We start from the raw sequence: 121896 nt of genomic DNA, 5'->3' as shown, positions 1-121896 counted from the left end.
ACTGAAGATCCGTGGGTCTCTGCTTTGGCAGCAGCTTTGGTGACTTGATTCAGGAGGGCAAAGAAATAAGGGCTTGTGAACAGAGTGGAAATGAAAAACGCTCGCTCAAGGGAATGCACGCGGCGGAAGGGAAGACTCAGCCTTTCCCCACCAGGGTCTTCCTCAGCCTCTCTGAGAGCCCAGGAGCCGCAAGGTGTACGTGACGCTGATCTCCGCTACCAAGGGAAAGCAACGCGAACTCAACCCGGCCCGAAAATCTCAGGGCGTGTTCCCTTTGTTTAACAGCTTTTAACGTACAGGATATTGTAAGAGAGTAGAGATTCTGACTTTCTCAGAAAAGAAGAAACCCCTTCCCACCAGGTCTCAGAAATAGTGATTCTCTCCGGCTCCACCACCCTCCTCCCGCTATCGTGAAGATTTTCGGGGGGAGGGGGGTCAGGAGATCATTGATTTGCGGCCCACTGACTCGAGGGGCCCAGCAGGCGATGCCTTCTTTCCGCCTTGAATTTGGAAAGCTCAGATTGCTTAGCTGGAAACTCTGTGCACGCCTCCCACGCACACATCGATTCAGGTCACGCGAAAGCAGCAAACCCTTCCACGCCTCCGCGGGCCAAGGTCGCTAAATGACCCGATCCCATGCCCCCTGAGCCGTCAATCCTGCCTGCTGATTCTAGTTGCTCTCCCTCGCCTCCCCGCCCCCCCAAGAAGTGTCCATTCGTTTTATTTTTTTTCCCCAGCCCGAGGTCCTCGGTGATAGGCTCCTTCATGGATTTTAATTGCCTCAATCAGCAGTCTTTCTCCCAGCCGTCAGTCAGATCCTGGACGGTGGATTCAGCGACCGCGCTCTCCGAAGCACAGTAATGACGCGCTCCCGAGCACCGCGCGGCTCAGTAGGAAGGCGTCAGGCTCTACTAAGGAGCTGAAACGAGCCCTTCAGCGCGTAGGCGCCCTGCCCCCACCGTCCCCTCCCCAAGCTCACGAACCGCTCGTGATTCCAGCCCAGCCGCCGGGGCTTTCGAGGTCACAGCGACCTCAGCACCGTCTTGGAGGAAGGCGGCGCGATTCCGCGCCGCCTTCCCAGCAGCAGGAGCCAGACCTCAAACAATACGCCAATCGATGCCTGTATGAGACCCGTTCCGGCCACCCGCTCCGCCTCGCCAAGGTCTCTCGGGTCTACCCCTCGGTGAAGCCGGCGCGCAGTCAGCAGCCGGCGCGCAGTTAGCACTCGAGGCAGCGCACCCGAGCCCGCGGGGGCTGTTTGCCGGCTACCGGCTAGCGCTCCCCGGGGGTCCCCTGCACGCCTCCCACCCACGCGCTCTGACTCCAGCTCCTGAGCGCTGTCCGCCTCGCATCCTCCCTCTCCCTTTTTTTCTCTCCGCCGCCCCCTCATCCATCCGGATTGGACTCCTTCTCCTTCAAAAGCAGTTCGGGTGCTCGGCGCTTTCCCATACCCCTGCTCCGCGGACCCTTCGGTCTCCTTCCCTATTTAACCTCAGCCTTCTGAGAGAGTTGCCACGTCTCTAAGCCCTAACCCCAACACACACAGGCATTCACACGCAGACACGCACGTTTCCTGTCGCTGTGTGACACCCACCCTCTGCCGCACGGCCGCGCGGTCCCCGCGCGGTGCCCTCCTCCTGCCACACTCACACACGCACGCAGGCGCGCGCAGAGCCGAGCGGAGGCAGCTTGCCGACAGTTCGCACTCGGAGGCGACCCGCTCCAGTCTCACAGCGCTGATGGCATCTCCAGGCTCCGGCTTTTGGTCCTTCGGGTCTGAAGATGGCTCCGGGGATCCCGAGAACCCCGGCACAGGTAGGGGAAGAGGGGCCTGCAGCAGGCGAGCTTTGCGGGTGGACTGGGGTTTGCAGTGCTAAGGAAGACGAAGGAGGTTTTTCCACCTGCAACAGGAAACTTCGGACACTTCGCCCTGCTCTCGCTGTAGGTTCCTGATGGCCCAAGAGACCAAAACCTCACAGGCCCTTATCCCTTGGAAAGACACCCAAAGAATCTCAGACCTTTTTCAGTGAAGTCTGGGAGAGCCCCCCAAACACAGAGGCGTTTCCTCGACACCGAATTCCGTGGGCCTGGGGCAATGCCACCATCTTGGTGTCTGGACCCTGTAGAGGGATAGAGTGGCTGTGGGGAAAGGGAAAAAAATGGAAGAGATAGAATTCTTGGTCTGGAAGGAGAGGCTGCGAGGAAAATGGACAGCTTCGGTATCTAGGAAAACTCGCCGGAGCAAGGCAGGAAGGGGAGTTTGCCTGAACCTACTGGCACCTGGAAGGCAAGTGCAAAGGGCTGGAGTCTGAGCTCTTGGAAAGAAATCAGAGAACGTAAGGTCGGGCTGGGCCGGGCCGCCGGGCTCCCGCGCCCCCCCTGCACCTGTCCTCCGTGCGGAGCCCAGGGCGGCCTCTTTCAGGACCCCGGGTTTACTGCGTTTGTTCCCGTAGAACGGAATTTCACACGTCGTCTGCTTTCTCTTTCTGCCTCGCTGTCCTCCTCCCTCTCTTTCCTTGCAGCGAGAGCCTGGTGTCAGGTGGCCCAGAAGTTCACGGGAGGCATCGGAAACAAGCTGTGCGGTGAGTGCCCAGCCCGTGCCGGGGGAGGGAGTCGAACACGGCCAGTCAGTCGCCTCTGTGTCCCGCGGGGGCAGTGTCACCTTCTCACCTCCGCATCCCCAACAGCGGAGTTGAGCTCAGTTGCTTGGCCGGGGATGGGCAGGCGCGAGGGAGCTGGGACCGGCGGGCGGCTGACCAGCGCTCTCGATGTGCTTGCCTAGCCCTGCTCTACGGAGACGCCGAGAAGCCGGCGGAGAGTGGCGGGAGCGAGCCCCCGCGGGCCACCTCCCGGAAGGCCGCCTGCGCTTGTAATCAGAAGCCTTGCAGCTGCCCCAAAGCGGATATCAACTATGCGTTTCTACATGCAACAGGTAAAGGCTCCCCGTGGGGTCCCCGGGAGCCACTGTCCCTCGCACTGTCCCACCCACCGCGACCAGAAGGGACTCGATGACAGGGGCCTGACCCGAGTCGTGAAGAAGCAGGGCGGAGGCGGACCTTACGTGAATCTTCAGCTGAAAGCGAGAAACACTGGGCCTGTCCCTTCCGTCTGAGCCCCAACCCCGGCCTCTGCGCAGCGCTGCGCGCGGGCATTCCAAGGGAACTCTAGGGCCGCGGCGCTCTTGCCCCAGTGCCGCCCCCAGGTCTGCGGTTGGCGGAGGTCCCCGCGCGCGCTGGACCTCGAGGACGGCTTCTTGATGGCCGCTGAAACGGGTGGGACTTGGTTGATGAGACTTTCTAGGTCTTTAGATCGCAAGAGTAATTCATAGGGGCAGTTTCACAGGGGAACTATTCTATTCACGTGAGACCTGCGGGCGGTTTTACTCCCTTGTGTTTACACACCCAATCACCTAAATGAGCGCGCGCGCGCGCTCGCGCACACACACACACACACACACACTGACCTAGGAAATAGCGAGCCATCTTAATGGGTCAGAGAGCCTAACATTGCACGCTCCACTTTGCCTGATTTGCCCAAAGGCATTCCTCAAACATTCCGATATGACGTATTTCCATAATCATTTAAGATGATTTACTGAGATACAACATTTAGGACGGACCCCGGTGAAACAGATGAATGGAGCACACTCCTTTTTAAAAAGAAAGCAAACAATACCTTATGGATTGAAATGCAAGAATTAACTTGGGGTGGGGGAGAAACCGCAATTTCTCTTTCTCCTTCTTCTTTAAAAAATACCTCCCATTTAAAGAAAATGCTCTGCGTTTCCAGATTTTTTTTTTTAGCACAAAATCTCTCAGTCCAAAGAGAAATTGCCACATCAAGATCTTGCCTGGATATTTCCACAGTAAAATTAAAATGTGGCATTTTGATTCCATTCTTTAGACCTGCTGCCAGCGTGTGATGGAGAAAGGCCCACTTTGGCGTTTCTGCAAGATGTTATGGACATTTTGCTTCAGTATGTGGTGAAAAGTTTCGATAGATCAACCAAAGTGATTGATTTCCATTACCCTAATGAGCTCCTTCAAGAGTATAACTGGGAATTGGCAGACCAACCACAAAATTTGGAGGAAATTTTGATGCATTGTCAAACGACTCTGAAGTATGCAATTAAAACAGGTATTGTCCAGTCAAAAATAATAAAGCTCTTTTTTCCTTTTACAATTTTTATTTTTTATATAAAAATGTTTTCTGTTTATGGAGTTACTGGTATTTTCAAATTTACAGTTATTTTCATCAATTTAAAAAAGTCATTATTAGAATCATGTGAAGCAAAGGCACCCTTTACTATTAATGCTCATGCTTCTGAAGTTGATATCAGAAACATTATAAACGCATTAAGTATAAATCATCAGATTTTACATTGCTCGTATTTGGCCACGGAGATTAACCACTGATGTAGAAGCAACCATTTGTCAGCAGAAGCCAGTAAAAGTGACCCAAAATGGAGAAAGGAAGAGAATATGGAAATGAAAGCTCAAAAGGCATGATCCAAACAAAAGCCCAAGACTAGTGTAGTGCTAGTCATTTCTTTGGCATAGGAATGGTCAGACATTGGATAAACCATCCTATGTAATCATCGCAACAGAGAGATAATATTTTGGCATTGTCTCAAATGGCCAGGACTTCAGATTCGAACCCCAGGTTTTCTCTTTTTTTAAAGAAATGTCCACAAAAGAAAACACAATACAAACTAGCTTAACAATTCAGCGGTGTTATATACAAGGATGTGTGTGCTTCATAGCCATTCTGAAAATAAAATAAAGAAAATGGGTGGGGGAGGGGAATCAAATATCCTTATTTTAAAGTGTATTTTGTATTTATTGCTTTTTTTCACAGTAGTCTTCATACGCTATCTGTTTTACAGTAACATTTATTTGGGCACATTCTAAGTTTTCATTTTATCTACACAAAATCAGCCATTTATCTCCCCAGGTCATGATTACCCCTTCTTTTCCTGCATTGTCTCTAATCATGCTGATGCATGATGCCACTACACTTCATTAAAGCAATAAAAATAAGTATGAATGAATTTCATGAGGGATAGAAGACCTTGTGGATCTACATTGATTTGTAGCCTTAAAAAAGATCTGCTAGCAAATAAAAATGTCACATGAATATTAATTACCATAGGAACTTGATTTTTTATGTTGCCATTTCTTTGGTTAATGAATTATCATATTGCTCTAATCAACAAAAAGCATTTTAAGAATGTTTGCTGTGTGACTTTTAGCTACTTTTTTTGGTTTTGTTTTTCCATTCGTTATACCAGCAGAGAGGAAAAGTGTGCAGAGAAGCCTAGGAAATGGATCTGCTGCATTATTAGTATCCACTTTTGTGAGACTATAGACTTAAAATTAGGTACATAGGGAAAGGAGTTTAACTTGGTGATTTCGACCACACTTGGCCTGTAGAATGTGAATTTTGAAGGCTTATTAGCTATCATTGTCAGTCATGTTCACAGAGAATCCACATGATGTATACATTAGGCATTAAAGATGTTCTTCCAGCTTTTGATGTATCTGTGGAGGCAAACCTGAACAGTGTTTTTAATTCATTTTTCTTTGATCCATTCCCCTAACCTAATATTTAAATATGATCATAGTAGGTTGCTACCCATTATTTTTACTGCTACCAAACTGAAAAGAACCTATAAAAATGTTTTACATCTTCATCCTTAAAAGCTGGTGATGTCTGACATGTAATTTAAAGAGTTAAGATAATGAGAATTGCAAGTCAATGAAAGTCATAGTTCTGTCTATCAATGCTTCCTTTAGTGTTTGGAGAAGATGGGGCAATTCAATTCTTAGATTTCGCCATAATGCTTGTGAGATTGTTGGTCAAATGTAGTTCTAATGCATTTTATTTGAAGTTCAGGGGAAAAGAAGATTATGTTGGATTTCTAAGCATCAATATCAATATTATTCATAACACATGTAGTCTTCTGGTCTTCCCCATTCCACCCCCAAATAGCAGTTCAAAGAAGTAACACCAAGTCACCTCTTTTTGACTAGCAAGTTTACAGGTTTTTATGCTGTAACTGGTATTTGACAACTCGTACTATTTAGGGTCTGTAAAGTAGTTACCATCTCTGTGACCATTAAGCATTTTAGTTCTCCTAGGGAGATGCTTTTATAAAATATATTAGCACCTGCTTTCTACTGAGAGTCCTTAATCTAATTTTCACTTGGGCTCCAAGCTTAGAGAGGAGTGAGGGGCAGTGGGTTAAATACTTGCAAGTGGGAGTCGTCCTGTATTGTTAAAATTACGTCTGTAAGAACTGTTGGAACGGAAAACTGAAAACTGCAGAGAATGATAGAATTTTAGAATAAATAACATTTTCGGGGATCATTGGACTTGGTGGTAGTGGTGGTGTTTGGGGAGTGCAGGGGTTAATGTTGTCTTGAGTCTTCTAACGGAGCCCTCAGACAAAGAAATGGAAGCATCGATAAATGAGACCGTCCTGGGGTGCGTGCTGCGGGGACACGGAGAGCAGTTTGGACCGACTTTGGGGCCCTCCCCAACTGATGGTGGACAAGGGGGTCAGGGCCGCCCGGGGCTGGTCGTTGGCCAAGCCTGCGCATCCTTCCTGGCTCATTTGCTAATCAGTGGGAAGCGTTCCAGAGGCGCGAGCGGCTCTAATCTCACGTTTCCTCCTCGCTGTCTGCCCGGCTGCGCGTGGCCGCTTATTCCCGAGCCCGGTGGGGGTGGCGGCGGCAGCTGGATGCCCAGGCCGGCTGGGACAGCTGGGAGCCTCCAACGCAGGTCTCTCCCACCCTTTCTCTCGAAGAGCCTTGCCTGGATTCGCCGGCAGCCTGAGGGGGGGGTCACGGGAAGGGAGCAAATAGAATATTTCTGCAGCGCACTTCTGCAAAAATTAAGAGGACATGTTGCTCTAACCTGTCAAACTACTTCCTTCCATTTTTATCACATCACCATCAGTGAATGAAAATTTTGAGGCACGAGAGATTCAGGTGCCATGGGCGAACAAGGTTAAAAAAAAAAAATAGAAAAGCGAGTCAAGCCATTGAAGCCTCAAATTTGCTTCCCAGTTTTCCAAAGGCAGTCGGCAGGGTGAATTGGCCTTTTGATATCCTGGGGCCGGACACAGGCCTTGGAATTTCTCTCAGTTTTTTTTTTGCAGAGGTTTTTCATGCCAAAGTTTCCAGAGAGTTAAATAGTGTGTGATAATAGACGCCAGATTCGTCCAGAAAATGCATATGAATTGGGAGAGTAGATTAATGGATTGATTTGCTAATCTTTATTAATTTCCTCCCTTTAAGGAAATGGCTTAGGGAAAGAGAAATGAAAGGGCATCAGGAGGGAGAGGCGGCTGTGATTTCAGCTGTGAGCTCTAATGAAATGGGGAGTCAATGAGGCAGAGACAGGGGAGGGCTGTTCCAGACCGTGGCCCAGGCGGCAGCAGCAAAGGGGCTTTCTCACTTTGCCTGGATGCATAAACTGACAGGGTCAGCATCAGGGGGCCTGGTAGAGAGCAAAAAGGTAGAAGGGCACTGTGCACAGCCACAGGGAAGCAAAACAGTGCCAGAGCATGAGCAAGAGCCGCACAAATCCCAGTCTCTTTGAAATGTGCCCTTTCCCAGCTCCTATCTTTTCTCGGCGTGTAAATGTCTAGCCACGTGCCCGAGGCTGATAAGAGAGCGCTCCAGTCCCAGAGGTAAGCTCTGTGTTGAGTTTTGTCCCTGTTTTCCCCATTGCCTTCCTTTATCTTGTTCGGCCTGTGCTGGCCTGAGAGACCGTCCCCCCGGGCTTCAGACAGGTGTCCAATAAGTGGGGGCCGCCTTTTTATCAGATGCTATTTCCATAATGGATAATGTTCCAAAATTTTTGCTGCCAAGCAAATCACAGATTTAGAGATTGGCTTTTATGGGGCAAGACAAGGAATGGAATTCTAATAAGATATTTACAACCACATTTTAAATAATAGCCTCAGGAGTATTGGATGTCAACTCCTTTAGAGAGTTTTAGAGAAATCTAGAAGTTAATTAGATAAGCCTTGCTAATGGACTCATCAGCCCACTGAATATATCTTCATGTATCTTATTGATGGGGCAGTGATGTTGACCGTATCCCTCTTTACTGTAAATCACAACTATGAGGAGTTCTGTTGTTTATAATCAAGTATTTGGACAGAAAAGAATCGACAAGAATTGAACTTGCCCATGCCCTCTTTAGACGATCACCTTTTGAATCCAGGGCAAATCACTCAAAGAAGTGTCCTATTTTCTCATTTTTGCGTTGTCTTTTGTAATCATCAGTCATTTGTCACTGATATCATTATGAATGTTGGCATGCCTGGTGGATGTCATGATATGACTGATTCCCAGAACAACTTCAACAAAAAAGGATTTTTAGCAGCATGAGTGTAAACAAGAATAGCTTTGGATTACATGAGCATTTTAGTTTGCAAATGTATTGAAGGGATGCTAGGAAATAAACTAGCATCCACATTGCAAACCACACGTGGTTTTTTTTTTTTGTTTTTTTTTTTTTATATCGGATAATGTTTAGAGGAAGCTTTTTTAGAGTGTGCTTTAAGAAATACCAAAACCCCAAATAGTCTCTCTTGTTAGATGAAATGCTCCTTTTGGGTGCGTCTGCATGCACACACGCACACATGCACACGTTGGGTTTCTGAATATGGATTTCCTACTACTCAAGGATCTTTCAAGGTTCTTTAGCTAGAGCAATCATGTGTTTGAGAGGCATTTATTTTCACTGGATATAGTCTTGATTCTGGTATTCCATTTTATTCAGGGCATCCCAGATATTTCAATCAACTTTCCACGGGACTGGATATGGTTGGATTAGCAGCAGACTGGCTGACATCAACAGCAAACACCAACATGTAAGTCGTTAAATGTGGTGGGTTTTTTTTTTTAAATCCAGGATAATTATTAGTGAGATTTCATAGTCTTTATTCTACCTCTCATGTGAAAATCTCTTTTTAAGTAGCCCCTAACATAGTGATACAAACTTCAGAAGTGTATGGGTGTTCACTCTAACTTAAAAGAAAAGAGTCCTGATCTATCTTTCATGCAATCAAAGTTATATAACATTTTTCAAACACAAAAGGCACTTTTTTGGCATTTTGGATTTATAATTATGTATAAAGTGAACGAGAAATGGGACCAGATGATATCTTTTAAATAGTAGTATTCTGCAGTGTTATTTATTCAATATGATAAATGACCCTTGGGCATTAAGCTCTTAACTTTAGGAATATAGAAAAATGGGCAACCTTTAAGAAGACCTAATTTTCTCTCTGCTCAATACTATAATCAAAATCTTTGTGAATGTAGGGCTTGAAGAGGGACATACAATAGTTCTATAGATGTTGTAATGATGAATTATTTCTTCGAGTTACATACATAAAATGTGGCCATTACTACATTTCAGGTTCACCTATGAAATTGCTCCAGTATTTGTGCTCTTGGAATATGTCACGCTAAAGAAAATGAGAGAAATCATTGGCTGGCCAGGGGGCTCTGGCGATGGGATATTTTCTCCTGGTATATGATATTTCAACCTTTCTTTGTGTTTTTTCTTCTGATACGCAGTGCCTCATTATGAACATAGGAGCGATTCAATATCTAGTCGGTATTTCTGCTTATGTTAAATAGGTTATGTTGATCAAATGAATGAGCATGATAATACATGACCATTGACCATGCTTCGAAGTCAACTCCCCATACTTGACCAAGAGTTATTGGTGTTCAGAAAGAGGGTAAACAGGGGTGGATATTTACCCAACCTTTCTACTGTGATCCTACACAGAAGATGTATGGATCACGTGGAACACAGGAATAAAGATTCCTCAGAAGGGAATTCACTCTCTGAAACTCTTCCCACAATTAGGGAAAGGGTAACCTCATTTAATAAAGCCTTCTCTGTTTGAGGAGGCATTATGAGGCAGATATACGTAATCGAGCCTACGTACTCTGTCCCTTTCCAATAACAACAGAGAAGCCGATGGACTTTAATTTCAAGGAGGGCAGAGAGTGACTTGGGAAACCATTTCTTAAAGCTGAAACAGAGGGTACTGATTCCTTCCAAAGGTTTCTTTTGCCTTCTCTTCTTTATCATGCCATTCAGTCTCTTCATCCTGCCTTTTATCACCAGCCATTGGATTCTAAGCTCCATTATTTACACCTCTTCCAGCCAAGAGAATCAACCTGACACAAAAAAAGCCTTGCCCTTGGTTCCCGATCTGTATGTGACCTTGGTTTTGACGCAGAGAAGAAATAGAAGTTAGAAAGGCAGTAGGGAGAGAGAGTCACTGACCCATGGAAAATAAACCTGGTGTGCAGACTGTCACCTAATCAGTGGCAGGAGAGGGTCATCAGAATGGGGTGGGTGCTCAGTACACTGAGACTGGCCCTGCTGGGGAGGCCACAGCCACACCTGCCATTATGTCAAGCCTAGGAAAGGCCACGTTGAGATGTCCCTTCAGCAAACCTACAGAGACAAGCAGATGATGAGGGAGAGGGAAAATAAAGAACAGGTTGAAAGAAGAAATTACAAGCAAACAACAGTGGCCTTAAGGGTAGGGCTTAATTAAGGAGCTTTACCTATAAGCTCAGATCTGCTATTATATTTTATGCTTTTAAAGATACAACACAATTTTTCAGGTGCTGAAGGAAAACATGTTAGTTAAATGGAAGGGAAAATTAGCTTTTTGTTTTTTTTTTGGTTAAACACCAGCTGTGATGAATTTAAAGCTAGCCTTTATTTTGTAGGGAATGTAGTTTTCCTTTGGAAAACCATTCCCCACTGAGGGAACTTTGTCATCATTGCCTGGAACTGATGCTCTTAAGGTATTTTTCATGAGGAATTAGGTAGTGTTCAAAGATCTGTGTTGTTTTTACCTCTATTCTTCTCCCTCTTACAAGGTTGGTTATGTGATTGAGCATCCTGAGCTCTCTTTTAATGGTCCCCAGGAGTGGGAAGAGAACAGTTGCTCCTGTTGACCCTGAAAACTTGGCTGAGAGGGCTTGGGCCAGGCCTAATTTAGTTGCTTTTGGAAACCACTTGCCCCAGAAAATATACACCCAGAGAAAGAACCTTCTTTGGCAGTTCTGCTAACCAAGTATGGGGACACCCCCAACAATGACAGAAAATGATCAGGTAGAAGGACTTAACCTTGATCATGGGGCTCCTTCCTTGGATCCTAAAGATCTGTATGCTCTCACACCAAGATGGAAGCCACTGATGTCATGCTAAGTATAATGTAGACATCGCAAAGTGGGGAGGGGACAGAAGAAAAGGCCATTGGCAACCTGTTTCTGCTCTGCTTTCTACAAGGCATTACAAAGGAGAGGTGGATTATAGCAACCTCACTTGCAAATGGATGCCTTTCCAGGTAGCATCTGTCCTTATTCCTGGGGTATAGGGTCTTACAATTTAAGGAGTGGGGATGGGGAAATCGTACATCGTATGTGCCTGAGATCTGAAAGTCCTATTGCCCAGGACTAAACATGGAGAGTTAGGTCTGTGACTTGAATATATAGCTCAGCTCAGTTTACCTTACCCCTCCATCTATAGCATCCAGAGGCTTCATGCTTCATGGGAACTTCTCTGGGACTTCTAGAAGAAATCTGTTCATGTGATGTCACCTGTGCCTGGGAGCCAAAGAGAACTGGATGGAGTATTCCTCACTGCTCAGCAAGTCATGAAGGACCAAAAGAGAAGAAAGGGAAATTTTGGCTTAGTCACAAACCTTTTCCTATCTAACAGGATTTTCCTGATGATTCAGAGCTCGTTTTTGCATCCTTCCTCTGGAAGATGCATCTGTCTTCCTGCCTGGGTTGCACAACAGTCTGCTCTGTCTAACGATCCAGAATCCTCTTCATCTCTCTCAGGGCTACTAGATCTTTAGACAGAGAATAACTGGAGTGGCAAAATGAGAAGTGGCAAGGTAGAGCTGGAAGCTTCTTGAATAACTGTGTTATGTGACATGATATCTTTGTGTTCATCTTCCCCTTTTTCTCCTGGCCTCCTTTCTCCCCAGCCTCTCTGACAAGAACACCTAGGGCAGTGCTTCTCCGCTGGGGGCTATTGTAACCCCCAGGGGACATTTGGCAATGAATGGAGAGGTTCTTGATTGTCACAACTTGGTGGCATTGGAGAGGGGGGCAGGTAGTACTAGTAGCTTCTGGTGGATAAGAGCCAGGGATGCTGCTAAACACCCTACAGTGCACAGGACAACCCCCACCACAAGGAGTTCTCCAGTCCCAAATGTTACTGAGTGCCAAGATTGAAAAACCATACATTGGAGTGGAAGTTCCTTTAAAAGCTGGTCCTTTGCCCAGCAGCATCCTACACCCTCAGCCCTTTTAGACAAGTTGTCTGCTCAGAGCAGGCCTGACCTGGATTCCTCTTGCCCCATGTCTCTGGGGGTCAGAAGAGGTAGCAATTGCCCTTATTCAGACTGATGACAGAACCAGGATCTGGATACTTACTGCTCTGGGCCAGGCTGCTTGCTTGCATCAGAGCCCAGGGAGCATGAGGCAAAAGTCATGGCCCTGTGGGGGCCATTCAGTTTGGTACAAAGAGCCCTCTGCTCCTCAGCCACCCAAAGGGAAGGGAACTCAAAGCATTCACATCATGGCAGAGCCCAGTGTGTCCCCTATGGAAAGGAGGAGATAGTGGCTTCACTCTGCCGCATGACGTCACAGCTTCCATGCCAACATCCCCATATGCATGCACAACAATCTGTCTTCTTCTCATATTGCAAAAATCCTGAGCTTTCCAACAATCTTGGGGGAAAGCTCACTTTTCTTTGCTTGTCAAATGAGACCTTACTTATAAGATACAAATATTATGGTATGAAATCCTTGACAATCAGAATGACACAGGAAAAACAAATCAACATAGACTTAAAATTCCCTTAGTTTTGTGTCTTCCTATCATTATGAAATAAGTTTTTTGTTCAGCTATTACAATTGTATTTCTATGAAGTCTTTGAGGGGGAAGAACTGTTCTGGGGAAATTCACAGATGAGTATGATGAAATGGGCTTGGATGTTTATCCTCATTCTATGAGAATTGTGGATTAACAGTCCACACCAATAGCTACAACGGATTTGTCTTAGTGTGAGTGCAAGGCATTGCCTGAGTTGAAATGAAAAGAAATGTGTTCTCCATCAGGAGATAAGTAGGATTTCCACAGGCCTAATGAAGAATGACCACGTTTGCATGGTGGGAAGGAAGGCAACAATTTCTCAGTTCTTAAGAACCTCTTCAAAGGACTCCCAGCAAGAGCAGAATCAATTGGCAGTTCTATTTAGTCGCAGATTTGGGATGTGAAGGGGTAGCATATGCCCTATGGTTGGACCCAGTGCTCCTTTTTGTAGACCCTCTTAGGCTGAGGATTCAGTCTGAGTTTGAGGATTCAAGTCAAAGGATAACCAATAAATATGCCCTTCTCCCATGTCTAAGGAGGATTCTAGGTCAATGGAAATAAGGAATGTTGCTTGCATGTGAAATGATGCTGATAATGACTAGAAAAGGTCACTGTGTGTTGCTGTTACTTTCTTTAGGTGGCGCTATATCTAACATGTATGCCATGCTGATTGCACGCTTTAAGATGTTCCCAGAAGTCAAGGAAAAAGGAATGGCTGCTGTTCCCAGGCTCATTGCCTTCACATCCGAGCATGTACGTGTTTCTGTTCTTTCCAAGTTTAAGGTTATAGTCTGTAAAGCCCAAGCTGAAGGAGTCATATTTGGAAATACTTTATCCCCAGAAGGCAGATACTTCTTGGGAGAGAATGAGGGGAGAGAACAACTGTGGGGTACAATGGGGTGAACCCCTTTCTCTTTGAAATGTAGGAAAAACCCCAAGGAGAAAGCAGAATGCTTCCAGAAACTTCTAGTTTCTATGCGTAATTTTTCTGTAATAATGTTGTGTGTTGGGGGAAGGAGGAGAGGAGAGGCCAGAGTGACTATGAACTCATTTGGACAATTCATGCTGTGCCTACATAACTCAAACCTCTGGAGTGTCCTACTGATACCATCTTTCTGTATGAAAATTCTGATCAGATATTCTATCCTAATGGTGCCTAGAACCATTTAATGCTTATCTTCGGCAGACTTAACCGGAGGTTTTATCACTGTAGAGAAATGGCCTAGTGGTCACATCTGTCATATCTGATCTTTGGGTCAGTTCTGTCTCAGCCAATCACAGCCTCCTGCGTCCTGCTAGGCTCTGTCCAGGCAGGACGCTGAGAGCTGGGTCTTCCTAGCTGAACACCACAGCATAGTACTTCATATTCTTTCCATGGCTTTCAAAGAGTTAATGCCATTCTCCCTTACCACCACAGACACATTGAAAAAAGTGGCCCACCCTGTTGACATAAATTAAGCTAAACAGCCTCGTTCTGCTAGGCCTTCAGCTTTCCTTCCTGTGCAGGGATAGAGCCACACACAAGCTCGAAGCCACTTTGCAGCTCTTTGAGCAACATCTTGGTTCCAAATTCTCCCACCACACAGACCCTGCAGTAAACCAGAGGCTGTTCTTGACAGGCGTCAGTAAGCATTACCTGCCATGGAATTCCTAAGGTTTTTCCTTCACAACCTCTGCTTCAGAATAGCCTAGCGTCTGGGAAACAGTTGCCTCAAAGAAGATCAAGAAGCCCTGTGATGGTGGGGGAAATAGGAGACGGGGAGAGTAGAGGGGTCTATAGGGAAATGAGGGACTCCTGTAAAGAGCCATCAGTGGGGAAAGGCAGGGAGTTATAGTGGGAGTCGAGGCACATCTCCTATGGAACTTTTCTTTTTCTGCTTTAAGTGATGTGTGTGCGTGTTCATAGCAAGGAAGCAAAGGGTAAGTACAAAGAAGCCAGTGACTACCATTCACAACCATAGCAGTAGCCATGGAATCAAAGAAACTAGTGATTTATATTACAAATGATCTTCAGTATCATTTTTAGACATGTTTTACCCTTTTCTTTTGTTTTGTTTCTTTGCCCTTCCTCAACTTACAGAGGTCAAATTTAGCAGAGAATTTCACAGGCTGAAATTACCTGCCTTTACTTTCCTATTTGCTACTTTCCTATTGAATTCCTATTCCTAAAAAAATTATAACAAAATGGATTAAACCAATATAAATTTATTACCTTACAGTTCTAGAGGTCAGAAATCTATAATGGGTCAGGCAATCCTGTGTTGCTTTGGAGATGGTAGAGGAGAATCCATTTCCTTGCCTTTTCTAGCTTCTAGAGGCCACCTGCCTTCCTTGATTCTTGGCCCCTTCTTCCAACTTAAAAACCAGTAGGAGAACATCTTCAAATCTCTCTCTCTCTCTCTCTGACTTCTGCTTCTATTGCCACATCTCCTTCCGTGGCTCTGACTCTCTTCCCTACCCCTTTTCCACAAAGACCTTTTGATGACATTGGGTCCACCCACATAACAGGACAATCTCCCATCTCAAGACCCTTAGCTTAATCACATCTGCAAAGTCCCTTTTGCCATGTAAGGTAACATATTCTTAGGTTTCAAGGATTAGGTTGTGAACATCTTTGCGGGAAGGGCATTATTCAACCTATTAAGCCTAGTACCCTAGCCCATGAGATAATTTTCATTTCTCAGCTTCCGCAAGGATAGAAAACCAAGATATAATTTTTTTCAATTACTATTTCCCTATACTACTGTACCCCTGAATAGTTAAACATTACTCTATTCTCAATCTCAAGAAGCTCAGATGATCTTATATTAGGCATTTTCTTTTGACTTCCAAGCTTTTTGCACAACCTGAAATGAGGTTGGTCGACCGGAAAGCTGCCCTGTGCTCTCTGGTTTCTGTGTGGATTTCTTGGCTCAAGCTTCATGGAAATTGACTTAACCTTGCCCACAAAGCCCAGGTCAGGTGGTCTGAGAGTAATTTTTCTATGCCTTCTTTTCTTGATATAGCAAACTTAGAGTCTAATTTTTGACTTCTAAGTGATAGAAAGGTGATTCAGCTATATAACAACCATTCAATTCTTCCTCCTCCTTCTTGTACCTCGATCCATGCACATAATTATGAAAGAACATTTGAATTATGAACCTTTCCTAAAATACCAATTGGTTCTAACGCTACACCTATTTTTTGACAGATGAACTCTTTTTCTAATGTATAATATCTTATATTTGATAACTATTTGACTCTTTCCAACACACTTCCAATATACAGTAGCTCATCTGATTCTCACTACATTCTTGTTAGGACAAGCAGAGCAGAGATTGTTATTAGCATTTCTTCAATGAAGAGGCTACAGGTAGAGCCAGGATTAAATGGGTTTCCTGACTCCCAAGACAATGAGGTCTCTGCCCCGACTACCAAAGTAGAAACCAGATCAAAAGATTCAGTGACATTTTATACACCAGAGTTCATCAATTAATTTAACATTTTATACCTTCCCAAGTAAAACTTCCACCAAGATCTTTTCTCTTAATGTGACTGTCATGTTAAATTATTACTCCCCTCACTAAAAAAAAAAAAAAAAAAAAGTCCTTATTATCTCATAGGGCTGGGCTGGAGGGGATTTTAGAGCTCTTTTAAAGCATTCCTATGTCTCACTGAACACTTGATCCAAACCATTCTGGACAGATGAACCCTTAAAGTAGCCCTGCCCGGGCGCCTGGGTGGCTCAGTCGGTTAAGCGACTGCCTTCGGCTCAGGTCATGATCCTGGAGTCCCGGGATCGAGTCCCGCATCGGGCTTCCTGCTCAGCAGGGAGTCTGCTTCTCCCTCTGACCCTCTTCCCTCTCGTGCTTTCTAGCTCTCATTCTCTCTCTCTCTCAAATAAATAAATAAAATCTTTAAAAAAAAAAAAAAGTAGCCCTGCCCATGAAGCTTTGGGTTAAGGGGTAACATGATCCCTGTATCTAGTTCCTTCTGGACCCTAGACCTCAGGGCCATTCCATTCCATTCATCACTTAGTGTAGTTCCTTCCAGCTTCAGGCCAGGCCATATATTCCCTTAGTCTTTTTAAGTTTTACAATCACCTTGTCTCCACCAGCCCCAGAAATAGATCTCCACCAGCTGAAAACAGAATATTACCAAGTCATGTCTCAAATGCCTTTTCTCCAGGCCAAACAATTTCCATCTTTGCATGGAGGTTCTTTCCTGAGTCCCTTGACCTGCAGGGAGAAACAGTAGTGGAAGAGCTGCTTTATGAATCTAATGGAGAGAGGGGAGGCCAAAGGCTATGGCAGAAGCTGCTTCAAGTATTGTCTCTCTCAATGCTCTTTGAGAGTTTCCAAGGCCCAAGACTTTTTTTTTTTTAAGATTTTATTTATTTATTTGAGAGAGAGAGAATGAGAGACAGAGAGCACGAGAGGGAAGAGGGTCAGAGGGGGAAGCAGACTCCCTGCCAAGTAGGGAGCCTGATGTGGGGCTCAATCCCGGGACTCCAGGATCATGACCTGAGCCAAAGGCAGTTGCTTAACCAACTGAGCCACCCAGGTGCCCAAGGCCCAAGACTTTTGAGAATCAAATGAGAGCCTTATAAAACACTCACCTCAGCTCCTGGGATATAGGAAACTCTACATAAATATTAGGTGACTTAAAAAAAAGCCCACAACCTTATTTATAGATGAGGAACCCAAGTCCCAGAGGTGAGAGATGTTTTGCCCAGGGTGTCTAGCCAGTCAGTGGCAGAGTCAGATCTAGAGCCTCGGTTTCCTGACAATACCAACACTGCTTTTTCAACTACTGGGTTGGATGACCTCTACACCACTCTAGCTGGCTGCTCTAAATTCACTTGTAGCATCCTTTCTCAAATCTTATTTTCACCATATTGTTATTCTAGTGCTAATTTAATTTCCTGATTTATTGAGCCAGGTCAAGTTACTATCCTTTCTTCTAGTCTGAGCACTGAGTTTAAAACCTGACATGTGCAGAGCCATAGGGATGGAAGTGACGTTGAGAAACTCTCTTCCAGCAGCCAGCCAGAAACATCACACATTGAGGAAGGGAAGGGTCCTCTTTTGTTTACTAAATGGCCCTCACTGTCTCTGTTGCACCCCGCAAAGCTACCCATCTCTTTTCTGGCCACCAACTCAGACAAGAAATTTCCCTTTCTTGATAAGGAGGGCAAGCTATTACATTTTTCTGTTGTTCAAAGCCAACTCTTTTCTTGAAATTTTGAATAGGACTAAATTAAACAAATAATATTGCTATGAAGAACATCAGAAGAAGTAAATATATCACTGAGTTGAAACAAGAGACAGCATTTAAGCTCTGAGTAAACAGTTCCAAGACTATTTTCCTCCCCAGTATGGAAGCACAAAAATCTCAGAATTGGAAAGGATCTTAAAGATTGTCTGGTTCCATACTCGTTCTTTGCTGGAATCTCATCCTCATCACCAATCTTCAGTGATAGAAAATCTTGGCAAAAATTAATCTGATGAGTTTAAGGTCCTTTCTTGAAAATAGGTTTAGAGGGAAGTTAAGACTCTAGCTGAATAATTCACATTTCTACCCCTGAATTCTTTGAAAGACCAAACAAGCTCCATTCCAAGTTCCTCTTATTTCCTTGTGTGCAACAAGCTCTTCCAGAAATAGTCTCAGTGAAACAGCATATTTGCATCTAGGAAAAATGCTCTTCATAATCAGAACAGGTAGTGGGATCTTTTAGGCAAATCAGCACAACTCACTCCACTCTTTACAGCCAGTCACCAATGTTCTGCCGAGGTCCCTCATGGCCTCAGCCCACTTACAGGGGAAGATGATTCTTGTAATTGTTTAGAAAGATGGTTTTCACATCACAACACTATATGAGAGGCTTCAATTCCAAAAACAGATGTCCTTTATGTCTAAAAACAAAAACAAAAAACTAACAGTGACCCAGGCAGCCTGGAAAGACAGCTCCCATGTAATGCTTTCCAATAGACAGAAGCTTAGCCTGACAGAACTTCAGTAAGTGAAATTGTGAGCTAAGTGCAGGTTACCTTTAGCCCCTGCATTCCTACCTCATCTTCGTGTCAGGGCCCTCATCACCCCTGTGTTATTTTCTCTCTCTATTCAATCCCATCAAGACCTACTCTCAGGAAAGAGCCTGAGAGCCCTGTAAATGATGGGTAAAAACCAAAGTGTTACCCCTCTTGGGGGCATTTCCATTGCAATAGGAGACAAAGGAATGAGGCAGTAAGGCACAGTGCAGCCATGGGGTAGTGGGATGTGCTCTTTAGACCTTCATTCACTCAGTGCACTACGTGCCAGGCATTGCCTCAGGCATTGGGCAGACAACAGTGAACAGAACAGACCCAGTGCCTGCTCTCAAGAGGCATATATCGTACTGCGGGGGAAGGAAAGAACAGGGGTCTGGAAGGGACAGTCTTCTCAGTGCCCCTGAGACCACACTGAGTGATCACTATAACTGAATTCATGCTCAGTGCTGATGTTCACATTTGTCACCAGATGTCATCCTTGGATCTCTTTTCATGTCAACTTAATCTTGGTACACAGCATTCTTTTAGCGCTTACCTAAAGCACAAGCTCACAATGGGTGAGTAATAAGGTAGCAGCCTCTCAGAAATGCCGTCTCTGCAGATCCATATCATGTCAGTATCACATGGTGTCTCTGAGAACATGGTTTGGTGGTCCCCTACGCTCCAAATCATTATAATTAGAAATCAATGAAGTGGTCTCACAGAGTACCAGCTTCTTTGTAAGTCAGATGCTTTAGAAAGCAGAATGCTCTTTTAAGGCCACTTGATAAATAAAAGGACAAGGACTACCAGTGTGTCTAAGGCAGAAAAAGCCATCATTTTCTTCAAATCTCAGGCTGTAGAGAGGGCAAATCAGTGGATGTGTGGGAGAATCGTGGAGAAGGGGAAGACTGTTAGTCCTGTAATCGCTGAGTAGGGCGGGGTGTCCAAAGCATGTGGAGGGGTCAAAGAAGCAGATTTCAGCTCATTCATCGGTTGGGCTTGACGACCTATTTGTTGGGGGTCCTGATGTGTAAGGCCCCCCCATTCACCTCTGTTCTGTGTCTCCACACACACTTCATTCACTCCATTCACAAAGGGGTTCAAGTCCAAGAACAATTGATAGACCTCAGGGCTAGAAGATAGAGCTTTTGACAGAAAGTCAGAAGAATTAAGAGCTGAGATTTCCAACTTAGTGTGCCCTTTTTCTTTCTTCATTTGAAGTTATGAGTTGCTTCTTCCCCAAAGCAGCTGATCTGGCTAGAAGGACCTATAGCTGCTTCCTACTTGGGAAGGACCCCATCTTGGGCCTTTTGGGGTAGGTGCTAAGAAGATCTCTTGACTTGCTTTTAGAATGGGCTTTAGATTAGAGATGTTGGGGTCTATTTAGCCCACCATTGTCTGGCTCTAGTTACCAAAGCCACACCTCAATATTGGGATTTGTGGCCAGAGATTTATGGCAATAAGTAGTGGACATTGTTCTGGACTTGTTCTCCAAGCATATGGTCAAATTCAATCAATATTTGCTAAACCAACCACCAAAGTCCTTGTCCGCATGCAACCTGGGTTCTAGTAGGGGACAGATAGTAAACAAATAAATATTTACTCTAATGTCACATGCTGACAAGAGAATGGGATAATAGTGGGCTCGGTTTGACAAGATAATCATAAAAGGTCTCTGTGGAGGTGATATATAACAGAGACCTACATCAAATGAGGGAGGGAGCCATATAAATATCTGAGGGAAGGAGTTTCCAAGAAATGGAATAGCAAATACAAAGACTGAGAGGCTAGAACAAATTTAGCAAGCTCACAGAAGACCGGGGAGTCCAGTACCATCAGGGAGAGAGAGCAAGAGTAGGGGAGGCAGGAGACGAGGTAGGGGAGGTAGCCGGGGACTGAGCGCTATTTAATAATCTTTGGTCCCCAGCTTAGCAGAGGCTTTCCCTGAAGCCCTGTGGTCCACTAGGCAGTTGAACCTGAGTCTCAGTTAAATATCTGGATGTGACCAACAATGGCTGGAAATAGTTAATGCGGCTTTCCAAACCACTCATCTAAATTGCAGTAGAGGAAGCTAAAGCAGCATGTCAAGAGACTGAAGTGGTTTGTCCCAGAGCTTTCCACCACTCCTCTTGTTCTCCCACCATCCCTAAAGACAAGGAAGATTTATTGTCCCCATTACAGAAGGAAGGAGCTGATGCGCACCCTAGTCATAGGGCTGGATGGAATGACGGAGTTCATGCCCTTGCCTCAGCCTATGGGCTCTCATTCTCATGCATTCTTACTCTGGATAATCTCATCCTACCCAAGCCCAGAAAGCCTGCTTATTTTTTAATTACAATGATTGTATAACTATAAAACCCCATGGCTATTTACACATATTTCAAATGTCAGCTGAATCATGGAGCCTGTATCTAGATTACTTAGGATATTTTTAAAAAGATCAAGAAATTAATCTTCCATCAACCTCGAATATTTTGTTTAGTAAAAAATAAAAATCAGATGGTTTTAACATCTATTACCCAAATAGAAATACGATTTAGTTCTAAATAAGCACTGGATTCTATCAAGTCTATTATTTTTCCAAAATCGGGGTGGAGGACATACAGGGGATATATTCATTAACTCATTCCCCAGCCATTTTTTTTTTAAATATTTTATTTATTTATTTATTTGACAGAGAGAGAGAGAGAGAGCACAAGCAGGGGGAGTGGGAGAGGGAGAAGCAGGCTCCCTACTAAGCAGGTGTGGGGCTCGATCTCAGGATCCTGGGATCACGACCTGAGCCTAAGGCAGAGGTTTAACCGACTGAGCCACCAGGCACGCCCCCGTCCCCCAGCCATTCTCTTGATGAATGACTGATCATTACAAGAGTCTTGATGATTTGGGGACACATCTGAATCACCGTAGCCTTCAATTTTTGTTCATAGATTTACCTTCTGAAGCCACCCTTCTGAAGCCATCGATCCTTTTTCTGTCACCTTGACACCACATGTCCCTGTTGCTCTCTGCTCGTGAACAAGCATCCTCTGAGCTCTCTCCAGATGCCTGGTTTCCGGGCTCCTCACCTTCCAGCTTGCGGTGGTTCATCAACAAGTAGTTCCATTAAATGTGGTGCCAAGGATTAAAAATGATTCCCCATGTGCTGTCTCACCAGCACGGAGATGTGCTATTGAAGTTGTTTTCACTGTTTCTTCCTCATTAGGTAGTGTCTTTTTTTGTTCTCAGGCTCCTTGCTCACCATGGTCCCTTGCTATTTGTGGATAACATCTAGTGATTTCCCTGCTCCTTTTCCCGAAAATGTAAACAGGCTCAGTGTTCGGTCCCTAATCTTCTGTTTTCATGCCTCATATCACCTTTGTTCCCCATCTCCAAGCTTTCTTTTTGGGGCCTGTATTCTTCTTTAAGTGTGTGGCATTTGCTACAGTGATCAATTATCCTAGGTAATTGCTCCTCATTTGAGCATCCCTATTCTTTCTCATTAAAGACCAGACAAGACTACTTCCTCTCATTGACCAGGTGCACCAGATCTCTTACTTCACCCCAATTTACCATTTGGCAGTTTAATACTCTCAAAGGTTTAGGAAAACAAAAACAGAAACAGAAGTAAAACCAAGGAATCACTGAGGTAGTAATTAGTGAAGGTTTATTGTGCACACACCAAAAAAAAAGACAGTTTGCAAACCGGGAGTACTCAAACCAAAACATGGGATGAGACTCAGAGGATATTGTTATAAAGCAGCTTAGAGATCTCGGAGGCAGGGACTGTTTATTCTTCACAGTGCTTGGTAACAATATTAGAATTTTCTTCAATGATAGAGAATTGGTTAGTGGTTATAGCTTATCAATTTGGGGGAAGAATTTAAGTTTCAGTTATGATTTTCAGAGGCATAAGTGAGATGTGACCCAGGTTGTTAGCCTCGTTTGTCATGCAAAATAAGCTAAATTAAGCTTTGCTTGTATGACTAAACTGGTTTTTGTCTGGCTCAGGAAATTTTCAAGTCTGGTCTCCGTGTGTTTGATTTTAACAGTGCTTTCGAGCTCATTCACTGAGGCGCCTAATTTGAGTAGCTTTGCTTGCTCAGTGGACAGCTGGCTCCTCTGTTCTGTTTCCTCCCTGCAGTAACAGACTGCTGTTTTCCTCTGAGCAGCTTCTTCTGGGGGCCACCCAGGGATCTGCTAACCATGCAAGAGAGAACACTTTTTTGTTTTGGTTGGGGGCGTCAGGCATCTTTACAAACCCAGTTAAGCTTTCTCTCCTAGTTTCCAAGTATCTTGGTAACGATGGTCTACTTTGTCTTTCTGAGGTTGTAAAATGAGGCTAATGGCCCCTTCTCATTACATCTCAGCTCCACTGGGCCTTTTAAACTCCTCCAGTCGGTGCCTCATGTATTGGTTCACATTATTTGCCGCTGTTATAAATGTGATTTCTTCTTGCTTATCAGACACACCCCCTAAAAATACATGTGTTAACAGTTCCTGTGCTGCATGTTTAAGAATTCAGATGAGTCAAAAGTGGGCATTCAGGGAGAGTACACTCTGGAACGCTAACTTAAAATTCCAGTCAGCAATCCTTTGGAGATGTAAATTGAGGAAGCAGCCCTCCTTTTGGACAGCTTAATGATCTGTAGTTAATAGTAAGAGGCTGCTGGGCAGATGCCATACAGCTGGGCTTACGTTAGCCTCTCTCAGCTCTCCAAATTGCCCCGTGATTACAGCCATTGAGATTCAGAATCCTACCCGGGATCAATAACCAAAAGCACAAACAAAGATCTGGCGGTGGCTTGTCAGTGTGGCCTTTCTCTGCACACCGTCCTGCCCAAGCCAGCGACTGACCCCTTCTCCCTGGTCCTGCCTCAGGCTGAGCCGTCGCCTGCATGAAAACTAGAGAACTAGCTCCCCAACAAGTCTGGGATGAAGAGTGCTGGACTGAAGGCCAACTTCTTCTCTTACTTGAGTGCACACGATTTCATTAAACTTGACGGAGACTGAGTGTCATCTCTTGGTAGGAAAATATAAGCCTGGAAGCCATATAGTCATAGTTCCTGGAGGCAGTGGGCTTGTTTTTATGCCTTATATGTAAAATCGGCTTGGATTACTGTGTGTTGAGGTGGCAGGTCCATTTACAATTCCCAGGGTCTTGTTATTTTCACTCAGAAACTCAAGTGAATTCAACAACCACCACCACAAAACAACCCATTCAAAAATGGGCAAAGGATTTGTAGAGACATTTCTTTAAAGATGATGTACAAAGGGCTGATAGGCACGTAAAAAGATACTCAACGTCACTAATCATTAGCGGGGGGGATACAAATCGAAATCGTAATGAGGTATCACCCCACCCCCATTTGAATGACTAGTATCAAAAAGCAGAAAATAACCACTATTGACAAGATTGTGGAGAAATTGGAACCATCGTGCACTGCTGGTGGGGACACAAAAAGGTGCAGCTGCTGTGGGGAAACAGGATGGCAAGTCTTCAAAAATAGAATGACCGTATGACCCAGCAATTCCATTTCTGGGGATACACCCAAAAAAGAATTAAAAGCAGGACTTGAAGAGATATTTGTACACCCACTTTCCTAGCACCATTATCCCTCATGGCCAAAAGGTGGAAGCAATGCAAGTATCCATTGATGGATGAATGGAAATGTAGGGTATACCTACAGTGAATAGGATTCAGCCTTAAAAAGGACACAGGCTACAACATGGATGTGCCTCAGGGACACTATGCTGAGTGAAATAAACCAGTCACAAACAACAAATACTATATGGTCCCACTTAACATGAGGCACCTAACATCGTCAAATGTGTAGACAGAAAGTAGAATGGTGGCTGCCAGGGGCTGAGGGAGGAGGAATGAAGAGTTATCGTTCAATGGGTACAGAATTTCCCTTCTGCAAGACGAAAAGAGTTCCAGAGGTGGATGGTGGTGAGGGTTGCACAGCTATGTGAATGTACTTAAGGCCACCGAACTGTACACTTAAAAATGGTTAAGGTGGCAAATCCTGTTAAATGGATTTTACCACAGTTAAAAAAAAAAAAAGCTCAGCTGAAGGATGCCATATTCTCTCAGCAATCCACGCTGTTGAGGGAGATTAGAAATTAAAGAAGGAAAAAAACCACCTGAGGGAATAGATCTTGAATTTATGTACAACTAATTACAAATATGCTTTTTTTTTTTTTTACAGAGTCATTTTTCTCTCAAGAAGGGAGCTGCAGCTTTGGGGATTGGAACAGACAGCGTGATTCTGATTAAATGCGATGAGAGGTGAGTGTGCATCTGCAACCCTTCATTGGTTGGCAGTTTGCAACTTCCACACATGTATCCTTTAGTCGAAACGCAGGCATCAGCTGTGGGGTGGGGGGCAGAACCGCCTCCATTCCGGCTTGCTGTTCACTGTTTCTTTTTCATGTGGGCTCTTGCTCGGAGTCCTGGGACATTGTTCCTCAATGCCATGGAGCCTTACATGGCCCTTGACTGAATTGGCACCTTTGTTAAATCAATCAAAATATTCTGCACTAAGAAGATGCAGAAGGGCATTCATCACCTGGGCACTTAAGCACCAACCAGCAGTTTGAGCATTGATTTATGGAGGTGTCATCATTCTAGGTGCCATGGATTGTGTGAGCTTGATGGACTGATTACGGAAGGGGGGACAGTTTAGTGAGCAGGAAGTAAATAATGCCCCCAGCAATTTGTCCACTTTGTCTTGGAACCAAAGAGCTCTCTTAGGGAAAATCCCTGCCTTAATAGGCACCCAAACCTCATAGGTGCTCTGGGAATAGGTGTAGGATTAAAAAGCATTTCCAGCACATCCACGTAAATTTTCACTAGCCTATAGGTCTGGAACTGATAAGAAATTAAATTTAGTCTCTAAAGAATTAGTAAGAAATTTCACTAAATTAAAAGGGAGCTACTCAATTAACCATTTTTTTCATATGTATTTATTAGGCAGACTTCATGTTTGCCCACCATATCCTGAGGCTCCAGAAAAGCATAGGGCATCATCATCCCAGTTCCCTGACAGTCTATGATCTAAGGGAGATAGGATAACACCAGAAGGAGACAGTTATAGGGTTGGATCGTGTGGCACAGAGAACCTGTTCTGGATATTGGTAAGGCTTAGAAGGCTCCATGCAGCAAGCAAGACTTGTGCTCTCAAAGATTTTGACAGTGAGGGATGAACTGAATGGATGGAGGGGAAGTGGGGGGCCATTACAGAGGACGGAACACCACAAGCAAAGCCCCAGAAGTAGGAGTGAGCATGTGGAGCTCCAGAGAGGAAAGGGGCCTGACCAGGGGTATCAAGGAGGAACGGTCATGGCAAACCTGGTGGGCCATGTGGGATTTTGAAAGCTCAACAAAACACACTGATTAATGACGCATCTCTCTCTGGGAGGGAAAATCACAAGGGATTGCCGCTTTCTTGTCCACGCCTTTACATCTTGCCTGATCCGATCTGGTTGTTTACAAGGAACACGTGCTACTTTTACAATCAGAAAGAAAAAGTGACGTTTTCTTTTTCCTTGTTGTGGGGGGAGGACACTAAACTTAGCACTTGAGCTTGATGCATCCGCAGTCAAGGTCATTTTTATCCAAGAAGGGCATGAGAGAAACCATCCTTCCGGAAGCAAGGCAAGGAGAGACCTGGGTCAATGAGGCTGGGCGTGAGGCTCTAGCAATAGGATGGGTGGGAAATTCGAAGGACTGGAGCAAGGCAGGCATATTTTGAAGGAGAAACTGCTTATATTTTTAAGACTACCAGTCTACAAAAATCACTAACAGGGAATAAAGGTTTAGATGACTTCAGCATTGTTCTTAATCTGTAGCCAACTCTTATAAGGAGCCTAGAATTTGGGGAAGGACGGTCTAGACAGGCCCTGTTAGCTGACCTACTCTGTCTTCTAATCTAACCTGCTTAGCAGCTGTTTTTGACCTTGAAGCCCAGTGGGTGAGGGATGACCTGGGAGAACAGAGGGTACTCGTTACCTCATGCCTCGAGGCATCGATATTGCTGCTTCTACTCCTGTGAAAATCAGGTTGTAACGATGCAAGTGGCCTTGGGATGAGCCCACCCAACCAGCCAGCCAGGCATTCCTGGGAGCCGAAGGCTGGCCTGAGGACTGCTGACTGTCTGAGGGCAGGATCATGCTCCCAAGGGAAGTGCAGGCCTGGAAGAAGGAAAGGCAAGAAGGAAAAGCAAAAAAGTCGCAGGAACAGGGAGCACAGAAGAGGTTGCCAGGAACAGATGCCAAAAGATGTCTGTCGTTCACCAACAGCAGAGAAAGGAGCAGAAAGCAGAGAATGCTGGGAAACCAATGGGGTCTCGAATCAGTGACTAGCCACGTCACCCCAAATTTTTTGGTCAAAGAATTTTATGTCAACAATTTTAGAAGCCATTAGAAACACTAAAACACGATGTTAAAAATTACCGTTTTTTCAGAAAATACCTCACTTTCCCCGGCAACTTCCCCCCGCCCCACATATACCCATTGGGAGAGGATAGAAGGAAGAGACTACCAGGCACGTGGGGCTAGGTGGGGCTTTTCCTTCTTCTACTCATGAGCCTTGTGGGATGGGGAAGGGAGGAGAGAACAATACAGGAGGAAGAAGAAAGAAAGAAAAATAGATTTATAAATAAGAAATAAAAGATGGGAGAAATAAGGACCAGGAGGAAAAAACAAATTGCAATGAAGTATGAAGTGAAGCAAGGAGGAAGGAAGTACAGTTGAAAACACGGGGGTCAAGGGCACTGACCTCCCCACCCCTTGCAGTTGAAAATTCACATACAACCTTTGACTCCTCCAAAACTAAACTACTAAGAGCTACTGTTGACCAGAAGCCTTACCAATAACATAACCAGTCAATTAACACATATTTTGTATGTTTTATATATATTACATACTATATTCCTAGAACAAAGCAAGCTAGAGTAAAGAAAATGTTATTAACAAAATCGTAAGGAAAATACATTTACAGTACTATATTGTATTTATCAAAAAATATCCATGTGTTAGGGGCACCTGGCTGGCTCAGTCGATGGAGCATGCGACTCTTGATCTCGAGGTTGTGAGTTCGAGCCCCACAGTGGGTGTAGAGAATTACTCAAAAATTAAAAAATCTTAAAAAAAGAATATCTGTGTGTAAATGGACCTGCACAGTTTTCAGACCTGGGGGCAAGAAGCACATGAGAACTTTAAAGAGGAGTAAGTGATCGTTTTTACCATCTGAAAAACAATACATGCTTACTTTAAAAAATACAAAATAACAGGGAAAAATTGTCATTCCACCACCGAAAGATCATCACTAATACCATACTGGTGTCTAAATCTCGAATCTCTTTTTCTAAGCATAGAGGTTTGAGTTTTTTTCTTTTCCTGTTTTAATTTTCATATTTATGATCATGTTTCTTTTTCTAACTAGACATGATAAGTATTTTCCCACATTATTGCAAACACTCTTAACTACATAACATATGAGAAAGCATGATAGTACTTTGTTTTTTATTTTTTTAAAGATTTTATTTTATTTGAAAGAGAGAGAGTGAGTGAGAGAGCGAACATGAGCAGGGGGAGGGGGAGAAACAGACTCCCTTGCTGAGCAGGGACCCTGATGTGGGGCTCGATCCCAGGACCCTGGGATCATGATCTGAGCCAAAAGGAGATGCTTAACCATCTGAGCCACTCAGGCGCCCCACATGATAGTACTTTGAAGGGCGGTTTCTGGAGCTGGACTCTTTGACCCCCTCGCCCCGTCTCAGCTCCAGCACTAGCTTGGGCAAATCCCTCTCTGTGCTTCAATTTTCTTATCTGAAAAAAGGAAAAAGTAAGGGCCCTGCTTCATAGGGTTATTATGCCAATTAAATGTGTTAACAAATATAAAATACTAAAAATGATATGTAGTAGTAGAAAGCAAACACAAAATATTACCCCTTCCTGTTCATTTCCCTGTTTCTGGTGTTGCTATTATAAATAATCCTTCTGTCCTTCATTGAACATTCTTATGTTCCCAGGCTTCTCCATTTAGGCTTATTTCTTAGTATAACTGCTAACTTAAGTTATATGAATATTCTTAAGGAAAGTGATACATCAGGCCATATTGCCTTTCAAAAGGTTTCACCAACTTTTTCTCCTAGCAGTATTGTATGAGAGCATGTTGGGGGAAAATTAAAGCTGTGTTGGTAGCTACATGTAGTCTTTAATTCTATATTGATAATTCACATCATCTCTATAGAATGGTTTTAAGACTGAGAGCCTGGCCTAATGGATTAAGTGAAATTGAAGTGTCTGGGTTCGGGGGCCAAGGAGCAGACTTCGGACAGTCATCTGTAGCCACCATTCCAGTCAGAATCAGTTAAAACATGCTGGGCAGCCATTTTGTTTTTATTAATCACATCCTTGTGAAAGTCAGATGTTTGGATCAGAAAATCGCTTGAGGCTGACAAAATGCATACCTGCCTTCTTGTTTCTCCGAGTGTGCTTGGCAAAGTTCATCAAGGTTTTACAAAACATGAACCTGGACCTGCTCTCGAAGACATTCATTTCTTAGTAACTAATGGACTCTGCCCCTTAGTCTGTCAGTGGCTGGGGTAATAGGTTTTATCTTGTTCTACAGACAATTGACTTAGTAGGAAGCTCACAATGAAGGGAAATGTCCTAGTGAAGAAGAATAGTCTCCTAGTCCAATGCCACATATGGAAGAAAATACTGCAAGATACTGTCTCTTAATTAGTAATCACAGGTGCTCAGTTTGGTAACCCATTCAAAGTGAAACATGATTCTCAGTTAAAACAAAGAAAGAGAAATATATAATAAATCTTCGTGTATTTGGAAAAGCTTCTTTCAAAGTTGAAAATCAAAAAGCATATTAACTTTATTATTACTCTAATAAATAAAATAAGGCAATGGAAAACCTCACTTCACCACGGCTTACATTTGAATGTGAAGTACCATAACTAAAAAGATTGTTCTATTTTTGTAAAAATTAATTATTAAATTCAAAAGAGAATAATGTGTTAAATGAATCTTCGATTTCATAAGTTCTAGTGTAAGAGTTCTTTTTCCTTAGAAGCAAAAAGTTGAATCTTCACAGTAATGGTATTAATGGATTTTTATTTAAGTATCCTTGGGTCTAATAATTGCAAATTTTGAGTTAGTGGAATCCAATTAATGCTGCATTGATGATATCTAAGGATAGAAAAGTGTGAGTTAATATCTAGAGAAAAATAACTATTTGTGAAAGAAACTGAGTGATACTTCAGAATTGGATTGGGCCACTAAGCGAAAAGATGTTTCCCAAAGGTTCAGACAGGGGAGGGCAGAAAACTTCGGGGAATGATAATTTGGAAGACTACAGAGTTCCCATACAATGCAAGTGGGAGCCCTCTGAGCGGCTTCTTTTGACTGTAGGCAGTGGCCTTGGTTGGGAACACAGTGGTGAACAAGGTGGATATAGTCACAGATGCTACAAAACTCAGTCCAGTATGCAGGGGCAGACTTAGAAACAAATGGTAGCACTTGAGGGAAGTATGTGCTGTGAGAGGGGCAGTACAGGTTGCTATTGATACACATTTAATTCTATATCCAGAGGGAGGACGATAGGAATTAGCCAGATGAAAAGGAAAGAATGTTCCAAGAGACCATGGCACATTCTAAGCCATGGATGTGAGGGACGTTGGCTTGCCCAAAGAACTGAAAAGAAGTCCTGGGGGTAAGTGGTTGGAATGACCTTGTCATGAAGGACATTATGAGCCATGTTAAGCTGTTTGGACTTCAGGTTTGAAGACATGAGGTGCCCCTGAAAGGTTTTGAGCAGCAAAGCGACATCATATTTTGGCATTAGAAAGATCATTTTAAATGCAGAGTGAAGTAGAGGTTGGAGGCTGGAAGTTGGTGGTTGTGGTAGTAATATTAGTAGATGCTGAATGGTGGGCTGGCCTGATGTAGATGAATGTTGGAATTACTAGGAATTATTGACTGATTGGTGTGCAGGTTGAGAGAAGAGTCAAGGATGAATGCCAGGCTTGCTGTTCTCTGAGATAAGGAACCCTGGCCAAAGTGAGAAGTTCAGATTTGAAGATGTTGAGTTTGAAGAATATATGAGACATCCAAGTGGGGCTGTCAGGTAGGCATGCAGAAATATGAGCCCGAAGCTCTGAAGTTACACACAGGAAGCCAAGTAGAGTGGGCCTACGAAAGAACTCTTAGGAGCACCCGCATTTCAGGGACAGGCAGAGTTAGAGGGGCCTGCAGTGGAGACTTGAGAAAGAGCAGCCGGAGTCGTTGGAGGAGGATCGGGAACTGGGGCATGAGGGCTGTGAGAATCTTTCTAGAAGTGGTTAACGGCATCAAATGCTACCAGTAGATGAAATGAGCGTCAACAACTGCCCATCAGCTTTATTTATCAGCAGGTGGCTGGTGAGTTGGTAAGAGTAGCTTCAATAGAGTGGTGAAGGCAGAAGGCAGTTTGCAGCGGGTGAAGGGTGGGCAGGAGCAGAGGGGAGGGAGAGCGTCTCTAAAGGTAGAGCCCTGAAGGGAAGCAGGGAGGATGGAAGCTGGAGGGGTTTGAATTCAGGATGGTTTTTGGTTTCCTTGTTTTAAGGAAGGTGCTTAGGCATACTTAACTGTGAGATGGAGGACCTGCTAGACAGGAAATGTGAATTATATGAAAAGAAGAAGGGATAAAATAGATAGCAGAAGCTTAATTTCTCTTGGGAGTTCCTTATTCCTTTGACTAAAATCGTGTAGAGTCTTTCTCTGAAGAACTCCCAAGAACTCTGCAGTTTTCTTACATTATATTATACACTATAGATATTATACATTATATTATCTTACAGTTATACAACTGGAAGGAAACAAGGGGGAGAGAGCAGGAGTGGCTCTCCTGGCAGGAAGGGCAGGGGAGAGGTTAGGGACCTGTGAGCGGGGGAGGGGCAAAGCCCTGGGCTTACACCACGCTCAGAGCTGTGAATGGATTTCAATTCAGAAACCCTCAGTGTTGGGTTATGAACAAACAATGAATCATGGAACACTGCACCAAAAACTAATGATGTAATATATGGTGATTAACATAACAATAAAAAATTAAAAAAAAAAAAAAGAAACCCTCAGTGTTGGAAAGGTTCTTAGACATACATTAACACATCCAACCTTTTTTTTTTCACTTTGTATTTTTGTGAAATTATATATATATGTGTATATATACTACGTTTTCCTTATCCATTCGTCAGTTGATGGACACTTGTGCTGCTTCCATATCTTGGCTATTGTAAATAATGCCACAATAAATATAGGGGTGCGTGTATCTTTTCAAATTAGGGTTTTCATTTTCTTTGGATAAACACCTAGTAGTGGAATTACTGGATCATATGGTATTTCTCTTTTTAATTTTTTGAGGAACCTCCATACTGATTTTCACAATGGCTGCACCAGTTTGCATTCCCACCAATAGTGAATGAGGGTTTCTTTCTCTCCATACCCTCACCAACACTTGTTCTCTTTATCATTTTGATTTTAGCCATTCTAACTGGTGTAAGGTGATATCTCATTGTGGTTTTGACTTGCATTTCCCTGATGATCAGTGATGTTGAGCATCTTTTCATGTGTCTGTTGGCCATCTGGATGTCTTCTTTGAAAAAACGTCTATTCAGATCCTCTGTCCATTTTTAATTGGATTATTTGATTTTTTTTTTTTTGGTATCTTTATATATTTTGGGTACCAACCCCTTATCGGATGTCATTTGCAAATTATCTTCTCCCATTCAGTAGGTTCTCTTTTTGTTTTGTTGATGGTTTCCTTTGCTGTGCAAAAGCTTTTTTATTTTGATGTAGTCCCAATGTTTATTTTGCTTTTGTTTCCTTTGTCTTAGGAGAAATATCTAGAAAAATGGCGCTATGACCAATGTCAGAGAATTACTGCCTGTGTTCTCTTCTAGGATTTTTATGGTTTCAGGTCTCACATTTAGGTCTTTAATCCATTTTGAGTTTTGATATACATCTTTAGAGTTCTCTTTCTCTCCATGTACATAATTCAGTATCTCTTGAGTGTAATGAATATTATACTATAAATAATATTTGTTTCCTAAGAACAAGGATATTCACTTACATAATCACAGTACAATGATCAAAATCAGATCTGACAGTGACACAGGACTATTATTTAATCGATATAACATATTCAAATTTCATCAGTTGTCCCAATAATATTCTTTAGAGCTATTTTTTTTCCCTAGTCCAGGATCACACATTACACTCAGTTGTCATGTCTCTTTAGTTTCCTTTCATCTGGAACATTTCCTCATCCTTCGTCTTTCATGACTGGTATTTTTGAAGAGTGTATTTATTTTGTAGAAGATTTCTTAATTTGAGTTTGTCTCATATTTCCTCATGGTTAGATTCAGGCAATGCATTTTAGGCAGGAATTCCAGGGAGGTGATCCTTGTCTTTCTCAGCCATACCTCTTCAAGACGATTGTTATATTATTAGTTATGTCAACTTTGACCATTTGGTTAGGGTAGTGTCGGCCAGGTTTCTCCCCTGTAAAATGACTGTTCTCTACTTTGAGGTTTATCTTATAGGTGATGCTTTGATACTATATAAATATTCTGTTCCTCCTGAAACATTCACTCACAAGTTTAGCATCCACTGAAGATTCTGGCCTGAATTATGATGATGATGGTTGCAAAATACGATGTTCTAACTCTATCATTTCTTCTCTATTTATTCGTTCCTGTTACTCTACTACTATAAGGAAGATCTCTGCCTGCCTCCGTGTGTGTGTGATATATTTACCATCAGTATGGACTCACAGGTGCTTTTAGAAATAATTCTCTCTAGCGCTCTCTCCCACTCTCTCCCCATCTTTCCGTCTCTTACTCCTCCCTTCAGGGTTTCCTTTAAATTATCTAAATCGCTGTAAAACCTTAGAGAAAACAAATCTGAGCAAGATACGTGATACCTGGTGGGCAGAGGGCTAGAGTCGCTGGCCTTCCTGTATCTCACATAACTGGAGATCTCTGTTAGGTATTTTGATTAATACTTGTATACCACAAAATGAACACTTATGTTTTTGTATAAATTTTAGTTTTTTAGTTTAACATATCTCTTAGCTTTACAAATTACAGTCAGATAACATTCCTTGTGCTTGTTAAGTACCACACTTATCATTCAATTGATTTAAACAATTGAAAGTATAAATAATCTGGGGTCATTATACTCTCTTATTAAATTAGCTGAATTGTGGCCAGCGTGTGAAAACTGTTAGGGAAGCTAATTAACTCTTTCAGGCCCTTGGGGAGCTATTGAGTGCACTGTAATAGGATAGACTTCACAGAGATCCTGAATCAATTATTATTGAGCAGGACTGGGGTGAGCCCTTTGAGAGTCATATTTCCTATGGGTTAGACACAGAGAACTCAGCGGTGCTAGAGGTATATGTGCTTCATTATGTCCTATATCAGGAAGGATTATAAAATAAAAATAGCTGACCCTTAGTGTTTATTATGTGCCAGGCAGACTCCTAAGCAGTTTATACAATTGATCTAATTAATTCACTTATTAGAGACACAGAAGAGTATATCCCCTCACATTTACCTGGTGCTGACCCACTTTGTGAAGAGTTTCTATGTACATAACAGTCGTAAGCAGTATGGTGAGTTCACCATTCTGTGTTTGATTTATAACCCTGGTAGAGGGGCAGCATGTCTGCGACCACCTAGCTGGGAAGTGAAGAATTGGGGCTTGGACTCAGAAGAGAATTCCTGGTGTTTACCAGTCCAACATGGTCCTTTGTCTTCTTTCCCCAAATTGTTAAATTGTGGTCAGATACACATAAAATTTAGCATCTTAACCATTTTTAAGTATACAGTGCAGTGACATGAAGGACACTTGTGTTCTTGGGCAACCACCATCACTATCCATCTCCAAAACTCTTTTCATCTTGCAAAACGGAAACTCTACATCCATTCAACAAAAACTCCCATGGCTCTCTCTCCCCTCCCCACTGCAACCACTGTTCTACTTTGTGTCTCTATGAATTCAACCACTCTAGGCACCTGACTCTTTTGTCTTCTTGTGATTGACTTATTTCACTTTGCATAATGTCCTCAAGGTTCATCCATGTTGAAGCAAATGTCATCAGTTCCTTTGCTGAATAATATATCATTGTATGTATATACCCTTGGGTTGCTTCTACATTTTAGCTATTGTGAATAGTGCTGCTCTGGCCAATGGGTGTGCAAGTATCTCTTTGAGCTTTACTTTTTAGTCTTCTGGGTATATACTCAGAAGTGGAATTGACAGGTAACATGGTAATTCTATTTTTAATTTTTTGAGGAGTTAACATACTATTTTCCATAGTGGCTGCACTATTTGACATTTCCACTAACAGTGCACAAGCGTTCCAATTTCTCCACGTACTTGCCAACATTTGCTACTTCCTGGGTTGTTTTTTTTTTTTAAATAGTTGCCATCCTAATGGGTGTGAGGTGGTATTTCATTGTGGTTTTGATTTGCATCTCTCTAATGATTAGTGATGTTGAGCACATTTTCATGTGCTTATTAGCCATTTGTACATCTTTTTTGGAGAAATATCTATCCAAGTCCTTTGCCCATCTTAAAAAATAATCTTACCTGTTTTTTTTTTTGAGGATAGATATTCTGGTTTTAATTTGGTCTAATTGACAAATAAAAATTGTATATATTTAAGGTGTACAATATGATGCCATGAGATACATATACATACACTGTGTACCACAATCAAGCTAATTAACATATCTATCACCTCACACAGTTACCATTGGTGAGGGGTGGAGGGTGTGGTGAGAGCTCTTAAGATCTACTCTCTTAGCTGACTTCAAGTATACAAAACAACATTATTAATTAAGTCATCATGCTGTACATTAGATCCCTAGAACTTATTCATCTTATAACTGAAAGTTTGTACTCTTTGAGCAATATTTCCCCATATCTCCCACCCAGCAGTTCCTGGCAATCACCATTCTACTCTCTGCTTCTATGAATTTGACTTTTTTCAATTCTGTATATAAGTGAAATCATATAGCAATTGTCTTTCTGTTTCTGGCTTATTTTGCTTAGCATAATATCTTCCAGGTTCATCCATGTGGTCACAGATTCCCTTCTTTTTATGACTGAATAATATTCCAGTGTGTGTGTGCGTGTGTGTGTGTGTGTGTGTGTGTGTGTGTGTGTATTACGCTTCTTTATCCATTCATTCATTAATTGACTCTCAGATTGTTTCCTAATCTTGCCTGTTGGGAATAATGTTGCAGTGAAGATGGGAGTACAGGTGTCTCTTTGCAATACTGATTTCATTTCCTTTGGATTTACCAAAGAGTGGGATTCAGGAATCATATAGGAGTTCTATTTTTAATTTTTGAGGAGCCTCCATACTCTTTTCCACAGTGGCTGCACCAGTTTACCTTCCCACAAACCATGTACAAGGGTTTTCTTTTCTCCACACCCATACCAACATGTATTATTTCATGTCTTTTTGATAAGAGCCACCCTAACAGGTACGTAGTGGTATCTCACTGTGGTTTTGCTTTGCATTTCTCTGATGGTTAGTGATGCCGAACACCTTTTCATATGCCTATTAGTCATTTGAATGTCTTCTTTGGAAAAATATCTATTCAAGTCCTTTGCCCATTTTTTAATCAGGTTATTTGGGTTTAGTTATTGAGTTGTAAGAGTTCTTTATATAATTTGGATATTAATCCTTTATCAGATATATGGTTTACAAATATTTTCTCCCATTCCATACAGTGCCTTTGCATTTTGTTGATGGTTTATTTGCTGTGCACAAGTTTTTTAGTTTGATGTAGTCCCACTTGTTTATTTTTGCTTTTGTTGCTTTTGCTTTTGATGTTAAATCCAAAAAAATTATAGACAAGACCAATGTCAAGGAGCTTACCACTTAGGTTTTCTTCTAGGAGTTTTATGGTTTCAGGTTTTATGATCAAGTCACTAATCTGTTTTGTGTTAATTTTTGTGCTTGGTGTAAGATGGTGCTCCAGTTTCTTTTTTTTTGCATATGGCTGTCCAGTTTTCCCAGCACCATTTATTGAAGAACTTATCCTTTCCCCATTGCATATTTTTGACACTTTTGTCACAGATTATTTGACTGCACACACATGGGTTTATTTCTGGGCTCTCTATTCTGTTTCATTGGTCTATGTGTCTATTTGTATGCCAGAACCATACGGTTTTGATTACAATATCTTTGTAAAACAGTTTGAAATCAGGAAGTGTGATGCCTCTAGATTTGTTCTTCTTTCTCAAGATTGCTTTGGCTATTTGAGCTCCTTCGTGGTTCCATAAATTTTTTTCTATTTGGATAGTTTTTTCTATTTCGGTGAAAAATGCCATTTGAATTTTGATAGGGATTGCATTGAATATGTAGATGATTTGGAGTAGTATGGCCATTTTAACAATATTAATTCTTCCAATCCATGAACACAGGACATCTTTCCATTTATTTGTGTCTTCTTCCATCAATGTCTTATCGTTTTTAGTGTGCAGATCTTTTATCTCCTTGGTTAAATTTATTTCTAAGTATTTGATTCTTTTTCACACTACTATAAATGGGATTGATTTTTTATGTTAATTTCATTTCCCGCAACTTTATTGAATTTGTTTATTAGCTCTAACAGGTTTATTTTGTAGAGTCTTTAGGGCTTTCTATATATAAGATCATGTCATCTGCAACAGAGACAATTTAACTTCTTACTTTCCAATTTGGATGTCTTTTTTTTTTTTCCTCTTTCTTGTGTAATTTCTCTGGCTAGGACTTTCCAGTACTATGTTGAATAGAAGTAGTAAGAGTGGGCACTTCTTGCATTCTTCCTAATCCAAGAGGAAAATCTTTCAGCTTTTAATCATTGAGTATAATGTTACTTATGGGATTGTCATATATGGCCTTCATTATGTTGAGGTAGTTTCCCTCTAACCCCAGTCTGTTGAGAATTTTTTATCATGAAAGAATGTTGAATTTTGTTAAATGTTTTTTCTGTATCTATTGAGATGATCATATGATTTCTGTCCTTCATTCTTTAATGTGGTGCATCAAATTGATTGATTTGCAGATGTTGAACCATCCTTGCATCTCAGGGATAAATCCCACTTGATTATTGTGTATTATCCTTTTAATATATTGCTGAATTTGGTTTGCTAGTATTTTGTGAGAATTTTTGCATCTATGTTCTTCAGAGATATTGGCCTGTAATTTTCTTTTCCTGTAGTGGCCTTACCTGGCTTTGGTATGAGGGTATTGCTGGTCTCATAAAATGAGTTTGGAAATATTTCCTCCTCTTCAATTTTTTAGGAGACTTTGGGAAAGATTGGCATTAATCCTTTAAATGTTTGGTAGAATTTATTTATGAAGCCATCTGGTCCTGTCTTTGTTGGAGGTTGTTGGTTACTGCTTTCATCTCTTCCCTCATTATTGGTCCCTTCAGAAATTCTATTCCTTCATGATTCAGTCTCAGTAGGTTGTATGTTTCTATGAATTTATTCACTTTTTCTACATTACCCAATTTGTTGGCATAATATTTTTAAGTAATCTCTCATGACCTTATGTATTTATATGGCATGATACAATGTTTCCTTTTTCCTTTTTAATTTTATTTATTTGAGTTTTCCCTTTTGTTTCTTGGTTAGTCCAACTAAAGTTTTGTCAATTTTGTTTATATTTTTCAAAAGCCAGATCTTAATTTTGTTGATCTTTTCTATTGTCTCCATTTATTTCTGCTCTAATCTTTATACTTTCCTTCCTTCTGCTAACTTTGGGCTTAGTTTGTTCTTTCTTTTCTAGTTCCTTGAGATGTAAAATTAGGTATTTTGAGACTTTGCTTTTTTGGTAATGTAGCCATTTATCACTATAAACGTTCCTCTTAGAACTGCTTTGCTGGGACGCCTGGGTGGCTCAGTCGGTTAAGCGTCTGCCTTCGGCTCAGGTCATGATCCCAGGGTTCTGGGATCGAGTCCCGCATCGGGCTCCCTGCTCGGCAGGGAACCTGCTTCTCCCTCTGCCTCTGCCTCTCTCTCTTTCTGTCTCTCATGAATAAATAAATAAAATCTTAAAAAAAAAAAGAACTGCTTTGCTGCATCTCATAAGTTCTGTTATGCTGTCTTTTCATTTTTATTTGTCTAAAGATACTTTTTTATTTTTTTATTTCTTCTTTGACCTATTGGCTGTTCAGGAGTGTGTTTCTCAGTTTCTATATATTTATGATTTTTCCAATTTTCCTCCTTTTAACTGATTTCTATTTTAATACCACTGTGATTGTAAAAGACACTTGATATGATTTCAGTCTTCTTAACTTATTAAAAAATTTTTTGTGGTCTAGCATATGATCTATTCTGGAGAATGTACATGTGCACTTGAGAAGAATGTGTATCTCCTGCTGTTGGATGGAATGTTCCATCTGTGCCTCTTAGGTCCCATTGGTCATCTTTGATTTTGGTAGTTTGTTTTTTGTTGTTGAATTTAAGGAGTGCTTTCTATATTTGGGATCTTAGTCCTTTATCAGATTTTGCAAAAATTTGTAAATACTTTGTTTCATTCTGTGGGATACTTTTTACTCTGTTGATAGTGTCTTTTAATGCACAAGAGTTTTTCATTTTTATGAAGTCCAGTTTGCCTATTTTTCCTTTTGTTGCTTGTGCTTTTTGCATCGTGTCCATGAAAATATCCATTGCCAAATCCAATGTCATGAAGCTTTTGTCCTCTGTTTTCTTCTAAGAGTTTTATAGTTTTAGCTCTTACATTCAGGCCTTAACCCATTTTGGGTTAATTTTTTATATGGTGTTAGGTAAGGGATAGCCTGTTCTTTTTATAAAAAACAAACATAATATTCTCTTCCTATTTTCTTACAATTATAATATTATTTTCTTATAATATTCTTTCCAGAAACAGCACATACTCATTGTTGAAAAACAGGAAAATAGCAGGACCTAGACATAATGTCTCCTAATTCTTTGGTGCATGTATTTCCAAATACATTATATATATTTAAACATAAAACCTACTGATTAGAAACTTGTTTTTTATATAATAAAATATTATGGGCAACTTTAGTGTCATTAGAAATTCTCTAATACAATTCTTAATTACTATTTAATAACCTACTATTTAGAATTTATATTAAGTCTGTTGTTAGACATTTAAGCTACCTTAAATTTATACTATTTAAAAAATTGCTAATATAAATATCAGTGTGGCTAAATATTTGCACACATACTTATATTATTTTCTTAGGATAAATTCCTAAAAGTAGAATTTCTGAGCCCCAGACTATGTCTGTACTAAGAGTTAGGATACTTGCTAGCATGTTGCCCTTCAGAAAAGAACCAGCCAATTTACACTTCCCCTAAGCAGTATACAGGGGTGACTGCTCACCACGTTCTAACTAATCCTAGGAACTAAAACCTTAAGTGACCTGTGTCAATTTGATGAGTAGAAACATTTTTTAATTATTTATATTTTCAATTATTAGCAAAGTTGAGCATTTGATGCTTATCAGTCATTCATAGTTGAAAAAGAACACAAAGCCCTTTTTGTCATGTATGTTGTAAATGTTTTCCAAAATGTATCATTTGCTTTTAATTTTATTTATGGTATTTACAAAAATATTCCATTGTTTTGGTAGTCAGAGCTATCATCAATTATCCATTTTCTACTTCTGGTGTCTTTTCTAGAAAGTCATCCCCATTCTTAGTACATGGTAATATTCCGCTTTCTTCTTTGAATCTTTATATTGTTATTTTAATAGTTGCTCTAACTGAAATTTATTTTGATCTGTGGTGTTTGAGAGAGATTAATTATTTTTTATTTTTTTATCCACTTAGTTTTTGCCAAATGTTGATGTGAGATCAAACAAAATGCTTTAATCACTTTCTAGTCTTCTATTTTTATTCCACTGATTTGCTTATTTGGGCTCAATTGCCATACTTTTTAATCACTACAGTGTTATAATATGTTCTACACTCTAGTAGAGAAAAATATGTCCCCTGCCCTCTTTTTAACTGAATATTCTTAATTACTTTTTTCATCCAGTTGTACTTTAGAATTATTTTCTCAGATTCCCATTCCCCTAAAACTCCTGGTGGGGAGACGGTTGGAATTGTGTTACTTTTAGAGAGCAATTGTGTGTATTTGCAATGTTGAGTTTTCTCATCAAAGAACATGTGTCTCTCTGTTTATTCAAATCTTTTTTGCATCCTTTGGTAAAGATCTGTGTTGTTCTTCTTATTTGTTATTTGTTTACTCATTTATAGTTTCAGTTACTAATTATTATTTTATCTCCTTTCCATTCTTTGTATTCTTGCAACAAATTGTACTCGGTTCCATGTTAATCCGTAATTTCCTCTGTATTATATTTTCAAAATATTCAGGATTTTTATAGCTATTTTTATAAGATATATTGATAAGCTTTTCTGGGCTACCTTACAGATTTTGCTTTTAGAATTAGCTAGTTTCTTTTTTTTTTTAAAGATTTTATTTATTTATTCATGAGAGACAGACAGAGAGAGAGAGAGAGAGGCAGAGGGAGAAGCAGGCTCCCAAGGAGCAGGGAGCCCGATGCGGGACTCGATCCCAGGACCCTGGGATCATGACCTGAGCCGAAGGCAGACGCTTAACCATCTGAGCCACCCAGGCGCCCATAGAATTAGCTAGTTTCTAGAAATAAATCCAGCAGCTTCCCTTTGCCTCCTCTATAAGAGTTTATATGGCATTATCCTGCTAATAGTCGACTTGTTAAAATTCACTATTAAAACATCAGGGTCTGTCATTTTGGGGGATTGTTTTTAGTAACTTTTTTCCCACTTACTTCTTGATTATTAATTTTTTCAAATTTTCTATATATTCTTGAATCACTTCTTTTTTATTATGTTCAGTTAACCACCATATAGTACATCCTTAGTTTTTGATGTGGTGTTTAATGATTCATTAGTTGCATATAACACCCAGTGCTCATCACAGCACGTGCCCTCCTTATTACCCATCACCCGGTTACCCCATCCCCCCACTCCTATCCCCTCTGAAACCCTCAGTTTGTTTCCCGGGGTCCATAGTCTCTCATGGTTCATCTCCCCCTCCGATTTCTTCCTCTTCAGTTTTCCCTCCCTTCCCCTGTGGTCCTCCGCTCTATTCCTTATGTTCCACATTAAATCATTTCTTTTAATTTACATTTTAGTAGGGAAAAATCTATTTCTTCAAAAATTTTAAGATTAGCCCAAAGCTCTATATAGAAATTTTTATAATACTAAAATATCTTTTTCCATAACCTCCTTTCTTATTTCAAATGTTACATTTTCTCTCTTTACGTAAGTAATCAGATACTTGTCTATTCACTGATCTTTTCAATATACCAACTTTTGAATTTATTAATTCAGTCTACCGTATAAAGTTTCTAATTCATTGAAAAATCCATTCACTCTCTCTGCCTACATTGTTTGTTTTCATTTTCCTAGCTTCTTGGATGAAATATTTAGCTATTTTCATTCTGTTATTTAATTTCAAAAGCATGCCAGGCTATTCATTTTCCTCTGAGAATGATTTAGGATGCTTCTCATATTTTTACATGTAGTATTCCCATGTCATTAATTTTTAATGTTCTGTAATTGCAGTTTTGATTTCCTCCCTGACTCAAAAGTTATTTAGAATAGCCAAGTATGCTTTCTTACATAGTGAATTGAACTTCTTATCATAATCCTCTTTTGTCTACCAGTATGTCCAACAAAGAGGAGTAGCAGCTTGGGGTAGCTGAGGCAGTGATGAAAAATGACCAGCACACCTTCTTGCTTGTAGACACTTTCTTTTGTCACATACTCCCCTGTGAGCTCTAATGCGGGCACCCAATGGCAGCAATCCGGGGGTTTCGTGTGAAAACAAAAGTAGCTCCCAACCACATCATGGTTGGTATCCTTGGTTGCACATCACTTGGATTGTTGTATAGTGAGTGAGAGTGTGTGTATGTGTCTGTGTGAAATAAATGCTTTTGGAGAAAGTAATTTTAAAAAAAATTACTAGAATTAGATACAAAAATCATCCAAACTGTCCCACTCCCCTATCCTGGCTGTAATGCTAAGTGATCCCATTGTGCCTATTGGAAAACAAATTCTTAAAAGGGAAAAATATGGTTATCTGTTAGAGTTAAAATTCTTTTTCTGAATCAAACTACATATTAAAGGGACCGAGGAAGCTCACTGTTTCTAATTATGGTAAAAATTTTTAGCAGAGGGTTTGGTTTCGTAATACTAGTATTTCCTGAATGGTCTGTTTGGACTTTTGTTTGCTAGTCTATCTTCTGGGCATGTCCCAGGATAGGCTACCCACACCGGCAGCAGCCATGTGGAGACACATGGAACTCTTTTCCCAGGAGAGCTCGTAAGTTTCCCGGCTCCTCCACAATTCCTGCAACAATGGTTTCCTCTTTCAGTCCGTGAAATTTTCAAGTCACCGCACAGTCTGGGCAATTTGAAAATTGGCTTGGGTCCATGAGTTCCCTTTACCATCCCAATATCACAATCTATGTTAAAGAAATGGTTTCACTTAGCCCTGACTACTTAAAAAGCAAAACCAAAAAACTGGCAGATTTTGGTTACTCCTCTAGCATTTGGATACTACGCTAGAAGGAACAGTATCATCAAGGGATGATGGAGCAATATGTTTTAGTAGGAAGTGATAAGTTTTTATTTTACTAAACAAGGCCAATAGCCAATAGAATTGGGATCAAGGAGCTCCTCACTTTGAGGGGTTTCCAAAAAACCCTAGTGTTAATTTTACATACATCATTGCAGTTCTAGAACGCAACCTTTCAGATAGGCAGGTATTTTGTTTGAACCCCATAAATGCTTTGGAAGACATCTCTTGTATGGTGCTAAGAACCTGCATTCTGATATCAGACAGCTCTGGGTTTGCCTACTAGCTGCGTGACATCTGGCGAGTCACTCATCGCTAGAACCACAGCTGGTGGTGACAATGGTCAGACTATCTCATATGTACTCATATGTAAACGCATAGGTAGAGTTTTATACCCAGTGCTTTATAGTGTCTTCTATTTATTATCTCATTTAATCCTCATGGAAACCTTGTGAGGGAGGTACTATTGTCACTTTAGGAATGAGCAAAAGGAAGAACTTAATTCTTCAAGGACACACACTGAGCATAGGACCTGCGGCAAGAACCTAATGATTCTGTCTCCACGTTCCGAGTTTTAGCCACATTCACCTGCCTCCCTGAGCCTCAGTTTCCTTGTCTGCAAGGTCAGAACAATAGTAAGCCTCGTAGAGTTGGCAGGAGGCCCAGAGATCGTGGAGTGCTTCTGAAGCTGGCGATTCGTTATCGCTGCCAACACTGTTGCTTTTAGCAATGATTGTAATATCAATCAATTTCTAACAGGAAGGAGTCACACATCCATTCTTGTTTGCACACCTATCTCTGCGAACAGAGACAAGCCCTACTCACTTAAGAAAAGCAGGTAGATTTACTACAGTTTCATCAGGGCCAATGAGCAGGGTCACCAATGACTCAGGCACCTGCTTTGTGACCATTTGGATGCCTGCCTAGAGGTATAAACTCTCTAGTAAACATTCTCTTGTTGGTAAGCTCGCTTTCTCCTTCATGAATCTGGGCCCAAAATCCACTGTGTCTTTAGCTTCTTCCCACAAAGAGGAGATTTTCCTGCTGGCAGCTCTAGCTGCCATTGTGGGATTTTGCCCAGGAAATTTTGTGAAGTTATCTGACCCTATAGAATTATATAAATTTTTAAAGACTGTCGGGGTGCCTGGGTGGCTCAGTTGTTAATCTCTGCCTTCAGCTCAGGTCATGATCCCAGGGTCCTGGGATCGAGCCCTGCATCAGGCTCCCTGCTCAACGGGAAGCCTGCTTCTCCCTCTCCCGCTCCCCCTGCTTGTGTTCCCTCTCTCGCTGTGTCTCTCTCTGTCAAATAAATAAATAAATAAAGACTGTTGCAAAATCAGGAATCTCAGTGCAAGGCAGCCACATCCAAAGCAGCAGTCTGATTCAACAATCCCCACTTCAATGGCAGCCCTTTTGTAAACACGAACGGCTACCAGAGACCAGCATTAAAAGCATCAGTCACTACTTAATTGTGTCCTTAAAGGCTGGGACATGTAAACATTAAAGATATACATTTTTTGCTATGGAGATACTTTGAGGCCAGACCTACAGAATGCGACAGCTGCCATCCAAAGCCTCCCTGCACCAAGAGATGCTTGTCTGGAAAATCCAGTCCTGGCCAGGCAGCTTCCAGTCCTCCGAGGACCCTGCTGGTTGTCACCCAGAGGTTCTCTCATCCCACAGCACATAGACAAGCAGGGGATGCAGGATCCATATCTGGAGTTCCTTCTGCTCCCTGCCCTACAGCCATGATGGCTCAAAACCATAGGTCATATGAATGGTACTTGGCTAGTCTGTCACATGATTGTTTAAATGCCTACCAGGCTAAAATTTCCATTTCTAAAGCAATGTTTCCCAACATGTGGATCCAGATCAGAATTCTCTGGGGTGCTTGTTAGAAATGCAGATTCCTGTGCATGTCTTATCTATTTTACTGTGTGATTATTTGTTTCTCTTGTTAGCATGGAAGTCCTGAGGACTAGAAACTGGTCTGTTTCCCCCGGCACCCCAGTACCCCAACAGTGTGTGACACCTCGATAGTAAGCATTCAATACATATTTGTGGAAGGAATTAATTCCTGGGCCCTATAATCGACCTCCTGAATCGAAATCCCTAAGAGTGGGGCCAAGGAATCTGCATTTTAAAGGCACACACAAGTGATTTTTTTTATGCACACTAAATTTTAAGAACCATTGTTCTAAAGTAATTCAGCGAATTCTAAGATAAACAGAAAGATGAGAAGTTTTGTCTCCAGAGGCCCCCATACTATATCATCTGTGAGTTAAACTTCTCTGTTCTGCTCACATACCTCCAACAAATGTTGATCGGCCACCTTCAGGTTCTGGGTCCCTAAGTGGATAAAACAGGTATCTTAGGCAGAGGGCCTAAGAAAGGCTGGAACACGCCCCGTCTAGAGCCACAACCATCACTTTCTGCCTGAACTTGATTATTTGATGAGCCCGCCCCAAAACTCCGATCGAGAAATGCAACACACTGTTCATTACTGCTTTCCCGGCATGCTTGAATGACACCTCTGATCCAGGAAAGTCAGATATTATCTGCAAGGATTTATCTTATCGTAAAAGACTCCAGTCTTCCTAAATAGGTTTCCTATCTGTTTGGCCCTTCAAGGAAGCTTAGTGTTTTATTTCTAGTTACAATCAACCTTTTACCAACATTTGATCTTGGGCAGTCACTTCACTTCTCTTGGCCTGCTTCCTCACTTGAAAAATGAGACAATTAGACTAGAAACAGGTCTTCAGCCCCTTCCAATAATAATGTACCCTAATCTGTGACTTCTTGGTGACAACTTACTGCCTCATGCTTAACATCCAGGTGTGATCAGATGAGTGAATCACAGCTGTCAAACTTGTCCAACCAAAACTCTTCAAAGGAGAGTCTTTTACTCTCCTTTAATATGTGGAAAACTAGGGAGAATTTGGGATTTGCAAACTGTTTCTGAAAATTCTTTCTCAGTTTCCGTGTTTACCTAGAAAAATACAATGGCAACTTTAATGTGCTGAAAACTTTATGTAAAAGACAACTATGATACCCAAATTTCTTCTGAATCTGCACATTTTGTTTCTATCAGCGCTGAAGCAAGGTGTTTGAGCATAGCCTGATCTAGAGAGATGGAAAATCACTGCTTCGTGGGATGCCCCCCCCGCCCCCCCCGCCCCCCCCCACCCCCCCCTCCCCCGCCAAGCTGTGAAGTGTAGGGAGAGATGTAGGGAGTGAGCTCCTTGTCCCCGCCCCACCCCCTGCTTTCCGTTCCCTCTGTCCCTCCTTCAGAAGCCCCATCTCACCGAAGTTCCCCAGAGGCGGGGGCTCTGACCCGGAATCGTACCCTCAGCCCCAAATGTACATTCACTGTCCTTTGTTCCAACCCAGCCTGACTAATCACTGATAACTTGTGCATGATGGTTGCCAGATAATTGCATTTTAACTGCCTTCCTTTGGAAAACAGCTTCACATAAATTAGTGGTTCTTAAGGCTTCTGTAAAGCTTAGAAGATGTAACGAAGTGCCTAAAGTCACAGGGACAGACAGGAATGGATTATTGACCTAGCGACAAATACCAACCCCCCTCACTCACTGCTCCCTAAATGCCAATAGGGTTTCCCAGCCATTTATTGTGACAACCTCCTGCCCATAATTTATTTTTCCAAATTGCCTTTTAAAAACCTAGATCGATGACCCCGACGTGAAAAGTGAAGCCAGTTTAGCAACCTCAAGAGAGCTATTTTGGTTTAAAGAATTTTTTACTACTTCCCGGCACCATGCAACTACTCTGTCCTTTCCCTGTTTTTTTCCCCAAAAGTCGGGAGATGGATGTCATAATACATAACAATCTCAACAATACAAGTTAACATTTAAGAATGCTTCCCACATGCCGTGCACTTTTTAAATAGTTTTGCATTTATTATCTCATTTAAACCTCATAACTCCATAAGTAATATTACTCTCACTCTGTTCCAGGGACAGTAATGAGAGGCACAGAGAAATCAAGTCACTTGACTAAGATCACACATCTAGCTACATCTAGCTTCTTGTCTAAATCAACTCCTTTGATTATTATAATAATGCGGTTTTGCAATTAGCAAAGCACTATCTGTGTTTTTATTTTAGGAAATGTTTGAAATTTGAGCCCATGTTTTCCCTGCCGCCTTTATGCTTTTAGCACTTAGCATGTAATTAAGTATTTTTTTTTATTTAATATTTTCATTCAGTTGTTTCAGAATGGATTTCTCTTCTTGGCATGTCATCTATATGTGAAATTGCAGCTCCCTTCATTCGAAGACTGGGAACACGAACCTCTTTTCTGCACTCTCTTTTCATTGCCACGTGGCTCGCACCAAAGCAGGCTTGTTTTAATCGAGTTAAGAGGATGACCCAAAAAGTGGATTCTGTGCAGCATGGAGTGACGTGTGGCTGTTCTAACAGCACAGTGTGCTCAGGAGTCTCCTCAATGTGTCAGAAATTATATCCTGCATCCTTCAGGGAGGAACTGCATTTCTTCCTGGAAACAGCCATCAAGTTGTTTTAACTGATCATGATTATCCACTGCTTAGGGTCGAACTTTTACCCTGATGTGGCTGCTTGTAAAGACAACAGAGTAAACTATTTGAAGCAAACCTATAATGTATGTATTTTTCCTTTCAGGGGGAAAATGATCCCATCTGATCTTGAAAGAAGGATCCTTGAAGCCAAACAAAAAGTAAGTTTTTGTGGGGAGGTTTATTCAACCCATAACAAGCGAAGGGTACATATTTCTGTTTCCATCCAGTGGAGAACACACTTTGGTTTTGGTTTTTTTTTTGTTTGGGGGGGATATATTGGGGGGCAGAGGGAAAGGGAGAGAGAGAATCCCAAGCAAGCTTATGCCCAGGGCAAAGCCTGACACAGGGCTCGATCTCACAACCCTGAGATCATGATCTGAACCGAAATCAAGTCAGACACTTAGCCACCCAGGTGCCACCACCTTGGTTTTGTTTTGAAAAGAAGACCCAGTTCTCAACCTCCCAGCTTTACTGGGAATATGGGATTTTTGCATCCAGTCATTATTCATTTCTCTGAGTTGTAGCCTCTGCTTTGGAAAGATCTAAATTGCTGTTTAAATAATATACCCTGTGATAATATACACGGTGATGCTGGAGGAATTTCTAAAGCATTTGTCTTACTATGTGCTGAGAGTTGGCGTTAAACAGACATACATTTGAAAGATCATCTTCACAAGTGGAAAATATCACAATACCAATGCAGCATGAGTTACTGTGGTGTGGTTACTTGAAAGGGGCTAATTTTTCCCGCCTAGGAATATGGTTATGATTGGCTCTCCAAGCATCTCCTTCTTCGGCTGGAGACCAGCAAAAGATTCCCACAAAGCTCTAGAAGGTCATTTCTAACCAGAGAGCTGGTTTGTAGAACTCCCGTAGTGTAACTTTTAGTGGATAGGACCCACGGTTCCTAGTTCAACGAGAGGAACAGGTGCGTTTTATTATTATCAATTTAGGAATACATTATTTCTTTAAATCTGCCTTTTATATTTTTCTGCAAAGTGGGAGCAGGAGGTTCCCCTTGTTCCTGTTCTCGAACTACTTCTAGTAGTGTAAACCACAAGATTAAACCTTTGCTGCCACCTAAAGACTGACTCTGACATCCCGTCACATCATGGCTCTGCTCATTCCGTTCGAGGCATTCTTCTTTTTCTACCTTCTAGCAATTTTCATTTAGCCAGGGCCAGACAGACTGAGGACTACTTAGACAGATAACGGTCATGGCTTATTGTCTAATCCCACATGAACCCTTCCCTCTAAGACACCAAATAAATGATCTCAGGATTTTCTAAATAGGAATAAAGGGTTGTATTTCCTTCTTTGTTCTTTGGCCTGCTCAATTCAGGGGACTGTTATATAAAAGGAAGACTAGAAAGTGAACAAAGGGGGGTAGACTATCTACCTGGAATATATAAATGGCTTGGGGGCGCCATAAAACTTCCCCACTTCTGGGTGCAGTGTGGCCTCTCCTGAGAACCAGAGTGCCTGTTCTCCTAAGGCAAATGGCAGGTCCAACAGAATGGCCTGGAGGAACTCAGATCCTGGAGAGTGAATGTCCTCCCAGGCTCCAAGGGGTCGACACTCCCTTTGATGGTTCCAAAACTGGAGAAGTGTATGACAGAGGGAGGATATCCACTGTTTTTATCAGCTTTAAAAAAAAAAAAAAATCCGTGACGCCCTGTTTGACGTTATTTGGGGCTTTCTTGTTTGTGTAGGGATTTGTTCCTTTCCTTGTGAGCGCCACAGCTGGGACCACCGTGTATGGAGCATTTGACCCCCTCTTGGCAGTTGCTGACATTTGCAAAAAGTACAAGATCTGGATGCATGTGGATGTGAGTATCCCCTAGGGATGGCCACTAAAATACCCTTGCACATTTATTCATTTGGGGCTCATGGAATGAAATGTTCTCTCTCTCTCTCTCTCTCTTTTTTTCCTTTGGGAGCCTATTTTCAGAATGGGGAGATTTAAGCTTTTGAAGAGTCCAGAGACAAAGTAGCCCACAACTCACCCAGTACCCAACATTGACTGGAGGAAGTCAGAAGCTGACCTGCCTTAATGTCCCCAACATGATAATATTCTTATTTCTCTGACCAGTACCCAAGCTGAGCACTTAGCTCTTGATTCATCAGGAATGTAGCCTACACACATCCATACACAGCCACACATGTGCACGTTGTACTTCCCTAGGAGAATGATCAAAAATGCAAAAAAGAGTTACATTTACATAGGAAACCCAGAGGATAAAAAAACAAACAAACAAACAAACCTCAAACTCAAGTCAGGTATTTGTATATTTGGAGAGGAAAGCAGACTTGGCAGCTTGCTAGGAAGTATGGGCCACCAAATTTCCAATTTCTTAGCTGGGGCAGCTAAGAAGATAAATTATATTTGAAATGTTTTTGACTCCAGACCTAGTCACACTCAAATGAAGATGTGCCCACCAAAACATTTTCAAATGAAAAAAAAAAAGTCAAGATTTAGAAGGACAAAGTGAAGAAATTTAAGCATAGGCCAGTATTACTCAAAGTGTGGTTCAAAGATCAGCTGTTATCTGCAAACTGTTCGTTACTAATCCACTATTACTAAGGCTGAACCAGGTAGATGTCCATGATCCCAGTGTTACCCTGCATAGTGGTGGTTACCAGTCGTCTTTTCCTTCCCTGATTCACAGTGTGAGTTGTTCCTTAGGCTAGCAGAGACCCCATCGGTTTTACAAATGAAGACACTAAGTTGAACAATTCAAGTACCGTCATGACCTGGGTCTCAGAACTGGAGAGCCTATTAAAGCTTGCTAGCTGAAACCAGAAGAGGATTATCCTGACAACTTTAGAGAAATTATCTTATCCTCAAATACATATTAGTGAAATAGGATTATGAAGCTGCTTCTTCCTTCTGGAATCATCCAGACTTGCCAAAGGAGTTTTCCTTACAATTCAGAAGCTGCTTAATGAGTCCCCTAGCCATTCCTCTGTACTTTCAACAGGGCAGACAACAGGGTTTCTTGTTCTGAGATCACGAGCTTTACTAGGACTATGAGTGGTGGTGATGCGTGGGGGAAAGGACCTTTCCTTTGTGCAGACACAAGAAATGTGCCCCCAGTTTGGCTCCTTACACTTGTCTAAATGTGGGCTGGAACCTGAAACCTTATAATAGTTTCCAATTTAAACTTTGAAAGTCTAGTGCCAGAAGGTGACCAGCCCCCTGTTGCCTGAGCCTGAGGAGATGACTTTCACCCCATGAGAGTCTCGCTATTCTGGAAGACACCAAACTTTAGAACTCTAGGCAATGAAAGACCTGTTACCATGTTCCTTATATGATCTTCCTTTTGCAGGCAGCTTGGGGTGGGGGATTACTGATGTCCCGGAAGCACAAATGGAAACTGAGCGGCGTGGAGAGGTACACCCACTTTTCTTGCTAACAATGTAAAGTGTGAAAGCTAAATGTGAAAAGCAAGTTACATACAATTTCCAAGCACTCTTGGGACACAGGTGAACCCATTCTCTGCAGTGTTTGTGTGCCTTGACCTGTGTGGTCATAGACCCATGAACATTACGTGTAAATAACAAAAAGACATCAAATCCTCTATCCAGTAGCCCAGGCAGAATGTTTCTCAAATAAATAGAGATTCCTAACTGGAGTCCGTGGTTGACCAGAGGGCTCAGCAATGACCTTCCTACAATCTCTGAACCAACTACCCAAATTATTTAAAACCTGTTGGCAGGTCATAATTTTCTAGGGAGAAGATCTGTAGCTTTCATATTCCTCAAAAGGGTAATAGCCACTGCTGTAAGCAAACCAACAAATAACTTTGCACCTTGTAATTTATCAGTGTTGAAAGCATGGGTTTGAGGTTTACTACGGCCAGCTGAAAGCAAGACATACTTGTGAGAACCTCATCTCATGGTTTCATTCCTACGATAATTTTCTTTTTTTTACATAACTTTGATGGATGCAACAAAGCACTTTTTTTTCAGAGACTAAGCAGTAGATGGTTGAGAAAAGCCTCCAAACCCAAAGGAGGTGATATTTGATTAGCATAAAACATATTCAGGTCTGAAGAGAAAAGGAAAAAAAATTATACAATGCAAAATCAGCCTCAGGCTTTGCTGACCGTGCACAGAGGAAGCTCAGCGTCCCCGTTCTCCCATTACACCATGGCAGGTCAACAGCAGAGGTGAGCTCTGCTACGCCAGGCAATTAACTCAGAAAGCCTGAGTTGGTCCGAGGCTGCCAAGGGCCCACCATGCCCTGCCCAGTAGCCAGATGCTGCCCAGGAAGAGTTTCCCACTGGCTTTGCCTCCAGATATCTTGGCACAGTTTCTGCTCCAGAATGAGGAGTGAGGCCGATGGAGTGTGGGAGCATCTGTCGGCATTGGCCATGGGGCCAGGCCAGGAAGGATGCCCCCAGCGTGCTCCGTGATGCCCAGGCCTGCTCACGTGCAGAGAACCCGAGGGGGCAGGGGTCACCGAGGCAGAGTCAGGGGCACATTGCCTCACTTGTGGAACCCTCAAGAGACCTACTGAGGCCCAAGTCAGCAGGGTAGCCGTCTGTGAGTCTGCCGGCTGGGGTCAGTGGCTGGCGGGTAGCGCTGCCTGGGCTCTGATGGTGGGTTCCCACTTAGCTCCAGTCCTCTGGGGCTTCTCCCATGCCCAATTCCTTTTTGCCATGAAGATCTCTGTGGAACCAGATGCTTAAGGAGAAGGCAATGCACTACACAGGGAGAGATGATGGGGAACAAAAAAAAAAAGAACAGCTTGGAAGATGCCTGCTCAGATGATCAGAACAAGAACGAATTCTCGTGCTTTCAAGAGAGAGGTGGCCTTGTACACAGTACCTTCTCTTTAGTTTCTTTCTGACTGGCACAAAATGTAAGCGTCTATTATTGTACTTTTAATGCCACCTGGGACTCAGAGTGCCAAAAGCCAGGGGGCGTCCTCCACCAGTGATGACTTAAAAGCTCACTAAATTACCTATCCTGAGCCTTGGAAAAATAAACACCCACACACTTCTGTACTAAAGACTGTTATTTCAGAGCAAAGCTTAGAACATTCACTGTGGACCACAGTCTCCTCCAATTGCTGCAGTTCTGAAACCGTATTGTAACTAAATCTACAAAGTGGAAGAGCCAAAGATGAAGTCCCCAAAAAAGAGGGGCTGCTACCTCTGTACCCGAGAGTATCCGTCTTGCTGACTTATTAGCAAAAGGCACATCGTCTTTGGTGAATACGCTTGTAGAACCAGTGGAAACGCCTGGGCATAATGGGCATGGGCATAAGTTTAGGGACAAAAATTTGCCCCACTTGGGGGCACACATTTTTCCAAGGATTCACTCTAAAGGGGAGGAAATCCATGGTCAATTCTTGTCCCCAGATCGAGAGGTTCCCCCATGGTCACAGGGTCCCCAGAGTGCCCTCTTCATAACAAAATGGCACAAGTCACCAGAGCCTACCTGGCACTCCCTTTGAGTACCTACCAAATTCTCAAAAAGCAGCGTTCTTCTTGCTAACGCTGTCAAATTTTCTAGAGACAGCATAGCTGAGAGGGTGTGCCCAGAGCCCTAACGCTCCCAAGTATGCTTCTGTGCACTGTAGACTGTCTCCTTTAATCCCTCCCCACAGCAGGCTGCTGCTTGCCTGTAATCTCCCTTTGTGGTCGCCCCCTCTCAAGGCTTTTGGGCCTGGCTGAAGGTCCTGGCCCGGCTTCTGCCATGTTACCAATCACTGCCCTCACTCCTGCCCCGAGAGCCGGCGGTTTAGAAATTCAGTTCAGTAGTGACTGAACCTCTGCCACATGCAAGGTGCAGCACCAGGCCCAGCGAGGGCACAAAGACGAATATGGTGTGAAGCCTATTTTCAAAGGGCTTAGAATCTGGTAGGGAAGAGTGGCAGTCAATGATGGGTTAAACTTCAAGGCAGAGGAAGTAAAGGCTCAAGAGACAGACAAGAGAGATGACTGGCAAGCGCAGAGAAAGGGATGATTCCTGCTAAACGGGGTTATTCAAGGAAGTCTTGGCGCAGGCGTGGGCATTGGGGCTGCGTCAGGCGGAAGTGGAAGATGGACATTCAAGGTGAAGAGCAAGGGCATGGAGGTCTGAAAGGGTCCTTGGAGGAAGTCCAGATAAGTTTGGATGGAGACTGAGAGGGACTCACGGCAGTGAGTAGGAAGCTCGTGGAGTGTCCACAAGTCCTGCCCAGGGAGTCTCAGTGGAGGGCCTGCCCACAGGACCAAGTCAGGATCAACGTAAATCCCTGAGCTGAGAATCCCTGCTCTAGGAGCCGTTATTTTGCATGGAGAGCATGATATTTCTCAGATTAGAAAGGGGGGAGTGAAAGCCCCTGTCGTAGCAGCCATGGGGGGGGGCAAGGGGGCAGTGAGGAGACGAGTCATATGATCTCACCTGCCCTTTGGAGAGACAGCTCTGGATTTGGGAGGAGATGGAGGCCAGGGACCCAGTAGAAGCCACTGAGCTCTCGAGAATGTCCAGGTGAGGGGTAGCGGCGGTGGCAGAAGCTAAGGGTGCAAACCCGGGCGGTAGCGGCTGGGAGGGAAATAAGTGGATGAACCCAGCCATGTGGCTTCCATGCAACAGGACGAACCATCACAGAGACCTGCTTGTCTACAGGACCGCGTGTAATTTAAAGAACCAGTGCTTCTGTTGACTTCCCTTGCTTCTGAAACACTTTGTGTGTATATATATATATATAGATAAGTTGCACTCTAATTACATGAAGACCATTGTATATTACACAATGCTTAAACACTCTTCTTATATAATACTTTCTTTTGCCTTATTTTCCAATACTTTAAGAAATTCCACACTTTCTGCCTTGACAGACTTTACAGTCTTATATAATATGTTAAAAAGTACAGGGGACATTTTTTTGTAGATATCTTTGACCAAGCTAGCATTAGCTTGTTGTACTCTAGGAAGCATCTTCCTCAAAAGTTACAAGCACCAAGTACTACAGAATAAAGCGCTTTACACAAAGTTAAAAAAAAAAAAACACTGGAGCTGCAAGGGGTGATATGGGGAGAGCAGAAAGAAGAAAATGCTACTAACACCTGAGGTCTGAGAGCTAGATGTGTAGGGGGGCAGTGTGAGGCACCGAGGCACAGAACACACGTGAAAGAACAGATCTGGAAGGATGAGGAGGGGCAAGTTAATGAGCTCGTGTGGGGTCTGCTGAGTTTGAGGTACAAATGAGGGCACAAGGACATGTCTTAAAACAGCCCTCAGGGAGTCAGTTTTCTCTGACTTGCAATAAATCACAGAAGCCTCATGACTGAACCTCACAGCAAAACATTTTGAAATGAACCTGAGGCTGTTTTTCATAAATTGCCAACATTTCTCAAACAAACTAAGAGCATGTTATTGAATCACTCTGTGCAGCTTTTTGCCCTGTTTATGAGGCAGCCCCTCTGCAAGAGAGGCAGGACAGGGAACTCAGTGACAGGTAGCTGTGGGCCTCGACAGCATCTACTCTAAAAAGACAAGTTGGCCACAGCATCGAAACAAACACCTCCAGGCAGAGAAATGAAGAACAGTTATTCTGTCCTCCATCAGGTGTCATTACCGACAAAGCTGACTTTCATCAGGATTAGGCATGGAGCTGTAGAATATTCTAGAAGCAGTGTATATGTGCTCAAAGTCACACACAGTGTGTAAATGATAGAATTGAAATCAATAGTAGGAACCAACCTTGTTTAATGCTTACTGTGTATCGGAAGATGAGCTGGCCTATCTACTGATTCAGATGAGATCCCCAGGCCAGAAAACCTTCTCTGGCTGGCCAGCTGATGCCCACCACTCATCAGATAGAAGAATGGGATGTTTCCCAGCTTCTCATTTCTTCCCAAGGTTCTTGGGCTTGGGAAGCAACTCGAGTGCTGGGAGCAGGTGAGCCCAAGTCTGTTGTTCAGCCAGAGGAGGGCCAGCGATCTGCAGGACTCTGGAGCCAGCTGCCATGGGTAGCTCTACTTTCCCTCCTCCTGTGAGTCTGTTTATACCAGGGTCACATTCATGATTCTCATCCTCAAGGATCCCTTAGGCTCTCAGAAGACATGCACAGGGGCTCACCTTGCCTGATAAACCCGTGAAGTGAGCAATGGGAACTCACTCATGGAGGGGACACTTGCTTTCCCTGGGAGCCAAAGGAGGAGCCGGTTGGAGCAGTTCAGCAGGAGTGAGGGAGAGAAGTTGAATGAAGGTGAAAGAATTCTGCAGAGAAAATAACACTTGATCTGGGACTTAAAGAACAAGTAAGATTTAGCCAAGTGGAGCAAAGAGAGATGACATTCCAGGAAGAAGAAATAGCATTAAGAGACCCAGGAGCATGGGAATAGAATTTTCTGAGAATAAAAAATAATCTGGTGTGATGAAAATGGTGTCATGAAAATGAAAATGGGTATGGGATAGAGCAAGGACACAAGACTGAATACATGGCCTGCGCTCACCCTTGATGGCATTATTATTATAAGAATCTGACCCAGAACTATGGTTTAGACTTTTCAAATAGCATAAATCCCTGACAATCTCTATTACTGATGGGAGAGCATTGTATTTCTCAAGTGTGTTGGGACAAAATAGATTGAAAACTGCTATAGGAACCATAGCATATCCCACCTGTGGTCTAGAAGGACATGTCTGGGTCAGAGAAGAGATGAAAATGGGATGAGCTAGAAGCTATTATGAAAGGACAGATATGAAGAATGTAATAATCAATGGAAGAGGAAGAAGGAGAGATGGTTGAGAAGAACAAAGTTAAGCAGTGAAATAAGCCATCGCTTTACACCCCAGGCCACTATGGGGGTGCCTCCAGGAACAACAGAGGCACGTGAGGACAGCCCCTTCACCTGCTTGGTGCCCTCCTGCTTGGCCGCCATGGGCAGGACACTGGAGTGGATGATCCCAGTCCCTCAAAGGGACTCTCAGATCACATGGAGGCTGGCTGAATTCCTCCATGGAAGCTAGCAGGGAGCTGCATGAAGATGCCCACCCTCACCTACTCTCTCTGTAGACAAAGAAAAGGTTGTAGGTTTAAGAGTCCACGTTTTATGTTGTAAACTTAGCATCATCCAGGAGTCTGAGAAACAGTGGTAAGAACCTCAAAGCTCTGTTGTCCTGGCACAAGACCTTGTAGCCTGAGCCTGTCATAGGTGCCACCCTCTTAACTCCATTTCTTTCCCTTAGGGCCAACTCTGTGACATGGAACCCACACAAGATGATGGGCGTCCCTTTGCAGTGCTCTGCTCTCCTGGTTAGAGAAGAGGTACGTCTTTCCTGATTCGCAGCCCAGTCCATCAGTAGAGTTTGGTAGAGTAAATGTGTGTAGTGACAGAATCAGAATGAAGGGTGATTCACAGGCTAGAACAGTGAGTCATATCCAAAAAGAAGAAATCGTTCATGAGGATAATTATGAAGTCCTGCTCTTATTTCCATGTAGAGGATGGTTCTATTTTGAGTTGACAAGACAGGCATGTTTCTTACATGGCTAAATTGTAGGGTGTGTTTGTGCGTGTGTGTGTGTGTGTGTGAGTATGTGTGTGTGTCTGGCTTACTTTATTTAGCATAATGTTGGCAAGGTTCATTTATGTCATAGCATGTACCAAAATTTCATTCCTTTTGTGGCTGAACAATATTCCGTTGTGTGAATATACCACAGTTTGTTTATCCATTCATCCTTCGGTGGACATTTGGGTTAATTCTGCTTTTTGGCCGTTATGAATAGAGCTGCTCTGAGCATTTGTGTACGATTATTTGTTTGACTATCTGTTGTCAAATGAGGGACCTGTTTTCAATGGAGGAATGGAGCTGCTGAATCATATGGTAATTCTATATTTACCTTCTGGATTAACTGCCAAAGTGGCTTGAAACATTTTACTTTCCCACCAGTGTGCATGAGAGTTCCAATTTACTCTACATCCTTGCCAACATTTCTAAGAAAACACAGCTAAATTTAGCTCTTAAATTTAGGTCTTTGAACCATTTTGAGTTAATGTTTGTGTATGGTGTGAGGTATGAGTTTGCATGCGATATCCAGTTCCCCCACTACCATTTATTGAAGAGACTACTCTTTCTCCATTGGACGGTCTTGGGACCCTTGTTGAAAATCAATTAGCCATAGATACATGGATTTAGCTAAATTGTACTTCTAAAAAAGGCGTAGAACATTAGGTTGTACTCAGCAGGGCCCACAATGAGTCAAGAGAAACTTAGCATTCATAAAATACTAATGAGTTAAAAAAAAAAGTGGAGTTTCAGAATGAGAAAGGTTGTCGTGTCCCACCGTCCTCCATGCCTGGAATGGTTGCTTAGGTCAATGCCAAATTGCATATGGGACCCCATCAAGCTAGGGTTCAAACAGTGGGGAACAACTGGTGAATATGTGAGAGGGATGGTTGAAATAACTAAGGATGTTTAATTTAAAAAGAAAAAGAAACTTAAAGGGCTGGAGGATGGCAGCCTTCACAGTTTAAGTGACTCTCAAGTGGAAGAGATTCATTTTTTCCTTGTAGCTTCGGGGAACTGGCTCAGTCGCACTGGGTTTGAATCAGAATATGCTATGATTTTAGGTCTGACTTCCGGTCAATGAAAGGAAAGCTTTTCTAAAAATTAAGCTCATCCCGAGGTAATGAATCTGGGTAATGGAATAAATTCACTGCCAGGGGAAGTGACTGGAGAGTGGACAGCCACTTATTAGTAAGAAGATAGAAAAGATTCCTTCATTGAGAAAGGAGTAAAATAAATGCTCTAGGATCCCTTCCAAATCCAAGAGTTTATGATACTCTGACAGCATGTCCCTTATTGAGATAAAAGGAATAATGCCATTGTATAGGACTGTATTAAATATTCTGTGATAAGAGAGTTCCGGGTTTAAAAAAATCCTGGGGTATTTTAGACTGAAGAGTTAAAAGGAAGTTTCGTTACTTCAGGGCATATCAGAGCCTTTAATATGCTGATATATATTGCAACTACCTTTGAGGAAGGGATTTATGATGTAGAGTTTCCTAAATTTATTTGCCCCTGGGAATTTCTTTTACAGCAACTATTTGAGAGCACAACAATTATTAGTGTACTTAAATTAGTTGGCCACATAACGGTCTATAATTTTTAATGGCTTGGAATCAGAGTATTATCTCATCAAGGCCCTTTATGTGAAAAACATGACTTTTATTTATCCTTTTGTGCAGTGAGATGGATGCCGGCCAGCCTTTGGGGGGTCTTGTGTTTTGAGTTGCTTTTCCTATCCCAGGCCCGCTTTATCCACCATTCCAGACTCTGGGGTGATCTCCCTACGACTGGTGGCACATTTTTGTGAGCGAGCTTGCATGGCAAGCTTCTGTGACCATGAAACAAAATTGAAGCACCTGTTGCAATTTTCAATCTTATTGGTCTTTGAGTGAATTTTCTTTTTCAAATCCAAAGTCATTCTACTGCTCTATTACAGTTATTTAATTTCCCTGAATCTCAGTGAGTTCAACTGCAAATGAAGCCCAAACTATAGGGTCGAGCCCAGCTTCATGGCTGACCATATGGTCTTTTAGGACCCAGTTAAATTTTAGTTGCATTACAGTTTGCTTTCATTTGATACATTTTTTTAAAAGAATTCTCACTTCTAACTTCCACTTGGTGATCACATTTTAGTCTTCTCTTCTCTTGTCATGCGTCACAAGGGAAAAAAAAACAACAAATGTCAAAGCTTCTGTAAAATCACAATAATACTGTAGATAATGAAAGAGTCAAAGGCTTCCTGTGGTTCGTGACAAATTGAAACGTGGTGGGGTTTCTCATGAGGAGACTGACAATGCTGTTTTAGTCAGAGAGCATGATTCATTCACTGTTCTTTGGAATCATTCAGTCACTTTGCCACCCATTTTCCATACCAAGCTCCTGGTGATGGGGCAAATTGATGATCATTGGCAATGAAACGTCCCACTCAAACCACCACAAGCAACTGAGTATAAAAATGCAGTACTAACCACTCTTGAAAGGGGAACATGGCATTTGAAAGATTGGTTATTTAAGACCTCTCAAAATAACAATGTCTACTGTTTTAGATTTCAGCATATAAAAATAACAATACACTATCTTAAAAGCTATGACTTCCAAAGAGGACTCAAACCCTAACAGCCAAATGATAAAGTACTTGAACGAAGTGTGAATGAAACACTGGAACAATCTCACTATTAGTATTTTACAGAACCAAAGAGTTTCTAAAGTATTTTAATTACAACAAAATCAAAACAGCAGGATGTTCCCTCAAAGAACAAACATTATATTCTGATTCTGATTGTTTCTAAAGAAACGCGTTCTCTTAAAAGGAAGAGTTAAAGCATATGTGCCCCTGTTGTTAACCTGTAGTTAGTTACATTTGATCCTGAGCCATTTAATCCCACAGAACTGACCTATCCCCACAGCGCATACTGTCCAGATATTGGTCCCATTTTATTTTATTTTTCACTTTTTTAGAGAGAGGGAGAGAGCGCGCACACATACGTATGAGTGCGCAAACAGTGGTGGGGAGGGGCAGACGGAGGGAATCTTAAGTAGGCTCCATGCGGAGCCCGACGCAGGGCTCGGTCTCACGACCTGAGCTGAAATCAAGAGGCAGACACTTAAGCAGCTGAGCCACCCAGGGGCCCCTTGGCCCCATCTTAAACATTTGATTCTTCCTGCTTTCTTTCTCTAGGAAATTTGGTGTCCCTTTAAAATTTTGTTTCTCTGAATAATTTTCACCGCAATGTAAATCTAACAGAGTACTTGATCAAGTCAGTAGAGTTTCCTAAGTTTTCTCTTCTCTTCTAGGGATTGATGCAGAGTTGCAACCAGATGCATGCCTCCTACCTCTTCCAGCAAGATAAACACTACGACCTGTCCTACGACACTGGGGACAAGGCCTTACAGTGCGGACGCCACGTTGATGTTTTCAAATTATGGCTAATGTGGAGGGCAAAGGTGAGCACATGTAGATAGGCCGAATGTCAACTAAAGACAGAAACTATATCTGGTGACCCTTATTATGAGTTTAAAAATGGATCTCCAAATCAAAAATTACCCAGGATTAAGTCTCTTTAATCCCGTGTCTAGATATCTGCCTTCTGCATGGGCAAGGACAGGAGCCAAATTGCTTCTAATGCTCACTCATCTAGAAAACAAACCCAGATTGCTTTCTATGGCAGAACATCTGGATTCTTAAGAGGCGTTTTGTTGTTGTTGTCTCTCAACTCTTGGTTTTTACCCAGTGATTGATCCCTTGGGGAGGTTGAAGCCCTCCTTTTGTTTGGAGGACAAAACCCACCAGGATAGCTTCCTTTTGACATTTCAAGGGTTATCGTCTAGTTATAAAGCTTTAAAAAAAAAAAAAACCTGGAACTACCCAGTGACTTCATTTTGTAAGCTTTCTCTGTTTACCCCAGAATTTAACTACTCTTGATCACTCCACTCAGAAACAGAAACTCTGTAATGGGCTTGACTCATTGCCGCCTTCAAGGAGGATACCTGTGTGCTGAAATGTAAGCAGGCTGGAAAGGTCAAAGATTTTCTTTCTCATTTGGATGAGATTCCTAATTTCAATGTTACAAATCAATGACTTCCCACCTGGTTTCATTTACCTCCCACAGGAGGCAATGGCCAGAGCCAGCTGGACATGCCAGAGACACCCAACTGCTAAAAAACCCAACCACTCAAAGAGTCCACAAGGGAAACTTGACGAAGGAAACAAGAAAGGGCGAGGTTAGAGGGAGGCTGGCACGCCCCAAGGTCCTCCATGTTTGAGGGAGGGGCTGGATTGGGCGGGGTGCTTTCTCGGTAGCCCACACAAACAGGGGGCCCTCCCATCCCAGGAGACGCACAGATAACTTGGTCAGCACGCGTGCAACCTGCCAGGGTGAGATCACAGATTGTGTCTGTGTAAGGAACCATGTCTACAGCAGAGAGTTCCCTCTGCCGTGGTTTTGGTTTTTTTTTTTTTTAATTTAATTTAATTTAATTTAATTTTATTATGTTAGTCACCATACAGTACATCATTAGGGTTTTTTTTTTTTAGCATTTTTAAAAAGATTTTATTTATTCATTTGAGACACAGAGATACAGAGAGAAACAGAGACTGTGAGCAGGGGAGAGGCAGAGAGAGGGAGAAGCAGGCTCCCTCCTGAGCCGGGAGCCCGATGTGGTGCTTGACTCCAGGACCCTGGGTTCATGACCTGAGCTGAAGGCAGACGCTTAATCATCTGAGCCAGGTGTCCCATATCATTAGTTTTTGATGTAGTGTTCCATGATTCATTGCTTGTGTATAACACCCAGTGCTCCATGCAGTACGTGCCCTCCTTAATACCCATCACCGGGCTCACCCATTCCCCCACCTCCCTCCCTTCTGTAACCCTCAGTTTGTTTCTCGAAGTCCATAATCTCTCATGGTTCATCTCCCCCTCGGATATCCCCCCCTTCATTTTTCCCTTCCTTCCCCTAATGTCCTCCATAAGACTTTTCAAAGTCAACTGAATGCCTGAGCAGGAGAGAGGCAGATAGCTAACAAGAAACAAAGGGGGTTTGGGCGTGAAATAATGCAGTCAGCAACTATCTAATGGAAGCCTCTAAAGATCTATTCAGGAAAAAGGCAGTTTATTTTTTTTTAAGACTTTATTTATTTGAGAGAGACAGAGTGAGAGGGAGAAGCAGGCTTCCTAAGGAGCAGGGAGCCCGATGTGGGGCTCGATCCCAGGACCTTGAGATCATGACCTGAGCCAAAGGCAGACACTTAACGACTGAGGACACTTAACAAGTGAGCCACCCGGGCACCCCGCTGTATCTCCTCTAAGTGGTACTAAGTATGGAGTGGCTGCCTGGAGTTGTTGCCCCAGTAAAAGTGGTGGGATGGGCAGGGGCCCCCTCCTCTCTCAAAAGAGCTTGCACAAGGACACTTACTGGGCTCCCACCACCCAAGGTAAGACACATTCTTTGGAATGAGTCTCATTTGGCAAAAATAAATAAATCAAGCGCAGGGATTATTGGCGTCCTCTCAAACTGTTTGAAAATGAGTAGGTTTCTCATTTCATTGATTGGTGGGAATCCAAACTGACGAACGCGAACATCAGCTAGGCAGTGGAGGAAAGCTTGATCTCTAAATATTGCTCAGGGTCGTCCTTTTGCCCCCTTTTCTGCGATGTTTCTATTACGATGATGATCATTAGCTGTATTTACACAAAAGTGTTCCTCTCATGCTTCAACGGTTCCTGCAGCTCCTTTTCCATCTGAAGCCCCTTCGCCAGCATGGGGCAACGGTTGGCTGTAAGAGAAATAACCTGGAGGCCATCAGGTGTGAGTGAAACAACAAGAACAACTGAAGCCTGAAATAAGGGCGGAGGAGCTAGACTCTAACGCGCTGAAGTAAAGGCATCAGAAGAGGGAAGAAAAAAAAAGAAGGAAAAAAAAAACCCAAAGGAACAATTCCAGCAGCCGCATAATTTATCCGTAAATTAGGGATGCATATTCCTTTAATTCCTCATGCCAAACTTAAGTATCTAGACACATAAATGGCAAAAAACTTCCATTTGCTTTTCGACTTAAAGCTGCATGTTTTGCAAAATGAAATGGTAATAACGATCAAAGCCCTAAGCTCAGTCCTACAGTCCAGAGGAGAGGGGAGGGTAATCACCCTCTTGTGAGAGCTCTCTGGTGATGCCAGCCAGGGACGAAGTCAGCCTGCCCTCAGAAGAACCGAGAAAGAGCAGGCTATGACATTCCATCTCCTATCCCCTCAGGCATGAGAAAAGGATCTGCAAAAACAATACTGAGGAGGAGGCGGCATTAATCAGTAAACCCTCTGTTATCAGATATGCTTGGGGACTGCAGCATTCAAGTGAATCCACATTTTCTCCTTCACAGTACAAACCACATGAAAACAAGTAACCTAACCATAAATATTCCTTAATCCATTAAGGACTGATGGAGCTAAATGCACTGACGGACAGCCTCCACATTAAGTCCAAGAGAACTTGATGAAAGTAACTATATGCAAAACAAAACAAAACAAAACAAAAAATCGAGCCTCTTGACATGATGCTGGCAGGCTTTCCGGACAGTAATACCAGACGTAAGCCTGTCATGAGCAAAGGCCCTGTGCCTGCCCTCAGCTCTGTTCTTAGTGAGGAGATCTTTCATTTTGTCTGTATCTTATTAGAGAATGCTAAATAAGACTTGATGGTTATTTTCCAGATTTTCCAGATTTCCTCAGTGGGTAAAACTCGGAGTAGATAGAAAAAAAACAAAAAGAAAGAGAGAGAGAAAGGAAGGAAGGAAGGAAGGAAGGAAGGAAACAAGGAAGGAAACGGAGGGAAGGAGGGAGGAAGGGAGGGAGGGAGGGAAGGGAGAGTGGGGGAGGGAGAGGAGGGAGGGAAGGGGAAAGGAAGTGGGGAAGGAAAGAAAGAAAGGAGGAAGGAAGGGAGAAAGAGAGGGTGGGAGGGAGAGAGAGAGGGTGGGAGGGAGAGAGAGACAGAGAGACAGAGAATGAACCAACCTTAATTTCAGGTCTGCAAGCGTGGCTCAATATGTAACTACCTAGTTTTCATGGTAAATCTCTCTGTGTATGGTTATGCAAATTATGCAAATTAGCAGATTTCCTTAGAGTTTTCTGTAATTGGCCTCCCTCATTAAAAATGTAGATAACAGGGGCGCCTGGGTGGCTCAGTCGTTAAGCAACTGCCTTCGGCTCAGGTCATGATCCCAGGGTCCTGGGATCGAGCCCCACATCGGGCTCCCTGCTCCGCGGGAAGCCTGCTTCTCCCTCTCCCACTGCCCCTGCTTGTGTTCTCTCTCTCTCTCTCTCTCTCTCTCTCTCTCTCTCTCTCGCTGTGTGTCTCTCTGTCGAATAAATAATCTTTAAAAAAAATGTAGATAACAGAGGGACTGGCAAATGGCTGAAAAAAAAAAATACCAGGAGAAAACCATTAAAGGGAAAGTGATACGAGGCACCCTTTGCTGAGTGACTGAATGAATGTTCACTTTCTCTCTAAAATATCAATTTATTTTAATAAGTAGCTAATGAGTATCTGTTATTGTGCCTGATGCTGGGTGGGATGAGGGGGCCACAATTTTCCAGACGAGGTAAGCTAAATGCATAGATAACCATCACATAAGACAGAAAATAACTGGTTGTAAAAGAAACACAGACGCACCTTGAGAAGTTAAAGGACAGAGAGCCCATTCCTAGTTTGAGAGCCAAAAATGATTTATTAAGAGGTCACCTTGGAAATGGGTCTAGAACAGGATACGTAGAATACGTAGGATTTCAACCAGCAGAGCTTCGTTATTAACACAATTAACCTGGTGCCGATACAGATGGTTCCTCAGAACATACTCTGTAATAACACTGCCCCAGGGATTAAAAGTACACTTCCATCCATTCATCCATTCATTCAACAAATGTACATTGAGCACCTAATATATGCCAGCGCTGCTGGTATGAGCGAGACAGTGGTGAACAAAAGAAACACCAATGTGTGCCCTTGTGGAGTGTGCATTTCAGCCATGTCAGCCTAAACCAATCCTAAGTGTGTGGGCAATGAGGAAGAAAATAAAACCATCTTTCTCCTGCAGCTCCCTCAGCGTAACTCAGACGCTGGGGTCCAGACTTTCACTTAGGCTCACCCGTCAGAGCCCTCAGCTTCCTTCATAGCAACCCAGGTCATGGTGATGTCACGCCTGATCAAGTTTTCCAGGGGCTGTCGTCATTCTCAGAGTAACAACTGTGTGGTATAGAACAACTACTCAGAAAGTAGTTGATGAATGAGTACATTTTGGAGAATCTCCTAAAAGCCTTCAAAACCTTGAAAATAAAATGTGGATCTTATTCCCATAAATATCCAACATGAAGAGACAGGCTTCTAAGAGCACACTAGAGTTTCCTGTGTCAACACCCCCCCCATTCCCCGCTCCTTGTACCTCTTTAGCTTAAAATTAGGGATGGTCAGGTTACTCCTCGTCATCTCAAGTAAAGTCCTAGACTAGCAAAGGCCAAAGGACTCCCCATCCGGTCTGTGATAATCCCACTGCCTTTACAATACAACAAAACTCCTTTTCAGAGCATTAATTTTACTTTACCATGTCCCTGTGTGGGAGGCAAATCACACAGACGCCACCCTTCCCATGTGATCGGGGAGATTAGCCAAGGCCATGGGGCTGCACAGGGTCAGAGTCCTACTGGTCCCAACCATATCCTGGATCAGGTACGAGCAAGTTTAAAGCCAACTCTGGACCGGTCCAAAGGGTCCAGTTTGGAGAACAATGAACTTCTCTCCCTCCTACCTAGGGGCCATCCCCAGTGTACCCAAACTGCTAGGTCAGTCCAAACCAACCCCAAATCCTTGACACCACAAAGTCATAGAGTGCATGGTGTAGGCTCTGGCCCGAGTGTTCAGGCATCAATCAGGGCCCTTCCTTGGGGTCATCAGGAACCAATCACTCTCTGACCAATCAACTTGGGCAGCAGTCTCCATAGAGATGATTCCTGAGCCCATCAGATTTCTTTAAGGCTTCAGATGTTAAAGTCACTGGCTATGCTGCATCTCCCTTTTAGCTGAGATGATGAGACCATCAATAGGAGTGTGTGCCCATCTTATGTACATTACAGCTGCTCCCTCCAGTTTCCATGCTGGATCAGTCACAGGTTGGCCTCTTCCAAGTGCTCCTGGAATGAGCGTTAGCTGTTTGTCTAAGCTTTCCATTAGCACTCCAGAAATGCTGAAGGAGTTAGGAGGAAAGCCATTTTGAAAAGTAATGCCCTGGAGTGTCCCGAGGTCTGTTAAACAGCTCCAGTCCACAGCTGTAGCGTTCTTTTTCACAAGTTCTTGGGCTTCCAGAGCTGGAAACTAAAAGACCTCCCTGATAATATTTGGCCGTTACCAACATATGAGTCATTTATCCCCAGAGGAGAAATCTAATGAGCTTTGCAGAATGACAGGCTAACAAAGCATCTGTGTGCCCCTTAAGATTCATACATTCATTTGTTCAATAAATCTTCATTGAGTACCTACCCTATTTGTTCTATAACAGGGTTACATTGGTGAACAAAAGTGGGATCTGGAAGTGGTAAATTTTCATGACGGGCAGGGGCTAAGCTGGCCTGCTGGGGGCTCCCTGATGATGCTGCTTCTCCACAGGAGAAGAACAGCCCAGCCTCCTGTCATTACTGACTTCCATAATTACCCCTCAGAATGGCAGAGGCAAATTTTCCCCTCGAGTAATCAAAATAATTGCCTACTACAGAATGGGGCCTCGGGAAGAAGAGGAATCCGCTGCAGGGAGCTGTGATGACATGAAAGGAATTAAAACACCTGAGGGGGGAGCATCAAAGGAGAAATAATCGCCAGAAAAGCCTCTGGAAGCACAGTCTTGTGCAAGGAAAGTGTGGAGCAGCGCTGAGGTGGAAGTGGCAGAGAAAGCATCAGTCTCCAGAGAGATTAGCCCCACAGAGAGCCCACCTGCCTGATAAGCTTTCTTCCTCTCTTATTCAGGGCACCACTGGGTTTGAAGCACATATTGATAAGTGCTTGGAGCTGGCAGAGTATTTATACAATACCATAAAAAACCGAGAAGGATACGAAATGGTGTTTGACGGAAAGGTACGTATTCTGATCTCCACGATCCCAAAAAGTTTAGTCAGTTCCAGTTCTTACCAGTTCTTATCACTGATTTTTTTTTTATGTCAATCATGTACTGTCCAGGTAAAGGGGAGCATTACAAAGGAGAAGCTGGGCTGATGGGGTCACTGTTCTGAGCTGCAGTAAAAAACGCAAACTCACAAAACAATAACTCTGTATAATGTGGCAAAAGTCAGGCACTCCAAAAGTGATTATGGATTTAAAATAGGAATTCTATTCGGAACCTGCAGAATAGGTTTGAAATGTCCTTGGAATTTTCTAAATGGCCACGATGGGCTGAGTGTGAATCTTACTTTCCTCCTTATAGCCTCAGCACACAAACGTCTGTTTCTGGTACGTGCCCCCAAGTTTGCGTGTCCTGGAAGACAACGAAGAGAGAATGAGCCGCCTCTCAAAGGTAAGTGATACAGGCTCCTCTGGTCCGGACATCAGTGCGTCCAGTGGGCCTTGCACATTCATGGCGTCTCTCTAGAGAGGAGAAATCCAACCTTGACCTTAGTGCACAGGCCCACTCCCTTTCATGGGCTCCTACAGAACCAGGCCATTCAGAGCTGGTATAGCCAGACTTTTGATACTCTGTTTGCTTCTTTTTTCCTGAGAGCAAGTTTATGATATCTTAAAATAAGCAATCAGGTGACAGCTTTACTGTCATTCACAAATCATACATTATATGTTTAAAAAAAAGAAGATAGCAAGAGGGGAAGAATGAAAGGGGGGAAATCGGAGGGGGAGACGAACCATGAGAGATGATGGACTCTGAGAAACAAACTGAGGGTCCTAGAGGGGAGGGGGGTGGGGGAATGGGTCAGCCTGGTGATGGGTATTAAAGAGGGCATGTACTGAATGGAGCACTGGGTGTTATACGCAAACAATGAGTCATGGAACACTACATCAAAAACTAATGATGTAAAGCATGGTGATTAACATAACATAATAAAATAAAATTTAAAAAAATATATAAGGGGAAAAAAAAAAAGAACCCTTGGTGAAGTTGGCTGACTCGCCCAGCAAAACTGTTATAAACAGAAGAGATTTCAGGCACCAGCAATGGTTAGAAATCAGAGCTGCTGCTGACCCTCTTGAGATGCCAAGGTCAAGGCTACCCTGTGGAGTCTTTAGAGCTATGGTGAAGAACCCCAGAAGGGACCGGGGGCAGGGAATGATACTAAGGGCCACTGTGTAGAGTGCATGTTGTGTCCCAGGCTCAACTGTGATCTAGCATTAGATCACTCAATTATCATAAGTGTTAGAAAGGACTGAAGAAGACAATTTAGGTGACACAAACTTCATTTAACACTTCATGAAGCAGGCAGCCTCCATTCCCAGGGGTCCAGAGAACTGCAAAATGGGGTGGAATGCAAGAAGCTTTTATAGGATGAAGAATAAGGAACAGGAAAAGAAAGATAGAAAATGAATAAGGAGGGGCACCTGCGTGGCTCAGTCCGTTAAATGTCCAACTCTTGATTTTGGCTTAGGTCATGATTTCAGGGTCATGAGATGGAGCCACGTGTCAGGCTCTCGTTGGGCATGGAACAAGCTTGAGATTCTCTCTTTCCCTCTCCCTCTGCCCACCCTCCCCGTTTGTGTGCATGCATGCACGCGCTCATGCACTCTCTCTCTCTCTCTCTCTCAAAAAAAAAGAAAGAAAGAAAGAAAGAAAGAAAGAAAGAAAGAAAGAAAGAAAGAAAGAAAGAAAGAAAGAAAGAAAGAAAGAAAGGAAAAGAAAATGACTAAGGAACAACAAAATAAGTATAGAACCCAGGGTTGGCTTGGTGTTGGGAATTGGATGATAGTCCATGTTTCTGGTTAAACAGAGCATTTACAGGGTTATAAAAGTTAAGTGTCTGCTTCCTGACGTGACATCTGGGCAGGAGCAACCCCATCATGGGCCTAGAGATTTACTTCAATCTAAGCAACCTGATCTGGGAAGTACTGCTGTCTCCCCATTTTGCTGATGGGGAAACTGAAGCACAGAGAGGAAAAAAAAAAATCACTTTCCCAAAATCACTGACTCCAGAGCTGGAGGGCTTGAGCTTCAGATTCTTCTGTGGCCAGTAAGATATCCTTGATCTTTTTTCCTCTCCTGCTCCCATCACTTACACATGGGTGAAATTCGGTTGATGATGTACCCCAAAGAGAATCTTGAAGGGAGGTAAATGTGGGGCCCCATTCCAGTGTTGAGGAATGGGAACTAGGGATGATTGTGTGTATTTGGATCTCAAAGCCTGGGTTAATTGGTTGGGTGGTTTTCTATTTACCACAAAGGAGGGGACTTCTTCCAGTTGCTGTCAGGAACAGGGGAGGCCCTCTCCCCCACTGTGAAGGAGCCTGGGCTGCCTCACTGACATTTAAGAATACTTTATTTCCTTCTATGTCAAACAACAGGATTTTTTGTGGTTTAAAACCTCCAGAAAGGCTTATAAATGTGAATACCTGCCAGTAGACAATCCAGGATCAAACCTTCATCAGGAAGAAACTGACACATAGTTGAGGAGTTTAAGTGAAGCCTCCTAATTAGAGTAGTGGTTTGCAATCCTGGCCACCCATTAGAATCAGCCTGAAGCTTTATAGAAAACACTGATGACCAGGTCTTAACCCTGAGAATTTAATCCAGTTGGTTTTAGATGGGCTTGGGAATGGTTCTAAAAGTTCTCCACGTGATCCCAATGTGCAGCCCAGGCTCAGAGCCACTGACCTAGAGGAATGCATGGAAGAAAGCTTCTAGAATGGGAATCCATCAGTGCATGTGTCTGGGTAGGAGGGGTCATGGTCATGTTTGAAGTTTTAATGAAGTTGGCTCATTTGCTCATTCCAAGAAATCAAGCCCAAGAGATGGGCGGGAGGCAGGATGAGGGTCACATTGGAAAAGATGATGGGGAGGCAAAAAGGGGCCTGTTATCGTTTGAGAAGAAAGAATTCATATTTTTTCCTGATGTTTTATGGTGTGGCTTCTCCGTAGTATGCATCGTCTTACCAACAACTAATTTTATTTAACAAGTTAGTTAGAAATTAGATGTTTCCATTCTCATTGGCTCTACCTCTTTAATGAATCCATTGACCAGACAGAATCCGGGGTAATTTGACCGGTTTCATTTGTTGAATCAGTTCATTATTGCTGGGCTGAGGGATGGGGCAAGATGGGAAAACAGAACAGAAAGTGGTTTTTCCCATCAGTTTCTGAGCAAAAATCAATTCTGAGGGGTGCCTGGGGGCTCAGTCGTTAAGCGTCTGCCTTCGGCTCAGGTCATGGTCTCAGGGTCCTGGGATCGAGCCCCGCATCGGGCTCCCTGCTCGGCGGGAAGCCTGCTTCTCCCTCTGCCTCTCCCCCTGCTTGTGTTCCCTCTCTCGCTGTGTCTCTCTCTGTCAAATAAATAAATAGAATCTTAAAAAAATAATCAATTCTGAATTCCCCCCATTTCAATACAGCTGTCTTTCAGATGCCTCAGGTTTTGGCACATCACATAAACTATGATGGGAATGGAGAGTATTTCTTGCGGAGAGCCATGAGAATATTAGTCAACTATTTCTATACTGTTGATAATTGAAATTTGAATTAGGTCTGGGGATTGCAAAATGAGTTCTCTCAGTTTTGCCCTGTCCCGTGATTCCATTTTCCCAACTAGAAGGTAGAGAATTCAGCAAATCAGAGTTGGAATTCACAGTAGAACCACATAAAATATCAAGGTTAACTTTTGTTTATTTATGCCAATAATTTTTCAGAGTTTCAGAAAAGTTCCTTCTTAAATATAAATCCCTAAAGTATAATGTCCAGGGACCAGTAAATCTTCACACGCTCAAACACACACATGCACACAATCCCAGAGGGAAAACAGCAGAGGTAAAATAAAATAGATCGTTTGCTCTATCCAGTATGGTATCAATAGCCGCACATGGCATTTAAATTTAAATCAATCAAAATTAAATTCAACCAGAAATTCACTTCTTCAGTTACACTGGCCACACTTCAAGGGCTCAACTTGTGATCAGTGGTTATTATATCAGATAGTGGAGATATAACACATCTCTATCACTACATAAAATTCTCTTGTCAGTGCTGACATAGACCCAAAATGGGAGGAAATGTGGAGACTTCCATGCGGCATGTGGCAAGCGAGAATTAAGTTAAATTCTGGACCCTCCAAGGAAAAATTACTCTTTGTGCCCTCTTGTCTTGGTACAAGGCTTAGCATATAGTAAGGCACTCAAAAACATTTGCTGAGCTAAAGTGCCATTTACACATTCCAGAACAGGGAGCAGAAACAATATTTAGGAAATCTACTAGTGGATCATAGGCCTTTCTCCAGAGCTCGCAGTGACTTGGGGACCGATATCTAGGTAACAGGTGGCTATTATGAAACAAGCAGAATCAACAACTTCATAAGGGAGGCTGAGGATCAGGTTGGAGTATTTCCTGCTGCCTGGTCAGGACTGTGAATGTGCAGGTGGCCCATCATCACTGAGGCACAGTGGACACAGAAGGCCTGGGGCGCCACACGACCACAGGCAAATGCCTTAGACACAGGCAGGACAAGCAGGTGGAGTCCATGAGGGCATTCATCAGACAAGAACCCCGGTTCTTCATCATCACCTTCATCTTGTGTTTTATTCCATCGTATTTGATCATTATCTGCGTATCTCATCCTGACTTCTACCAGTCTATGACTGATGGACTTCCAAAATGTCAACAGTGGATTGAAAAGTACATGGGTAAGGTAGTAGATTGGCCTCATATTTAAGGTGACACTCTTCCAAAGTCTACGTTGTTAAATGTAACAAGGACTTTAATTGGTGAAATTTTAAAGTGTTAGGATTCCTATTTGTTGTTATTCTGCTTTTTCATTTTTTTCCCAAAAATTTCACTCACGTTTCCAAGATTTTGAAACAAAAAGATTTTGTGATACATAGTGAAAAAATACATTTCTGTGATTCCGTGATGCTTTAACCTGAGCTCTCTTGGGAGAAACAAACGTGGTTTCAAATTATGGGATAGTTCCCTGGTTATTGTTTTCTAAGGAATTGAAAAAGCTAATGACACAAGGGAGAAAATGACACCCCAAAACTTATAAGGCAGCACCAAGAGCTCCTGCTGAGGTCTTTAGTGAAATCTTCAACAGGCAGCCTCTCTTTCCTGACTCTCTTTATTCAACAAAACCAAGAATGAGATCAAAAGACAACATCTAGAAATAAGTGAAAATGCTATACATTCATCAGAAGAGTCAGAATCTTATTTTCCTTCTGAACTTGCAATTAGTGATTATGCAATGAAGTAGACGTTCCCTGTTTCTGCTAATTTTAGTTCATCCACATTTTCTGGAAGCAGCCAAAAGTCATATGTATTTAGACAAAAGTCATATGATTTCTTCAACCCAGCCAGCTTCAGTAACTGCGAGGAATTGATCTGACTTTATACCAAAACCTGTTTGGGATGATGTCTGTTACCATTTAAATTTTTGACCTCTGATTTGATTTAACGTCTCTGAAAAGTTAAAGATGATTGTCTTTAATAATAAATACCATCTCTATGTGGTTTTGCTGGGATTGTCCCTGAAAATGAAATCAGAGTTTAATTCACTGAGTAAAGCATTATCATTGTTTTTGTCAGTTCTAAAGAGCAAGCATGATTTATTACACAAATAAAAATTAAGGAATAGTTATGTGATTCTTCCTGAAATTCTGCAGACACATGGATTTGGAATTCCTTTTCTATTTTGGGATTTCTCTTCCCAGGAACACATTGATTTGCCATGTCTCACAGCACAAAGTGATAAATTTCATGTCCCTATGCTAGAATATTCTACTAGATCCACTTTCAGAACTTAATCCCAGAGTTGAGATTCTCAAATTCTTTTTCATACTTATTCCCTGGGATGAGCCCGATGCTCTGTGTACCTCCTTCATCCTTCAGGGGAAAGAAAGAAACATTCCTCTTTATATTATCTTCCTGTGTAATAAAAAAGGGGCTGAAAGAGACTTAAGATCACGTTAACCTAGAATCAGAAAATCCCAGGGCTGGAATCATCAAGCACATTCATTTTTAGACGAGGAAATTAGGTTTAGGATGTGAGGTGAGGGTGACATGAAAGTGAAGATGAACTCTGTCCTTGGTTTTCTCTTTGGTTACTAATAAATAATTGGGCCTGATGGGAAATATGTCAATTTGACACATTGAGTACTTTGTTTTGGGTTTTTTTTACATTTATTTAGCTTTCCTTTTTAAATTTTAAATTCCAGTAGAGTTAGCATACAGTGTTATATTAGTTTCGGGTGTACACTATAGTGATTCAACGCTTGCATACATTCCCTGGTGCTCATCACAACAAGTGCCCTCCTTAATCTCCATCACCCATTTCTCCCATTCCCCCTCCCCGCCTCTGGTAAACATCAGTTTGTTCTCTATAGTTAAGAATCTGTTCCTTGGTTTCTCTCTCTTTTTTTCCCCTTGATCAATTTAAAAAACAAAACCATTGTTTTGTTTTTTTTAATTCCACATATGAGTAAAATCATACGGTATTTGTCTTTCTCTGACTTATTTCTCTTAGCATAATACTCTCTAGCTCTATTCACGTTGTTGCAAATGGCAAGATTTCATTCTTTTTTATTCCCTTGTGTGTGTGGACACACACACACACACACACACACACGCGCGCACACATATATACACCACCTCTTCTTTATCCATTCATCAATCAAAGGACACTTGGGCTGTTTCCGTAATTTGTCTATTGTAAATAATGCTGCTATAAAAGTAGCAGTGCGTGTATCCCTTTGAATTAGTGTTTTCATATTTTGGGAGTAAATACCTAGTAGTGCAATTACTGGATCATAAAGTAGTTCTATTGTTAACTTTTTGAGGACCTTCCATACTGTTTTCCACAGTGGTTGCACCAGTTTGCATTCCCAACGAGAGTGTAAGAGGGTCCTTTTCTCCACATCCTCATCAACACCTATTGTTTCTTATATTTTTTATTTTAGCCACTGTGACAGGTGGGAGATGAAATCTCATTGTAGTTTTGATTTGCATGTCCCTGATGATGAGTGATGTTGAGCATCTTTTCATGTGTCTGTTGGCCACCTGATGTCTTTTTTGGAGAAATGTCTTTTGCCCATTTTTTAATTGGATCATTTGTTTTTGGGGTGTTGAATTTTATAAGTTATTTATAGGTTTTGGATACTAACACTTTATCAGATATGTCATTCTCACAACGAGTACTGTGAAGATGAAAATCTCATTGTAAACAAATGATTATTTAAGTGTTGATGTTCAAAAGTTGCATGTTCATAACAGCATTCCATCTGAATCAAACTATTCTTCATTAAAATGAATCCAACTATGATGTAAGGTATAGTGCCCATTTTGAACTGAGTTACTTACTATGTATATCTAAATAAGTCTAAAGCTCCCTGACATCAACCATTCCTGGTTACGTATTTGCAGCAATGAACTTAAATGATCAGATGTTATATTTACAGACTCTAATGGTAAAATACATGAACGGATCATACACACAGTTAGACCTAAGTTAAATGTGTTCCTCTTCCTAGATAGCTATCCCTATTATTCTACTCTTTATTTAATTTAATAAGGACTTGGGGAGCCCTCAATGTGCACACACAGTTGTGCTTGTAAACAAAAGAAGTAAAAGACACTGTGCCCTTCAGAGCTTACAGTTGAAATGTATTTTCTTATGAGTAATAGGACAATAGGAAAGTTTCTATAGACAGACTCTATGGGTAAGGATCATGTATTTACCACTTAAAAAGAAAAAGAAGCTACTGGACTAGAGGAGTCAAGAAAAGCTTCATCATGGTTGTAGGACTGTGGTGGAGTCTTGGGGTCTGTGTAGGATATGTCTTGGAAGAGAAAGGGAACTTGGAGCCAAGACCACAAGTGTGACACAGTAAGACTGAGGACAAGTGTGAAGGGAGAAAAATATATGTGGCAGAGTTGAAGATTAGTTTTAGCGAGCACTGGAATATGAGTCCTCAGAGCTGGGGGACAAAATAGGTTTGTGCTGAGCTCAAGAGTTTGAACTTCATCTCATACACAGTCGTCAGAGAACTACTGACACTGTAATCATTCTGGCATACATGTGGTAAAATCTCACCTGAGAGCCACCTCTGTAATGTTAAGTGTTTGTGGGCTCTCCTTTTGACCTCAGCTGATTTTCATCATGATTAAGGAATGCATTTCAAAAAACCTTATAAACTGAGATAATGCAAAAGGAGAATGAAAAGAAACTGGAAAGCTTTAGGGTCTCAAGAAAGAAAAGGGCTTTAAGGCCTCAAAAGTCTGCTTATTTTCAGACATCACTTGATATTGAGGCTTACCTCTTGGTAACCATTCTCTGAGCTATGTTCTGTTTCCAGTGTTTTTATATCTTCTGAGGAAAAAACAAAAAGCCCTCCCCCAAATGTTGTATTGCTAAACTATTTAGCCTTGGAACCCATTCGTCCCATTCCCCCAAAACCATAACTGCAAGTTGTTAAATAACAAAAACTCAACTGAGGTATATTTTAAAAATCTAATTGGCTTTAGGCAGCATCCCATCTAGGAAGTAGAGGGGAGCTCTGAGGGGCTATAGAAAGGGAGAGGTTTTTAAAGCAGGACAAGGAAGTCACAAACAGAAAAGAGAATTATTTTGGGTGAGCTCACCTTTTTGGGGGGAAAAGGGTCTTACTAAGTGAGTACCTCATGTTTCTTTGGGGGATGGGGAGGGGCCATGTGACTGAGTACCATTTTGATGCTGACCAGAAGATTCCTGACCGACCAGTTAAGACTATATTCCTGGAGGAAATTGAAAGTGCAATTAGGTTAGGTATGAAGCCCAGGGTTGGTGACGTGGCCTAGTGTGACTCCATTTGGGGTCTGCAGTTTTCTTTTTCACAAAGTCAAGGATGAGGGAGCAAACAACTGAGAGCCTATCACTTATTATTCATCTTATCACCTTCAAGAATTTGGATGTATTAAACTGCTCTAGTGCTCTGATCCCCAAAAAAACTTGGAGAAAATTCCTTTAAGGGAAACAAATATGAGTCTGGTTGTTTAGTTAAAAACTAAAAATGCTACTGGATATTGGGTTCTTTTACTAGAGGAAGAGTCCCCAGGGGTCACCATGTGGCTCTGGTCTCTCCCACAGGTGGCCCCAGTGATTAAAGCCAGAATGATGGAGTACGGGACCACAATGGTCAGCTACCAGCCCTTGGGAGACAAGGTCAATTTCTTCCGCATGGTCATCTCAAATCCCGCAGCAACTCACCAAGACATTGACTTCCTGATTGAAGAAATAGAACGCCTTGGACAAGATTTATAATAACATAGCTCACTAAGCTGTTTCAGTTCTCTAGGTAGACAATTAAGTTGTCACAAACTGTGTGAATGTATTTGTAGTTTGTTCCAAAGTAAATCTATTTCTATATTGTGATGTCAAAGTAGAGTACAGTTTAAAAATCCAAAAAACATCGCTCCTTTTAAAAATCCTTTCCTGAGTTTAGAATACCTCTCTAAAAATTAGTGACAAAAGGCTGTGTTCTAATCAATAATGAAAAGCTTAAAATTGTTATAAATACTTCCCTTACTTTTAATATAGTATGCAAATCAAGCTTTATTTTCACTTCAGAGTAGTACGATTGAATAGTGCCAAATTGCCCCTGAATCCTAAAAGGTTCTTTGGGGTGCAGTCCAAAGGAGAAAGTACATATAAAATGTATGTTGACAATAAAAACTCTTGCCTTTTTCATAGTATTAGAAAAAAAATTTCTAATTTACCTATAGCAACATTTCAAATGTATTTAAATACATATAATTTTACAAAAGGAAAATATATATATTAAAAAGAAATCCTATTTTGTAACATATAGATTTTTATTTTATATGGGTTATACAAACTGCAGGGGCAGATATAAAAATTAAGCCAGATTTTTTTTTCTCTTTCTTTTAATGGAGGCACAATAAAACACTGAGCAAAGTTATTTTGAAACATAGGCCCACAAAATTCTTAAAAGGTATAATGCCTTCTTTCTATTCACGTGACGGTTTATCCTATCTCTAAAGTTAGTATTACGAAACAAACACAAAAGAATACTGCAAGTTCTTTAAAATGACTGACCAGATCGACAATAAGATTCTCTTCCCTGCTGAGTTTTCCGCCCAGTTGACCCTGAGCAGACCCCCTCAGTAAGCATGGTAAGCCAAGCTTCATCTTAGACTAAAACTAGGGTAATTGTACTCTGCTTTCCAGTTCAGCTTGTTTTGAACAGAAGGTGGATGCTCGTTCTGGAAGCATCTTCCCAAAGAGTATTCTTTTATTAGGTCATTTGGATTAATTAGAGAAAATAAAAATAAAATCTAATCAGCCTGAGCAAAAAGGAATGAAGCGCACTCCAGAAGGTGGTGATCCCAGAAAATTAAACTTGGCCTTGAGAGAAGAGATCTTTGTGTGAACAATGATGTCATCCTGGGCACCATATTGTCACTGTCCAGGAAGGAGTCATTTACCTCCTGGATAATTGCTTATTCCCATTCTTTCCCCTCTCCTACCCACAAAAGTTCCCATCACTGGAATCCCAAATAATTAATTTCTATCCCATGGGTGGTTATTTTCCTCTCATGAAGTGAGCTCTTCACCTGAGATTTTGAGACAGCATCTTAAGGTTTCTTTTATCTGCCTCTTGTCAAGATTGAAAGTGACCAAGGGCGCCTGGGTGGCTCAGTCGTTAAGATTGAAAGGGACCAGAGTCTGCAGAGATAGGAAGATCCTTAGAATTCAGGATAATATTTTAAAGAATTCTTCTTCCCCTACAAACCTGATGGAGAGGCCTGAACTAATACAAGAGCTCCCATAGATATTTGTGGGGCCACGGTTTTTCGGATTCCAAGTGCTAGTGTGATGACTACAGACTGATCTATGCAGGTTGCAGGTACAAACTTAGAACATTCATCCTTTCTATATGTATCTTAGAAAGACTACAGGTATACAAAAGAAGAAAGAAAGAAATGCCCTATAATATAACCATAAGATCCCATCATCTGAAATCTGCATGAGCTTGCCCCTACATTCTTTCTCCCACATTATATCCAAAAACATTGATACTTGAAATGAACATAGGTTTGGGTCCTTCCTGTCTAGGAAGCAAATGGGTTCCCTATGATGATTAAGAGAAAACTTTTATCTGTACCCCAGAATTTCATGAAGGAATAAACCTCCCATTCTAGGCTATGTCTAATGGCCAAGCATCCCTTTCCCTTCTAGACATGGGCCATTGAGACGAAGCACATAGCTGCCCATCTATCTTGAGCCTCAGGCCAAAAGGTCCTACCTCAGAGGCAAAGACACTAACTGTCAAACCCACTGTCCTGCTTGGAGAAGACAGTGGAGCCCAGGGCCCTGACCTGGACAGACCCCTCTCAACTCCAGGATGCTTATACCTTGCAGTACGATCCTCTAGCAGAAGCTGCTGCTTTTTAACTTGATGGTATGATGGAATTAAAAGGAGAAGCATTTGTGTCTGTGTATGAAATTCCAGCAAAATAATTTTTACAAATAGGTTGTTGCCCCCACTCCCTGCCCCTTCCAAATCCTTCCCCAAGTTGGCTGGGAGTCTTGCTCAATCAGTGAAATCCCTGCCAACCACAACCCAGGAAAGGAGGTAAATAAAAGCTTAATAGGTCCCAGTATTCTAATAAAATATTCTTTAAAGTATGTCTGTAATCCACTTGGGAGAGAGGGAGGGAGGGAGGAAGGTGGTTTTGAACATTAGCTCAAATTCCCAGTGCCAAAGGCCTTTATGTGGGACCATCCTTTCCAAATTTTAGAAAAGTCTGGGGTTAGCTTAATCAGAATTGACATGGCCATTTTCATTAATTCAGCAATATTGTGTTTATTATTTTTAAATACTTGAAAAAAAAAGTGTGGTATGTCTTTATCTGAGACACATAAATGGCTTTGACTTCGTGTACTGTCACAAGGCTGTGAAGAAAGCAAAGGAAATCAATTGTGTGTATAAACTGTGTTCCTTTCATTATATTGATAGTACTGTCTCGTCACCTCAGATTGGGGTTGTGCACTTTAGCTCTGAACTGTACAGTGTTGCAAATCAACATGTGTTGCTGTAAAAGCTTGTACAATATATTATTGACATGTCTTTTTCTGTGTGGTAGCTGTATCAATATTACCAGAACAACATCCGCATCTGTTCCTGTGCGCTCTCTCTCCCCCTCTCTCTGCTAAACTGTACGCCCTCCACATCTGCTCTAATAGAGAACATGCCCTCTGCTAAGCTCTCTACTCAGAAATCTCCTTTGAGAACTGTGCGATCACACAAAAATGCAAGGTGAATGCCGCTCATGTCCGAGAATAGAGGAGACCCATATGGAGTGTCACAAACCGCCCAAATTGCAGGTGTTGTCCCCACTGGGGTTTGGAGTAGGAGCTATTCCTCAGAACATGGACAAAGAAAGCACGGGTGTAAATATAGCAGCAGGACAGGGAATCAAGGACCTTCACGGTGGGTATCATCTTGCACGTGCTCTCCTGTTTTCAGATGCTACATACAAACACTGTGTATTTATTAGTTTCATGCTCCAAAATACTGTTCCCAACTGGTGTTTCTGAAAGACATCAACATCTCCCCAACATTACGCCATTTACTAAGACAGAAAAAAATAAAAAATATAAACACGTGGCAACATGTTCTTCTTACCAAATATAAACTTGTGTATGATCAAAGTATTTTATCTGTGTTGTCTCTCTGAACCCAAATAAATGTGTAAATGTGGACATGCCTCAGGCTCTGCTTGCTTATTTCTGACTTTGCCTTGTTGTGGAGCTCATTTTTAAACAAGTTGCCTGGTGGCTCCGTTGGTTAAGCGACTGCCTTCGGCTCAGGCCATGATCCTGGAGTCCCGGTATCGAGTCCCACATCGGGCTCCCTGCTCAGCAGGGAGTCTGGGCTTCTCCCTCTGACCCTCCCCCCTCTCATGTGATTTCTCTCTCTCATTCTCTCTCTCAAATAAATAAATAAAATCTTTAAAAAAAAAAAAAAAAACAAGTTGCCTGAATACAAGGCCCCTTGTCTTGTCACAGAGCTCAGAATGTCTTTGGGTCTTTGTTGGGAAAAAAGAGCTCTTACTTCTGCTGCCACTCTTACTGTCACTTCTGAAGGATATTGTTTTACCACACGTGCTTCAATTCTTCAAGCAGATCCAGTCTTTTTTTAGAAAATACTTTATTATGGAAAATTTCACATACATACAAAAGTGGAGAGAACAGTATAATAAATTCCCGTGAAGTTTTCACCCAGCTTCAACATTTACTGATTCAGAGACTGAATCTCATTTCACCAGTCCCCAACCCCATGTCCTCCCTAACACCAAATTATTTTTATATGAATCTGAAAAGATAAGCGCTCTTATAAACAAAAAGAGAAAAGTCCTCAATATGATTATCACAGCTAAAACAATAATAATGTCATAATAGCGGCAAATATTCAGTTAATGTTCTCATTTCCCTGGGTCTCATTTTGACAGCAAAATCCATAGCCCATGGCCTGTGGCCCAGGAAAGCCAGAGGGGCCCACAAAACTTTCAGGAGAGCTGGAACACAGATAATTCAGGTGCACCATCCAATCCTGTACACACATGGGTTATGTGTAGGCTGTTGTATATTATTGGTTATTTCTGCACCTCTGTGGGTTCTGAATTTTGGAGCTATCATGTTCAGGGGCTTTTCGCCATTGCTCTTATGGAGTAAGAGGGGTGAGCAGGTTAAATGCTAGAAAGCCATGGGAATTTAATTGGTGGAATATATCCTGATGTGCCTTATCAAGTCCAGGCTGCCCCTGTGGGCTCGAGATACCCTTAAAGGTATTAGTCTAGAGTAAACAGATACTACTTCCAGCAGATGCGGGGCTGGGGGAGGACTTAAAGGGGAGGAGGAGACAAGGTTTCTAGGTAATTTCAATATTGTTCCTAGGGGACCCAATAGACAACAGCCAAATAAAGAGGCAACGCCTTGTGCATTCCTGCCTTTGTTCACATTACTCCCGCAGCCTGGGAAGAATCTCCCATTCTTCCTTGCTCTAGGGAGCAGTATCTCATGGATAGCGTTACAACAGCCTTCTTCATGAGGTTTTTATAGGGGTTAAATAAAATGTATGTACAGCACTTAGCATGGTGCTTTGCGTCCAAAAAGCTTTCAACAGTCTTGTTCTTGTTAGTGATGCTGGTAATTATGTATGACTTTGACAGCTCAGCTTTGTCCCCCTCCTCTGATTTCCCAAACTACTTGCTCTCGGTCAGTAGTGTTCACGGGCACTTATCTAACGAGTTCAGGCTGGAAATAGCATCTTTTATATTTTCTTCTGCTCGACCAATGTAGATTATAAGGAGAGTCTGTTTCTTATCGTTCTGTTCCCCCTCCAGCAACACACACACCCCTGACAAAATTCTGCAGTCTCCATTGGTGTCCTACAAGTAGAAGGTGCCCCATCCATACTCTCACTGGATCTCCCCCTGGTGTGTGATGTGATTCTAGGCAAGACAACATCTTCAGCTGAGAAATATGATAAATATCCAAAATAAAAGAACTTATACAATCCAAAACCAAGAAAATCAAATAACCTGATTAAAAATAGGCAGAGGACCTGAATAGACAATTTTCTGAAGAAGACATACAGATGGCCAACAGGCATTTGAAAAGGTGCTCACTTTCACTCATCATCTGGGAAATACAAATCAAAACCATAATGCGATATCATCTTACATGCATAAAAATAGCTAGAATAAAAAAGATAAGAAACAAGCACTGGCGAAGGTGTGGAGAAAGAGGAACACTCATGCACTGTTGCTGTGAATGTAAACTGATGCAGCCACTGTGGAAAATAGTTTGGAGGTTCCTCAAAATATTTTTTTAAGATTTTATTTATTTAGTTGATAGAAAAGGGAGAGCACAAGCAGGGGGAGCAGCAGAAGGAGAGGGAGAAACAGACTCCCCACTGAGCAGGGACCCCCCCCCTGCAATGCGGGGCTCGATCCCAGAACTCTGAGATCATGACGAGCCGAAGGCAGATGCTTAACTGACTGAGCCACCCAGGTGCCCCCAAATATTTTTTTTTAAAGAAATACCATGTGATCCAGTAATTTCACTGCTGGGTATTTACCAAAGAAAACAAAACACTAATTTGAAAAGATACATGTCTATAGCAGCATTGTTTACAACAGCCAAGATATGGAAGCAACCCAAATGTCCACTGAGAGATGAATGGATAGATATGTATATATGTGAATAGATATAGAGGTGGTATATATGTACAGAACAGACAAAGATACACACACAGTGGAGTACTGCTCAGCCTTAAAAAGTATGAGATTTTTGTCATTTGCAACAACATGGATGGACCTAGAGAGTATTATGCTAAGAGAAATATGTCGGACAAATACTATATGAGAAAGACAAATACTATATGATTTTACTTATATGTGGAATCTAAAGAAAAAAAAATAAATGAATAAACACAAACATAAAGCAGAAACAGACCCACAACTACAGAGAACAAACTGATGGTTGCCAGAGGAGAGGAGGGTAGGAGAGGGGCAAACTGGGTGAAGGGGAGGGGGAGATACAAACCTCCAGTTATAAAGTGAATAGGACTTGGGAATATTAGGTAAAGCACAGGGAGTATAGTCAGTAATATTGTAATAACTCTGTATAGTGACAGATGGGCTATATGTGGTGAGCACAGCATAACATATAAACTTGTCGAATCACTATGTTGTACACCTGAAACTAATGTAACATTGTGTGTCAACTATACTTCAACTTAAAAAAATAAGTAAGTAGGGGGTGCCTGGCTGGCTCTTGATCTCAGGGGTTGTGAGTTCAAGCCCCACCATTGGGCATGGATCTTACTTAAAAAGTTAAAAAAAAAAAATTAAATAAATAATAAATAAATAAAAGGACTAAGTGGAAAAAAAGATTACAGGTTTATAAAGGCCCTTAGGAAGCATTAATTAATTCAGCTAACCTTTATTGAGGAGCTTCCATATGCCAGATACTTTCATAGAATTATTTATTTATTTGAGAGAGAGAGAGAGAGAGAGAGAGAGAGAGCATGAGCCGGGGGAGGGGCCGAGGGAGAGGGAGAGAGAAACCCAAACAGACTCTGCACTGAACACAGAGCTGGATGCAGGGCCCACCCTCACCACCCCAAGATCATGACTGAGCTGAAACCCAGAATTGGACATTCAACCGACTGCACCACCCAAGTGCCCCTGGAGGCTTTCATATATTAATCCAGCACCTTCATTTGACAGATGAGAAAATTGAGACTCAGAGAAGTTTAGCCATTTTCCAAAGTCAGTGAATTCACAGCACAAACAGCACTTTGCAATGAGATGATACATCTGGTGAAGCCAGATGGACACTGCCCAACCATGCTAGACTGCCTGACTTCCTCCGGTCTTCCATATTTCCCTACCTACATCTCCCACCTCCGTTGTTACCACTCTCCCCAACACTCAATGCCACCTGGCCTTTTCTGAGTCCTGCCCCAGGGCCTTTGCCCTTACCATGCCCACTACTGAGAACTCGCTGTCCCCAGAATTTTTCACAGGTGGCTCCTTCTCAGTCAGGCTGGGCTCCAATACCACCTCCTTGGCAAGGCCCTCCCAGACCAGCTGATCTGAATTTCTTCACTCTTTATCATGCCATTTCATTTAATTTTTTCATAACAATGTCATTTATTTTTCACAAAATGCCTCAGTGGGAGATAACAATGCAAACCATTACCTATCCACAGAAATGTGTGATTCAAACTAGAATTTTCTCAGACTCTATCGTTGTCAAAATGAGAAAATTCACAGATGCATGTACAAGAAGAGGAACAGTATGCTGCATCCTAACATCCTGATAATATGTAATTCCTAAAGGCAGTTTAATAGTGCCCTGCCCTATGTTAGCTTTCTCTGGTCACCCACACCTTAACTGGAGCTTAAAATTTTCTATTACGTGATTCTTTCACATTTTAACAAAGAACTGCTTCCTAGTCCAATTAAGTGAATACATCTAGCTCTAAAATTAAACCCAAGGCAATGTCCAGTTAACTCAATTTTTACCATCTCAGGCAACACTGTCTGAAGTTCCTTCTACGTTTTCCAATGACAGGGTCAACCAATGCCGTCTTCTTTAATTTATTTGCCTATTAAAACACACATACACAAATATATGTGTATATATATAAATACGCTATCTAAATACACAGTTGCATACACTTGTATGTAATTACATACATACAAGTGTACGTTTGCACACACACATCTGCTGCAATTTGATGGACTTAGTGGTATAATAATAAAATTCAAATCTATTTCAGTTATTGACACAAAATAGGAGCAAGCACTCACCGAATGATCAATAGCTCAGAGCCCAAGTTTAAGGAGAACTGGAGGGGTTATTGATTTCCCAATAAGCAGGGGTGCTATAAAAAATACTCCATGAGCATTGGCTGGTTTCTTTATGTCTATGAATGGGGAGGCCCAGAAAGGAAGAAGGTCAGGAGCAGGGAGGCTAAGGAAGGTAGCAGGTTCCCAGGAGTAACTGCACCACCAACGTGCCCCCTTCGGCCACCATTCACCCTTCTCTCAACCCCTGAGCTATTGTTATCTGAGGAAAATGTACAATAAAAATTGCTCTGAAAGGGTAAAAGAACTACAAATGGACAATCTTCTGCCATGGAGACAGCAGATGATTGCATGGAAAAGGAAAGATGGAATAAAACTGACATGAGGGGCCAAGAGGGTGGACGGAAAGAGCCCAAAGCCCAGGTAAGTGAACATGGCCACCTCAGGTCTGCACACACCTCCCCTGAGGGACACTAGATCCCTTTCTCCACACCCAGATTGCCAAGTCCCCTCCCGGTAGCCCAATCCGAGGGAGCTACTCTCACTTGCCACATCTCTCACTAGAAGACAACACTTACTCAACACAAAACCTGACATGGTTTCACCTCCCCACAAAGCCTTCCTCATGTGCCCTTAAGTAAACATACTGTGCTTGTAGACGTTTGGTCTGTGTGATGCTCGCTAGCATCCATGCTGTTTTGGAAACGTTCTCCAGCTGTTTGTCATCTGTGAATTTAGTCTGTCCATCGTACTTCCAGAGCAGAGACAGACCTCTTACTCACAGGCTTAGAGACCTAGAAAAATGCTGAAAGATCATCTGGTCCACAGTTTCGCAAGCCCTGGACCGGAGACCCAATCGGAGTGAAGACATCTCCAATCTGGGGAAAAATAGATCAGTGTCACAGGATTTCTCTGCTTTTAGTGCCCACAGTTCTTGGTCACGCCACTCTGAAGAATGAAGAGGTAGACCAGAGGAAGAGTGGTGGGCAGTGAAGCAAAGTTTATTGAGCAATAGTATAAAGCTCCTGGAGAGGGAGGGGACCCGAAAGGGTTGCCCTCAGGGTTTCTAAGTTGAGGGGTTTCTATGAGCTCTTTTGTGGAACTATCTTAAGCAATCAGGGTGCGCTGAGTCCTGCCAATCGTGGCTTTGGTCCCCTATCTACCTATTAGGTTGACGTCCATGTGCTGATGGTCTTTTTTGGTTGACATCTGGGGGCTTATGTCTTAATTGCCCCTTGCCCATGATAGTGACAAAGCTTTGTGGTTAATTGCCTTATTTTAGGACATTTTGCAAAAGTCACTTCTGCAGAGGCTGCAAAGCAGAACGCTAGTGCCGTCCTATTTAAGCTGCAAAACAGGATGTTAGTGCTGTTATATTTTAGCTGTCGTGACTCCATATTTTCTTGTTGGGGACCCAGGCCCTGATGACCTAACTGTCCAACTAACTCCTAACATCAGGACAACAAAGAAGGGGTTTTGTACCGCCAAAGCCATTCGTTTGGAAGAGTACTCTCTCATCTCAGATGATGCTCTTGTTACATTTTGTTGTTGACGTTGCTCATCAATGCCCTATCATTTCTAAAATGATAATGACAGCAAAAGAGTTACCAACTCTGCTAACTGCATTTTTTATATAAACCATAAATCTGAGAACCACTAATTTAATCAAATCTTTCTGATTCTCCCCACCCCAATTTCCATTTCAGGGCACTTGATCAGCCTTTAATAAATGCAATTTAAAGTAACTTGAGTATTTGCAAGTCAAATCAAAAAATTAGAATCACTGTGGATTGTGGTATAGTCTCCATGTTGCTAGAAGCTGCTTATCCACCAATATTTTCACTTTCAAATTCGCACACATCCCCATACCTCTTGGCATTGGACTCCTCATTGATTACTTGCCTTTTATTGCAATTTACTAAGGCAGGTGCTATCTTTGGCTTTAGTCTAGCCAGGCAAACTAATAAGATTTTCATCCCCCACCCCCACCCCAGGCAACTGTTGAAAGATACTAGAACCTAAGATCTTTCATGATGCTTCAAAAAACAAAAACTTTCAAAATTAGCCTTTGATAGATGGATGAGAAGCTCTAACTAGGAAGTACCAAAGCCACCTCTTTGCTTCACTCTGTTGACTTCCTATGAGAGTGAGTTATAGGGCTGGTTCATAATCAGGATGCTTCCTATGCTCCAGCGAGTAGAAGTGCAATTGTTTCTCTACTTCACATTTCCCAAAGTTTCCTTGTCTGTGATTCAAACAGATTTACATAGGTGACACCATTTGCCACTGACAAATCTCGGCAACATACATCAAAATGTCCATTTAGGAAAAGCACCTGGTTTAACATCTGTCTTTGTTTATGTGGAGGAAGCTCTGATTGGCAAAGAGCTTATAAACCTGGGGATTTTCTTGATTCTTTCCTTCCCAGTTAATTCCTAGAAGTCTGCAGTAGGGGATGGGGAGGGAGATGAGCAGGAGGAGAGAAACTAAGCTCTATTGTGTTAACCTCTTCATCCCATATGTAAATCAGAGTCTTGTAAGACCAAGTAACCGAAGGGATTTGTTTAAACTGTAAAAAACAGTATTTTCCTAATGTATATGAGATTTTAAAACATAACCCTATTTCCACACCCTCACCTGATATTTTTTTCACGTGTAATAGTAAAAGGATTCCAATCACCATGTTCACCCAACTGGTGTTGGAATGACCTGCCCAGCATTTATGATAAAACAACAAACCGGATGTGTTAATTATGGAAGTTGAGGGCTCCCAGGGGGACACTCTTCTTGTCCTTGTTGTCTACAGAGGCACCGAGTCCTGTTAACTTCCTTCCCAAAGACCTCCATGGCTGAGTAACTACAAATCTGATTTAGTATACAAGCGCTTACGAGTACTATAATTTCATGGGTGGAGGCCCAATGGAGTAGGGTTTGTGGCAGCCTGCAGGTCAGATCCCTGTGCTCACGTTTACATTCCCATAATGAGCCAGCTGTGGAGTCAGATGGCCTGGCCTCGGATGCCATCTCTGCCTTTTATTAGCTCTGTGACCCTGAGCAAATCACTTTACCTCTCTGAACGTCCGTTCTCTTATCTGTAAAACAAGGACAAAAATAGTACTTATCTCATAGGGTGATCGTGAAGATTCAGCTGAGAAGAAAATCAAATGCCTAGAACATAGCAAATGTTCAATACATGTTCGTTTTATTTTTATTCTGGGTCCACAAGGACCAGGCATCAGATGCAAGTCCTTCATCCTTAACTTGCCTAAGAGAAGATTGTCCTGAATTCATAGAGGAGGTGACGGCAGCATCTTCCTGTAGAAAGCCATTCTATGAATCATCTGTGAGGACAGTAGGCTGGTGACTAAAGGAGCTTTGGTCACCTTGGCCTTGGCGGAAATAGAGACTGGGAGGACACCCACACCGGCTGGACAGGACAGCCAAGGGAAGAGGCAGAGAATGAGGAAGTAAGCTATGTTAGTTGGGATGAATTTTCCAGTTCTTGTTTTAAACCCCTTTCCCCAAAGCACACACATCCTTTCGTCAGGGAAGCACCCATCAGAGTTAGAGCAAAATGACACAGGACATCATCCTTGGCTTCACTGGAATTGCTAATATGGTCACTTCACTACGACTTACAAGGGCCCATTTATCCAATGAGAATGAGTCACTGGGGCACACCACAAGAAGGATGAGTGACTTTGTCTCCCCCAAGCCATTGAAGAGCCTCCAACACCTGAAAAAGCAAGTAGCAAAGAAACACTAAGTGTTCTGAGTTGAAGGTCCTCCCTGGCCAGCATCTGTTGTCATGAGTCCCGGCCTGTAGCATGTGCACGGATAAACACAAATAAACTATACACTTACATGGCTGCATAGCCACTCTCTACTTGGACTCCTGTTTCTCATTTTTGAAAAAAATGTTTGTGATCTTCATCAGTCAGAGCTAAGACTTCTTCCTGTGGCCAAGTAATCAAAAGCTTATCAGAGTTGGCAAGAAAACGACTTCAAGAGGAATTTCAATTTATTTGAACGCACTAACCTTGTAAATTCCAAGAAAATTCAATTATACAAACTTGAGAAAAAGAGACATTCAAAGGATTTCTTTCAATTCAGATTTTAGTCAGTCAAGGAAATCTTGATACTAAGTCTTTTGCCTTCTCTTGATTTCCTTTTATATCTGTTTTAGGATTGTCAAGACCAACATAGTAAAGAATAGGGATTTTCTTTACTGTCCATTTTTATTTAGGTTGTTGTGGAAGGTTAACATTCCCTCTATGCCACTGAGACCTATTCTAGAGGGAGAAATACTCTTCGTTGTGTGTCCCCACAGCCAGCTGGGCCTGCGCTGGTTTATGTTCAGGGAAGAGCAGATGGTTCCAATGATGACTTAGCAGCCAAGATGTAAGGAAACGGTGCTTTTTTTTTTTTTTCTATATATGTGCTTATTAAAGTTGCGAAAACAAAGCAGCCCCTCACTTCACTTTTTCCAAAGGATGGATGGAATTGCAGGTAAACTATCGATTGAAGATGAACCATCTACAGTGAGGCACGGGTGGAAAATTAAACTCTAACATTGAGTCATTATCCCTGTTCCTGTCATGATGAGCTATAACAGTTTATTGTAAGAGATTATTCAGTCTGGGAATAAATTCAATGCATGAAGTGTCCCAAGCCACTGACGCCAATTAATCTAGAAATTGCAGCAATACTCAGTGCAGGAATCGAGGCCTAGAAGAATGGGCGAAGGCATGGCCAATGATTTTGCCTTACTCATTCTGAATCTAAGACAGCTATTCTACAATTCCAGAAGCCCCTTTAGTACTTCCTGGTATAAGGACAAAATCCCTTATACCCCAATAATATATTGTCCCTTGTCTCTATAAATTCTGAATGTCTTTTCCTCATCTGTAAAATCAGGTTAGTGAGGGGGCACCTGGGTGGCTCAGTTGGTTAAGCGACGGATTCTTGATTTCGGCTCAGGTCATGATCTCAGGGTCCTGAGATCAAGCCCCATGTCAGGCTCTATGCTCAGCAGGGAGTCTGCTTCTCTCCCTCCCCCTCTGCCCCACCCTCAAATAAATAAATAAATACATACATCTTTTTTAAAAAAATCAGGTTAATGATACTTATCACAGAGGGTTGTAAGGATTCAATGAGAAACTATCTTCAGGGCCCTGGCAAGAGTCAGAGGCCAGAGACTGTTTCCTCCTTTCCCCTCCTCGGTCCTGTCACTGCTCTTCCTTCTTATGGCATCAGAATTACCTCCTGATGCAACTGCTGCTGGGCGGTCAACCAGAACAACATATTCCCTGTGAATGTGATTGTTTCCTGCCCTGGGTAGCTCTTCATAGAAACTGAGGGGTTTTGTTCTTTCGTTCATTTCAATAAAACATCAACACACGCTTCTTGTGCACAAAAAGAGGCAGGGGTTTGAGCATACTGGGAGCAGGTTTTGCTCCAGTGAGCTCATTTATAAGGGTTTTGTTGGATTCTATTTAGATAGGGCCCCATAAGGCGCAGACCGGATAATCACCTATTAGCTGGTGAGCAGCGGGCACCTGAGACAGAGGACCCCAGGGTGACAGACGCCAACGCAGCTGCAGAGCTGACTCATGTGGGCCGTGGAAGGCCTCAGCGTGCAAGGAACAGAACCGGCTAGGCTGTGTCTCCCACATCCCACACCACAAGACCAGCGCTCGGGAAGAAACTCATTTTGCCTCATTCACGTCACGCACAGGCCCTAGAAAACGGCTCTCCCTGTCTCTCCCCAGGGCACTTAACAGGATCACACACAAGGACTCCTGTCAGCTAAGAACAACCCTAGGGAGGGACCATGTCCTTTCAAGTTCTGTCCCACGCAGAACCCATAATTATCTCATCTTCCCTGTGCCCAGACAAGAGAAAAAGAGAAAGAAGAGAGGAGAGAAATGGAAAAGGGCCTTAGTATTATTCCCTCTGATGTTAAATAACACACAGTTTCCTTCAGGAATGGGGGAGACCCATCGTGGTGCCCAAGAATATAAATGTAAACTTCTCATGTTAAAAAGCATCTCTATACACTATGTAATACATTTAAACTCCCTGGGCCCACAGCTCTACTCCCCTTCTCCAGCTTCTGGCCTTCCAGGAGTCATGGCCTAGCAACGAAAGAGTAAGTCAGCAGAAACAGGGAATATTTCTGACACGTTAGCTCCTGGGGGACTAGGGTGAGATATTGTAGTCTCAGGTTTCAACTTGCTTACAGTGTGGCGAGAGGGACAAAGAAGCAAATCCATACAGGACATTATAATAACCAGAGTTCTGTGAAGGATGCTTTCCCTAAGGAGAAGAAGGGAAGGCATCCCGGGCCTTGCACAGAGCATGAGGAAGCCCTGGGCATCCCTCCCCAGGGGCAGCACTCTGAGGGAGGGTGCAGCTTAGGATCCAGCAGATCGCTGTGGGTGGCCCTGCACTCTGGCCATAAAGAGAACTAAATGCACATTGTTGCATAATAGGCATTGAAAAGCAAACTTAAAATAGTCATTGTCCTGGAAGCATCTATGTGAAAAAGGAGTGGCCTGGAGGCTGGCAGACAAATTTACATTTGTTTGGGGTAGGAGTTTCCTAGCGGAGGGCCCCAGGGCCAGAGCAGGGCCCCAGTTAGGACTTTCCAACACCTCCACTGCAACCCCGATTCTGTAGAGTACCCCTCAGAAGTCTTCCAGGAAAATTTTTGTTTCTCTTGAAGCCATGTTTCTCCAAGGACAGATAGTATTAGAACAAATCCAGTTTTAGCACTAGCCATGGGTTCAGGCATCCTTCAGTGCCATAAAGCTTTAAGAAAGGTTTGGCCACGCCAGAGGGGTAAAAAACCTTATCAGTCACTGTGCTCCAAGAAGATGAAATCCAGTGAAGCACAGATTTGGAAGCAATAAATGTCTAGGCACATGAGCTGCTTCCTGGTTTCGTCTACCACAGAGCATCTTAAAAATCATCATTCCTATTTCAGAAAGAACTACCCAATTGAACCACACCCAACTGTCACCAGTTCTAGCAATATCAGTTCCACTACTTTCAATCCATCACTCCCTGTCTATTACTGCCGACACTCAAAATCTCCGTGCTGGCCCTAATTTCTAACTGGGAATGTTGTGATAGCAGTTACCTTCTGTTAGATGATGTTCTTTTGCCGGCAAGTAATGAAAATCAACTTGAAACAGCTTAGGAGAAAAAAAAACTGGTAGGATACTAGAAAGCTCATAGAGTCTCAGGAACCCCAGGAACACCCAGGACTTGGGAAAAGCAATGAACTGTAAAGACCCTAGTGGCAAGAGTTCGTGCTTAGTCCTTCTATTGTCCTGCCATTGATTACCTGACCCAGCTCTGAATTCCCAGTCTCTGTCTCCTATTCTTATTCTTAAGGAAGAATCTGGTTGGGTGAGCTTTGTTTGGGTCAAGTGTCCACTCTGGTCAAAGTGGTCACAATCAAGATGATGGTATCATGTAGCACAAATGTGGCTCCCTGGCCCACCCCAGAGATGAGAGGCAGAATAAAAACATCAATAAGTGTATAAATCTTGAGGGAGAGAGAGTGGTGGTTGGATACCAGATTGGAGGGGAAATGCCAGCCTTGAGCAGATGCAGTCTGCCACACACAACCTGTAAGGGAACAACATTTTTGTTGTAGCTTGTTTTTCTCCCATATTCCTCTGGCAGGATCATGGAAGAAGCTCACCTATTTCCATAATAGAGTAGAAAAACAACAACACCTGCCCAGCATTGGCTTGAGACAGCAGGGTCACATCAGGCAGTACAGTGGCTACTAGAATGTGAATCAGTCTGTGCGGCCCCTTGGCATTATCATCTCCTCCCCATCTCCAAGCTAGGGCAGTATAATTAGAAGCAAGGGAGAAGCAAGGGAGAAGGGGCACCTAGGTGGCTCAGTCAGTTGAGTGTCCAACTCTTGGTTTCAGCTCAGGTCACTATCTCGGGGTAGTGAGATCAAGCCCTACATGGGGCTCCATCTCAGTGGGGAGTCTGCTTGGTATTCTCTCTCTTCCTCTGCCCCTCCCCCACTCATGCTCTTTCTCTCTCTAAAATCAATCAATCAATCAATCAATCAGTCAATCAATCAATCAATCTTTAAAAAAAGAGAAAGAAGTTAGGGAGAAACTTCTGGAAAATAGCAGTCCCTCAAGTGGGAGTACTAAGAAATTCTGTGAGGTGCAGGGGTAGCTCACCATGAGCACAAATGGGAAGATATTGAGCCCAGATTTTAACATGAGGCAAACCTCACAATGAAGCAAACCTCCCCAGACTCACCCAAAGGGGCCAGGCTAGAAGAGCTCAAGTCATAGCATACTTGACAAGCCAATGTGTTTGGGTGGGACTACAAACTCCTGAGAAAACTAATGAGATATTTGGGACCTTGGGTATGACAAAAGAAAGACACAAAACATATAGGACAATCTATGTTAGAAGAAGGGGAATCAATAACCCAGATGGAGTGAAGCTTTAAGCTAAGCCTCAGAAATATCTTCAAAGAGATAAAGGAGGATAAGAAGAAACAGTTACAAAAAAGAAACCAGGTGACACGGAGTACAAAACATGTAATGGTAGTAATGCCTTCAATAGAATAAGCTAAAGAGCAGAGTGGATACAAACCAAGAACCAACCAATGACCTGGAAAAATTGGTCAAGCCACATCCCAAAAAGGATAAGGAAGAGATAAAGAGATGAAAAGTTAAGGAAAGAGGAAAGTGGAAAGTGGACACAAAAGTTCAGTGAAAAGCACCTGAAAGTGAATATTAACGTTGCTCGACCATCACAGCATGCTATGTTCAGAATAGAGACTCAACAGGAACATACTTTCTGTTACCATTTCTTTAGGGAACGTGGAAACCACAAAAAACAAAAAACAAAAAACATTCATTTCTGGGTTTTACTGAGAGTCGCCTAATAAAAGAGTTCCAGATGGTGGCAAGAAATTCCAGAATACTCTTCATTCAGTTACTAGTTTCTAAAAGCACACTGTTTTACCCTTAAGTAAGGAAACAAAGCAGACTACAGATAGGTTTCCTCTTTAATGTGTCACCATGAAACCAAATGCATTTATTTATTTATTTATTTATATTATTATTATTTTATTGTTTTATTTAAATTCAAGTTAGTTAACATGTAGTATATTATTAATTTGGGGGTAAAATTTAGTGATTCATCAGTTCATATAACACCCAGTGTTCATTATTCATTACATCATGTGCCCTCCTTAATGACCATCACCCAGTACCCCATCCCCCCACCCCTCCAGCAGCCCTCAGTTTGTTCTCTATAGTTAAGAGTCTCCTATAGTTTATCCCCCTCTCTGTTTTTATCCTATTTTATTTTTTCTTTTTTCCCCCTACGTTCATCAGTTTTGTTTCTTAAATTCTGTGTACAAGTGAAATCAAGAAATGGGCAGAAGACATAAACAGACATTTCTCTAAAGAAGACATACAAATGGCTAACAAACACATGAAAAAATGCTCAACATCACTCATCATCAGGGAAATAAAAATCAAAACCATGATGAGATACCACCTCACACCAGTCAGAATGGCTAAAATTAACAAGTAAGGAAACAACAGATGTTGGTGAGAATGCGGAGAAAGGGGAACCCTCCTACACTGTTGGTGGGAATGCAAACTGGTGCAGCCACTCTGGAAAACAGTATGAAAGTTCCTCAAAAAGTGAAAAATAGAGCTACCCAGCAATTGCACTACTAGGTATTTATCCAAAGAATACAAAAATAGTAATTTGAAGGAGCACTTGCACCCCAATGTTTATAGCAGCAACGTCCACAATAGCCAAACTGTGGAAAAAGCCCAGATGTTCATCAATGAATGAATAGATAAAGAAGATGTGATATAGGGGTACCTGGGTGGCTCAGTCATTGGGCATCTGCCTTCAGCTCAGGTCATGATCCCAGGGTCCGGGAATCGAGCCCTGCATTGGGCTTTCTGCTCAGCAGAGAGCCTGCTTCTCCCTCTCCCACTCCCCCTGCTTGTGTTCCCTCTCTCACTATGTCTCTATCTGTCAAATAAATAAATAAAATCTTTAAAAAAAAGATGTGGTATATATGTACAATGGAATATTACTCAGCCATAAAAAAGGATGAAATCTTGCCATTTGCAATGATGTGGATGAATCTAGAGTATATTATGCTAAGCAAAATAAGTCAGTCAAATGCATTTTTAACATGTTCTGAACACAATGATGATCTTAAAGACATAAGGATCCAATCTGAGTTTGAGATAAACATAATCCTAAAGATAAAGCAAAAGAAGAGATGCTGAATATGGTTGAAATAAAAACCATTTTGCAAATAACTTCTAGTCTGACAGTGTCTAAATACTTTAATGAATGTAAATGTTCTTAAAAGAGAAAAAAGACTTCCCAGACTTAAGTTTTTGGTTGTCTGTACACGTAATCGGTCCCTGGCTTTATTTGATGTACAAGCTAATTAGATATGAAATGACACAAGAACAGTTATTTTCAGAATTTTTCTCCTTTAAAGAATGAAAATCTAGTGTTTTTCCCTCCTTTTCAAAATTTCCTTTCCAGAGCACTGGGTGTTATATGCAAACAATGAATCATGGAACACTACATCAAAAACTAATGATGTAATGTATGGTGATTAACATAACATAAAAAAATAAAACTTAAAAAAAAATTTCCTTTCCAAGCATTTTTCCCAGACCAGCTTTGTAGTCTCCCCCACCCCCATTTTTACACTTAGATTTTTCAAATTGGAAAAATCATGCACCATGGGTGGAAACTATAAGAAAATCAAAATGAGCCAAATTTGCTGTAAAGGGTTACAGTACCATACCAAAAAATGGAATGCTTTCTAACAAAATGTCTCTTTGTGAGAGATTCTATTCCAAGTTGTGGTATTGGATGGGAATCCAAGCAATGGTGCAAGAGGACATCATGGGATTCAACTCCATTAGCAGCAGATAAGGAAACTAAGGCACAGGGAGACAAATAATGTCATCAAGCCAATGGGTAGCAACATCTGAACTCGAACCTTATGCTCCAGCCTCAAAGGCCAATTCCTGCACAGTTATCAGTGAGGTTTTAATATGGAAAATTAGTTAATGCTGACTAAAATAATATAGATTTGCAAGAAAACAAGAGTACACATTTAGGAAGCTTAGGGGGGAAGGAGAGAGGCCTAGAAGATCAGATGACCTGTACATATTCAGACAAGAGATGGGGCCAACAGGCAGAGAAAAGCAGTCTCAGGGAGAATAAAGCCTTTGTCTCCTCCTCCAGGGAGAACTCATGGAAGACTCGACTCACGAAGCTGCTCCGCACCACTAAATCTCAGAAAGCCATGGCTGGGTGCACCCTTGCTCCAGCGGTACAGGGGATAGGGAAAGGCTAAAAGTGCACCTGCCCATCAGGCAGTCACTTCCCTTTCTCTTCTGCTGGCACCTACCCATCAGCCCTGCTCCTGTTTCCTACCTCCTGAGCCACCATGATGACCACATCACATCCTGAAAGAAACAAGCCCCGTTAACTTCAGGATAGGTCTTGCAAGTGGGTATCAAGTTATCTCAGATTTCTGCTCCTCCTCATCCTTCAAAGCTTCACTTATGTTCTTACCGATGCCTGAAAGACCTTCAATCTAAAATAAAGTCTTTCTCTTCCAATAGGAGGAGGGGAGAGAGGGAAGATTAAATCACAAATGTTTAATTTAATTACCAAATTGGCTGGAGTTCATTTCATTGAAATGTTATCGCACAATGGCTAATGCTTTCTCTTTCCCTCACCAACTCACTCAGCACTTCTACGAATTCTAACCCATATCCAAACAGTTCTCAACCTTCACCTGAAACACAGTGGCTCCTCACACGGACCACAACAATCCGCTGTTAACTGCTCTCCCTACTTCTATTCCGTCTTTCCTTTCTTCTAGTAAACACAATTTAAGTGTATAGACTTTCTTCTGAGCACTGCTTTCTCCCCTTTTCATTGATATTAATTTAAAGTATTTTCACTGTTATTTATTTCTTAATTGCCTATAATTTTAGTTTTTATTTTCTGTTTAACACATGAAGTATGTGGAACAGTATTCTTAATTTTCAAGTGATGAGTTATTTTTGACTATTCTCTTGTTATTTTCTAGTTGTAATGAACCATATAGCCTTGGAAATATAGCCTGCATAATAGAATGACGGTGACATTTGGGCCGACTGAGTGGTAGAGTTGGTTAAGCGCCTGACTCTTGGTTTCTGCTCAGGTCATGATCTCAGGGTCCTGAGATGGAGCCCTGTGTCAGGCTCTGCACTCATCAGGGAGTGTGCTTGTGGATTCTCTCTCTCCTTCTGCCTTGGCCCCTCGCCCCACTCATGCTTTCTGTCTCCCTCTCTAAAATAAATAAATACATCTTAAAAAAAAAAAAGAATGACAGTGACATTTACTGATTTTCATAGATATTTATAGTCATTTGCATGAATTTGAATACAGATCTCTATGTGTGGACATATGTAAGTTCTCATTTTATACATGCATATATGTACATGTACAAAATCCCCAAACTTTATATATGTATTTTATATATGATACTTATGCACATGTATATATAATCTAATTGTAAAATTTGCTTGAATCCCCTGTGTTCACTGGAATATAACCCCATGATGACAAGGAGTTTTGCTTATTTTTACCTTACTATAATATTCAGTATAAAGAACAGTTCCTGGAACATGGTAGGCATCTTATAAATATTTAGTGACTAAATGCTAAACATCCATATATTTTCTGCTTTGTATATCAGTTTTTTCATTATAATTTCTTTTTAAAATTTTTTATTTTTAATTGAAGTATGCTTGACATATAATATTAAATTAGTTTCCATTATACAACATAGTGATTTGATAATTACAAAATTACAAAATGCTCACCATGATAAGTGTAGTACAATATTATGGGGTTACACAATATATTATAATTATTATTGACTATATTCCTTATGCTGTACTTTTCATCTCCAGGATTGTTTATTTTATAACTAGAAGTTCATACCTCTTTGGCAACCATCAGTTTATTCTCTGTATTTATGAGTCTATTTCTCTCTGTTGTTGTTTGTTCATTTGTCTTGTTTTTTAAATTCCACATATAAGTGAAATCGTATGGTGTTTGTCTTTATCTGGCTAATATCACTTCACATAATACCCTCTAGGTCCATCCATGTTGTCATAAAAGGCAAGATTTCATTCTTTGTTATGGCTGAGTAATATTCCATTGCATATATATACCACATCTTCTTTATCCACTCATTTATCACTTAGGTTGCTTCCACATCTTAGCTTTGGAAATAATGCTGCAGTAAACACAGGGATGCACATATCCTTCTGAATTAGTATTTTCATTTTCTTTAGGTAAATACCCAGAAGTGGAATTGCTGAATCATATGGTAGTTCTATTTTTAGTTTTTTGAGGAACCTCCACACTGTTTTCCACAGTGGCTGCACCAATGTACATTCCCACCAACAGTACACAGGGTTCCCTTTTCTCCATATCTTGTACGCCAATTTTTGAGAGAGCTATATTAAAATGTTTCATTAGGATTGGGTTCTGTCAAAAACCACTTGAATGAGCCAAATGTTTGTGATAGAAAAGAACTGACAAGATTGCTTATTTAAAAAGCTACACAAAGTTCCTGATGGATTCAACAGAGATTTTTTGCATAACTCTGGTTTTCAGGGACAGAGAATTTAAGGATGGATGAGACCTCATGCCAGAGCTGCTGTTTTGCATAATCCCCGGGAGCCCCATCCTTATAATTGTCTACATAAATAGCGCCCTCTAGAGCTGTGCCATGCACTCCTACAAGGCTATTTGCTATGGCCTAACTAGGCCTGTCCTCAAAGGTGCTTAAAAGATCTTTCAGGTAGCTCAGAGGCTTGTACTTTGAGGTCCAATAATTCCATATTACCTTTATAATCAAGGTATATATTCCCTTGCCCTCTGCTCTGCCTACCACCTACACACACACACACACACACACACACACACACACACACACATCTACAATAAAAACACTTGTGCATAAATCTTATTTAGAGATGTCTGACACAAGTCAGGGGAGGTCAATCTCTTACTAGGTTCCCGGCCAGTGATACCTAAACTTTTATATATCTGGGTAAAGAAGACCTTGGAAGAGCCTCCCAATCAGTGATTCACCAGCTAGAAAACTGATCCCATTCTTTACTCCTCGATCCTGTTCAGAAACTGGTGCCACAAAATGATATCATTTCTCCAAGGAAATGTTCAAAGTGAATGATTTCTTAGGAATTACAAAAGAACCACGATTCTGCCTGGCAACTATCAGACAAAGTGATATCATGGAGTTACAAGGAACTTTCTTGAAGAATGTAGAGGAAAAAAAAATTAACAAACATTTGCCAGACATTCTGTAAGCATTGTGATGTCTTGGCCACTTTATTCTTTCCTGAAATATTTCTCTATTCCTTGCTGAGTCTAGAATCTGGATATGACAGTTGTAATAGTCTCTCTTTCTTGTCCAAGCAGTCAGATTCCCTGACATCTCCTTCAGGTGATGCTACCAATGTCCATCTCCACCCAACAGTTTTCTTCCTTACCTGCCTCCACCCCTCCTAAATGCCCTGTTGTCTTACAAGTCTAAGGAACACAGCAATGAGATACCACTACACACCTGTTAAAATGGCCAAAATCCAGAACACTAACAAGGATATGGAGCATAAGGAACTCTCATTCATTGCTGGTGAAAAGCAAAATGATACAGCTACTTTGGAAGACAGTTTGGTGGTTTCTGACAAAGCTAACCACAGTCTGACCATAGGATTTACCAAGTGCACCCGTATGTACTTATCTAAATGAATTAAACTTATATCCATACAAAAATCTGCACACGGATATTTATAGCAGCCTTATTCATTATTGTCAAAACGTGGAAGCAGCTGGGGCACCCGGGTGGCTCAGTTGGTTAAGTGTCTGCCTTTGGCTCAGGTCATGATCCCAGGATTCTCGGATTGAGCCCTGCATTGGGCTCCCTGCTCAGAGGGGAGTCGGCTTCTCCCTCTCTCTCTGTCCCTCCCCTGCTTGTGCTCTCTCTCTCTCTCTCTCTCTCTCTCGCTCTTGCTCTTGCTCTCTCTCAAATAAATAAATAAAATCCTTAAAAAAAATAATCGAAACTGGCAAGTTGAGAAGTCCATTTGTCTTTCCTTCTCCCTTTTTACTTGAGAGCGGTGCCATCGCCTTACTCATTTCTAAAACTTTTATTAGTGCCTACCAAAATATCTTCTTCAATAAATATGTATTAAGCTTTATTAAACTGTATCATGTAACTGAATACAAAAATCATAATCATACTCTGATTCTGATATAAAGTGGCATGACTCTTGCTCACCCAGACTGAGTTCAGCTGACTATTTTTTGTACTTTTTAGGATGCCCAGTATAAACCAGGCCTTCCAGCACCTGGTTGGCTCAGTTGGTACAACATGGGACCCTTGATCTTGGGGTCATGAGTCTGAGCCCCTCGTGGGGGATAAGGTTTACTTAAACCTGGCCTTCCAGACAGGACCCTGTTCCACTAATTCCCACACAAGACTCAGAAAGAATGATAATGAATGAATTTAGAATAGGCTTTGAAATTCAAATAGCATAGTTAGCCCTCTTATTACTGGTTTTGTGTAACTACTTTTTGGTGAATCCTGAGAAAGCCACCTACATAAGTATGTAAAATTATGCCATTATTAATGGATCCAGGGAAAGGCCAGGGAGTTTCTAGTTCTGTGGAATCATTTTACTCTGGCAGCATTGACCTTCGACGTCTTCTGAGTGAAGCCACAACTCAGGCTTGAAAAGTCTTAGAAATTGTTTTTTTTTTCTTTTGAATTTTTTTCCAAATTAAGACACAGCTATCAACTGACACAAATAGGCACAGAAGGCATTGCCTTTCTTGAATATATAAATCTGGTCTCTCAAAGGAAACTATTAAATCTTCTTGAGGATTTTTTTTTCCTCTTTAGGGATCTTTTCATATAGTGTCATGTGGAAACAATACTTAAAATTATGTCTGCCTGAAAAAAAAAAGGACTTCTGATTTCCCAGCAGCAGTAAACACCATTTTACAACTGATTTATAGTGACCATATCCAAGGGCTCCAAGCTGCAGCGTGTGTGACTCCATTCTAAGAAGGGGAGCCTGCCCAGGTGTGGGGGCTCCAGAAGAAACCCCTACACAGTGGCTTTCTCCTACCACCACCATCCAGGTGCAAGGTGATTCCTAAAACTGAACCTGAATGAGGGAAAACTACCTCTGAATCCTCTGGCCTCAAGGCTTCACCGGGAGCAGAATCATAAATAAAAAGAAAAATGAACACAGGGCACCTGGGTGGCTCAGTCATTTGAGCGACCAACTCTTGATTTTGTCTCAGGTCATGATCTTGGGGTCTTGGGATTGAGCCCTGCCTTGGGCTCCTCTCAGCACAAGTCTGCTTCTCCACCCCCCCACCCCCAGCCCCTGCTTGTGCGTCTCAGATAGATAAATAAAAATTCAAGAAATTTTTTTAAAAAGTTTCTCTCTCCCTCTCCTTCTGCCCCTCCCCCGCTCACACTCTCTAAATAAACGAATGAATGAATGAATGAATGAATAAATAAATAAATAAAATCTTTTTTAAAAAACTTTCTAAGCACATGACTTTTTGAATGGTGATTTGTCGCTTTGTGATGGTAGTGGTTTTAGAATTTTTAGGCCTGAATTGCTTCAACTTTGCTTCTACTCATCTGAACACTGCTTTAGGAAAATTGAAATCTATGGAAGTCTCTGCAAAACTCAAATGTACACAATGATTGGTCTGAGTAATAAACTGTACTACAGCAGTACTCAAAATTGGCTTTAAAAGTTTCCGCTAGAAGGGGCGCCTGGGTGGCTCAGTCATTAAGTGTCTGCCTTGGGCTCAGGTCATGGTCTCAGGGTGCTGGGATCGAGCCCCGCATCAGGCTCCCTGCTCCGCGGGAAGCCTGCTTCTCCCTCTCCCACTCCCCCTGCTTGTGTTCCCTCCCTCACTGTCTCTCTCTCTCTGTCAAATAAATAAATAAAATCTTTTTTAAAAAAATGTTATCCCTTCTGGTTTCTTCTATGAGTTTTCCATTGAAGTCCTTAAAACCTAAACCAATTTAACAAAACTAAACTTACACAAAATCTTCATAAACACATCAATCAAATATGTACTTTTATTTACATAAAAATAAGTTTCTTATTGTCCTCTTCTCTACTCATCAAGGACAATGACATTATGAAAAAGCTAATCCGCTAGTCCAGCCTTCCATACCACCTTCTATTCTCTCACCAAAGTGTTAGTTAGGTAATTGCTCTTCTTAACACTTTTCACATGCTCCCTTTTCATCTCCAATAATTGGGTCCAAATTCTCAAGCATTATGTACAAGCCCTTTACGTTCCTGGTCTACCCTCTCTCTCCAGCCTACAGTCTTGCCAAGATCTCCTCTCCATGCCCCGAGCATCCTAGCCCCTCCCCTCGCGGCCATTCCGACTATGTTGGGCTCCCCAGCACACTACACAGAGCATGCCTCTGCAGAGAACATCCTTCTCCACTTTGTCTTCCGGACTGTCCTTCAGAGACCAGTTCACCCACCATCTTTCCAAAACAGCTGCCCCCAAGTCCCCTCCTCTCTTGTCCTCCTCTTTGTTAGCTCTCTTCCTTGCGTAGGCATGGATGGTTGCAACCACCTAAGCAGGTGAGCAGTTTATTTGTTTATTTAGCTGTTTCCCTTCCCAGGCTGTGAGCCCCCCGAGGACTCTGATTCTGTTCTGTTCACATTTGTGTGCCCACAGCTGGCATTGTGCCCGACATGTAGTAGGTGCTCAGTAAACATTTTGTGAATAATTGAAAAAAAATAAGGATACACAACCAATGTCCAAGAACCACTGCTGACACAGAATAGAATCATTCAGAAACTCATAAGGGACATTTTGTTTGATGCTATATATTACTGTGAGTAAAAATGACCCTTAGAATAATTGGTTCCTGAAATGCTTATGAATACTCTAGAAAAGGGGAAGCCATCTTCAAGCCACATATTAAACAAATGAAAGGATTATTGACAAATGCATTTATTGCCTTTAATAAAATATGTCGATGCTTATTCTGCCTTTATAGAAAAATAGCTAACTGAAATATCCTACTAGTCATGCCACTTCCCTATCATTCTAGATTAAAAGGGGCTTGGTGACACTCCAAATCTGTATTAAAATATATTTCATCTCACAGGCAACTCTTACATAAACAAAATATATTTTAGAACCTGTCAAAATCGGTGATGAAACTAATTACAACAGTCTTATTTTAGAATCGAACACCTGGAGAAGGAACTCGGGCCAAGGTATCCCTGCAATAGAAATGTCTTGATGGAGGGCACAGCCCTGTGTCTGCAACTGTCCCTTGCCTGGGAAATGCTGGGAATACTTAATATCTTAGCAGTCACCCCAAATTTCCTTTCCTCACACGGTTACTGCCTCAGACCTGGCAGCCTCTGGTTTTCTTGTACAAAAATGCATTTGGCACAGTTCAGCAAGCATGCTCTCAAGTTTGCAACCTCCTTCTTTGAAAAGATTGTTTTTTATCTTAAAACATATTTTTTGCCCTAAATAGCTTCTGTTGTTTTCTTAAGCAAGTTTGAGACATTCGGAATTTTAACGGGTTCTGAAATAATATTCATGTGATTACCTGATTAATGCATATTCCCCACTGTGGCCAACAGTTCCCAGCTGCCTTTACTGCTGCACCATATTGCATTGAATTCCAAAAAGGCACAAAGGAAAAAGGGATAGAAATGTGTAGCTCTAAGGTTGGACCACCTAATGTAGGAATGAGAAGTAACTTTCAAGAAAAGTAAAAGAGAACCCAGGGTTCCTGCTCCAAGCCTTAGCTTGCTCAGCGGAAATTTTTCACAGATCTTGTGATGCCACTTACTTAGAATTCTTTCCTGGCTTCTATGGGAAATCTCAGCCGGGAATCTATATCTCCATAAATGTGCAATTATTTCCTTGAGCCTTGTACATGACTGCCAATACTGCATTATGATAATGCCGCACTCCGCGTATCCAGTCACTCACTTTACCTTAGGGAACATTGTAACACAAGCTGAAAAACTAAGATGTACTTGGGCTGTGCAAAAAACCAACAGAAACTTGAGGGAGATGCATGAACCCAACACAAAACCAGAAGCCTCAATATCTTGAGTGTTCCTTCCCAACTCTTTTCACCCCTGACCCTTTCCTCCAGCCCATAATCAGCTTCTAAAAATTCCACATCCACACGCAGTGGTCACAAGAATTGCCCATACATCCACCCTTCAGAGTGAGATGGAGTCACCTGAACTTTTGCACCAGCGTCTTCCTGGCTTGTGCCTGGCACCATGATGATCAGACACTGGTGCCAATATGATGATATCAGGGCACCTGCTCTGAAATCTAGGCTCCTACTGTCACCTCTATAGTTTCCACCTGTTCAAAGGGCAGGGCCTGGCAGTAGCAGTGTCTTCCTCAAGGAATCCATGTTGTTTTTCCTCCAGTTTTTTTATGTGCCGCCAAGCAGCATCTACATTTGCATTCTTTCCCTCCAGTGTTCACTTACAAAGAATGGGCTCATCAACTGTTTCAGAGATCACCCTGAGGAAAATGTTTTCTGGGTCCCCGTTTTTATTTTCTTCTGCTCCTTTCACACTGCAGGACACATGGAACACAAAGACAGTCTTATTTTAGGGAGCGGGTAGTCTTCCTTCAATAGCCAGCGGTTTCTGTGAACTCTCTCATTATTGGTAAGCTTCTGGCTTGTGCCAGATTTCACCTCAATTTCTAAGAATATGAAGAAAATAATTACTTGGTATTCTTGCCATGTCTTCATCTTCCATTCCTACTTCTCTATTGTGATTCTTGGAGGGCAAAGCTTTTCTTTTGCCATTTATCTATTCTTCATATATAATTAGACCTCTCAGTTTCCTTTCACAAGCAGAGAGTGGAACTGAGCACATTTAAATAAAGAGAAACTGTACTCTGAGCCACATTGCCAGCATACTGATGAATGCTGTCGCTGAGGCTGGCAAATCATAATTACTGGTACTTTTAAAAGTAAAATGGTCTATAATCCTTAAATGTGATATATGAGGTGTTTTATTACTCCCCAGCACTCTAGTCTGCAACGGGCAACAGTTGCTTCTGGGAGATTCTCCTGTAAAAACACCTAACAGTAGCAATTAGGAAAAATTCACATACACACACACACACACACACACACACACACACACACACACAGAGGGAGGGAGGGGGGAAAGAGAGAGAATTAGGATCTATATTCTCTCTCTTTCCAGTTCCCTTTTCCCAGAATGATGATAATAGGAAAAATGGTCCAAAAGAACAGGGGGACAAGTCAGGAGACTGGATAATCCAGATTGGGCTCCTGAGGGATGGGGAGGGTGGCTACATGTTTCTCCATGTGGCACACAACCCCACTGCAAGATGCAGGGGAATGGCAACAGAGGATCACCAGCCCCTTCTTGGTGGTTGCTTCTTCTTCTTGCTGTTGCTCTTTTTTTAAGTAGAGGGCCCAAGATTCAAGGAGCCATCCTGCACTCATTTAAAATATGAAGGTGGTAAAAATGACTTCAAGTATTTTCTTAAAAATTTTAAACCTGGGAATATTTTCTATCTTCACTTTATCTTTTGTGGTTTTTCCAAATGACTTCAGTTTTAAGTCTATCATTTTGCCAAAATAATAAAACATCTGGAAAATCCAACCAATACAGAAAAGTAAAAAACAGAATCTGACAGCCCTTCCCTATAGATAAGTTCTGTGAAGAGATTTGGCTGTATCATACTGGAATTTTTCTACACATTTGCAGATGTGTGGATGTATCAGTATATATGTTTATATAGACATAGAATAAAATTTGTATATATAAACATATTTATAAGTATATGTGTTTCTGGATTTATATGTATTACTGAACATAGAACCAAACATGTACGGGGCAAATTTCAGAAATTGTGTTCAGGCTATATTTCTAGGTATAGTTGTGTTTGTGTGAATGTGTGTATATGTGTATGTGTGTGCATATATATATATACATATATAAATGTATATAAATGTACATATATATTCACATACACATATGCATGTATTTACACATTTATCCATTATCCCTGGCACTGAAATTCCTCTCAGGATAGCAACTGCATTTATTTAAGAAAATTCTTTTGCAAAAAAAATTCTTTGGCAAGGTCATTTGGGATGAGAGGTGAGACACTGAAGACACAGGTATTTTCAAGAGACAGAGTAACACAAGAGATTAATTAATTTTAAAAATCACTATTATCTTTATTATGATTAACATTTATTAAATACCTACTATATGTCAGGTGTTATTTTAAGATGACTAAACCATTCCACCAGAGTATATGAGCAAAATGTGCTTCTGTCACAAGCAGAAGAGGATGGAGTGGCAGAAAGGACCCACAAGAAAGAGGCTGCCCAACTGAGCTCTAAGTGAGGAGCAAAGACAGTGAGGCGGCCCCAGAAGTGAGCGCCATCTTTCTCTGTCCACATTTTTTTTCTGTACCTTCTTCCCTAGAGCAAAAGCAAATTCTGCTCATTTTTTCGGACACAGAAATTTAGTCAGTCTTCTTCTCGACTTTCATCAGCATGTTTTTTTATGAGTGGAGGGGAATTTTGCTTTTGCTTTTATTTTTGTTTTGATTGTTAGTTCTCCTTTGGTCATAAAGAAGGTTTTACTTTGCACAGAAGCGAATTTATTAACATTTTCTTTATGGGTTCTGACTTTATGCCTGCTCATAAAGGCCCTGCACACCCCCCAAAACTATAAAAGTAATTTTTCCCTTTTTTTTTTTTTTTTTAGCACTTCTGTGCCTTTGTTTCTTACATTTAAGTCTTTGCTCTATCTGAATTTCTTCTGGATTATTTTGTATTTAAGAAGTAATGTAGGGATCTATTAATTAATGGCTAACCACTTGTTCTAACATTATATATTAATTTACCCTTTTCACTGATTGTAAATGCCACTTTTCTTGATATACTGAAATCATATAAGTTCTTGCATTTCTGTCTGAATTCTCTACTCCTCTCCCTTGGTTATACCACCCATTTCAGTATAAGTACCCTAATATATTAATTAAGGTCACTTCATAATGACAACAGCAATTTTATTTTGCTGATTTATTGAATGTTTTATTATGTGCTGATACTGTTTTTTTTTTACATGTGGAATGTCAGACAGAGAGAAGTTCAATAATTTACCCAAGTTCACACAGATATTAAGTAGAGGAGCCAAGATTTGAACCTAGATTGTCCAGCCCTACAGACAACCTCTTGGTCATTATTCTCAGCCACCTCATGACACAGCTGGATGTCATAAAGTCATTCTACTTTTGTGACTCTTCTCTCTCCGAATATTCCTTTATTTTTATTTTTCCAGATGAACTTCAGAATTATTTTTGACAAATTTTCCCCAGAATCTTGGGCTAGTTTTACATGGGGATCCTAGTGAATATACACATTGATTTAAGAAGAATTGATAAGTCTAAGGAGTCTTCCTTTTCATGAGTAAGGTATGCTTCTCTATTTATTTGTCTTCTTTTATATACTTCCACCGCGATATTTGCAAACATCTTTATGGTGACAGGACTTTGTTTGTCCATTTTATTTCCTAATTATTGGTTAAGAAAACTATTAACTTTTATATATTAATGTCAAGTAGTAGTAAGGGTAATGGCATCCTAGTCTTATCTGTGATTTTAACGTGAACGCTTCCAGTGTTTGCCATACATATAGTCCTACATTTTTATTTTAAAGATATATTCTTAAATATTAAAGGAATATTCACTTATCCTTATTTTCCTATGATTTCTTTAAAGTCAGAAATAGACATTAACTTATCAAATACCTCTTCTATACCTATCAACATGATTATATCTTTTTCCCTTTTGGCCTACTAATAAGGTGAATTGTCAATAAATATCCTAATTAAGCCTTTCTTAAAGTCTTAAAGAATAAACTCCATGTGGTTTTGTCTACTTTTTTAGTTTATTACTGGATTTTATTTGCCTTGTTATTTAGGATTTTTGCATAGACATTCACATGTGAGACTAGCCTATAATTTTCTTTTTTGTGCTATTTTGGTCAAAATTTATATGCTGGTTTTATAAAAAAAACTTGTCTTTCTCTATGTTCTAGTACAGTTATAAAGGCATCAGAATTATCTATTTCTTGGACATTTGAAAGAATTCACTCAGATCCCAATACTTCTCAAGGGAATAGCTTTTAGAAAGCCTGAATAGAGCAAAAATAAATCTATAAATAAAGCTGGTACCATTTTGACAAATATACTAGTTGGCTCAGACTTCCATAGTTTGGGAACAGACTAGATTTAGGTAAATCAAAGAGGTTATCCATAGAAAGGACACAGAGTACAACCAAGATGCACAACAAAGAGATCAGCAACATCATCCAGGACAGCCAGAGGTACAAGTTTCTGGACTCCAGAAATTCTCCCTAGGGATGCCCAACTGTTGATGGTACCAGCAGCCTAACTGCTCTCCTTCCTGTCAGTCCTAATTTGAAAGTGGGCTAGAGAGTACCTCACCTATGCTGAGGACACCTCATCCATCATGGAGTTATACAGGCAATGGTACAATCTCAAAAACAAACATACCATCCTCCACCTCCCAGGGTCTTCCAGCTGGGTTCGAGTTCATATCTGAACTTAGTGTTGGGAACCAGAACAAAGGCCAGTTTTTTCAGAAGCCTCTGGGTACCATGCTAGCAATTTTTAGAACAGTCATCTACCTAGCTCTAAAAGATAAAGATAGTAGTTTCGAGATAGCCTCCTGTATTGGAAAACTATGTTCTTGCCAGATCACAATCTTCTTGAGCCTGAGCTCCAAATCTCATATAACCCCAATAGCTCTATACAGTACCTGCTAATCCCAAAATTTTCTGATTTTCTAATTTTCTTTAGGTTTCTGTCTCCCTTCTCAAATCTCACATAAATGCATAAAATGATGCACTTTAGCCATAATAAAAATGTTTTCAGATTACCTTTATACCCACTGCTGCTCTATGCTCTGGTGTTAATAAAGCTTTCTTCTTCCTGAGTTTGAAGATAACATAGACATTAGATAGCAAAATTGTGGTAGCAAATGTACTTCATGACAAAGGATATAAAATAATAAAGGAAAGGAGACAGAATAACAGAAAGCAAGTTCAATGAGAAGTTAATGCACTTGCAAGGCTTGGTTTGGAGATTGGTGGGATGTAAAGCTGGGGGATAAATTAGGGCTAGATGTTGGAAACTGAGCTGATTTTATTTCAGGAGCGACATGGACAAATTCACATTATGAAAAGCTCCACCTGGCATCCCTGGGGAAATGTGCGTTAGAGATGGAAGACCCGAGAGTGGGGAGAGCCAGGGACGAGGGCTGATGAAGGCTCCGTAAAGCCAAGGCAGGAGGCATAAAGGGATCACAGACTTAAGATGTATTAGGAAGAACTGGCAGGACTTAGTCACAAACTACATATGGGGGACTGAAGAAGACAAAAGAAGCAAGAATAAATCCTAGTTTTATGAAACTCACTCAAACAAGGAGCACAGGATGAAAGTTCTGTTGTGGACAGTGTACCTTTAAGGTAACTGTGGGAATCTGTGTGGCAATCTTTACCTAGCAGTTCTGCTGGGGAATCGGAGTTGCTTAGTTGCTAAACAAAAAAAAAGAAAAGAAGAATCTCAAGGGTAGGGGGAGGTTATTTTAAGGACACTGGAAGTTGAGCCAAAAGGGAAGTTAAAGCCAAAAAGAAGTTATTCTTCCCATCATGCACCTCTCAACATTCTCAGTCTTTCCAGGCCACAGGCATCCACTCTCGACCCTGCAGTCAGAGAGATTTTCCTAAAACAAGTCGGATCAGGCCACTCCTGACTAACACCCATGACCCTGAAGGCGAGGCTCACAATCCTTAATTTGGCCTTGGACAACACTTATGGTCAAGCTCCAGCATAGGTCTCCACCTCATCTCCTATAACTCTGCTCCTTACAACTGATGGATAAACAGAGGACTAAAGGAAAAGTAAAGTGATAGAGAGATGATCTCTTATCGTTTTTTTTTTTTTTCTGCCCATCTGCTGCACTCCAGATCTACCTCCTCTAGGAGGATCCAAATCCTGCTCCTCTCCTGTAACTTTTTGTGTGTGTGGCTCTGGCTTATACAGACCCCCTGGAGTCTTGACATCATATGTCTCAGAAATATTTTTTAATAACATGAAACAAAATTTCCTTACTGCTCATGTTGTTATTCCAGATTCCCATGAGAGAGAATCTGAGTAACTCATGATGAAGTTCAAGTGACCACTTTCTTCCAATAAGCTGTGGACAAGGGTCAATGCCACATAGAAAGTAAGAAGCCTTCCCTGGGCAATGGGGACAGTCAGGCTCACAGAGAAGGAGGTGTGGGCACCAAGGAAGTGATCAACTTCTCTATCCCAACTTTGCCTTCTTTGGGTGTGACTATTTTTCTAATTTCTCAATTTCGACTTACATTTTGTTCTAATATTACAAAGTACCAGTACCACTCATGCAGTTTTTCAGTCTCAACCAATTTAGTATTATACGTGAATCTGATATGCATGCTCTTGTTTTCCTTTATCCAGATCACTAGTAAAAACATTTTATTTTATTTATTTTTATTTTTATTTATTTGACAGAGAGAGCACAAGTAGGCAGAGCAGCAGACAGAAGCAGAGGGAGAAGAAGGCTCTCTCTGAGCAGGGAGCCCGACGTGGGGCTCCATCCCAGGAACTTGACCAGGGATCATGACCTGAGCTGAAGTCAGCTGCCCAACCAACTGAGCCACCCAGGCGTCCCTGTGAAAACATTTTAAAGAGAAATTTGGTTTCCTATTGTAGCGTTACAGAAAGCTCAGCTCCCTTCCCCCCCAAAAAAGTGGGTTTGGAAGAAAAATGTTGTTAAAAATCAGGAGCTAAAAGCATGAGATTATTGACTACATCTGTCTGTAATAATAGACGGTAATACTAATTGTTGTTCAGAAGTTGCATATTGTTTTAATTTTCTCAAGGGTAAAATATGAATGTAGACATGGACAGATTTTAAATATTCTGTTTCTACGCTCACTGTATGAGCTTTGCAAATTATTTGATTCTTTAATAAAATGCATCTTCCTTTTTTTTGAAAGGATGTGGCCCTTTTTAAAGGAGAAACAGTTTTAGAAGGTAGCAAAAAATATCACAACCTAGAAAAACTCATTTGAAATTAAGTCGTCTATTTGCAAGTGAATGAGGTGCTATTTCTGTCCATTTCAATATAATCAGCACTCTGCTTCCAGAAATATTCAAATTTTCATTGCAAATCGCCCCGATGAAGTTCTGCATTTCTCATAACTCAAGACTCAGAACTCACCCCTGGCTCATGGGCTCCTTTAGTGTTTATATGAGATTTTAATAACATTTGGAAGATAAGTATGTCCTTCCATCCATACCAGTTGGTTGGGAAATACAGCTAAAAACTAAAAATAAAATATCATGTTACAGAGGTGTGAGGTGGAGCTCATGTAAATAGTTGATCAAATTGAATGTAAACAGTATGTAACAATATGTTGCACAAAGAGGATGAAAGAGATCCCGAACTTGGGACTTGCCAAACCTAAGCTCCATCTTTGAAAGGACACTTCTAATCTCTAATTAGATGTTAAAATTCTTTTATATCTTGGACTTAAAATATAACCTCTGGACACAACCTAGAGAGTCAACTTCAAGAGATGCCAGGATGAATTTTTCTGTCTACCCCACTCTGAACTATTTCATATTCCACCTTGTCCTTCCACAGAGCCCGCAAATGTACATTTGGAGGGCCATTCTTTTGGATGAGGCATTGCCATTTCCAGGCAGTGTCTTTAAAAATGCAGATTCTCCTGAGAGATGTAACACAGAGCATCAGTGACATGGTCACCTGAAAAGGTTTACCAAAAGCTGTGCAGAGAGAATAAGATAGCAAGGGGGTGAGGAAGAAGCAGAAAATGGGTGTTCAGTGTTGCTTGAATTCAGGGATTCAGCTGATGCTTTCCTTAGCGAAATACTTCTAATAACTAACAAAAGTGTTTCAGGTTCTGTTTCTTTATCACTAGACTTATTTAAATTATGAAACTAACCTGATCAGACAACCCATGTAATTTGGATTATGTTTGTACCAAAAGGCTTTCCTACCACATTAAATGCAATGATTACCACCACCTTCACTACACGTGGAGAGCTCAAATAGCCAATGTGAATTCATTTGCTAGTCAATCATGATCTTGTTCTCATTTTCTACATCAACAAAGATTTGATATGAAAACGGATATAGATGTTTAAGACTGTACCTTGATGTGCATTTGGGATTGGAACTGGGCATCAGAACAAAGCTGGTCCATTAGATTTTTTTCTCCCAAAACATCTGCAATGAAGGAGTTAAGGAGGAAGGGAGAAAGCCAGATCCTGTGTGACTGGGATTGGGACAATTCACTGGATCGTGTGGCGTGACCACTGCTCTTTGAACCCAGAAGTGAGAGAAAAAAATCACACTGTTAGGAGCAGGGTGTGGTGGGTATAACACAGAGGGTCTGGACAGTTTCGTGATTCCCAGCCCCAGTTCCACACTGAAACCAGCTGGGGTCCATGAGACACCTTATGCCCACATAATGAATTTCCCACCACTACCTTTTCATTTTTGTTTTCAGTCAGTCTGAACTGAATTCTGTAGCTTGCAAACAGAGTTGAAACTAATACAGTTCTTAGGATGGTTCTGCAAATACACCCTGATCTGTAACAGTAGGCTACACTAAGATGTCAGAGAGGAGAATTTCACATAAGGGAATCCCCAAAAAGGGATGCTTTGTTCTAGCTAATGGTCAATGTGTATTTCAGAAGAATGGCATGCATGTCACCCAGAAGACTGCAGTTGGCCACTCTTTTCAGAGTTAGGGTCTATCATTGGTATACCAAGAACATGAAAATTAGACGAATAGGAATGTCCTCTGAAGATATAAAACATAAAATCAACACACAGTGGATCAGATTAGACACATGGCAAAGTATCATTTATAAAAACGTGGTCCCTATGCCAAAAATTGATTTTAACATGACTGAAAGGAGCAATTATGCTAATTGAATTTTGAGATGACTTTGATCATCAGCAGCTTGGGCCTGGGCTGGTAGGTTTCTGGTTTAAAAATAAAAAATAAAGCTCTCAAAAAGTATAGAACTTACAAAAAGAAATATTTTCAGGGGCACCTGGGTGGCTCAATTAGTTAAGCATCTGACTCTTGATTTCGGTTCAGGTCATGATCTCAAGGTTGTGGGACTGAGCCCCACAAAAGGCTCTGCACTAGATGTGGAGCCTGCTTAAGATTCTCTCTCTCTCTCTCTCTCTCTCTCCCTCTGTCCCTCCCCTTGCACAGGCTCACTCTTTCTCTGTCTCAAAAAAAAAAAAAAAAGAAAATGAGAAAATGAACAGGGCTAAAATAAGAAAGGCCACAGGTTTAAAAAAAAGAAACATTTTATGGGGCACCCAGGTGGCTCAGTCGTTAAGCGTCTGCCTTCAGCTCAGGTCATGATCCCAAGGTCCTGGGATCGAGCCCCACATCGGGCTCCCTGCTCCACAGGAAGCCTGTTTCTTCCTCTCCCACTCCCCCTGCTTGTGTTCCCTCTCTCACTGTCTCTCTCTCTCTGTCAAATAAATAAATAAAATCTTTAAAAAAATATTTTAGATTGGCTTTATTTAGGTGGATATATTATGACTTTTTATATAAAAAGTACCTATGAAATCATGACTTTTCATATAAAAAGTATCTATATAAAATTGACACACTATTTTCAACTTTGATATTCCATAGTAATTTAAGACAAGAAGAACCACATGTAACATTACCATATTTTCATCAGTAATTGCACAGCTCTGTATCTAATGATAAAGGTTGAATTGTGTTAAAGGAATTAGCAATATATTTGCCCCTAGAGAAATATAGTATAGTCCCCTTTATATATGGATTCCTTTATACCACATCACATTTACTTTGGTCCTATACATATTTAAATGTTTGAAGTGCCTTAGACTCTTGACATATTTTCAAAATAAAGCTTTGTTAAGTTCTAATAAATTTTGCATAAAAACTTGAATAAAATCAAAGAGCAAGCCATGATTTATGGCTAAGAGGACAGTTAGTAGAAATATGGGTGGAAAAGTATATGCTTTAAAACACAAAAAATATTACATAGTAATTAGAACAGTGGTTCTCAAATTGTGGTCCTTTAAAACTTGGGGATCCCAAACCCTTTTCAGGGGCTCCATGGAGTAAAAAGAATTTTCTTAATAATTGTAAAATGTTATTTGTCTTTTTCTTTTACTGTGTTGACATTTTGGTGCAAAAATAATAGCGATTAAAATTGCATGTGCGGAGGAGGAGCAAGATGGTGGAGGAGTAGGAGACTTATATTTCATCTGGTCCCAGGAATTCAGCTGGGTAGGTATCAAACCATTCTGAACACCTACGAACTCAACAGGAGATCGAAGAAAAGAATAGCAGCAACTCTGAACAAAAAAGGGACCACTTTCTGGAAGGCCTCTTCTGATTTGTTTAGTGTATATTTCTCTGGGGTCATTGTTACCCTGTTAGCATTTTGTTCTTTCATTCATCTATTCTCATCTGGACAAAATGACAAGACAGAAAAAATCACCTCAAAAAAAAGAACAAGAGGCAAGTACCGACTGCCAGGGACCTAATCAATTCGGACATTAGTAAGATGTTGGAATTAGAGTTCAGAATGACGATTATAAAGATACTAGCTAGGCTTGAAAACAGCATGGAAGATACTAGAGAAACTCTGTCTGGAGAAATAAAAGACTAAAATCTAACCAAGTCGAAATCAAAAAGGCTATTAATGAGGTGCAATCAAAAATGGGAGGCTCTAACAGCTAAGATAAATGAGGCAGAAGAGAGAATTAGTGATTTAGAAGGCCAAATGATGGAGGATAAAGAAGCTGAGAAAAAGAGAGCTAAACAAACACTGGATCAAAGGGCAGAATTCGAGAGATAAGTGATACCATAAGACGAAACAATATTAGAATAATTGGGATCCCAGAAGAAGAAGAAAGAGAGAGAGTGGGGCAGAAGGTATATTGGAGCAAATTATAGCAGAAAACATCCCTAATTTGGGGAGGGAAACAGGCATCAAAAACTAGGAGGCACAGAGAATCCTCCTCAAAATCAGTAAAAATAGGTCAACACCCCGACCTCTAATAGTAAAACTTACAAGTCTCAGAGGCAAAGAGAAAATCCTGAAAGCAGCTCAGGACAAAAGGTCTGTACCCACAATGGTAGAAACATTAGATTGGCAACAGACCTAACCACAGAGACCTGGCAGGCCAGAAAGGACAGGCATGATATATTCAGAGCACTAAATGAGAAAAATATGCAGCCAAGAATACTATATCCAGCTAGGCTGTCACTGAAAATAGAAGAAGAGATAAAAATCTCCCAGGACAAAAACTAAAGGAATTTGCAAACACGAAACCAGCCCTACAAGAAATATTGAAAGGGGTCCTCTAAGTAAAGAGAGACACTAAAAGTAGCATAGACCAGAAAGGAACACAGACAATATACAGTGACAGTCACCTTACAGGCAATACAATGGCACTAAATTCATAACTTTCAGTAGTTACCCTGAATGTAAATGGACTAATGCCCCAATCAAAAGACACAGGCTATCAGATTAGATAAAAAAAACAAGACCCATCGATATGCGGTCTGCAAGAGACTCATTTTAGACTCAAAGACACCTCCGGATTGAAAGTGAGGGGGTGGAAAACCATTTACCATGCCAATGGACACCAAAAGAAAGCTGGGGTGGCAATCCTTACATCAGACAAATTACATTTTAAACCAAAGACTATAATAAGAGATGAGGAAGGACACTATATCATACTTAAAGGGTCTATCCAACAAGAAGATCTAACAATTGTAAATATCTATGCTCCTAACATGGGAGCAGCCAATTATATCAGCCAGTTAATAACAAAATCAAAGAAACACATCAATAACAATACAATAATAGTAGGGGACTTTAACACCCCCCTCTCTGAAATGGACAGATCATCTAAGCAAAAGATCAACAACGAAATAAAGACTTAAAATGACACACTGGACCAAATGGACTTCACAGATATATTCTGAACATTCCATCCCAAAGCAACAGAATACACCTTCTTCTCTAGTGCCCATGGAACATTCTCCAGAATAGATCACATCCTAGGTCACAAATCAGGTCTCAACTGGTACCAAAAGATTGGGATCATTCCCTGCATATTTTTGGACCACAATGCTTTGAAGCTAGAACTCAATCACAAGAAGAAAGTCGGAAAAACCCAAATACAGGGAGGCTAAAGAGCATCCTACTAAAGAATGAATGGGTCAACCAGGAAATTAAAAAAGAATTTAAAAAATTCATGGAAACCAATGAAAATGAAAATACAATGGTTCAAAATCTTTAGGATGCAGCAAAGGCAGTCCTAAGAGGAAAGTATATAGCAATACAAGCCTTTCTCAAGAAACAAGAAAGGTGTCAAATACACAAACTAACCCTACACCTAAAGGAGCTGGAGAAAGAACAGCAAATAAAGCCTAAACCCAGCAGGAGAAGAGAAATAATAAAGATCAGAGCAGAAATCAATGAAATAGAAACTAAAAGAACAGCAGAACAGATCAACGAACCTAGGAGCTCGTTCTTTGAAAGAATTAACAAGATTGATAAACCCCTGGCCAGACTGATCAAAAAGAGAAAGGACCCCAAAAAATAAAATCATGAATGAAAGAGGAGAGATCATAACCAACACCAAAGAAATACAAACAATTATAAGAACATATTATGAGCAACTCTATGCCAGCAAATTAGATAATCTGCAAGAAATGGATGCATTCCTAGAGATGTATCAACTACCAAAACTGAACCAGGAAGAAATAGAAAACCTGAACAGACCCATAACCACTAAGGAAATTGAAGCAGTCATCAAAAATCTCCCAACAAGCAAGAGCCCGGGGCCAGATGGCTTCCCAGGGGAATTCTACCAGACATTTAAAGAATTAATACCTATTCTGGAACTGTTCCAAAAAATAGAAATGGAAGGAAAACTTCCAAACTCATTTTATGAGGCCAGCATTACCTTGATCCCCAAATCAGAGAGAGACCCCATCAAAAAGGAGAATTACAGACCAATATCCCTGATGAACATGGATGCAAAAATTCTCACCAAAATACTAGCCAATAGGACCCAACAGTACATTAAAAGGATTATTCACCACAACCAAGTGGGATTTATCCCTGGGTTGCAAGGTTGGTTCAACATCTGCAAATCAATCAATGTGATACAATACATTAATAAAAGAAAGAGCAAGAACCATAAGATCCTCTCAATAGATGCAGAAAAAGTATTTGACAAAGTACAGCATCCTTTCTTGATTAAAACTCTTCAGAGTATAGGAATAGAGGGTACATACCTCAATATCATAAAACCCATCTATGAAAAATCCACAGCAAATATCATTCTCAATGGGGAAAAGCTGAGAGCTTTCCCCCTAAGATCAGGAACATGGCAGGGATGTCCACCATCACCACTGCTATTCAACATAGTGTTAGAAGTCCTACAGCAATCAGACAACAAAAAGAAATCAAAGGCATCCGAACCAGCAAAGAAGAAGTCAAACTCTCACTCTTTGCAGATGATATGATACTTTATGTGGAAAACCCAAAAGACTCCACCCTAAAACTGCTAGAACTCATACAGGAATTCAGTTAAGTGGCAGGATATAAAATCAATGCACAGAAATCAGTGGCATTCATATACACCAACAACAAGACAGAAGAAAGAGAAATTAAGGAGTCGATCCCATTTACAAGTGCCCCCAAAACCATAAGATATCTAGGAATAAATCTAACCAAAGAGGCAAAGATTCTGTACTCAGAAAACTATAAAATACTCATGAAAGAAATTGAGGAAGACACAAAGAAATGGAAAAACGTTCCATGCTCATGGATTGGAAGAACAAATACTGTGAAGATGTCAATGCTAGGTAGAGAAATCTACACATTTAATGCAATCCCTATCAAAATACCATCCACTTTTTTCAAAGAAATGGAATAAATAATCCTAAAATTTGTATGGAACCAGAAAAGACCCTGAATAGCCAGAGGAATGTTGAAAAAAAAAAAGAAAAGCTGGTGGCATCACAATTCCGGACTTCAAGCTCTATTACAAAGCTGTCATCTTCAAGACTGTATGGTACTGGGACAAAAACAGACACATAGATCAATGGAACAGAATAGAGAGCCCAGAAATGGACCCTCAACTCTATGGTCAACTAATCTTCGACAAAGCAAGCAAGACTGTCCAAAGGAAAAAAGACAGTCTCTTCAACAAATGATGCTGGGAAAATTGGACAGCCACATGCAGAAGAATGAAACTGAACCACTTCCTTACACCACACACAAAAATAGACTCAAAATGGATGAAAGACCTCAATGTGAGACAGGAGTCCATCAAAATCCTAGAGGAGAACACAGGCAGCAACCTCTTCGACCTCAGCCGCAGCAACATCTTCCTAGAAACATCACCAGAAACAAAGGAAGCAAGAGCAAAAATGAACTATTGGGACTTCATCAAGATAAAAAGCTTTTGCACAGCAAAAGAAACAGTCAACAAAAACCAAAAGACAACCGACAGAATGAGGGAAGATATTTGCAAATGACATATCAGATAAAGGGCTAGTATCCAAAATCTATAAAGAACTTAACCAAACTCAACACCCAAAGAACAAAGAATCCAATCAAGAAATGGGCAGAAGACATGAACAGACATTTTTCCAAAGAAGACAGCCAAATGGCCCACAGACATATGAAGAAGTGCTCAACATCACTCGGCATCAGAGAAATCTAAATCAAAACCTCAATGAGCTACCACCTCACACCAGTCAGAATGGTTAAAATTAACAAGTCAGGAAATGACAGATGTTGGCGAGGATGCAGAGAAAGGGGAACCCTCCTACACTGTTGGTGGGAATGCAAGCTGGTGCAGCCACTCTGGAAAACAGTATGGAGGTTCCTCAAACAGTTGAAAATAGAGCTACCATACGATCCAGCAATTGCATTACTGGGTATTTACCAGAGATACAAATGTAGTGATCCGAAGGGGTATGTGCACCCTGATGTTTATAGCAGCAATGTCCACAATAGCCAAACTCTGGAAAGAGCCAAGATGTCCATCGACAGATGAATGGATAAAGAAGATGTATATATACACAATGGAATATTATGCAGCCATCAAAAAAAACCCACAATGAAATCTTGCCATTTGCCACGACGTGGATGGAACTAGAGGGTATTATGCTAAGCGAAATAAGTCAATCAGAGAAAGACATGTATCATATGATCTCACTGATATGAGGAATTCTTAATCTTGCTGTAGTGGTGGGGGGTGGGAGGGATAGGGTGGCTGGGTGATAGACATTGGGGAGGGTATATGCTCTGGTGAGTGCTGTGAATTGTGTAAGACTGATGAATCACAGACCTGTACCTCTGAAACAAATAATACAGATAAATACAAATAAAACAAATAATACATTATATGATAAAAAAGGAAAAGAAGATAGTAGGAAGGGAAAAATGAAAGGGGGAAATTGGAGGGGGAGCTGAACCATGAGAGACTATGGACTTTGAGAAACAAACTGAGGGTTCTAGAGGGAAGGGGGGTGGGGGGATGGGCTAGACTGGTGATGGATATTAAAGAGGGCACGTATTGAATGGAGCTCTGGGTGTTAGACTCAAACAATTAATCATGGAACACTACATCGAAAACTAATGATGTAATGTATGGTGATTAACATAACATAATAAAAAATTTTTTTTAAAAATTGCATGTGTTTGGGGCACCTGGCTGGTTCAGTTGGTTGAGCATCTGACCCTTGATTTCGGCTCAGGTCATGATCTCAGGGTCTTGGGATCAAGCCCACGTTGGGCTCCCCACTCAGCAGGGAGTCTGCTTCTCTCCTTCTCCCTCTGTGCCCTCCCCCTGCTTGCACTCATGTGCATGTGCTCTCTCTCTCTAAAATAAATAAATATTTTTTTCTTAAAAACTGCAGTCCTTTGGCATGACTCAAAGCAGTGGCACCAAATTACACTATACTGGTTGTTATCATAGTCTTCACCACCATACACCTAGAGTTTAAAAAATCCACTTTCACTGAAGACTGTTTTTGATGCTGCGGTAAACATGATGAAATCTCCACCCTTGAGTACTAGGTAATGAAATGAGAAGTACTCAAAAAGTACTTGTTCTTCACACCCTCATAAAATAGTTGGCTCAAGGAAAAATACTTGTGCAATTTAGTTACAAGCTGAACTGGCTGGTTTGCTTTTTTTTTCTCATGAAACATCATTTTTACTTCAAAGAATGAGTGACAGAAAACGACAGTTATTCAGACCTAAGCATGAGCAGATTTTTTTCCTAATGTATAAAAGGAGTCTGTCACATCAAGGAAAACAATTGGCGGGGGCGGAGCAAGATGGCGGGGGAGTAGGAGACCTAGATTTCGTCTGGTCTCAAGAATTCAGCTGAATGGGGATCAAACCATTCTGAACACCTACGAACTCAACAGGAGATCGAAGAGGAGAGTAGCAACAACTATCTGAACAGAGAAGCGACCACTTACTGGAAGGTAGGACGTGCGGAGAAGTGAATCCGAGGCGATATTCGGGAGGATAGACGGCGGGGGAGGGGCCTCCACTGGCCGCTTCTGGCAAGTGCTAGAGCCGCGGAGCACAAAATCGGAACTTTGAGAAGTTGGCTCGGCGGAGGGACGTCGCTGCAGTGGCTAAGCGGGGGTGGAACCCTCGCGGGACAGTGGGGTCTCAGGACCCTTGGGGTCACAGAAAGACCGGGGGAGCCTGAGTGCACCAGAGCTCCCAGGTATCGGAGCGGGGAAGCCGGCTGCAGAGACGGAGCAGAGTCGCGGGCTCTCAGCTCGGGGTTGCCATAAACTGTGATCCGCGGCCCAGTCGGGCCACTGCTCCTGCAGCAGGGACCCAACAAGCGGCAGATCCGGGGAGACTCCCCTTCCTTCCCGGGGAGGAGCGGCGCGGGAACGCACCGCAGGGATCTGCTGGCTTTGGAGACTCCACACGGGGTCGGGTGCCAGAGATACAAACACTTGGTCACAGGCCGGGTGAGCACGGAAAGCGACTGGAGACCAGGGAGACGGGAGTGACTGCTTTTCTCTGGGGGCGCACTGAGGAGCGGGGTCCCGAGTTCTCAGCTCCTCCGGGTGGAGATTGGGAGGACACCATTTTCGCCCTGGTCCTCCAAGGCTGTACGGAGAGCTTGCAGGGAACAAAAGCTCCTGAGATCAAACCCGAGCAGCTTCCTTAGCCCGGACCAACAAGGGCGGGGCAATTCAGCCTCCGGCAAAGACATTTGGAAACCACAGCAACAGGCCCCTCCCCCAGAAGATCAGCACGAACAGCCAGCAAGCCAAGACC

At 41.7% G+C, this 121896-nt stretch overlaps 1 protein-coding gene across 1 annotated transcript; it reads left to right on the top strand.

The window, feature by feature from the left end:
* Window positions 1–1739: 1739 nt before the first annotated feature.
* On the top strand, window positions 1740–77138 carry GAD2 (glutamate decarboxylase 2). Its single transcript, XM_028114175.2, has 16 exons — window positions 1740–1815; window positions 2523–2582; window positions 2783–2932; window positions 3904–4137; window positions 8797–8887; window positions 9439–9551; window positions 13580–13695; window positions 25142–25221; window positions 48276–48330; window positions 49885–50001; window positions 51502–51566; window positions 57362–57440; window positions 60977–61126; window positions 67681–67788; window positions 68135–68224; window positions 76965–77138. The coding sequence occupies exons 1-16, from the start codon at window positions 1740–1742 to the stop codon at window positions 77136–77138; spliced, it is 1758 nt and encodes a 585-aa protein (XP_027969976.1).
* The last annotated feature ends 44758 nt before the right edge of the window (window positions 77139–121896 follow it).

This window comes from Eumetopias jubatus, unplaced genomic scaffold (assembly GCF_037043125.1).
Source record: "Eumetopias jubatus isolate StellerSeaLion01/CBP00866 unplaced genomic scaffold, mEumJub1_p1.0 scaffold_8, whole genome shotgun sequence".
NCBI lineage: Eukaryota > Metazoa > Chordata > Mammalia > Carnivora > Otariidae > Eumetopias > Eumetopias jubatus.
The sequence above is the reverse complement of the archived record's forward strand: the minus strand, read 5'-3'. Positions and strand labels throughout refer to the sequence as shown.

Bases quoted from the DNA above. Each gene is read 5' to 3' on its own strand.
- GAD2 (XM_028114175.2), top strand. From the start codon at position 1,740: ATGGCATCTCCAGGCTCCGGCTTTTGGTCCTTCGGGTCTGAAGATGGC. The intron at 4,138-8,796 runs GTATTGTCCAGT...CATTTTATTCAG, and splicing joins GAAGTATGCAATTAAAACAG to GGCATCCCAGATATTTCAAT. The intron at 8,888-9,438 runs GTAAGTCGTTAA...ACTACATTTCAG, and splicing joins TCAACAGCAAACACCAACAT to GTTCACCTATGAAATTGCTC.